Source organism: Megalops cyprinoides, chromosome 7 (genome assembly GCF_013368585.1).
Source record: "Megalops cyprinoides isolate fMegCyp1 chromosome 7, fMegCyp1.pri, whole genome shotgun sequence".
NCBI lineage: Eukaryota > Metazoa > Chordata > Actinopteri > Elopiformes > Megalopidae > Megalops > Megalops cyprinoides.
In genome coordinates, this window is record NC_050589.1 from 27,303,495 (window position 1) to 27,409,938 (window position 106,444).

At 43.6% G+C, this 106,444-nt stretch overlaps 2 protein-coding genes across 9 annotated transcripts; both read left to right on the forward strand.

Annotated features, from left to right (window-relative positions):
* Positions 1 to 30,677: 30,677 nt before the first annotated feature.
* On the forward strand, positions 30,678 to 47,143 carry tulp1a (TUB like protein 1a). Of its 4 annotated transcripts, XM_036532438.1 has the most exons (14): positions 30,678 to 30,770; positions 31,314 to 31,348; positions 31,662 to 31,698; positions 37,612 to 37,738; positions 39,150 to 39,275; positions 40,490 to 40,603; positions 41,024 to 41,164; positions 41,257 to 41,339; positions 41,595 to 41,765; positions 42,584 to 42,696; positions 43,215 to 43,323; positions 43,907 to 44,005; positions 44,962 to 45,133; positions 45,942 to 47,142. In XM_036532438.1, exons 1-14 carry the CDS (start codon positions 30,738 to 30,740, stop codon positions 46,073 to 46,075), a joined length of 1,494 nt encoding a protein of 497 aa, XP_036388331.1. In that variant the 5' UTR covers positions 30,678 to 30,737; the 3' UTR covers positions 46,076 to 47,142. The 4 variants fall into 4 exon arrangements, with proteins under 4 accessions (XP_036388331.1, XP_036388330.1, XP_036388332.1 ...); XM_036532437.1 differs by lacking the exons at positions 30,678 to 30,770; positions 31,314 to 31,348 and having other exon boundaries at positions 31,511 to 31,698; XM_036532439.1 differs by lacking the exons at positions 30,678 to 30,770; positions 31,314 to 31,348; positions 31,662 to 31,698 and adding an exon at positions 32,189 to 32,386 and having other exon boundaries at positions 45,942 to 47,140.
* A 3,200-nt stretch (positions 47,144 to 50,343) lies between these two features.
* Positions 50,344 to 102,302, forward strand: tead3a (TEA domain family member 3 a). 5 transcript variants are annotated; one of them, XM_036532971.1, is made up of 15 exons: positions 50,344 to 50,539; positions 50,859 to 51,020; positions 72,620 to 72,869; positions 90,001 to 90,065; positions 91,818 to 91,880; positions 94,984 to 94,995; positions 97,591 to 97,719; positions 97,861 to 97,904; positions 98,385 to 98,414; positions 99,351 to 99,415; positions 99,716 to 99,852; positions 100,308 to 100,481; positions 101,005 to 101,148; positions 101,586 to 101,738; positions 101,848 to 102,302. In XM_036532971.1, exons 3-15 carry the CDS (start codon positions 72,746 to 72,748, stop codon positions 101,959 to 101,961), a joined length of 1,254 nt encoding a protein of 417 aa, XP_036388864.1. In that variant the 5' UTR covers positions 50,344 to 50,539; positions 50,859 to 51,020; positions 72,620 to 72,745; the 3' UTR covers positions 101,962 to 102,302. The 5 variants fall into 5 exon arrangements, with proteins under 5 accessions (XP_036388864.1, XP_036388863.1, XP_036388865.1 ...); XM_036532970.1 differs by lacking the exon at positions 91,818 to 91,880 and adding an exon at positions 91,607 to 91,669 and having other exon boundaries at positions 101,848 to 102,301; XM_036532972.1 differs by lacking the exon at positions 91,818 to 91,880 and adding an exon at positions 91,607 to 91,669 and having other exon boundaries at positions 72,623 to 72,869; positions 101,848 to 102,301.
* The last annotated feature ends 4,142 nt before the right edge of the window (positions 102,303 to 106,444 follow it).

A 106,444-nucleotide genomic window follows, 5' to 3' on the forward strand; every position in this document is an offset into this window, starting at 1 on the left:
GTTAAAGATAGTCCAATAGCAACAAGGTTGACTTACATTTATCCAATCAACATGAACACAGGGCTGAATCTGACAGGACTACATTTTAGAGAGATCTTGTCTGAGGAAACTTGACCCAGGGAAAGTTTTTGATTTGCTATATTATCATTACATTATTGTCACTTAGCAGATGCTTTCACCCAGGGTGACTTACACAGGTTACAATTTTATCCATTTATGCAGCTAGATATATATTGACACAATTGCGGGTTAAGGACCTTGCCCAAAGGTACATCAGCAGTGTCCCAGCAGGGAATCCAACCAGCAACCTTTCAGTTATAAGCCTTGCACCTTACCACTACACCACACTTAGCTCAATTTGTCATGTGTTTGACATATAAAGCCAAACATTTTCAGATATTGAATGTTCATATAGTTATTTACCTTTAAACCTCAAAATTCACAAGTTCCAATTATGAACTGACAAAGACACAACAATGCAAAATATCATAAACAGGGAAACAATTAGAATCCACTCTCCCACGACTGCTTAAATCTGAGCAATATCATTAAGAAGGACCTTTTATCAGACTTGGATAATGACCTAAAAACAACCACTCTGTTGATTGCTCTAAATAAAATCAATTTGGACTATTGTGTCTGCTTTACTGCCAAATTATATTTTAAAATTTACACTATGAAAATTGTAAATTGTAAAATTACATTACCAGAGAGAGTCATGAATGCATGCATACTTTTATAAATAAACATGTTGGAGCTGCTGTACGTAATAGAGAGCCGACACAGAGCAGGATATTATGAATACTGATAATGGAACTTGTTTGCAGGAGGAGAAAATCCTAAGGCTCTTCCTAACCCTTTCAAACTTCTGTGGGGACAGCACATCATCACACTGCTAGCACCTGGGGTACGTGTTGCTGACACGGCTGTTTCTGTCAGGACCACAGAGTGCGACGGGGTTTACCAGACTAGCAGCCTAAACAACAAGGGAGCATTCTGCCTCCTGAGGCTTGCCTGGGATCGGTGCTTCCAGGTGGGTGGAGAGGGGCCGTCCGGGTTTTGACGGCAAAGTGCCTGGTGCAGCGTCGCCTCTTCGTGTGTGTTATGATATGGTATTACCGCACCTGCTGAAACCACTGTGCAATTCGGAGTGGTACAGGCTATTAAAGCTTTGTGTGATAGACTGACCTGTCCCCAGAGTCGGGCTGCTGCTGTTCTGTATGCACTGTTGGTCTTGTGAATTTATCGCCTGCACCTGTGTACCTTCGCTTTGCTGCGTCACTGTGGGTAAGAGGATCTGCCGGCTGACATAAAGTACATGTAATGCGTATGTGGTTGTGGCATTTTTGCGGCATTTTCAGGGCACGGTCAGCCTCAAGGGTAAGACTCTGTCCTCTGCCCCTGACACATCCTGTCGGCTGTGTTCCCCTCACCCCACACGGCTATTTGTCCCCTGGTCTCTCTTCAGTTCACGTCCCCAAGCTTGCTGTTCGCAGCCCAGACCTATCTGAACTGAAGCCACAGCGTGTGCAATCTCTCAGGTTCCTCTTGCCATTTGCGATGGGTCCGCTGCAAACAAAACCAGCACCGTGCAGGTTGCGGTCGCATTATCTGCAGCGTCTGTCATTCTGTTGCAGCTGTCATGCTGTGCCGCTGGGTGACAAACAGGCTTACACACACACAGCCGCAGCCTGACCTTTCGCCTACATTATTACCCCACTGCACAAATGAGTATAAAGTTCACAGAGAAGGATCAACCTTGCCAATGCATTGAAGCTTCTTTCAGCTCCTTAGTAAGCACAGTAAAGCTACACATTCCTGCGTACCTGCTCTGTTGCTGTTCTGTCCCCTTGTTATGTTTTAGTTCTAAAAATAACCTGTCCACCTTTGAAATTTCGATTTTTTTTCCCTGTTTTGTTTTTTTCAATATTTGAATCATACAGTACAAAAGTAATGACAGCAGCTCCATTCTACTCTTGTCCTGTCCACTTGTGGTATGAGCATCACGTGGCTCTCCATACATTTAAAATATGCCATACACACTAACATTTTCTATATTAGCTGACATTAAAGTTGTTGATTAGCTCACAGGTAGCGTCCACGCAGAATTTTTTTCTGAAGAATATTTTCTCATTTATTTTGTTGCAACTGTTTCAAAGGTCAAACTGCATGGAACTCAGTTCTGGGTGTACTGCATAACAGTCATATTTCCATGTTTACCATCCTGCTTCCCTTTTTTTTTTAGACAACTAACATAGTGTAGTAGGGGCTAGATACTGTAGCTTGTTGAGGTGCCAGAGGTGTTCATTACAAAAAGTAAATAAAATAAAGGAATATAACATTCAGTGTTCAATCATGTGAAAATGTTACAAAAAATGTGGATTTGCCAGAGAGGCAATACTAAACAAAGGATAAAACATTCACAAATCAATGAAATTACACATCAATAATACGCATCAAAATATTATTTTGAGTATGACAGATTTAAGGGATCCAGTATCATATGCATGCATATGTGAGATTGCATATATATTCAGACAGTGCACAGTAGTATGATTTGTTCCAAGGCAAAGACCTCTGTTTGGTGGAAATCTTATACCATTTTCCTGCGGTTACATTATTATTTTTTTTTTTTACTTTATTCACAGCCATACATCAATGTGTACATTGAACACACAATACTTTCCACAATGCAAATGGACTGAAAGGAAAACCTACACAATGGGCAGTGAAATATTAATAATACTTTATTTTCTTTCCAGTCAAAAACATAACCAGGTACACATCATATGTTTTCCGGTGGTCGAAAACATTAATTGGTGTCAAAGGAATCTTTAAGCTGCAGTGCCTGTGTGAAAAGCATCACTTACAATGGTACAGCAAATACCTGCAACTGGTTCCAGAAACATATGATGCCAAATGTCAAAAATCCCCTTTGTGTCCTCTTCACGTGAGAGCTCCATGTAAAAAACCCAGCTTGTTCTGTCATTTCCTGGTTTCTCCATGCACGATGTTAGTGTGCCCCTCGGGGAAGGCAATAGACTGTATAGTTATCACCTGAATAGGGTGCGATCCCACCCACCAAACTATACAACCTACTACCTCACCTCGCAAGGGCACAACCAGACTTGCTTGCAGTATTGGCCAATCCCTGGTCCAGAGGCAAAGGCCAGCCTTCAAGCACAAGACTCTGCCTGTGGGCTCACCTGTCCTAAACTACAAAGCACCTGCCACCCCCCCCCCCCCCCAACCTCAACCCACAATTGCCCACACAAACACACACACACCCAAACACACCAAACAAGAGTGGGTTGATTTCAGGAAACAACCACGTTTCCTGACCTCTCCTGCAGGTTACTTGCTCCTTTTTACTGGCAGATGACATGACTGTTTCCTTAGGAAAGACAGTAGATTGTATAGTTATCTCAGAGGGAGGCCACATACCCAACAACTATTCAATCTACTACCTCAGGCCCAAGAACAGTATCCACAGCTTCAGCACTCTAAACATGGACAGGGAGTCTGAGGAGAGAGAGAGAGGAGGGGTGATGTTAGTGTCCAGCACAGACTTCATGAAGACCTTACAGTGTGCAATGCCTGACATGCAGAATGTTACCTCATGCACAGATGTGCTGGAGCCTGCATAAATGGCCTCTGCAGAATGAGGGTGTTTTCTTAATCAGTCCAAAACAAAGCAGTGGTCTGTTGTGGGCATTTTGGGTTGGAATCTGGCATTTTTTGCCCTTTGATTTCTCAGTAATTTTCCAGAATTCAGTGTAATTCTATATCATTGCAATATAATCAACACTCAAAGAAACTAAGCTGTGCATGGTCATATATAATTGTTGTGAACATACTCATGAATGTGTCATACATTGGCAATACTTTAGATCAAATATGATGATGTCATACATACAGTATCATACAAGTGAAGAGAAAACACATAGGCAGGGAAAATGGAGGAATTTTTCCCATCTTTTCACATAAAGTCACATCCCCTTATCAGCAAGTTTAGCACATCCTTTTGGCATGTTCCCACACTGACCGAATGAGGAATTTGGCAAATTATTTCACAGGGAATTGTCCTGGAGATTGTGATTTTATTTCTCTTTTTCTGTTTGTTCATTGGACGTGGTTCAAAACCAAGACTTAGGGATGAAGGCTGTGAATGCTTAGCGACTGCATTATCCTAGGCAGCTATAGAGCCCTAGAAATGACTCGGTCCCAAAGAGTCGTTTCAGAGCGCCATAGGAGGGGGGGGGGAAGCCCTTGAAAAAAAACATGAACACAGGTGTATCGTCACCACTCAGGCAAGTTGGCAAAGAAACAGCGCAGCTATTTACAGAAGCATAATTTCAAAAAGGCAAATAAACACACACACTCACATACTCACACACACACACACATACAAAAAAAAAAAAAAAAAAAACGTGACACAGCCACCACAGAAAGAGTGCTAATTTGCGAAAGCCCAAAGCGTAACTCACTGGCATCCAGAAGAGCTGGCATGTGATAGAGAAAAGCCGCTCGACTCTCTTTGCCAGGAATTAGAGCCCATTTTTTTGCCAAAAACTGGGCGCATTCCAACCAGACGACCCTGCGGAAGCTTGCTGTTTAACTGGCTGAAGTAAACAGATGAATTTAAACATGGCTCCTCCAGCTGCCTTCCCTAGCCTGCACAAAGCTGCGATTCTGCTACACGAGGAAGAAAAAAAAAAAAAACAAAACAAAACACAAAAAAACAAAATGGCCGCTCAGCAGCCATTTTAGTGTGCTGGGCTCAGCACTTTTAAGCGACAACATCTGCAAAGCATGTCTTTTGGCTTCCCCAGGTTTTTATCTGTGTGGCTAACGTGTGCCGGGTCAAACATAAAACTGAGTTTTTCCTCTCATACAAGAAATAAATATACAGGGAATGCCAGGTAGGATTTCAGGGAGGCTTGAAGTAAAGGGCAAGAATATGAAAAGGCTGTCTACATGTAGCAAGCAAACATCATTTTTTCTATCTGTTTCACATGTACAGCAATCAGCCTTCATTCCCACCTCAATATGCTACCCTTCACTTAAAATATCAGAATATTTCATGCATTTAAACTGTCAAAAGAACAGTCTTTGATAAGATTTGCAGAGACAATATTTACATAAACTTTAAAATTAAAAATGTAACCCTAATGTTGGCTTTAAGACATCCTGATACTCTTCCAAACAATTGCACACAGCATTCCCCCAAAAAAGTTTGTCAATGGACCACAACATCCCGGCCTTGATACAAAGTTGTCAACGTGTAATGGGTGCTGTACAATATGCAGAATTATGAACTAACTAATTAAAATAATAACAATCATCAAAACCAAATAATTCAATCATGCATTTTTCTTAAATCACACAGCAGGTAGGAAGAGTCTTCAATGGCAACACTGCCATTAACAGGGAAGCAACTGTATAAAGTTTGCAAACTATCTTGTGCTTTTGTCAATAACTGTGTTTAACAGCCCCTGCTGAATGGCACATCAAAACTGGTGCCCTTAAAACACAAGTGGTTTTGAGTTTGCATGTTGGCTGTAAACAGTACTTTTCATAGCATCACTGATTAACAAATTCTGCATTAGTCTTATCTTATGTTTCATCCCATGTTGACCAAATTTACCTGCATGTGAAACAGGCTGTTTTTTTTCCCATTCAGCACAGATCTCACTTCTCTTTGTCCCATTGACACCTGTTAAAATTTTAAATCACAATTTCATCACATTAAATCACATTAACCTGATGATTCTTCTCTCAGTAATACCAACATTTGTCTATTCTTTTCTTGCTGCTTGACTCGTCATGACATTAAGGATAGTGCCAATAAAGCTGTGTTGTCCAAACAGCTCAAGGTGAGCATACCAGCTGGACATTACAGAGTGGTGAGTTGGCTGGGTGGGAGTGGCAGTGAGGCCACAACAGGCTCCCATGCCGTCGTGGTGGATGGGTTCCACCAAGGGGGCCTGAGGGTAGCTGCACTGCAGTGGACGCAAAGGATGGGGAGGGTAGGGGTGTGGAGAGGGGGGTCCTGTTTTGCATAAATTAGCATGAGAACTGGAGCCACTGAAAGGCACTGGAGCAATTCATTAACATTCAGAATTCCTTTTTGGCCTAATTAACGCAGACAGTGATTGAAATGTTTTGGCAAGGAATTAGGCTCCGCTAGAGCCGGGCTCTGTTTAGTGGGCCATGAGGAAAAGGCACTGGGACAGGGGGAGGGTGTGGGACTGGGCAAGGGCAGGGGAGAGGGGGGGGAGGGGGTCTGTGGGCTCTTAATTGAGACATTGAATTTATTTGATGGTGAATAGCACCAAAACCACTCTGAGTGGCCACTGTGTGCTGAGAAGATGAGGTGGCAGAGGTGGAAATGGCTGTTACTTTTATTCGAACGGCATGCACACCAAAGGGAGGGAAAGGCTAATCTCAAAGATGACAAATCTTAAAACTGCCAAACAGCGCTACCAAAAATGTTCATTTTTTTAGGCCACTCTTTTTTCCCTGAAACCAACTGTTTTTGGAAGCACTAATGGTTAACCACTTGCGAGATTAATTAAAGTCTGTTTCCATTGGTCTGTTTGCCTCTTAAGTGGACTAATTTAACATTAACAATGTTTTGTCAAGACTCTAATGTACTTTGAGCATAATATTTCCATGATCCCTCTAAAAATATTATTTTTGAAACCAGTAGTAGGCTGCCTGCAGTCATTAATGCTAAACAAATTACACTTTGAACAAATAACATGTACACCCAAATTTGCATTCATTACCACAATTCCGTCCAATTAAAACTACATTTCGCTGTTTTTCAGCGAAATTACCTCGAAATTACCTCAGTACATTATAATAGGCATAGTTAGATTCTCTTTACGTAGAACTGCAGTGGAGAGGCAAACAAAATCTACTATTAACTGGGCTGGTATTACTGGAAGGATATTTATAAGCACGATGGTATTCCATTCGGCAGCTGTTGGGGCACCAGCGCAAGCTGGTGGTGATCTGTTAATGGGACTGAAGTCTCACTAATCCACTCCCTCCTGCCACAACATGGCACAACACAGGTCTGGTCTGAAGCACCCTTTCACAGACTGTACAGTGGCACTCAGTGGCCCATCATAAGGGGAGTCAACTGTGACTGTATCACTCCCTGTGAAATAAAAATATGCTCAGGCAGATGTGACAGCTGGGTAATTTGCAGATTAGGCCGAAGAGCAGACTGCCCCAAAGAGACCCGCCTTACCGCACAGTTTTTATACCACTGTCTGTCTGAAAGCTGACCAGACATCCTCGTCAAAATCACTTCTCAGTCTCAAAGGTGTGGTTTAGCTGTTTTTTTGGAACGTGGATGCTGCCAATCTTGATAATCACACGATCCAATTCCAAAACTGTTGTTGACCTGTAGCTGTATGCTTTGTTACCCTGACAAGGAATGATTCACCATCATGGCAGTATGACGGTACAGTATCAAAAAAAGTAGGATTATCCATTTTTTTCATTAACCCAAATTACATGTACATTTGAAAACATTAAAGAGATGATGTGGTCGTGTCAAAGAACCCAGTTCATGGGTTATCTGAACAGCTAGTAGCAACTCCAGTATGTGACACTGAATTCATCTCTTTATCCAGTATTTGGGTTAAGCACATTTTCCAGTGAAAATGATTTAATTATAATGAAAAAGCATATTCATTGCAGCTGGAAAATGATATACTCTGTTGATTATTGAATGACATACACAAGTTATCAATCAGATATTTCAATATTTGTTACATTAACTGCACCACACAATAACCAGTGAAGTCATGTTACCTGAATTGGAAATATGATATATCCAACATATAGACATATGAGAAACCACTTGAAATTAGAAACAGATTATCAAGAGCTGTATCAAACCAAGTAGCATGTGCTGAAAAATCCAATTCTGCATTTAATTACTTCAAAATAAAAATATGCACGCATTTTGTCAGGCAGAGGAAGGGGCTTAATGCATAGCATGGTAGCATGTGTCTCTACCGCTGCTCTCGCTGCCCTAGCGACAAAACAGGAAATGTTTTTCTGAGCAGATTTCCTCTCCTCTTCTGCTTTGAATGAGATGACCATCCTTAGTTTTCAGCGAGGGCCCTGCGAACCCGAGTGCGCACCTCTAAGTGCCAGGCCCCTTCGAGCTGTGCGGACAGCTGGGGGACAGGGGTGAGGCGAGGTAAGACCCTCCCCATGCTTGCCCGTGACCTTCCTCAATATCCCACACGTGTCCAGATCCCATGACCCCAGACAACCAGGCCGGATGAAACTGGCCACGTCGAATGCTATTCATACAGATTAGAGAGTCCGGGTCTTTAAATTTAAGACAGTAGGGCACAGGAGGAGAGAGCAGGCCAACGAGAATCCAATGGCTAGCACTTCTACGCGTCCTACGGGCAGTTCGTCTGTCCTACCATGAGGACTGATTTTTCAGGGGGTCACCTTCAGATGAACGGATAATAAAAATACCAGAATTGAACATTCTCCTTAAAACAGGGTGGCCTTAACTGGCTAATCTGAGAATGCAGCCCCTGTTGGGGTTTCCGTCAAATCCTGTCTTGTGGGCTCAGGCAGACCAAGCGATGTCATGTTCCAAATTTTACACGGCAAACAATGTGCGCAAATGCTCCTCATGCAGTTTCTAAGAAGGAACAAACACACTCCCGGATGAAAACAGAGACTCCTCAAAAATGTGGTCTCAAAGGGAACGCACAAGATGCAGTCAAGTAAACACATGTCTACAACAGAGAGCGACCCATGCATATTTTAAGACATAAATGCAAGAAAATCAATACTCAAAACACTTGATCATTTCATTTTCTGGTCTCTTGGAGATCAACCCCTGCCACCAAACAGATTAGCCAGGCCCATACTCAGACTAGGTGAGTATATCAGTAAGAAAATGGCTGCCATGTTGAATCCTTAGTATTACACAACCTTCCAACTCTGCCAAGTCAAACCTTTTTCTTAAGAACACAATCAGCATGTTGTCGAAAATTTAAAAAAAAAAAAAGGAAAAAAAAAACACCTCATTTTTTTCGTTACGGAAATTAAGGCGAGAGAAAACAGGCAGCACAGATCTGAAGAACAATAGGCCATCTCTCATTCTGTTCCCTGAAAAGGGACATTACAGACAGCTTTCCTGATCGCCCAATTCAAAAAGTAAATACATGACTCAATTGTCGGAATGCCTAACTGTTCAATCGCCAAATATGAAGCCCTGACAGACAAGCACTCAAAAATAAGCACATCAAAATACCTATTGGTAAGCAGGATTTTGTCCGCGGGAACCGGCTGAACGCTGGGCATAACCACAGCAACTGTGAACGAGGCGACTGGTAGAGATTTGTGTTTTTTTTTCCCTCCTCCCCGAGTCTGGTGCCAAGAAGTGGGCAGTGTCTGTGTGCCAGGCTGAATTTCAATGAACGAAAAGGAGGAGGTGGTGTAAGGGGGGAGTGCGCCGTGTGGTGGGGGGGGGGGGGGGGGGGGGGGCTGTGTTGGCAATGGAAGAGTGAAAGCCTGTAATTTAAAAAAAGGGATTGAAGACAACGTCTTTCGCCTTGCTTAATTTGGGGGTATTCCCTATCGAAGCCTTCCTTGACGCCACAGTAACCCAAAATAAGGCAGAATTCTGGTGCAAACATTGTTTGCCTGGAATTTTAAAAACGGCACGAGCGTCCTTCCAGGGGTGTAATTTATCAGTTGTATCGATGGTTGGCAGCATTCTGCCATTTTTCCCCCTCCTTCTCTTTCCCAAAGGATTGAATTTTTTTTTTTTTTGCTTTTATTTTAAAATGCATTGTGGGGGGAGTTCATCTGAGCCATCCTTTTACCATCTGCGTGGAACCCTGTTTGTTCTGTCAGACATTTGCTCGTCTGCATAATTAACTTGAATTTGTGATTACTGTTTTGTTATTTTTTTAATTGGGGAGGGCTTGAAAGCCTCGTTTCTGATATGGTAATGGTGAAACGGCCACTCATGTCATTTCAAAATCCTGTTTAGTTTTGCAACAATGTTCCAAAGAAGTAAAGGGATCCTCCATTGTTTAAAAGGGTGGCACAAATTTCTTGCTCCAATGCATGACCATTTATGAATGATTTGCAATTTTCTGCATTTTCTTCCAGGTACAGGACCCTTGTTATTCATGCCACACAATGATGACGAACCAATTTTCAACATATATGACATTACACAGAAATATTGTGAAATTAAATGTTTGAAATCTGAAAAAAATAAGGAGGAAACACCTTTTTTTATTGCATGTTATCTCTCCTGTATTTGATATTTATTTCTTAATAGTATTTTTGTGTCACTGGGAATGTAAAACTGGTGATTTTTTACATATATATAACAGACTTTCTGTTGTGATTCTGCCTGATTAGTTTATTCTGCCTCACTGTATCTTATGAACAAAGAAATGTGGAGAAATTGAGAAAAATCACCAGCAGAACACAGATGTGCTGGTGAATTCCAGTATTATCTATGTATTATTATTCTACTGGACATGATAGGCATTCAGACAATGATAGGCATTCAGATTTTTTTTAGATTAATGTATCGTTCCCCCCTTTTTAACTCAGATGAATTATGTGAGCAGTAATTAAAATTTGCGAAGCAGTCCCAAAGCAGCTTACATCCCATCTGGAACATGTCACATGTGCTTCGCAGCGGTCTTGACTTAATGATATTATAGGTTACTGCAGAATGTCTGTCCAAATTTGGCATCTAAAATTTGTGCTAAACAGCAACAAAGTCAAATCCAAAAAAAGCTGCATTACATATTTCAGCAATTGCACTCACAGAACAAATTAAGCCCTCATTTGACATCCTGCTTTGGACCTGCATGGTTTAACCAATGCAGAGAGCTGCTGTAAGGTATTGTATATCACTTTTCAGTCCCGAAACCATCATTTTATAGTTTAGCATAAAAAAATGGTATTTACAGTGTTCACAGATTGGGTACATCAATTTATAAAATTTTGAGGCCATAAGAAAAGTTTATCGTATTTTGAAATAATCAAAACATAATATACTTGAAATAAAATAAACATGCAAAGTGTGCATACTTTTTTCGTATGGATATGTTACTTCAAACTTCACACAAATTATTTCACAAACTGCAGTCTGACTGCATCTGTCCTGGATGAAAATTTCATGCACTGTTACAATAAGCAAAGTTATGTATTACAATAACTAATATCTGTCCAGTTTTCCTTTTTTCATGAGGAATTACACTGAGTTCCCCGCAAACCACAGCATCTATATGGACCTGCACACAAAGCTTTCTCTTCTAACTGCCTAACGCCTGGTTTAGCCCGGTCTACCTTGCTTGCTCGTTCTTGCCAGGCAGTGTCAATCAAGGATTGCGTTCGCAGTCTCCGCAGCTGGTTAATCAAAGTTTCTTCGAAAACCCACCCCAGCCAGTTTTGAGAGTACCGAAGCTGGTTTTGTATTATCCAGATTTTGTTTTTGTTTATTATCCTTGCTCTCTGGAAGATATTGTTTGTACTGTCAGATTCGTGTCATGGGGTGAACTCGAGAACGCCCTGCTTTGCAAAAATAGCACCCCTGAAACAGGAAGCGTGTCTGCCGGTGACCTTGTTTGACTTCAGCCCACGGTCCCCCCAGAGACCGCCGCTCGGCCTGCCTCTTTTGCCACGGCGTCGATGGCATTCACGTCGTTTATGAAGGAATGCAGCAGATCAGAGAATGCAAACATCTTACTGCTGTTTAGCTTTTCTGATATCGCAAAACGCATCCCAGCGTGGGATGTGTTTGTACACAAGACTAATTTCATCAAACAAATACCTCACAGAATAGATATAACTGTGGATGAGAATTCCCTTCCGGCACATTTACGGGAAGTTACTGAAATGAGTGATGGTAGGGAGGGCAGCTTTTTCGAAAAACATTTACAACATTGTTGTTAAGGACTTATTCAGCGTTAGTAGCATGATTGTTAAGGTGCATCTCAAGCAAAGGCAGCACTTTCATATTTAAATCAGGGCAGTAGTTTTAATCTAAATAGTAGCCTTTCTCAGAACCTCCTCCATTGGGTCAGATCTAGCTCTCCCTGCCTCCCTGCCTGTGATCCAGCCTTTAGATGAGGAAAATAAGCACGTAAAATTAAACAATTTTGCTTTGTCCCTGAGGACTGAGAGAGGGTGTCAATTCCTTAGGAATTTCTTTTCATTCGAGCACACAGTGCACTCTCCCAGTCAGGGATCCACAACTTAAAGGAGTAATTAAAGCCATGAGAATGAACTGGATCCTGTTCCCCCCCCAAAAAAAGTAACTTGGCAAGGGAGAGAATGTTCTAGAAACAGCAAGACGCGAGACAACCTTTTCCTCGTTAATTCGGAGTTTGAGGTTTTTTCTAGCAGCAGGCAACTCATCAGGTTATTTTGATGTGTGGAATTTAGAGGAAGTAGGATGTTTTTAATAAGCGCCAGGTCCGAACCGCATATGAATGTAGAATGTAGATGTTTCAGAAATGCATGTCTTTGCAGGTGGAGAAATTCAGCTCTGTTTCGAGACTGGGAGGCTATGCACCGAACAGGAAGGAGGAGTTTTGGTATTGTGGCTTTGCCTCCGTCTGTAGTTTAGTTGTATTAAACAAGCCGTGCACCACATTTTGGTTTTGGCTGATAAACATGAACACCAAAGAGGAGCATTCCCTGAGAGACCCCTCTTGGAAAAAATGTGTTGCCCAGTGACTGTAAATTAATCTCTGCGTATAATTTTTGCACTTTGATTTACTGTTACTAGAACCACAGCGGCAATCAATAAACCCATGGCAGAAAACTATGGAGAAACTCATGTATGGCGAAATTATGTTGGCATCTTTACGAATTAGAAATGACATCATCAGCACATATGAGACGCATTTGACAGAAACCTGTCTAATGCCACTGAGATTATTTGAAAGCCAGCACTGTACCAAAAAATGATTTTACGCCTATAGCTGACAGAAAAAACTCCTGGAGCTTTGCTTTTGGAAAAACTCTCCACTAGAAGGATTTTCACTTTTTTAAAAAAATTATTGTTATTATTTAAAACTATCATTAAACAACAAGAAAACCTGAAGCATACACTGCTATCCTGCACGTGCTCACCTATGTATCACACTTCAATACAAAACCCTGAAAGGCCCAGTTACCACTGCACGCAGCTGTCGTATGTGGACACTGTGAAAAGTGTGCGAGGATGGCTGTACAAGGCTTAAATCCACTGAGAATGCTATGACTGCTGGCTGTTTAAACACTGATGAAAAGAGCAATGCTCCATGCATCTTTAGCTGAGCAGTTGAGCTAGTATATGATTATTGTCATGCATATTTCACTTATAACAAGCATTCAAACATACACATACAATGCATATATATATACACACTATTTTACGTATATATATATATATAAAATAGTGAAAACAACTATGAAACGGTGATGATCAAGGCCAGCTGTTGTTGTGTGAAGACAGTTATCACACAAACTTTATGTGTATATATAGTTATCTCTCACCACCATACATAATTTTACACATTCATTATTAAAGACAACACCTGGCTTTCTATTGCTGCACTATTTTAAATGCCAGTAAAGTAATATTTAAACGTGAGAAGAGGCTCGTTTCCCACACTGATTATTCAAAATTAGCATCCCTCAAAAAAACAAATAATCCCCATTGAAATCATTGTAAATCACAACCATGGGAAAGATGTCAGAAAACTGCACATAGCAATTTCCCCTCCCCAGAGGTTCACTGGTGAATTTGAGATACAAATTAATAAAAATGTGGGCTCATGAGCTGACATAAGCAAAGTCAAAAGGCAAGTGCCATCAGGATGGCATCAGTTCTGATTATTAGTAGCTTTGTGCATAGTCAATGTCTCCAATCTAAAGGTTTGTCCCTAAACAGGCTTTGTGGAGGTTAGTGGTTATGTACAGCCCCTCTACACCTCTGCGGGTGAGAGGGTGAACCAGCTAACAAGAAGGTCAAGGGGTCGTAACACCTGTCCATATGAAAAGATTTTCATGGAGGGAGGTGAGAGAATGTCTGAATGAATAGAGTCATTTTTCACTTATACGCAGCACTAACAAACATGCACAACCAGACAAACACATCACAGTATTCTCTCCGCGTTATTCAATTCAAACAAAAACTTTCTTGATCACACAGGCACTTTCATGTTTACAGAGTGCCAGAAGTTAAAATCAATTTAAAAAGATAATAATAAAACAACAATATCGAGACATGTCCTACTTTAAAAGCACAGTGAGGTAAAGACGGCAGGCCAGTGGAAGAGAAACATAATAAAAGCGGGAAGACTTTGTTCCTGATTGTGACGAAGAGAGAGCAGACAAGGCCTGATTGTCAGAAAGACTGTAAAAGCAGGAAGTGGGGCAAGCTGCTTGAAAAAAAAAGAAGAAAAAATATGAAGCAATAAGATAAGTTCATCTGAGGGGAACAGAGGAGAGAAGGAGCCATTCTCTTTCTCTCACACTGTCTCCCAATCAGCCTCTTGAAACAAACACATACAGTATACACGCGCTGCACACACACTAAAATGTCGGCCGACTGGACTTTAACACACTCCTAACACATAAAATTATTAACCACAGATGGTTACAATTTTTTTTAATAAATGATAATAATAATGAATGTTTACTTCATGGATATTAACTTAGACATTAGGGACACACCCCTAATAACACATAATCAGTTTTAGCATTAGCACATTATTTTAAGCTGTTTTAAAAACATGGTTATTTGAATTGGTGTTTCTAGATTAATTATGAAAAAGTGTGGTAAATAAAATATGAAGTGAAAAGAACTGTTATATGAATGAAATGGAATACTACTGTGATAGACAAATTATGATTCAATGCAAGACATTCTCTGAAATGCGCTTACAAGAACACAAGCATGTGGCATTCGAGCGCCATCTTGTATGCTACATGATTTAAGATCGTTTAAACACGTTGCCGATTTAAAAAATATTTACATTGAAATTATAGTAGTAGACCTCGTTCTATTGAATAGATTTATTAGTTAGTGTTTTATTGTGTTCACTTTCGGTCACATCAGACAGTGAAATGACCAAGCCAAAATCTTCCTTTTTGAAATATTAAGCATTTATTTTTAAGCTTTAAGCTATGGTTGCATTACACGTTTACAATTTACACATCTAAATGATACTATTTGTACGGCGCAGTGCATAAAACCCTATTTAATTGTTGTGCTCTTTCAGTCCTGTCTATATATATTGTTGGTATGCACTTATATCTGCATTGCGTATCTTTGAGGTCTGTTATGCTAATCTTGCCAAACTGAAGAAAACATTTCACTTCCTTATTTGCGTCTCCTCTATTAATGCTTTACAAACAGAAATATGACCTTTTTCATAAGCAAAGGGCTTCTTTCATAACCGAAAATGTATTAAAGGCCAGAAAGAAATCAGTCAAAATGGAGGGAACTGGAGCAGACAAAAAAACGCGCCAAATATTCAGGGGACCAAGCCCTTCCAGTACGTGTATCATGCAACTGTACATTGCTACACCCTTGCTAATAGCTGACCTTCAAAATAAGACAAAAGAAGGACACTAACTGCCATATTCAGCTCACTTTTAACCATCTGCAATCTTATTGTTACATGACTTTTTTATATACACATATATTATTTCCAAGACAAGTTTTAAACAATTCGGTACCTCCGAGTCACAAGTCACCAGTAAGTCCATATTGTCTGATTTCCTTTTTGGGGAGCTTGTATCTGCTCGGTTTCGTGTAAAAACCATATTATTTGCTTATGATTAACAATTGCTGAACTACATACATTCAATATTACCTCTCAGAAATAGCTGTCCCATGCATGGTACAGTGCTAAGCGAGCACCCTCGAAATAGAACTTTAAACGCAATTTTGAAAGAATTTTAAAAGAGGTTTTGTTCGACAGGTCTGCATGCCATCCCTTTTTGTGTTTACTGCAATGTATTGGTGTCTTGAAAACCTCCAGCAGCAAATGCTAAAGACCCTGAACACTTAAGACACATACAGAAGTGCATTTTTAAAACTGCACAAGGTGGATTCGCAGAGACGAAGCAAACTGGTGTTGTTGGAAAGTCAGAAAAAGTTAAACACAGTCAGCTGTGAGTTAACACATGCAAATTTCCCCTCCTTATTACACTGGAAAAATTAGTGCGCTTTTTTTTTAGTATCCTGTTTAGCGGTTGCCGATAAGCCCTCTACAATAGGTGTTTCAACAGAGTATGTACGTGTGCAAACTGAGAGTGAGGATATCACTCTTCTCAGAGCAGATAAATGAAAGTATGAGGTCAAAAAAGTAAGTATGTATTTCAAATCTGGAAGCAAAGAAGCATCTCACCGATGAAGCTCAGCCCTGTGCCAACTTAATCAAAAGGTTTTGCTCCGTTTTTTTTTTTTTGTTTCGTAAAGCATGAGGCCAGGAATTCGAGGCCGAGCCGTGTACGAGGCTGTTTTCCCCGTACCCTCAGAGATTATTATCCGCACAAACCTTCTGAAAGCTGCCCCCCTCCAGAAAGGACCAGACAGAAGCCCAGAACACAAATGTGCTTCTATCCCGCTGTAATCATGGCAGTTGTTGTTTTGCCTCTGAGTTCCAGCACACACACTGAAAACGATCCATTACGTCTGCCTCACTCCCACTGTACTCACCCCCCCCTCTCTGTATATCAATCAAAAAAATTTACCTAACTGATAAAGCGAATAAATCTCACAAATTCTCAGCAAAGGCAGAGTGAGAGGGGGATCGATCGATTGATCGCCGTCCGGCGGCCTCGTTCCTCCCGTCTCCCCCGAAAAGTTTCTCCCTTTCTTTTCTCTCGGACAGAAATGGCGGATTGTGGCGAGGGGGCGAGGCAGACACGTTTGCAGGAGGAAGGTGAGAGGACGGTGGAGAGAAGAGGAACGGAGGGGGGAAAAAGGAGGAGAGCCCCGAGAGCTGGGGTGGGGGGAAGAGAGGACAGAAAAGAGGGAAAGAGAAGGGGGCCGTGATCGGTACGAAAAAGGTGGAAATACCTGGAGCCAGCGCGGGAAAAAGGGGGCGACGCGGAGGGCCCCCTGGCCCATGGCGGAGAGAAGAGGAGAGCGTGCTCGCGTGTGTCCCCCCCGTTAGCCAGTAAGGCGAGAGAGAGAGAGAGAGACGCAGGGGCGCGCTTGCAGCAGATCACACTCCAACAGGGGCTGTGACTCGAGAAGCAGCCAGCTTAGCGGCCTCTGCTTTACCCTGTAAACTGCTTTTTCCTTTCACCCAACCCACTCTGGCATCACTGCCAAGTGGGAGAGAGAGAGAGAGAGAGAGAGAGAGAGGCAGCGAGCGAAAGAGAGAGAGCATGAGACAGCGAGAAGCGGTGAGCTGGCACGGCCGACGCGACTATAAAGCATACGCTACCCTCTCCGCGCCGAGCAGCCCGAGCTCACACGACTGAAGTGACAAGTCACTTCTGCTGCATGTTAATTATTCTCTGGTGGAAGTGTGCGCTACAAGGCAGCCCACAACGTGCCCTGGCACCCCCCCCCTCTTGTCCCTGCGGGGCTCGGCGTAATTTACCACACAGCCAGAAGGTGACAGATCCTCTCAGAAGCACCAAAGTAAACACATCTAAAGCGCACGCTCGCCGAGAGTGTCACTGCGCGGGGAGCGGAGCGGGACAACACACAAAATGCAGGGAAAATAAACAAAAAAAGAGGGTATACTTACATGCTTTCTCGCGCCTTTCGCCAAGGGACACCCCACCACCACCACCAGCCACCCCCCACCCGCCCACCCCCTACCCTTCCCTGATCCCTCCTCCTCTTCCTCCTCCTCCACCCCGGCTTCATTATGGCGAGACAACGCGGGATCAGGGATTTTAGAAGCTTCTTGAAAAAAAAAGAGCCCAAAAAAGAGGAGATAAAGCGCGCTCCCTGAGCGAGCGGCGAGGGCTTTTGTCAGCAGTTGGCATCCGTCCCAGGTGCTACAAGCCTTACTGTTCCCTCCCCCTGTAATCGCCACACACGTCCCTGACCGTTCTACATCCGCCTTTGTTATTGTTTTGATTTGCTGTGTTATGATGATTACGGATGGGGAGCCGCGTGGGGTGGGGTACGGGGTGGTATGGGGGGTGGGGGTACAGTACGATGCACGTTCATGCAGCCTTGCCCGTCCGTGCACCCCGGCTTGCCCCTCTGCTGAACCCTACCCAAAATGGGACAGCGAAAAAGTAAAAAATCGAGTGATTGGACACCCTCCCCTCCCTCACACACCCCCCCAATGCCGAGCACCATCTCACGTGGCCTGTCATGTACTAGTGTAATTCCTCAAGAAAAAAGGAAAACCATCCTCTCTCGTTTCTTCTCTGTGTGTTTTCGCTCCCTCAGCATTGCTCCGGATGTACAAGATGGTGTGTCAACAGTTAAAGGAAAAAAAAAAGAAAAAGCGAAAAAGATGCAACTTCTGGTAACAGCCGCCAACTGGCGAAATCATTCCCGACCGCCGCCGAGGACCCTGAGGTCCCTGGACTCCTTGCCAAGAAAGAGGAAGTGACCAAAATAATCCAGCTTTGCCGTGCTAAACTTCCCCTTTCTCCTGCACCTCGAGCAGAGAGCCGCGTTCTGATGAGACTGGACTTACTCACACACACACACTCACATACACGCGCGCACACACACACGAGCATTACGAATCCTCGTCCCACCAGTTCCTCACAGGCATTGTCCCGGGCAGCACCCCGCGTGACGTCACCCCCCCTTTTGTTATTAATGAATTTATTTCTCTCCCCCGGTTCACTCTCCATCCATCCACCACAGCAAAGCACACAACACACCCTGCCACCACCACCCCCTCAAAAAAAAAACAGCTTCAAAATATCTGAAAAATATTTGAAACAGATACTGAACAGGAAAAAAAAAAGCCAGGAGCCATGGTCTGCCTCGGCGAGGCGCGAACAGTCGAGGCGGAGCGGCGGACAGAAAAACCCGTGAGCTCCCTTTACAAATCTCTCTCTGTGTCTCTTCCTGCTCGCGAGCTGGGGTAGCTTGTAAAAGTTTCAGCTGCAAGAGGCAGGGCCCGGCCTCTTTTGGCAGCGGTTCAAAAGAGCGCTGCCTGTCTGAAAAAGCGAGCGGGGCGTGTTTGAAAGGAGCGCGCTGCACACTCCGCCCCTGTTTGTCCAGGGCACCGCCAGCCTCGCGCCGCCGCACAACTTTTCTGCGGTTCGGAGGGGAATCTAGGTCACGCAGAGTCTGCCGCGCGCGGGGGCCAACAGAGAGCACCTTCTCTCCCCCTTCTCTGAGCCAGGGGGGTTTGTGTGTGGGGGGTGGAGGGGAGGGTGGGGGAAATGTAACCCTTCCTCGCCCCGCCCCGCCTCCTGCCTGCGCCCGTCCTCCATTTCAGCGCGTGCGGTTTGTTTCAGAGTTCATCCGAGGTCTTCTGCGACCTCTCTGTTTGCCTCAGGAATGCGCGCGATAGCCCCTCCACCCTATTGTTTCTCATCTGCGGAGGAGCTGAAGGATCATCGCTGCTGCGGCATGTTGCTTTCCCCCGGTTTTGTTTTTTATTTTTTATTTATTTAGTTTTTTTTTTATCCCTATTGTTTGCTTCTTTGCTCTTTTATTTTTCTTACCAGCACAAGCCTCTCACTGTGACCTCTCTCCACCTGAGTGTCTGTCATCGGCTTGTCAGGCTCAGCGTCGAGTCGGGTCGTGTCTGCGCTTCGCTCTGCCCCGGCAGATTTCAGCCTTTTTCGTTCTTGAATCTGCCCTTGCTTTCTTTGGCTAACCTGTTCAACAGGTGGCTGTGCAAAACACCGGTGTCAAATACGTTGCCTCGTTTTTTTTTGTTTTTTTTTCACTGGGATATAAAAGGGGAATCAACAAGCCTGTTTTTTTTTTACTATTAGATTAGAATGTGTTTACAGCTACGCATTCGTAGAGCAGCATTCACAAAGCGTGGTGGTACTTACGTGGATTTGTGATCTTTGGCATCTCCCACAGGATGATTGCTCGACGTGAGGGGTTCACTCCATTCCCACAGTCTCTGTTTGGTTTGCAGACCCAGAGCTCCATATGGCCACCCTCACAGACCGCCATTGGTCAGAAATACTTTCATTTCTCTATGGTCGGTTTCCACAGGTCTCCGTGTCACAAGATGCTGAAGTGGAGGGGGGGGGGGGCGCTCGCAGCCTAGGAGGAGAGGGTGAGCGGGACATCCCGTAGCTGTCCTGTGGCTGTCCCGCTGTGATCCAAGGCACTGTGTGCTGTGGAGTCCGCGCGCACGGCCAGCAGGTCTTTATTATTCTCTGTCCAAAGCGGCTGACACATTTTGAAATATGAACCTGCTAAGTACCCCAGCGGAAGCGCTGTCAGAGTGCGGCTTACGGTAAGAAGCGGCCCTCTCTTCCCCAACTCATTAAGGCACCCCGCACTCACCATCAGCAGCAGAGCAAAGCTGGTAAACAGCTGCAGCAGCCCACTGCCTACCCACCAGCCCCTTTCCCGGCATGGTGCTGTCCCTCTGTTTTTTTTCTCTCTAAACGACAAGCAGGAGCATGTGGAGTCATCCTCTGATAAGCTAAGCTCATCAGCAGAGCTACCTGCCGCTCCTCAATCTGACTGGCCAGGGCCGTGCGGTCGGCGAGACCCAGCCCGGTGGCCCATTGCACGTGCATTTGCATATCAGACACTCTTATCCCGGCTGCCTTACACAGCCTACATTTACATGTTATCTGTTTACACAGCTGGGTACTCACTGGAGCAATTCAGGTCAAGCACGTTGCTTGAGGTCAGCGGGAGCATTGGCAGTGCCACACCCCAGTTTTAGTCACAGCAAATCAGGTGCGACCGCATGGTCTTCATGTACATACAAGTGCTGTTGTCATTACTGTGATTCACTCACCAGAACATTTTATCCAAATTGGTGTTCATGACAGAGTTCATGGCTGGAGCCAGAAGTAGATATAACAACTCCACCGCTAATATGCACTGTCCACCCCCGGCCCCTGGCCCCTGGCCCTCACACCACTCCACCACTACTCAAACCTAGAGTCAGTGTGGGTCTGGTGTCCATGGTGTGGAGAGCTGAGACATTAAACACACTTCCCATTGCTCCTCCTGTTTCACCAACTCAGAGCAGATTACATTGCTAACATTTTTAGTACACACTAGCTTATGTACTCTAGCTGGATACTTACCAGAACCACATAGGTTTTTAATAATTTTTGTTCAAGAGTGCAATGGCAGCTACCTGGGATTTGAATCTGTGACATTCTGGGCTGCGAGTGCAGTCCCCACACTGCTGCGCAGAGCTGATCCCGCTCAGCAGGGCGCCAGCGATTGATCCACAGACCGTCCCTGGCTGTGACAGGTTACTCATTTCTGTCGCTGTGCCCTCCGGCCCCTCAGTGGGTGGAGGTGTCATGTCAGGACACGGAGCTGAAACCTAGATTTGACTGGAGCCCACCGCGTTTCGCCGGGAGTTGCCCCCCGCGCATGATCTGCAGGGCCTTAACCCCTCGCGCTGTGCTGTGGAAAATATGGGATGGAAAACACAGCCCGCTTTGCATAACCGCACCGCCCGCTCACATGTAAATCACCCCAGGTCCCTTGCCGGTGCACACCGAGGGAAGTAGTGACACAGACCAGGGTGATGATGTGTGCTTTTTCCTTTTTTTTCGCCCTGACAACTTCTAAGCACATTGAAAAAATATTTCTAGGCTACCTTTTTTCCCTGCATAGGGCAGGATATATAACTGAATTATCAGAACTGCTTGGTAATCTCCAAACCGCAAGCTAGCAGGAGCCTGTTCGCTCGTCGGGCCCCCCGGTGCTACCCCATGCTGAACTCTCAGAGTTTTGACAGGTTTTGTCATTAGAGAGCTGCCTTCAGGCTCGCTTTGGTCGATATTTCGCTTCAGGCCCGAGCCAGCCTCTCCAGCTTTGTCTGGGATCCAAGACTGAGGTTACATGTCTCTCTGGCAGAGAAAGGCGCTCAGGGTCGGGGGTAAGACCTTGGGCTGATAACAGCAGCCTGTGACTCCGCGCCTGTCCCAGATTGACTGATAAGCCCTCAGCTGTTGCAGAAGGGAGGGCCTCTTCTGCAGATGCAGGCCTGCCACTTAATGACGGTTAATTGCTTCACAGCCTAATTGCCCGATTGGTCACAACACACAGAGGGAGGGAGGGGAGGGAAAGGGTGGGGTTGGGGAGAAGGGGGGGTGAGTGCGGAGACAGCCGTCCCGTTGTCCACCGTGTGGGTTTGACAGTGCAGGGCGATATCTGCGGCCCTAATCGTTGCCGTGGCGCCAATGTCAGGGGACGCCCGTTCTCCTCCGAGACCCTCCATTAGGCTTGCTGGCTGCAGGGCCTGTTATTGCAGAAAATGTAATTTCAGCCGTAATTACAGCTTATGGAAAAATACCCCTCTGTCTCTCTCCCTCTCTCTCTCTCTCTCTCTCTCTCCAGGCATATCACACTGTTGACTCGAGTCTTGTCTATATCTTTGTTTCTTTCTCTGGCTTACTTTTTATGTTGAGGAACTTGTGGGAGAAAATAAAAAAAAGCCTCAAAACTTTTAAAGCACTTCCTGCCCATGGTTTGGATGGTTGTTTTTTTTAGAGATCCTCTGAGAGCTTCACATGGAAGCCTCCGGGGGCTTAGGAGATAACGGGTCAACATTTAACATGTTCTACCACCGGTCTTCTTGACCATTTGTTCATCGGCAGCACAGTAAGACGATCCTGGAGTTGGGCCCTCGCTGGCAAAACAAATGTGGTGAGGATATCTGCGCTGAGAAATATGATTACTCACCTCAGGAAAAGGCAGCCCGGCTTGATAGTGAATTTCTGCTCCGCAGCTGCGCCTGCATTTGCGTCATGGGTTTGTCACGCATTGCTCTGCTGAGGGAAAACAAGGATGGCTTGTGGGTGGACGGTGACTTAGCTTTTTGACCTTACAGCAGGGCCCCCTATTTTTTCCTGTACATAGAAAGCTTGCTCATGACACTTTCAGTTGGTGAAATGTTGAGATGGGGGCAAAATGTCAAGAGCCCTTTAGAGGAGGATGTGTCAGAGGGACACAACAACTTCTCATCCCGTCCTGTATATGGTCACATGACAGTGTTAAGAACATGCAATGGCCGCTACCTTGATTTTCCAATTTGATATAACTGCGTGATTCCGGAGAACTCAATTTATTCTGTGGATTTTAGGCTAAGACTGCCCCATTCTGCAACCTTAGGACACCTACCTGTCCTGTTCTTCTGGTGCCACTATTCCTGGTCATGTCCCGTATCTGTTTTCTCTCCATGTGGTGGCCTCCAGGATCAGGCTGCGACCACCGCAGACTGAAGACCTAGTTTTTGGATTGCACATTGGCTAATGGTTGTAATATTTAAATCTCACATTTTAGCATTGCAAGGAGTATTAAAGCACAGAAATATACATGACATTAGTTACTTACTACTTGATTATTGTACTTTTTTAGTTTTTACAGTGTACAGCATACCTTCAACAAGAGATTGTCTTCATGAGTTGTTTTTTTATGTATCTATATTATATGTGCTCATGTATCTTGGTTTGTTAGCCGCACTGGAAAAGAGTGTGTGTCAATAAATAAATGGAAATGTAAGAGTATCTTCCTTGACTCCAAGTGGTTTTTGATTCAAATCTCTGCTGTTTTCCACCTGTTGCTTAAATGCACCCATACCTACTGCATTACCTTAAGGACCCTGTGAGGGACCTTGGTCCTCATCGTTGCCTGATCAACAGCATTACACACAGTGTGCGTGGTATGAACCTCTAGGGCAATTATCCACACCCTCGCCATCTGCAAAAAGTCTTCCCTACCTGCTGCATGTTCACACCGGAAAGAAAATGATGTTTTATCAGTCCCCATGAAAGGATTCGGCAATTTCTCTGGAAAGGCTGACAGCGTAAAGTGTCAGTCGGTTCAATGCAACCACGCAACAATAGACCTGTTCTCAATGTCACTGGTTTGACGTTGTTTAAACAGGGCGTGAAGCGGACGTCCGCATGCCTTGGGGTAGCCATGACGTAGTACGCTTGAGGTAACTGACACGCTGAGGGACGTTGACACAGCCGACCTGCGGCCCAGTATCCGGGGCTCTCGGTATGTCCTGCATGGGAAAAACGATTCAGCCTCACTGTAAAAACGCCCCCAGGGCAGGTGTGCCCTGCCTTGGCTCTGGAAGGACACAGCTACCCTGGGTTTTCCAGCTCTCTTTAATGAGTAACAGAGCTGTGAGAGCAGTTTGAAGTGGGTTAATGTTTGGCAGTCATTCGCCGAATGACAAACTCTTCAGGGGAAAGGAGAGGGAAGGGAGAGGGTCGCACGTGACTCGCCTGAATCAGTACTGCTGATGTCAGAAACACACACGCACGCACACACACACACGTACACAAACACACACACATGCTCACACAGACACACCAAAGACACAAATACACACACACACACACACACATGCTCACACACACGTACACACACACGCACCATGTTTAACAATCATATCTGTTAGCCTGAATAACTGCAAGTTAAGCATACCTCATCAAAGTGACGTTTATTGTTCAATAGCCAGGGTGCAATAGAGTATACTATGAGTGCATTTAATTTGTTTGCTGAGCAGTTACCCCTATCCAAGGTTAGTTACAATGTATGTACTATACGTGTGTTAGCTCAATGATGCAGCAGAGTCCTACTCAAGCAATAGAGGCAAAATGCATTTCTTGATGGCATAACACCAGTAAGCTGAAATATGATTGTCAGTCCTCTATCCCTGGGGTTCAGAGCCTTGAGTTCTAACTTCTACTTCCCAAAAGCTTCCCACAGTGCAAATCATGAACTATAAACTGACAGAAAAAAAGAATTTACTCTGTATCTAAAATATAAATCATATTGAATACCTCTCCCTGTCTAACAAAGGATCTGTCTCTTTCTTTTTCTTTTTTGGATTTTCCATTGTAACTTTTGGAATTGGTAGTATTAACTACTGGCAGTGTATTAACCTCCACTGGCCTCACAGAGCACTCCACCCTTTACAAGCTCCCTCACAGTGCAAGCCTCACAAGGAGCTACAGGAAAGCTGGTGCCAGTTGGAGCAGCAGTAAATTTTTCACAGGTGACAACCTAATAAGTTTGCAGGTACCTGCCACTAAGGGATGCCCTGAGAAACTCTGACCCATGTGAGGGCACCATGTCCTAGGCAGATAAAATCAATCATGTCCCACTGTTGTGGACTCACAGGTCATAGTCTGCTTATGATCTCGCCCAGACTTGAAGAAAACTCCTTCAGCAACTGAGCCACTGGGAAGCTCTCTTGCCTTCTGTCAACCAGGAGAAATCCCCATCAGCCATTCCAGTCATGTTTAAGTTTGCTGGTTTAGTTTGTTCCCTCTGTAGTGTCTCCAGTCTTGGAGGTTTCTGATGAATGAAATGTAGTAAGCCACGGCTAAACCCCCTCAATCAACAACGGAACGCAGAGTTTAGAAGTGATCTGTTACTCTTTGCCCCGTGTGGCATGTACACTGAAACCCGCACGGTTCCTGTGTCCACGTTGGTGTGTCACCGCAGTGCGACTCTAAACCGCGCGGTGACAAAGAGGCCGAAAGGCTGACACATCTGTGAGGCAGGCCGGCTTGGAGCGGTGCCAGGACTGTGGTAGAAGAGAGGTGTAAAGGCGGCATGCACAGGGGGGGAGACAGCTTCCATCACACCAGCGCCGTTCTGACTGCCACGTGTGTGTGTTGGGCGGGCGCCGTCGCCAGAGGTCACCCCACACGGACCCTCGGACGTGCGCGGGCACTGGGTCGTTTCCCGTGACAACTCACACCTCTCCATCTGTTGTCCTCAGGGACACCCCCCCCACCCCACCGATCAACAGCAGCGCGACTGTTCCTGTGGTAATTGCGGCCATGCTGGCGGGCGATGAGGTCCTCACAGGTGAAAGGCCACGTGCGGTGGTGCCCTCCACAGCGGTGTTGCTGGGCTTTACGAGCTGCTGCTTTTTAAATGGGAAGACCCGCTCCGTAGGTGCGGTGCACCACAGAGCAACGCCATCGGGGCGTGGTCCTGAGATTCATATTTTCTCCGTTTTGTCTTCATTGTGCGTATTTCCTGCGAAGCCTCCTGTATCTGATTCACCCAGTTTCGCGGGGGCCCAGTGCTCCACGCATCACAATGGATCTGGTTCAGCGTGAATGCTGCAGACACGTAAAGGAGAGAGTCGCTGAAGCAGAGGGGTTTCTAGCTTTCTGGGTCCCATTACTAGGTCATTTCAACAGAAAAGCTACAGACAAAGCATACTGAGCCGTGAGAACGCACGCACAAAGGTGACACTCAGTCCCAGTAGGACAGAATGTTCAGATCGCAAATGTGCTGATGGTATTGGTACACAATTCTTCCATTAACCTTAATACACTTTTGGTCAGTGGAAGCATTAAAATAATAATACAATTATAAAGAGAAATAAACATCACATCTTGTATGGGTTCTACCGCTTTAGAAAAGCTGTAACCAGAGCATTTAATACCCCACGTTGCAATTAGAATTTTTATCAGTACTTTTAAATATTGATAAGGTCAAGGCAAGTATGTTATTGCTGTGATTATTGAGCTATAAAAATTGCCATATAATGTTGTACTGCACAAGCAATGTGAGGTAGCCAATCTGTGTGTGTGTGTTCGCGTGTGAATGTGAGAGCAAGTGTGTATGTGTGTGAGCATGTGTGTGCACAGGTGCCTGTGCGTGTATTTGTTTGTATGTGTTTATAGATGTGTGAGCATGTGTGCGTGTATGTGCATATGTGCATGTGTGGGTCTGTAAGTGAGTGCAAATGTGCATTTATTTGCATGTGCTGAATAATATGCAGTCAGTAGTTCGAGGATCAACCTCCCAATGTTAAAGCGGTACAGTGGAACTGGACACTGTCTCTTTAAGGCCGCCTCGTTCCCCCTCCCCGCGGCGTAGGTTCATTGGCCTTCCTTAGGCCGTCTGCCAAGCGCCATGTCGCCGTCAAGGGTTTCCCGGGATGCCAACAAAGCCATTAGTCTAGACTCCCTGGAACAGTCGCCTGGCCTGGGCTCTCTCAGGGAAAAAGGCCGAGACCGGTTGGCCCGAATCTGCACCGCCGAGCCCTGGCCGGGCCAGCGTCGGGGCGTGGAGGGCCGGGGGGGGGGATTAGAGGGGGTGGGGGGGCTGTGGGAGCGGTTCGTGGGGCAGGGGGGTCTGAAATGCTCCTGCCACTACATTCCTGTCCCGCCTCTCAGCGGGAGCTCTTCCGCTCACAACGCCCCCCCCCCCATACACACACACACACACACACACTCCACACTCTCTATTTATTCATCATATGCTCGTAAAGCAGGAATCCATCGCCCCTAATTGTGCGTGTTTGTGCTCCACAAGTCATGGCTGACAGCCCTGCATTTGCAGTTGGCCAGGGTCACTGCGTTCTGAATGCTCTGATCACTCCGACCGAGGCTTCTGAATATTCAGGGGCTTACTGCACTTTCAGGGGCTGTTTCTGCACTCCTGGATATTTTCAGTTTTTCTCCCTTTGTTGTATGTCCTTGTTCGTGGAGACTTCAGAGGAATTACCTGTCTCGAATGCATTAATAAAGTTTAAAACTGTATGTTTATAATAATAGTAGATTAGCAGTGATTTCATTACATTTCACTACATTTGAAAAGGAAAGCAAAAAGTGTTTTGCTTCAGGATCAAAGTCACTTCTTCCTGCTGGTACTGGTTGCCCAGTGCGGTCAAGATACTTCAATGTCAGCCAAAAGTGTAACCCCTGTTGAAGAGGAAGCAATTTCCTTTTCATTTATCTCATTTACACACCAGCTTTGCCTTTGATGTTTCTGTTTTTCATACTGCAATAACCTTAGAGTACACTGTATGTAGTAAGGGGCAGACTGCAATAACACATGTTGCAGTAGGGCCTCAGATGATGCTATCATAATTCTCATCTGCACTGTGCTATCTGTAGCCAATGTTTACAGCTAATTATGTTACTGTAAACTGTAACATGTCATCCACACCAGGTGAACTAAGGACAAACCCATAGCTGCAGCAAAAGATACTATAGTCTCCTATGAATGAATCACAAGAGTGAGACCCGGCAAAACCCTGCTTGCTGTCTTGTTCTTTTGCTCTTGGGTCTGGACAGTGTTAACACCTGGTAGCAGAAACTACATGTTGGCTGGTAACAGTCGTCAGTAAAACAGCAATTCACTCCTGTCCATAGATAGTTTAAACTTTTTTCAAAGAGGGAGTTCAGCACTTTCTGTTCAGGGAGGAATTAAAGACCACTGTGGTTAATATCAAGTGCTGGAGGTCTGAGGGTGAATACAGATATCAAGACGGTCTGCTATCGACTGACATATTTGTGTTTATACTTCTAACATTACACTGGAGGAAAGACCAAGACCAAACAGATTTGTAAAGGCCGAAACAACAAATTTTAGGCCTTGAACCTGAGACCAACACAAAACCTGATCCTGAAAAGTATTTCCTTTGTTGTTTTTACAGCCTGTGATGGCAAAATGAAGCCTGTCCTTTGTGAACACTCTGGAAAGTAGCTCTTTTAAATTTGAGCCATTGTATTCCCTCTGAGAACTGGGTTATTAACATTAGTTCTCTTAATTCAAACATTAATTCTGGTACTAATGGTCACCCAAAAAATGGGTGATGAGAAAATTAATTATTTTGAGTAATGCTGTATATATTTAATCAAATCTCCACATACCTCCCTGATTTCAGTTCTGTCCTCATCAGCCTTACTTACCTGTTGCTTTGATTTCAGCTTTCAGCATTGATTTCAACTTAATTCACACACGATCCATAGTATCAATGCTTCTGTACACACAAAATACCTCAGCACTGACCCCAATAGCACTTAAAATGTTCCCTTAACCTGTTAATCTTGTCTCAGGGTCATTAGCTATTTGTGTGGACATCATTTCGCTTTGATTTGATGAAACTGAGAATTGTATATTTGTGTCAATTAGGTACTGTGAAAGTAAGTCCTCTCCACAGTTCTGAAGTAAGAGTTTGCTTTTCTCATTCTTACTCCAAGAACACATATTAAGGGGGTTAGAACATATTAACATATTAATATTATCTGTTAATGGCATTGTGAGATAATATTTATTTCAGTTCAGAGGCAGGTCTGTTTGCAATGCACAAGTGTCTCTTACACAATTCTTTTTATTAATTTCAGTGACTGCTGAATTTGTAATGTGTCTGAAACAAAACAAGTGAAGCACAATCAAATTAAATTCAAATTAAGCTAATTTTCATGAACTGGTATGATCCCAGTTTTAATTTCAGATGTGAAATACATAAGGGACTCAAAATAGTTAGGAAATATTTGCATAATATGCACTTTTGCAAACATGAGCGCGAACTCATAAGACCAATCCCTGCTTGAAGCTGAGTTCAGAATACACTCAACGCTCCCTTTGAGTTACCATGCCATTTACTTGGCCCGCCATCTGGTGGTCAATATGAGTTACTGCAGCCTCAAATCAACCACTATATCCACCACAGAATTTCACCTGGTTACAAGAGTTGATTGCTGTGTTTTTTTGGGAAACTTGAGATACATTGGCTTCATATCACAGCACAATCTATGAAGACCACTTTGTATGTTTCAAATTTCGAACTAAGTTTCTTTTAAGATCTAATCATGGTCAGAAGCAATTTGCGTAATGCGATTGCTGAAGGAACAAGAGTAGGGCGATTACACAACAGGTCTTGAATTTGACGAGCTGTGGCAGTAGCACAGCAGTAAGATACAGGAGGCTAGCAGTATCTGTCTGTTTCAGTTTCAGGCAGGGGATTGGCTGTTTCACATCAAGGCGATGGGATAAGCCTATTCCTCAGTCCCCATGCATGGGAAAGAATCCAGACATTCTTTCAACAGTTCAGACTATTACAATAAAAACTTTTTAGATAAGAGCCTGCAGAAAAACATGGAATTTTCATTTATTCGCCTCTTTTATTTTGAGTAGCAAATTTAAGACAGCCTCATGTTGTTATTGAAAAAATTATGTATGTCTCTAGCCTCCAAACTCAATGCTGTGTAACTAGGAAGAAGTAACGTTTGCTTAAATGTGTTAGCCAAAGTAATAAATTGCAATATTATAGGAGGCAATAGTTGCCCTTGTGGTATAAAATGAATGGGGATTATTATCAAGGTAGAAAAACATACAGATGGTCTGAGATATTCCCAGTTTCGACACTTTAATTTGTAATTTCATATGGAGCTCATCAGTGTATCTATTGATTATTCTCCTAAGCCAATCACAGTGGCCTCGCCTGACCTCGTCCATGGCAGTTTGATGGACTAGGAGACCAAAATGGCATGTTGTTCCCAGGCCCCTAGCCCCCTATTTATGACCTAAATCCTGGCCGTAGCCACATTGCCTAGTTTGAATCCTCACAGATGGCCAGTGGAGTTCAAAGTGACGTCAGTCTCGAGGGTCTGTCTGTATCCCCCAGCGGGGAAGCTGGCAGTCTGTGACACCGATGGCAATCCTATTAGGGCCGCTAGTGGGGTCACTTGGTGCAAGCGGCGTGAGAGGGGAGGTGCAACGCACCATTTTTCCAGGAAACAGGACACCATCTTTCTCTCTGCAAGGTGGAGTGACGGAGGAAATGCTGGCGGGGCCCAGGAACCTCAAAGGCAGGGTGGGTGGCGTGTAGAATCAAAGTTCAGCGGAGAATGAGGTCATAGAGGGACAGCATGGATCTGAGATGGATCAGTGTGTTGAGTGGATGCTTTTTATTGCTAAAATGTTCATTTGTATCTGTTGCTTTGATATTTAGTAAATGTGTTAATTTATATATGCCTTTATGAGATGATGCAAAACATTATTTTTACTTAATTGCTAATCCAGATATCTTAATTTGAAAAGAATATGGGATCCCTCTGCAGTCCACTGTTGTGTTTTAAAATGTACATTTTTGGCATGTTGTCACCACGTGGCCTGGTTCATGAGGCTCTCTCTGCATTCTGTTAGATTCTGTCAGTAGGGCATCCATGTGTGGCAGAGAGCTGTAGTTCAAAGTTTGACCAACAGGTGGAAACAACTGAGCTATAAATCACCCTGCACAAGGACACCTGCTAGGAACATACATGATTAGGGAAAAAATGCAGCTAGGCTGCAAAAAAAAAAGGATTTATTTGGCTGTGGTTCAGCGTGTCACAGAATGTCTCCTGTGTCCTTCCAGAAGGAGGCTCTGAAGGAGGCCTGGCCATCAGACAAGTGAGTGTCATAGAACACATGTCCTTCCTGCCCATATGAGCACAGACACCTGGACACCACATGGACACCACATGTTTTATCATAGGAAAAACCTTACATCACTGCTGATTAATAATTGTCATTGCAATTTTTCATATCAAGCTGTGCATTAAAAGATGATGACATATGTTATAACACTAAAGAGAACTAATTACACCTTAGTATTGGTTCAGTATTGTTTCACCTTTATGACACAGGTTGGCAGTCTCCGCAGAGACGCATTGAGATTGGGCAGAAATGAAAACAGCATTCATTTCCCTTATTCATTTTTCAGCCTTCAAGGAGATGACTCCACTCCAGGGAAGACTAAGGTAAGAGATTTTCCTTAAAGACGCTTTTGATTTCCCAAAGTGCTCATCACATCACCATTTTTCATTTGCATCCGTAACCTGGTGACCAGTGTTGCCAGGCAACCAATGAATGGTGAATCACTTTTAAGATGTAGTTTGCATGAGGTGTGGAGGTGAGTTGGTGATGTAATTTGCTAATTGTTTCTATGAGAGTAGGTGGGTCACTTGGGTCGTGTGAGTTTGAGTGTGTGTGTGCGTGTGTGTGTGTGTGTGTGTGTGTGTGTGAGTCACCTGGTATGAAGCTATCAGCCTTTCACAGTGGATGTCTGTTCCACATGGATGTCCGGTGATGGCCTGTGGCCTCTTGGCATCACGCCAGGCTTTTGCAACGGTCATTACTGTCACTGACGCCAGCTCCCTCACGAGGGGGGAGACCGCAAATGGTACAGCCCTCCAAAGCCCAAACCCTCCCCCCACATCTTGGTTTCTTCCACTGATGTGTATCCCCCAAGCAGATGGATCCGCAGAAAATCCTATTATCAACGTCTGCTGATGGGGACTCAGTGACTACAGATCAGAGCACTCCCTGTGCACCCCAGTTTGAGTTCCCTTTTTTTAACTGGAGGATTTTATTCATCACCGCTCGGATCAACAGAACTGATCTTTCCAATAAGCAGATTTGATATATCTGACCATGTCTACAGATAAGGTAATATTGTCGGGTGGGTATATATGGTGGTTTAACCTGATGATGTAATCTTGTTTTGGAGGCGGCCTCAGTATTAATGCTTTCCTTCAGAAATGCAAGTAGGCATGGCAGGATGTGCAATGCTTGATCAGAAGTTTGTCTGCAGATGCTATCGCTGTTTTGAGTTTTCATGGCACATGTTGTGATGTGTTTTGTATGTTTGTCTTGCGTATATGAGACAGCTAAGAACTGGCTTTGAGTTTGAGTTACACAAGAGAAATTTTGGGGATCTGTTGGCCAGTGAATCATCTAACCAATGACATGAGTTTAATACAGATTTTCCATGTCCTCACAATGTTTCTCTAAAAATTGGGTTGTCCTTCCTTGCCTTACCTCATAATATATATGTTTATGATTCAAAATTGAAAATTATTTTTAATTTCATTTTAAAATGTCAATAGGCATCTGTCTAAAAATGAACCTAGACCATACCAAACACAGATTGTAAGATGGAAATGCTTGGAATTTTCAACAAAGTACCTTCTTCTTTGATAAAAGAGTCATTTTATCATAGAAGCACCCCTGGTGCATTTTAAAGTGGGAGAACCCTATTTGCTAGCTAATTAAAAACACTGTGTCAATGGAGGCCTTGTTTCTTATTTAGTATTAAGTGCCTAAGGTTAATGTAAGATCTTGGGCTTCATCACACAGTGATGTAATCAGACACAGTCTGTCAATTTCACAGGAAGCTGGACAAATGCCTAAGAATGCCTTGAACATAGAATCACAGAGATCACTCTAAAGGTAGAATTTTTCATTACATGTTATATAGTATGCTGTTGGCTGTTGGCTTTGTACATGGTATGAAAACCATGACTGTGCCAATAAAGCACATACACATAATGATACTTCATTACATTACATTATTATCATATAGCAGACACTCTTATCCAGAGTGACTTACATCAGTTACATTTTACAATGTTATCCATTTACACAGTTGGATATATCTACTGAGGCAATTAGGGGTTAAGTACCTTGCCAGAGGGTACAGCAGCAGTGCCCTGCTCCTACCACTACACTACACTGCCACCCCTAACCACTATGCTAGACGGCCAGCCACACTTTTAGTTGTCTGGTTAATATATGACTCTTGTCTTTGCCAGCCTTTTCTAATCAGTTCTGCTGTTGTTTTTGACTGAGCATACCTTGTGACTACAAATGCAAAAATATCCCTCTCATGCAAGGCATCATGGGAATGGCTTTCACCCTGTTCGGGTGTGATAGCTTATTACATCGCGTCTGACAACTTCGGTTTTCCCCTCTGTTTGGTTAATGTGGACATTATTCTTTCCATAAAGAAGGCCTACCACAGGAGAAGGTGTATGATTAAATTCTGCTCTGGTTTATGGTCATCATGATTTACTGTAAACATTAAAGTTTGCATTTAATATCAATGTTATAGACACAAACACACTGCAGTTAGATTGAACATGCCCTTAGTCATTACATTAACATTGCATAGCAGTCATACTTATCTAGAGCTTCCAGCAGTGCACCACTAGGGAATTGAACCACTCCTATTCCTTACCACTGTGTCACATTCTATCAAATTTCCATCACTATGAATCGCACACTAACTGCCCCTCTGTGGCCAGCATCTCTTTAGGATGAAGGTATAAATGGAAACAAGATTGTCTGTAATGGGATTACAGGCTCCCACAAACAGCTAGAGGATCACAGCAGGCCGTGTGGATGCTTCCCGCTTTCACAGACTCTCCTCGAATGCTCTATCATTTTATCTGAGTATGCGTCAGACTTCTAACAGAAGTGAGTGGAAATTGATCTGTGACCCCATGTCACAAATGAAGGGTTTTCATCTCCTGCAGCACAGATAAATTCAGGTTTAACATTAATGTTGCTGCTTCATTTTTCGTAATGCAGTATCACATATCCCCAGTTCAAGGCAATGACATACACATGTATTCACCGAATAGAGAGTACACTAGTGGACACAGCACTGCTTCATCGGCAGTGATCCTGTGTAAAGGTTTGCGAAATATTGAGAAATGGTTACAATAGTGATGTATTTTATGACAATTCACAGAAAACCTAAAAAGGGAACAGACAGTTCGGACTGGATTGGACTCTGACACTGATAGCAGCTGAAGTATATGTGGTTTCTGAAGAGTTTCCGGGGACTGGGTTAATCTCCTTTGGCATCAGAAAGAGGGCTTGGATTTCATTTACAGGCTCTTTCCGTGGTGCTGTGAGGACAAATAACTATGGCACACTCAAAAATTCAGAACCTTATGCAACCCTGCAAAATCAAATCATAATGCACCAAACAAAATGTATGTTTTAATCAAGTGACCTATTGACATATATTATTATTTTAGTAAATACAGTGCTCCTTGTTTTTTTTTTTTTAATTTTTGGGTCACACAAATACTTGCTAATTTAATGAAGCATTTGCTCTGGTGAAGTTGATATTCAAATCATGTTGGTTAGTTAGATGATGTTTTTTCTTTTATCAGCTAGAGAACTCATTTTAGCAGGCGAGCTTCAAAGAGAGGTAGGAAGTTTTGCGTTAATGTAGACAGACACAAAATTTACTTGCTCATCACTGATTTAGAATTAATTGGGGATACAGCCCTATAACCAGATATAGGATTTTCATGGGTTCACTTTTGCAAAAACTGGGTGAGTTGAAAAATAAGTATTGCTATATGTCAAATGGTAGCAATGAACTTGAATGATGTGTTTTAGATATTTATATCAAACAATGTTTGCAGACCTCAAGAACCACTTGTGCAGGCCAAGGCTGCCACAGTAAGGACACCACTGGAATTACTGAACACTCAATGCTTCAAGCATTGGTCCCAGAGGAGCGGCTGCCCCTGAGCTGCTCCTAACATGCATTACTGAATGACATTTACTGATATATCTGAGAGAATACTGCTCAAAATATTCAATTTAAAAATTCCAGTTATCCCTTTAACTGAGGTGTTTGTGATGGTAAAGAAAACACAAACAGTTCCTTAAATCCACTTATTAAATCTTGATACATGTTCAGCAGTTACTTTTCTCAATTGAAAGTAGGCAAAATCCATGCCTCTTGAAAGTGCATATGTATTTCTGTATTCTTATGAAAAATACTCACAAGAAGGTGACATTATTTTACTCAAGAATGGTTGAATTATGATTATTACCTCCTCAATAAAACTGGTGTAGGCTCTTGGTGCACTGGCCTGTCTTCACAAATGCCATAAAAAACATCTTCATTGTGTTATAAATGTGAAATAAAGATGTAAACTTTTGTTACTGTGGATATACAGGCATTCCTCTGATGCTTTAAAGTTCCTCATTTGTAGATACAAAATTATTTCACAGAATCATTCAAAATGTCAACAGTGTTGAACAGTGGCTTGGCATGAATAGTAGGGTGTTCAGAAAAAAACAGGCCTGTTCATCAGGCCCTGCTATAACAGATGGCCCTTTAAATTCGACTGGCCCCACCAAGAATTTCAACCCATGACTGACTAGGATTCTTTGTGCCAGTTTGGCCATTCCAGTATGCCAGCTGCCACCCCCAATTTTAAGGAGCTCTCCCACCAGATCCACCCTCATTGTAATACAGCAATTGTCCTTTGGTGAAAGGACCATTGTCTCCAGAACACAGGGAAAGACTTGATAGCGTGTTCAGTGCCTGGGAAATGCTGAAACAGTTGAGGAATGACCATTGGTGGAGATGATGGAGCAGGACTCTTGAGGCCAAGCCACACTGTATGGTGACAGATTACATATCGCCTGCTCTACACCTGGCCTTTGGTTTAACATTACTGCAGACAATGTGGAATGGTGGCTGTGATGTCTTATGGGATAAAATTTGAGGTTCTGTCAATGGAAACCAATCACTCAAGGCATGTGTGAGTCATATGTAATTCAATTTAAAAAAAAACAACTTCATAGTTACTTGACCTTACAAATTCACATAGAGACCATTGTTTGTTTATAGTTTATTCATAGTATCATCCATTTATACAGCTGGTCATATTACTGGAGCAATGTGAGTGAATTACCATTCAGAAAAAGCAACAGCAGTGTCCCATTTGGGAGTCAAACCTGCAACCATCAAGAAGATTGTGGTAGATTAAACATACACAATACACTAAACACAGGTCCATTAAAGGTCCCTTGGCAGCTTCTGGAAAGAATAGGTGGGTTCCTGGTGTCGGGGTGGGGGTGTGTGGAGTCAATATTATTAATTTGTGTATATCAGTCTGGCCACTTAAATCATCCCATTCCAACTGGCTGAACAGAAGCCCTGCCTCATATTTTGTGTAGTAGGTGTTTATGATTCAAAATAACAGTATTTCATTGCCCGAGTTGGTGATACACATTTGTGGTGAGCTATGTCCTCACAGTAAAGTAGTTTAGAGATCCTGAAAAGGCCCAAAACAAACTTTAATTTTTTTTTCCTTTTTGTGTAAATTTGCAAATTCGAGGAAAATGATGCCAATGTAAACATCATTCCTAATATTCAAATGATCAGAGATTCAAATTACATATATTTGACTAGGCAGTTATTGTTATTATGAACCCTTGCCTATACCGATGTCTTGCAAAAACTATTTCATAGTTTTGATTCATTCATTGATTGGTGCTTTATCACTAATATGGAATGCACTTATGATTTCAACCTGCTTTTTGTTTTTTTTTGTTTTTTCCCTTGCTATTCCCCATTGACTGTTAAATGGTAAGTCACTGAAACGATGCTTACCCTACAGTATATTTGAACTGCATTTAAGAACGTGTGGGCTGAGTTAATCATGTACAAATTTAGCCATGTAGCCTGTCCTTTCAAGTGGAAATTTATGATGTCACTGGGGCAAGATGGAGTCTAATCAGTACTCTTTCATTCCTGAATTGGGACATTTCTTATAGTTGAAACTGTCTCACCTCACATAACCTTTTGCAACAATGCTGCTGGCCTTTCCTTTCCTAGCTATACATAATCAAAAATAGGGAAATATCAAATTAGGTTGCAGATATTTGGTTTTTTTTAAATCTGCAAAAAAGATGCAAAATACACAATCCATCACAATTCAATTTTTTTTTTTCATTTTAATTAGTCTTTAATGAGTTTCTTAACATTTTTATTAGTGAGTATATTTTCTTATCACACATGTGCAGACAGTAGTGCTGAATTCTGTTTCTGTGATTTTCGAAGGTGCACCTCATAGAAGCCCAAAAAGAAGAAGCAAGACTCTGTCCTGTCCCAGACCAATGGCGCAGAGGCCAAGCCAAAGAAAACCAAGAGCAAGAAGAGTGAAGTCCTCTCAGAAGAGGATGAGAGCACACCATCTCGAAGTGAGGGTCACACTCTGATCCCAGACCTTGGGAACTTCACTCTCTACTTCTGAAATTTAATACTTTGTTAAACAAGGTCCTCACTGCCTAACCTCAACAACACTCACATGTTTGAGGCCTCTGTTAACCAGCGTTAGTTCAGCCCCTGTTCATTTTTTCTGCAATGCACTTTGGATTAAATAGGCAGTTATGCTTTTTTTATTTCGTAAACACAACATATTTCTTTCCCATAAATTGTAATAACTGTGAAACCGATCCGATGTTGTGAAAGAAATGTGAAATGATTCTGAATGACTGAGTTCCTGTGGGGACAATACAACACAGAAAAAACACTTAATGGGTCCCTTCATGTGATATGTCCTAGCCCAAAGTCATTTATGATCTTTTTTTGTTTTATTTTTGTTCATTGTTCATTGTAGCATGGTAACTTGGCGCTTGATAAGCGATTAGCTTTGCAGCAGATAAGTGGTTCTTCTATTGTTAGGCCAGCTTGATTGCATTAGTTGGTTGAATGCATAATGGACTTACCCTTTTGTGGCTATTCTTGATGGCAGTGGAGATTCATGAAATGTCATTGAAAATAACCTGTGCGCAGATCTTGCCGATTGATTGATAAATTGCGCAGGGCATTGCCAGCGCCTTTTCGGTCGCTAATCAGAATTGTTCCCTTTTCCTTTTTTCATCCAAAAAAAGATGCAAAGAAAGTGAAGAAAAAGAAAACAGAAAAAGAGCCCTTAGAGAAAGAGACAAAGAAGAAGACAAAAAGTGCTCCAAAAAAGAAGAAAAGTAAGGGTTTTCTGTAGCGTGGAATCTCAGACATGGAATTTAATGGGTTTAGTGTGGCTCGTTACATACACAGAGTGAAATCTAGTAGATAAGTCTGTGTTTACACCAGGGCTACTCACCACTCGTGCTGGCAGGCAGTAGTCCCTATTGGCTTTTATTCCAGATTTAACAAATCTTGTTCTTTATTGCTCTAGTTTATCCATAATGCCTAACTTCAATGAGTTGGAGTGACTATATCAGATCTGGAAAATGAATTACAGAATTTTTGAGGCATTTAGCTTCCCTCCATAGTTCTGACAGTTTTAGTGGTTTAAAGAGAGCTTGTACATATGTTGATTTGTGTCCCTCCAGAGCTAGAATTGAGATGCCCTTGGTGTACAAGACATAAGTGTTAGAGTAGTTTGAATTTGTCTCATTCACTGAATGAGCCACATACAGTAATAACTGTAGAGAGCTTGTGTCAGGATTTCTTTGGTAAAAATGGCAACTGACAATGGATCTCAACCATTTCAGCCAGGTTTGCTGTGCTGTCCCACCCCAGAATCCCAAGTAAAATCCCAAAACTTTCCAAACCTCTCAGACAAGCCAGGGAAGTTGCCTGAGCATTTCTGCCATTTTGTCTCAGGTCCAGCCTCAGATGATGAAGATGATGATGAAGACGAGGAAGAGGATGAAGCCCCTCAGAAAAAGACCAAGAAGAAAGCCACCAAAGAGAGCACCCCGACAAAAGACAAGAAATCAAAGGCCAAAGGTATGTTTTGCATCCTTACCACAAAGCATGTAGCAAATCTCTAAGGAAAACTAACTGTCATTCCTCTACAAATCCATCCAAAGGCTTTTGGTTATGATCTGTGGTTTGGGCCCTATTGCGGAAAGGATGTTCTTAAACGTTCCCACAACTAATATGCCCTTTTATTACATTCTTAAAGCAAGCCTTACATCCCATCCTAACTGCTATAGCCTGCTGTTACTGAATCACTGTGTTCAGATTGCTTTGAAGGTAATCTAACACACATAATGAACACACAGATGATAATAACAGATATGGTAATGCAGGTGTTCCCACCATCTTAAGTTAGCAAATGTTTCAACAGAACAGGTGGGATCAGACCTTCTTTCTGCGCAAGACTGGAGTATGTGTAAAGAAGGCACTGACAACCTCCAAGGACCCACTCCTTCATATGTTGTTGTTACACATATATGCGTATGTCTCCACACACATACACATATATATGTGCTTTAAAAACAGGGAGACCATTTAAGTTAGGCCTTCACTGTTTTTGCTGAAGATTACAGCAGGAGCCAGACATGGTCTCCATGTAGTAAGAGGATTAGGCAAAGATTCACAGAGTAATGTTTGGAAAGTGAGTCTCAATTAAGCACCAGACCAATGGAAGTTACAATGTGGCAGCTTGTGGAAACATAAGATTACTTCCTCAGATGTTCAGGCACAGGGAGTTATTACAAGTCATTACATCATATAGAAATTAGCTTTAAGATTCCAAATCAGATTATATAAACAGCTCAGTCCTTACTGTGGATTAGCTAATCTTCATGGCACATAAAACCCAATTCAGACTGCACACCTGAACATATTGAATACATTTATCCTGTAGGAACAGTATTTTACTTAATTTACTTGTGATCTTCCATGCTGGTGAGAGAATTAAGTTAAGATTTAAGTTCTTTCTTTGACTGGCTGGAATGTGTTAAATTCAAAATATGTATGGATCATTTTAAAAAAGGTATGTGACAATATTTTAACAAACATATAGGCAAAGTCTTTGATTCTGTTCACATGGCCAAAGTAAACTTTGGGTATAGTTTACATTAAAGAAATGTACCCAGAACTCACAAATTTGAGAGCTCCTCTGGTTTCTAAAATCCACCATGTCCCTGAAGCCCAGGTCTAAATCAGTTCCCAAAGATCCTTCATCTCTGTCCTGTTTTTTTCCCTCCAACCAGAAGACAAAAATGAATCTGATGCTAAAGGAAAATCAGCAAAGTCCAAAAAGAACGAACCAGCCTCCATGTTCATGATCAGTGGAGACAAGTCAGATTTCAACAGCAACAAGAAAGGTGAGTTTGGCTTCTTCTGGAACGTTCCAGATTCATATCACACCAATCATGCATGTACTCCTTGGGTGATATTCCATAGACCTTGATTAGCCCTAACCAGGGATTAATTATTTATTTAGCCAATTTGGTTCTCCAAGTGTGTATTAATTCTATGTATCTGATATTAAAGGTTGGCAAAATACCTTTCTGAGAATAGTGGTTAAATTTTCCACATTTGTCAGGTCCCTAAGCATGTTTATATATGTGATTGATTTTTTTTTTTTTTTTCTGAGAACAATATAAACATGCTTTTGCCTAAATTGAAATGTAGCACTAGCTGGGTGGTATCACATATGCTTATGTTGGGGTGAGGAAAATTAAAATGAATCTTAATACACTCGAGTTTAACGGGGACCTGGGGTTCCACGTTCAATCCACCAGTGGCCAAATCTGACAGCGACGACAGTGAACCTGAGAGCAAATCCAGCAAGAGCAAGAAGAAATCCACAGCCAGTGCCGACGCAGCCTCCATGTTCCAGACAGGGAAAGACAAGGACAAGGACAAGAAGGGGACAAAGAAAGGTGAGAGTGGGACAGTACCGCAACTTCCACCTTTTGGGTCAATTGACGAATGTTTCCCACCCTCCTACCGTCTCTCTCTGTCTTTCTCCCAGGAGCTGCCAAGGCTGAGGACAATGAAGAGGAGAACAAGGACACACAGAAGAAGAAGAAGGGAAAAGGAAAAAAGGGGAAAAAAGTAGGCCCAGCAGCATGGCTGTGTGTCAATCTGCCAGGATCTAAGAGTCCCAGGCCACCAGTTTCAGAACAGTAACTCTGTGCTTCAGCTTGCATCATGCTGTTTCAAATGTTACGGTAGATCAAGCTGAGTTTGATTTGTGTAGAAAGCCCTTATATTCACAGGGTTGCTTTGACTGGGAATTTCTTGGAAAGTCACAGGTGGGTCTGTAAGGATCTTTTATGGCACTTACCTTGATCTGTGTGATGTGTCAAGGAGGAGGAGAGAGCCCCCTCGCCTGTCATCGAGTTTGACAACCTGGAGGAGTTTGTGCTTCAGCCGGCGCCCCAAGGCATCACCATCAAGTGCAAAGTGACGCGGGACAAGAGGGGCATGGATCGCGGCTTCTACCCCACCTATTACCTTCACCTGGACAACGAGAAGAAGGTGAGACAAGCATTGCACAACAGCCAGGGTTAATTAACCATCTAAACAGAATGCTTAACAGATAAATTAACTGATTAATTCATTTATTGACTTTTTTGAACCAAAACACTGTACCCTCAGAAAGCATTCGGGTTTACTTCAAATCTGAAAGCAGATTACATCATTGCATTATGGTTACATCTCTTTCAATAGTGCCATCCCACTCTCTGCTGATGAGACTTCATAGCGTTTGAAAATTGATTAAATATCTACTTAATCTATATGGAACGTGCTTCATCATTCATGTGACACATTTAAATGAGTGTGGCTTGTTTTCAACAAAAACAGTCACGTTACAAATCAGTCCAACACTTTATTCATTAAGTTAAGGATGAAGGCCTTGACAATTAGTCTGTTTAACTGATGTTCCTGGTGGTTTCAGAATGTTATCAAAAGCACAGAAACTGTTGGAAACGAGTCACCGAACATGAAAGGTAATGGAGAAGGTGCTTGGTGCTTGTGAATAACAGCAGGAAGACCCAGTTTCCAATATGAATGACTAGAACGGTCGTCATGCATGGAATAACTGCAACAGCCAATCATCCGGGTTGCCAGCTCTCACACATTCACAATGCTTTAGCGAGACCTGTTCTCACAGTCTGAAGGCGTGAGTGTCATGCTTGAGTAGAGATTATAACCATCCAATGACTCAGCTCATGACTGAGTATCTCTACATTCATTGTGATTCTGTGATCTCCTTGGACTGTTTGCAGAAGAACAGAGGCTCGCTAGTGAGTTCTCAACATTACAAGTCTTTACCAGCCTTTTTTTTCTCTCAGGTGTTTCTATTGGCTGGGCGAAAGCGCAAGAAGAGCACAACTTCCAACTACCTGATCTCCATAGACGCCACAGATTTGTCACGGGGTGGAGAAAATTACGTTGGGAAGCTGAGGTAAAACAAGGATTTCGGGTTTTGTAAATCTCAGTAGTTCAATGTCTCCGACCAGGACAAAGACCCAGATAAGGAATATGGAATCTGTGAATATGTTCAGGCTTTTGTAAGCAAGACAATCTTAATTTTAAATGATGTTATTAATAAATTTCAAAACTTCATGTCTTATGTGATAATTACATTTCGTATGTACTAATTTACATTGTCAATATTGGTAGTTGGTCAGCTTTTGTTTACTCTTTCAAACCAAAAATGTCACCATGTGCTTTTCCCCCAGAGAAGAAAACAATCATATGGATTAATATGGATTCAATAAATTTGAAACATTTGTGTCAAATATGATAATTACATCTTGTATGTAATAATTAAGACTTTAAACATTGTTAGTTGCTCAGCTTTGTCATATTTAGGATGTTCTCTTGCTGAGAAATGTTTTCAGCACAAGAATCATTAGAATAATATACAACTGCATTTTAGATATATCAATGCACTGGATCGAATCTGTTTTGTTCTTCCAGGTCCAATCTAATGGGGACCAAGTTCACGGTGTTTGATAACGGGCTGAACCCTGACCGTGCACTCCGTGACCTGTCCAACGCTAGGCAGGAGCTTGCAGCCATCATCTATGTGAGTGACCATCGGCTGCCAGTGGCTGTGATATTTGTGTGCGCAGCTTCAGTCCTCAGGGGTCTGCAGTGGTTTGTTTCCACCAGGTACTAAAGGACTTAATTCCACTAACCGTTTTCACGATTGGGCCAACAGAGCCGTCCTCCCCAGCTCTGGGAGTTTTATTGGTTCTGAGAGAACGGGGGAGCTCTCTGATTTGCTGCCCTCTAGGACTGGAGCTGCACAGCCTTCTTGTAATGTTTCCACAATGTTGAGCCTACAAACAAGAACTAATTAGGACAAAAGGGGAGACACTCTGGTTAGAGGTTAGAGGGTCTTAAAATTAAATATAAACATTTTTAATGGTAACTTTTTTAATGTTGCTTTTGGATGACATGTTCTTTTTTGTTTACTCTTTTTTGTGCTAATTTGATTTTGTTTGCTCTCGTTTGTCTTTATTATATCTTAATTTTACCGTGTTTTGTTTTTACAAAAGCTTCTTCTTCTTCTTCTTCTCCTGTTAATATTATTATCAAACACTTTAGCCAAAGAGCAGAAAAATACCCTGAAAACTGTTTCTTTTTTTTTCTCTTTGGCCTGCCAGGAGACCAACGTCCTCGGGTTCAAAGGTCCGAGAAAGATGACTGTGGTCATCCCAGGGATGGATGAGAACAACGAGCGAGTTCCGATCAGAGCCCGCAATGTAAGCAAAGGCACATCCTCCATTGTTGGAACGTTGTTTTGTGAGGTGCTGCCCCCTGCTGACTAAATGAGATCATAGCAAGGAGACGCTATCATTGCTCCAGTAGCCTTACAGCCATTTAATTAAGACAGACTGATTAATCTGGAGTTAAAATGGTCAGGGATGTACTACGAGCCAAAGTGAAGGGCATTATTTATAGACTCAGCAGATGCTTCTGTCTAATGCACTTCTTCATCAGTAAAAGTCACAGACTGTCCTACCTTGGCCATGAGGCCCAGGGCTTTCACCACAAATATACATCTCTCTTATTACATTTTAACCCTGTCTCCACCTGTCCTTTCCCTGCGGTTGAACTGCAGCAACATAATGCATATGTACTTCCCCAAACAGTCAGCATTCTACCCATTAAACCTTAAACCAGCTAAGCAGAAAATGCCTTCCTCTTCATTGGTAATAATACTTCGCGATGTGAAAAATGAAACCATGATGCTTGCTCATGATGGGAATATGTGATATGAATTATTTGAGAAATTATTTGAGATACTATGAAATGATCATCTACCAGTAAATACTGATTAGGATTAATTAGTGCATCCATGTATATATTCACACATTAGGTCCCTGTATGAGTGCCTGTGCCTGTGTGAGTGTTACTCCACACAGTATTAGAGTATTATTGTCATTTAGCAGACACTTTATCCAGAGTGACTTACATACGTTACAACTTCACGTTACCCATTTATACAGCCGGATATTTACTGAGGCAATTCTGGGTTATGTCCCTTGGCCAAGGGTAGAGCAGTAGTACCTGGGGGGGGACCCGCGAACCCGCAACCTTTTGGTTACGAGCCCTTCCCCTTACCACTACACCACACTGCCGCCACCCCTGTGCTTTGTAACCGGCCTGTTAATGAGCGAAACGTTGGTGACAAAGTGTCTCTGTTTCCCCCGGGCAGGACAACGACGGGCTGCTCATGCGCTTCCAGAACAGGCAGATGGACAACCTGATCGAGCTGCACAACAAGACGCCGGTGTGGAACGACGACACGGCGTCCTACGTGCTCAACTTCTCCGGCCGCGTCACACAGGCCTCTGTCAAGAACTTCCAGATCGTCCACAGCAAAGACAGTGAGCAGCGCGACGCCTACCGTTCTCGCGATGTTCCTGCCACATTACAACAATGTTATGCCTTCACCAATTGTCCAGAATGTTTTATCCGTGTGTGTTCATACTCTCTATTTGCTGCATATTAGCTACAATTTCCACAGTATTTGGATACTGTTAAAACATTGCTATAATGTTTGGGCAGCACTGGGAGGAAGTGAATCCTTCATTTGGATGTCTGTACAATTCTACCCCACTTCTATTCTGTTGTTACGTTTATAGACTGGAATGATATGCCTCATACTGTATATTCCCATATGGAAGTGAAATATATATTGCGACATATTGAGAAATATATTGTTCAGACAAAGAAGATAATGCAAATATTGCAATTTTTCTTTAAAAAAAGCACTCTACACTAGTTTAGTCAGTATCTTACTGACCTCCTGTAATACTTCTCGATAACTACTCTTGGCATGGTGATGCACTTATTTGGAAGTCGCTCTGGGTAAGAGCATCTGCTAAATGGTGTAATGTAATGTAATGTAAAATACAATTAAAATATATTTATGCAAAACAGAAATACTTTGCAGTATGCTGAGAAATATGTTGTTCAGCCAAATAATACATTGTAAATACAATTAAAATATGTGAATGCAAATCAGAAATATATTACAACATACCAAAATGACAGTAATTCACATAGTATAAATATATTGATGGAGCTAAAAAATATATTCCCTAAAATATATTCTCAGTATATTATTTTTTGTGTGGGTTGAGCCCTGTGTACTGTCAGTAACAGATGTCTTCTCGCGTTTCCTGTTTCCAGACAGCTACATTGTCATGCAGTTCGGGCGTGTGGCGGACGATGCCTTCACGTTGGACTATAAGTACCCCATGTGTGCAGTGCAAGCCTTCGCCCTCGCCCTGTCCAGCTTTGACGGTAAACTGGCTTGTGAATGACCAGGGCTGGACAAGTCGGGGAATCTTTCCAGGAAGTCTTTCCAGTGCTGCTGTTGGGTGCCGCCATTACACCAACAGCCACGTGTAAACTAAGAGCTTTTGACATCTTGCCGTGAAGCATTGTGGGTCATGGCTCTTAACATTGCATAAAGGGGTAAACTGCTGTCATCTGTGACCATGTTGTCCAGATTTATTCTGAGCAGTGCAGGTGTAGTTTATTAACCACTGTCTTTATTATGATGTTTTAAATGTCAAATAGTTTTTCTGAAGCTGGCCATAGTGGTGTGTCATGGTCCCTGCAAAGTTTGAAAGAGGACAGCTCGGTCTTCTGATGGGTTCTGGGATCTCAGAACCCATCGGCAATGTTTACAGGTTTTACATTGAGGTAAATGCTGGATTCATCTAAGATGTTCGGGCTGTGTATGCTATTAAAAGAGCACCCCCTGCTGTTGGTGTGTTAAAGCAGCACCCTCTTCTGTGTACCTGCAGAGCCAAAAAATGTCACTTGACTAGTGGTTTGAATGCTCATGAATTTCGCGTTTGTTCAGACATCACCATTTTGCAATATTCAGTCTGTCTGCTAAATCTGAAACTTATCTTAACAATCATTGGGCGAAACTCGCCAGTTCATGCATCTAACACGAATGCCACCTCCTAAAGGTATTTCTTTAAGCCACTGCAGTGCTACTGTGGAACTGGAGTTCATTACCAATGTCAAATTCTGCTCAAAATTTTCTCAGACAGTACCTTCAAGAATGATCATAATTTGTTTGGTAATCCTCGTCATTTATTTTATTTTGATGTATACTTTTATTTGACCTGTCTATGATCATATACGCAGTTTTGTAATGTTCACATGTGTGACTGTCCATGTTGTGTATATGTTTGTGATGCTCTTCACATATTCTGGTTTCTCAGTTCTGTATGTATGGAGGAAAATGTATGAATTTATAGCACCAGCTTAGTAAACAATTATAGTAAAATCAAAATAATAATACATGCATAGTCATAGCAATATAGCCATTGAGCTGATGTTTCTATCTATATTTTGTTGCTTTATCCTGGTACATCATGCCTTTTTCCATGTTTTGTTGTAGCCTTCTGTTGACTGTGATTGTCTCATTAAGTAAATGGTTGTGTAAATGGTGGTGTAATTACTCAAACTCTCTTCAGAGCCATTTTTCCTCTCAGTCCCTTAGAAGTAGGTTTCTTCCCGTGGCTTAGATGCACTGTAACCCCAAAGTGACACACCTTGGTGACCACACACTGTACATGCTAGGATCATTCATCTGAGGAATCCATGAGCCACTTTTTAATGGTTTCAAAGGGAAGCCTCCACATATAGCATGTTAACTATGCAGCATACATGAGCATACATGGTCCTTATAGATTTTACAAAACCACCAGCTGAAAAACAAACACCCAAGAGGAATACCTAAAGCATGCCAGAAAATGTGACGAAGTGACCAATCAGAGAGCTTTTAGGCTCAATCCAAGGTGGTACTTATTGTACTGCAGCACAAGGAAAAGAGTCCCAGGACAACCGAAACCATCAAAACTCTTTGGCTGTTGTTTTTCACTTCTGCTGGCATGCACAATGAAAGGAGGAGATTCGGGCCAGAAAAACCGGTTCCGTTCTCTCAGCTGGAAGATGATGGCTGGGTGTGTAGCCAGCCGCTGCTAATCACCGCTGGCTGAACCTGCTCTGCACTCTCTGATGAACAGCTCTCTCTATGAGCGGCCATGTTGGGTTGCAGTCAAACAGGCGCTCCATACAGACGAGGCCTGTTTCACAAGGTCGACATGGGAAACACTGCGTGGGCTGGGTGCACTGCATCTGGTGGGCGTTTTGAATGCATAACTCGCATGTTGACTGTTCTTGTAAAGTTAATGTTGACGCAGAGATGCATGATACTAGTGCACCTGCTTGGTTTGGAGCTGTGAGGTGTGCCACAACGGAAGAAAATGCTCAATAAAAAAAAAAATCTCAATGAAGATATCTCAGTCTCAGGAAAGACATACAGACACAAAATTTGGAATGTATAAACAAGTGCTGTATGCGGTGGCCTTTGGATGAAATTACACTTCAATTTCATCAAAAATTTATGGGCATGGCAGGATTGCATATTTCAGGTTTGATTAAAATGAACTGAACGTGATGAAATACTGCAATATGACTAATGCCTTAACATCTTTTCACCTTTGGACAAGACTTTCATGTGAAATGAAATGTGTAACCATGACTACTAAAGAGATTCAGTTCTCTAGAAGGGAGAAAGACAGCTGAATTCATATATCAAACTTGTCCATGAGCACAATTTGTTGTATGCAACTCTACAGGCGAGAAGGCTGTCCAGCAGATGGCACTGTTGGTGGAGCAGAAGGTGGTCTCAAGGAAATCAAGGGACACTAGCGGCTTTCCAGAATGGTCGTTTGCTCATTTGGGCCGACCTCCAAAAAACTTACATCACTGACTTTGACTATTGGGCATTGAAGGAATCAGGAAGGAGGGGAATTGTATTAACTGTTTGCACATCACTGCGGAATGCATCCAAGTTCCTACAGAATTCCTGGAGAATGTTGTCCTGCTGTACAACGCGGGAAGAAGCACTCATATTGGATTGAATGTCACTGTATGTGTTCGTATGGCAGCCGCAGTAGTACATACTTTACTAAAATAAAACACTTGGATGTGACAGCACAAGATGTTGAAAGAAAAGCATGCAAAGCATATTTGGCAGTACACCACACGTGTCTGATAGCAGATCTGTGATGTCAATGATATTTGTCACTTTGGACCATTTACAAGGACAACTCCAAGGATCAAACTAAGGTAGTCTAGTTCTGTTCAATATGTACAAGCCCTGGTGATAAAAATATTTTTCAGTTCAAAAAACTGCTTATTTGATTTGACATCATATTCAGGTTAAGTGCTAATGGTAGTATGTATTATAGTAAATGATCTTGTTTACAGCTTCAAGAACGAGCATTGTAACACTGAGCTTAAGTGGCCAGACAAAGTATGAGTAGAAACAAAAGAATGATTACTGCTCATATGCAAGATTATGATGTGGCCAATTATGAAAACAGTTTGTAGTTATCTACATATCCTCTGGATTTTGAACAATATTAAATCCAAACCAAAATCAAAACAAGACTCAAATCCAAAATCTAATGAAGGTTCAAAGACAATGTGTACTACACATATCAGTCTGAGGCACATGGTTGCAGTGTGAATCAGGAAGCTACCAAAAAGTTAGTCATTGCTTGGTGTCTCAGGCTTTTGAATTCTGAGCCATAATGAAAGTACTGTACACTCATTTTCATGGATGCTGCCCCCTTGCTGGAAAGTGGCATGGATATATGCAGCCACAGTAAGTGGTTTTGACAACAACGTTTGGGAAAAAGGAAAAGAACGGTGCCGTTTCAACGATAGTTTGATACTATGATGAAACAAAGGAAATAAATAATGCAGAGTTCATATTTTAGAGGTGTATGTGAATGTCCTAAGACCCACACGACTGTTAATTTTAAATGTCATAGATGTTTTCTTTTTTTTTTTTTTTTTTTTGTAAAAGATGTTTTCCTGCACAGACTATTACTTAAAATGACGTCATCCGTTCACGCTTTCTTTAATGCTCTGGGAGAGCGCTATTAGATGTCGCAAGTAATAAAACGCAGCACTTTAGCCACTATAAAGAAGCGTTTTAATGTCGAAATAAACCATTGGTGCATGTACAATTGCAAATTCCCATAATTAAAAGTGTTCCCGTGGCTTTCATCTAATATGTAACCTAATGTGTTTTTCCTATTACTGATTATCAGACATTTTACCTCAGTCCTATCCAGCCATATAATAATTGAGAAATAATTAATAGTTGTAATAATAATAATGCTGCCCTAGTGTTATTTCTGTTGTTGTTGTTGTTATAAACCTATACGATGCATTTACTCACAAAAAAGTATGTATATTTCTGAAGGTTATAACAATACCCAATATTTGGAATCGAACCTGCAGCGATCTGGTCAGATACCTATTTCCTACAACGTTTGTAGTTCTTGTTAGTTGAATATTAATACACAAATTAGTTTCATGTGAACTATTTTGTGTCGTGGACTTAACACACAAAGGAGAATAGTTCGGCTATTCTTAAATGTATCTATCGGGTATGTGACTAATGTTCAGCACTGTATTTTCGTGGGGGTGGAGATTTCAGCATAGCGTCTGCCCCCAACTTTGTTGATTGACGCTAGAGCATGGCTCCTCCTTGAAAGTTTTTTTTTCTTCGTTTTTCAGTGTCGTGCGTTGATTTCATACCAAAGTCATACTTTACATTCCACCTTTACTGTCAAACCCGGAGAAATATTTATTGAAAACAAAAAAGGCGCCTGAAAAATAAACCGTTTAAATGAGTTAACTTTTAACTTGTGCTTGAAAAGGCAGGAGAGGAAACCAACCAAAAGGTGAGTGTTTATAGCTAAATACGCTTTCTTTGTCTGAGTGGGTTTGTGAAGTTTCATGCAGTTGCTGCTCGCTTGAAGTTTTCAGATCTTTGTCATTTTTTGCATTTTTCCGTGGAACTCCCAGAGTTGGGGAGGGAAGAAAACTAATATGATTGATTTTTTTTTGTCCGTCTTTCTCTCCCTGTATGTAGGGACTCCTTGCTATGTAATACACTCTTTAAATTTCAGATTGGAGTGCATTCCTTGATTTATTTGCATTTTCTGCCTCTGTCGATACTAGACCCAATTTGAACATGATGTTTCTCTCTATTGCACGCAGCCTCTTGGAGCTCCGCTTCCAACTTCCCAAAACTTTTTTCGGGGAGAGCAGATCCTTATTTTTACCCGGGGATCAATCGAAGGCGAAAACGAAAATAAGAAAACAATCCAGCTGGAGGACTGAAGTAAACGCGATTTTTAAAGAACCGTCTCAATTTTATAGGTAAGCGCACCCAGTGTATGTCGATAGAGACAATCTGATTAATGACATGATATTTCAACGTTTGCATTAGAGCAATTGTGTACCTGTGTTTCGGGGACAGATTTTAGCCGAAATCTTCAAGTGGTCACTCACGTGTGATTTTATTTTTATCTAATTTGTTGCTTACAAAATACGAGAAGAAAATGTTGGCCTCAAAACGAGTTCGCTCCTTTTGTTCTACCGGCCTTGTGCTAATACATTGTTGAAATCACTGCATTTTGGTTTTCGTTCTTTTTTTGCAAGAAAACTCTGTGACCGGCTCTTTTAGCAGTTTAAGTTAGTGGTTAGGATTCCTTCCGCAGTCATTATGGAAACTAACCACTTAAAGGGAAATGCTGATGGAAAATTTTATTCTTTTTTTGATATTTGTGAACGGCCACGGGTGAATTCAGATCCTATTTAGAAAGATGTGTTTGGGATATTTGGATACATCATATTATTTGCTCATACTTTTTATATCAGTTTACTGCGTATAATTTTGATGGAGCAAAAACTGTTCAATTATGCAAACAGTACACTTGAAATTGTATTTATTATAGTTCTGGACACAAAAAGTTGACATACGTATTGTTAACTTGCAAACGTTATTTTCCTCAACAAATGTTCCCTTTCATTGGTCTGATAACAAAGACAAGATTTGTGCGAGTGATCGAGTAGGTGAAAGCACTCGAACGAAAGTAGTCGTAGGAGACCAGATGAAGAATGGAGAAACGTCGGAGCGACCCGGTTAAGGGGCAGTGTGGGAGAGAACTGAGCGCATGCAGTGATCTTAGCATGCTGCGGCACAAATAGCCAAGATATAATTATCCCAGATGATTTGGTAATGTTGACAGAGCAGGGGATCCGTTTCCATGCCATGTGGAAGTGGCTGGTTCTGATTTCCTAAGCATACTGAAGACGTGTAAAGGGAGGGAAATGGGCTTTTAGGAACAAAAGGCAGCGACTTCCTCTGCGGCTCCGTTTATCATTGCCCCCCCCCCCCCCCCCCCCCCCAACCCCACAACTTAGCCTTTTCTTCTTGCTTAATCGTATCTACTTGAACGTGCAGTCCTCTTAATAAACCACCGTATTGTACCGAATGAATTGGAATCAGTATTCCCACCTACTTATGCATTGGTACATTTTGACTTTAAAACAACCTAAAAAGTCCTCAAACTTGGAAACTCGTTTCTCAGGTTCATGTGGTTATCTGTTGGGTTTATGTACAGTACCTCTGCATTTACTTTTTACTTAAAGTACTTTTACCTGTTTTATTTGAAACTTTGTATTTAGACAAAAAAGCCAGCCTTTAAGTTTAGATTTTCAGGGTTTTATTTGTTTTCAGATACTGTATTGTGCCCCCCAGACTTCTGGCTGTGATTTTTTTTTCCATCTTGGTTGTACATTCAGTTTCGTGAGATTGTTGCACGTCTTGACTTTCCCTGGCATCTCCTCCGTTATCGGTGTCAGGCTGAGTTGTCTAAGCAGTGTCGGTTCCCTCCAAACCCCAGCACTCCAGTGCGACAGGTTTACAATGTGGTCAGCCAGGATACTGTCCCTTCAGCCAACTAATGCCAGGTGCCCGAGTCGTGTTTGGGTAATCAGGCTCAGCTTGTGTCCTGAGCGATAAAAAGCAAGTGCCGTAAGGGGAACAAACAAATGCTTTTGAACATATGCCTAAACGTCCCTTAATGTCCCCAGTTACCCTGTAAGTGTAGGTCAGAATGACAAAAAAAGATTAAATTCAGTTTCCTACAGAAGTTATTTTGTATGTATTTTTTTTTTTTTTACTTTTTCTATTCTGAAAATTGCCATAAAAGTACACTGGTGTTGAAGAAACACCCAAATTAGGAAGCAGACAAGAGAAAATGAATTAAAGAAGAGGTTGTTTGAGAAGGCCGTTTTTCCTCCCTAGTGCTAAACAACCTGAAAGAAGATGTGCATATCAGTTCTGACGTAGGTAAGACATACGTGTGAACCTACAGAGGATTGCTGTATTTCCATATCTGCACCACATTTAATATTTGGCCTCTGTTTGAGAGCCTCTGGCTCCAGAACACTTAAGTGATCGGAGTCTTGGTTTTCATGAATTTGGAAAATGTTGGAATGTGCTGTCCTTTTGAGGGAAATCTTGTGGCGCGTATTGAATCCTATGCCTCCACTGTAAAAATTGTAATATCAACATTGTAAGTTTCATCCAAAACAGAAATAAAAAAGCAATTCTAAAAAAAAAATTACAATTGGCACAAGGCAATCATGTCTTGTACCAACTTGGGCTATCGCCATTGTCAGGTTATATTCAGATGCAAAAAGGGGTGAAATGTTTCCCAAAGGTAACCAGCGAAAAGTCTAACTCATTATTGTAATTCATCAATTGGTTAACGTCACTTTCTTGAAATGTCACCTTTGTACCTAACTCTCCTCCTGGTTTGACTCGACAGACAGGAGTAGTCAGGCTTTTCCAGTTCTGAATAGTTCAGATGAGCAATGAAAAGAAAATGTTTGTCACCTGAAAAAATTGTGCTACAGTCGCAAGTCAACAACAGTGCTAAGGCAGTCTCCAAACTCATGACTCTTTTAGAATTCCAGCTTTTCACAATGTGAGCTGGTCTGAAAAAATATATTACTGTTAGTGCTTTTTTAGAAGAGCCCCAATACATTACATTTGAACAGTAGTTGTATTAATTCACCTGTATTTAAAATTTGTAAAAATGTTCTGTAGATGAAGCTATTATATTTACATTGCATTGCCTAGTATTGTTTGAATAAAAATCAGAATAGAAATTATGCATCATAAAAGACAAATGTGCCACTTAGCAGCCACTTATGGGTCTTCTAAAAAAAAAAAAAAAAGCTGTTTGGCTGGAAACACCAGCCGTTTTGTACGTGTGTGTACGTGTGTGTGTGTGTGTGGTTTTTTTAAGTCCACCCAAACACTTGTCCTTGATATCAAATTATATTCTTTTTTATCTATCCAGGAAAAATAAAAAAATAATAATTTAAAACTCCTACTACTTGTAAATACATATAAATGTAAAATGATATAAATACCAGTTTTGATAGAGCATAAAATCAAGCATTTAACTAATAAACATGGATTCATATATATTGTTGTTATAATCATTCTAGAAAAGATTATTTTATTCGTAATGTTTGTGTGAATAAATGTAGGCTCAGATAAATGCTCACTTGCAAGGGGTGCTTGAACGTGTTATGGGCTATATATCTCTGATCCGGGTAGTGTCAGATGGAGGGAAGGGGTTCAGCAGGTGAGCGGCTCTGGTGTCCAGGACTGGGTGCAATCTCTTAGGGCGATTCCATTTCCTCTGTGGAGACGGGATGGGGGAGGCCCACTCTGGAGTGCATCTGTTCTCGTCCGTTGGTTCTGACATCTCCACGGGAACCGTGGATTATGTGGGATTTATTGGGAGGCGGGGGTGGGGCGGGGGGGGTCAGAGCCAACCTGACTGATCTCTTCCTCACCCTTTGACCCCCACCCCCTCCTACGGGTTCCCTTCTCTATCATTCTGCCTCCCGGGGTGTGGCTGCACTCTGGCCAGTGAGCTGAACATCCCGGTATCTGGAGGAGGCCAGGTTTCTGCTCGTTACTGTGCAAACGAGGCGATTAACGACTTAAAATGATCACAAAGCATAGTTTTCACTGAGGCCATCCAGCCCACAGCTGTCTGGGTTTGGGTAAAAAGGTTTAGTGTGGTGTGGCTGCAGAGTGCTTTCTTTATTCATTTTAAATACTGGACACGTTTAGGATGGATTGCCACCATCAGTGTCCACACAAATGAAGGAAACGTGTCTGAACAGTGCCTGCGTTGGGCAGTTGTTAAAATGACATGAAACTATAATAGAATATTGTCCACTGGGGAGTACAGGCTATGATTTCCTTGTGCCGTGAAAAGCAATTATGCGTCAAGTTTCCGTGCCGCCATCAGAATCAACTTTATATGAGCAGACATGATTGGGCAATACTTGATTATCTGATTGTTTTATTTATTAATCCCAAAACTAGAACCTTCTCAGCACACCCATGTGCAGTCTCACTGCGAAAGATTTCCCACCCTCTGCTGTGTTGCCTTTGTCACAGAGTAGTAGTGTAGACTACTTTTCAAATTACTGGAGAATTTTTTTTTTTACTTGTGGCTACTAACAAAGTGTGAAAAAGAACATTATAAATATACACATGAATCAACAGGTCCCAGGTCTCCATAAGTTGCATGCATGTATGAAGCCGTTCCCCAAATGCAGCGTTGGTTTGATTTTGTCACTGTTTTTGCATTTGATTTCTGCTGTATATTTAGTAGTGCGGCCTCGTTTGCTTCCCTGTACCCTTTATCGTCTGGCCGTGCTGTAAGGAAAACAAATGATGCCGAGATGGAGCTGTTTTTGTAAGGGCTGGCTGTGAAGTTTCAAACCGGACTGCAAGCATGACCGGTGTGCACTCTCTGACATCATATCTTTATATAGATCTGGAGTTATTTCGGCTGTGTTTGTTCCTACAGGCGAGACGACCTTTGACAAATTGTGCTCCTAATTAAAACCAAGTGTATGTGACAAAATCCAGCGCTTCTTTCACCGCTGTAATTTACATTGTCACTTACAGCGATCTGAAAGTTTCTGGCCCTTGGTGATTACGGCTTCTTGTTTTGTGAAGGCCAATGTAACATTTTCAGTGTGGAATGGTCTCACTTGTGCTTATCCCTTGTCAGTCTGTCTTTGTTCCTATGCGAAGGGGTGTTGTCAGGATTTGAAAAAGAAATGCACCATCAAATGCATTATCAGATCATATCTTTAATTTGAGGATATCCTTAATATCTTACTCTGTGTCATCTTGTACGTGAGGAGTAAAGTCTAATCGGCAGCTATATGTAGACTTGAAAGATGACCCATTCTCACACATCTTGTTAAGCTGGTTGCTTGTCTCCTTGGCCTGGCACCGGCCTGCTGCAATATGTCTCTGTCTCATTTCCTCTCAGAAATGGAGACTGATACGTGTGACTGATTCCAGCAGCATGCTGGGTAGACGGACCATGTTTATTTTACCACAGGGAAGACTTTGTGTTTCTGCATGGGCCTCATCCCGGGGGCCCTCCACCCCCAAAACCAGCAACCAGCCGGTGATAGAAGAGAGATTTAAGTGCATCCTGACCTTTTCTTCAGGGGTTTGAGGAAGCTTCCGGGTAACTTCTGCACAGAACTGTGTTGAGGAGTCTTACTTACATAAACAGCAGTAGATGTGCCTGCGAGTTCACGTTTATGCAGAGATTGAAGGGTCGTGGAGAACGTGACAATTCAGAGTTGTAGCTACTGTCTGGAGATTGATGACCATTTCTGTATCGTTTTTAATGCACCCTGCGAAGTCTGTAAAGTACCAGAGTTAAGGAAGAGAGACAGACTGGGACACTGAGTCCTTGTTGGACAATCTCCTGTCAGGGTGTGTAAGGTTATGCTTATGTCGGTTTATGCTAAAATGCTCAGTTGTTACTTGTGTTTTATTTAATGAATACTAAATTTATTTTTAAAATATTGATCTTTGTAAGATTTTCTGTGTAACTTTGGTTTGATATGTCTGTCAGTACTTCTGTATAGCATGGAAAAACAAACTGAAATCATGAAAAAAACAGAATCATGATAAAGACAAAGGTAAGGGTAGGGACATACAGAAGACTAATACTCCTGTGTTGGTGGTGTGCTGGGACATACCTAAGCAAATTCACCATGAGAGGGTAGCGGGAAAAGCCTCTGTGTTTAATGTTATACCACATCTCCATTGTAGGATCTAGGATTGGAGGTCTGGGGGGAGATGTAGGAGGAGTCCATGCTTAAGGAAGTTATGTCATAGAAACGCCTGCCTACCATTGGACACTGCTACCACTCACTGAGATGATGGATGTAGCTACGATTATTCTGCAAAAGAGCGAACGGGGGAGGTTGCTTTCTTTAGTTTAGTTTTTTTTATATTAGCGGCTGTTACATTACGACTACCACCAGCATTCATCGGGTTATTGTGTGTGATGTCATCATTATGTGCTTCCTGCCCTTCACTGACTCTGCCCTCAAGGGTAGCAATGAAAAGGTACCAGATGAGTTATGGGGCCAGAAATTTCTTAGTTGGTTCCTGCTCAGCAGGGACATCCAATAGTAGAAGTGGTATGGCATGCCAGTGGGAAAGGGGCATAAGATTCTGTCGCCGTATTTGTTTACTGTTTTTCACCATGGTGTGAGTAAAAGACGCTCATTTTAATCCACAGTTTTGTAGCCTGCCACGTATCGGGATGTTCCCTTTATCTCTGTCAGAGCTGTGACCATTCCTGGAAGAAAACAGTGCATCCTTGGCTAATTCTAAAGGTCTCAGGGATTCTAATATTAGATTTTGATGGTGAGGGCAAATCTGGAAGGAATTAGCTTTCTGCTCTACAGAGAGAGATTCACTTTGGTATACACCAGAGAAATTTAAGAGGCTTGTTGAAACCAGTGTGCTTTCCTGTAGAGGTAAATCAACAAATTGGCTCATATTTGCTGGCTGTATAAGAATTTGTACATTTTATCCATAAAACATAAACATTAGCACACATGGCCATTATGATGACTTACTGGGCCAGAACATTTTTAGGCTTTTGATTACAGAGCAATCCATACGTGGACGCTAGGTTGATACTTTTGGAGCAAAACAAACAAACAGAAAAATTGAAGGTGTATTATTTCTCACATTATCGGATTCTGAGTTTAAGACCCAAATGTTGAAATGCATTGTGCCTTGCATGTGAAGTGCTAGCTAGGATATCTGCTAAAATGCACTAGTTATAATGTGATCAACCAGAGCCAGATTTTATTGACAGATTATGAATTATGATGATAATATCATTTATATTTCTGCCTTACTTCTGGTCTGTGATCAGTTGTTTAGATATGATCATTAGCCTGCATATTTAAGTTGTTGCATCAATTATGTACCATAATTTTAACAGAAAATGATCCTACCAGTGACTAGTGTGTAATAATTAAAGATGAAAGTGCTGATTATAACATCATCTGCGTATTATCACTTGAAACGTTAGCCACAGAGGCTTTTCTTGCTCCCATTACGGGCAGGGTGTATAGAACAAATTTACATTGCTTGTAACTAGAGCAATGAATTCCTGATCCCAAGGGCTGTGAAATTCAAAGCAATGAAACTAGCCATCTGTTGTTGATTTGGTCAATGCACTGGCATTTTTGGTTAACCAAACACAGTCATGAAAATAACAAAATACACTGTTCTGATTTATTGTTTTTGCTCACAGGGAGACAATATCATTGCCTTTGGTTGAAGGGTTTGTTACAGCCTTAAAGGTGAAAAATGACAGCATTTATGTGCACTTATGTATAAATAGATTATATTTACTGACGCTCCAACACAGTAAAACCTTTTTTGTGTCTTCAGTTATTCACAATCCAGATGGTTTCTGATAACCAGAAAAAATAAATTGGATCATTTGGCTCCAGCATTAGGATTTGTGAAAACTGCTTGACATGGGCTACCGAGAGAGAGAAGTACTTTCATTTTGAGTCTTTGGTGCCTTCAGTATCTTGATGGAGAGTTAATCTGGCTTCCATTTGTGTCAGTTTGTAGTATCTCAACACTGCTACAACAAATGTTGGTCCAAATGGTGCTGACCTCTCCCTCTGTCAAAAGCTTTGAGCAAACAACACCACTGTCAGTGCCTGGCCTGCAATAACATGGAGCAAACCTTAGAACTGTGAGCCCACTGAAGGTCACATCAGCAAAGTCTGAGGTCTTATGTTTCTCTGAGCGACACTGGGCAAAGACCTCCTCTTAAAAAGCTGTTGCATGACCTCAAGTCCCTGTCAGTCACCTGCTTTGTGTGCTGTGCCAAAATTGCTGTTCCATGCAGGCAGTCTAAACCTGTGCTGAGACAGAGGCTGGAATGTGTATGAATGTATATTTTCATCAACTGCTCTATGTAGACAATGGTAAATATTGGGCATGCTTTGAAGTAGACGTTTGGGCAGGGAGCTTCTGGTAGAATGCCATGTACATATGTGCTTCCTGTGCATGTCTCTCCAGCAGGTGCTCATAAAGTTCAGTTTTTCACTGTAAATAGACTGTAGATTCGCGCAGGAAAACCTGAAGTTCTCTGCAACTGGGATTTTTTTTTTTTCTGTTTCATCCCCACACTCAAATCTACAGTCTCGGTTTAGATTCATTCCCACTGAAACCCTCTGAAAAAAAATACCACTTAAGAGAAACAAAACAAAATTAAAGCTTATTTATATATATATTTGGCTTCTGATACACAGAGCTTTCTGCAAAGCATAGTGGTGGCTGGATCTTTTCAAGATAATTGGAGGGATCATTGTCATAATCAAATCCATATTTCATACATGATTTTATTTCCAAGAAATATTTCAAGTACACACAATACAATTATAGGAAACCAAGCAGTGACGTTTGTAGCATGTTTTGTATGCCGTTTATTCAGGTCGTATACATGCATATCACGCCAGCCTGTGCTTTATTGAACTGGATCTTTTACTTGGTTTTTCCTTCTGCAACCCTTGCAAAAAAATGGAATGGAGGAGTGGGAGTCGTGCGAGCTTTGTCACTGATATGTCTGTTTTTCCAACATAATCCTTTGCTTTCATTATCAAGATGGAAACTACTGCGGTCAACAGAATTGGACATGATTATGTGGCACCATAAGGAATAGGATTATAATCTGCTGTTAGTTCACATCATAAAACTTTGAGTGTGACCCTTTGTGTCGGCGTTTTGTGGTTTTGTACGCAGATCTGTTCCTGCACTGCATGTTTGTACTCAGTTTCCGTGAATAAACCTCTTATTTATACCGTTGATGTTGATCAGTAGAAGCGAGCCAGTTGCTCTTTGTTTCTGTGACACGTGGATTGACTCTCTCGGCAGTCATTAATGGTGATTCCGAACTGACCACAAAGTTAAAATGAAGCGGCTGAAATGATGCTGCAGGGTAGTTGTCCCACAGAAGGGGACACTTGTGTGCCCTCCACCCACAACTGGATGGGCAGCTTTTTGATGCGCACTACCCAAGGCAGACTGATGAAATCCAGTCGAACTGCACGCACACATGCATACACCCATATACATACACATGCACACACACACACACGTGATCACACATGTGTAAACACACATGCACACAAACACATATGGGCACCTGTGCACAGACATGCTCTCTCACTCACACACACACACACGCACACACACACACGCACACGCACGCACACAGAATGAGCCCTGAGATAAGCACAAAGACTCCAGACCCCATTCAACAAAGGCCCCTGGCCGTCTGACTGCCAGAAAAAGCTTTCAGTAGGTGTATCAGCTTTCGCCCCCTCCATGCACGGCGCAAGCCTGTGAAGGACAGCCCAGAAACGTCTCCGTGACAACCTGGCGACCCACGTGCAGGGGTCAAGCGATTGGCTGGACACTCTCAGCTTGCTCTGCACCTTCTTTCAGGCCCTAATGAACGCTCCGGGGGGTAACAGGACACCCTGGTGATGGATGGGCCAGTAGGGGCATGTGAGGGTTTTGACACGGCCTAGCATTGCGTGGGACACGCTGCAACGTGCTTGGCCTGGATGTGGAAGGACACAGGCAGGGAAGGCACTGGGCTGTAAAGAAGGTGCTGGATCTGAGGTCTGTGTATGAAGAGAGAGTAGATGGAGTTATAATGCAGGAGGCCCTTGCCGTTCACAGAGTTGTGAGGCCTAGTTTAAAATGTCTGCCTCAAATGGCACTCAAATGCTCCTGCTTCACTCTATCACTGTCTCTTCTGTTTATCCATTTTTATATACAGCACCAGTCAAAAGTTTTCTTCGTAGTATTCTTTGTTTTTACTATTTTCCAGTTAACAATAATAGTAAAGATGGCAAAACTATGAAATATGAATTATGCAGTGACCAAAAAAGTGTTAAACAAATTGTATATATTTTAGATTTTAAAGATAAAATATTTTTTCTAAATGAATTTCATACATAGGCATCAACTTCACTATTTATATTTGTCTAAGAAACAAATTTCAAGCGTTTAAGCATACAAGACCAAAATGTCTTTGAATCCATCTTTTCTATCTTAATCAGGTGTGTCCAAGTTTTTTGACTGATACTGTAGACAAACTGAAGTTTATTGTATTGCGTTATTTGTTTTGCATCTGGGAAAAGATATGCGCAATGGCACAGCATAGTGTTGATAAAATGTCCCCATCCTCGTGGGTAAAATGATGTAGTGGCACCTCTACCTCCACCTGCCTGCCTTTTCAGTGGAAAAGATTTATCAGAAATTGTTCACCAGTCCTTAAAGAAGAACTGACTCTGTCCGTTTAGGAGACAACCGCTTTGAAACCTCGCCTGGAAACTGTTAGGGAGAGAAAAATCTGCTGAATCAGGCTGTAAAATAAGCATTATGGCATATGCTTTGATTTTTTCCCCCTGTGGTCTTTCCCCTGTCAGCTGGATTGTGGTTTAACCGTATAAATCCGTTATATCAAGGTGCTTGCGATAAATTTAACTGGTAAGCACTGCAGGGTGAGAAAATTGATACACTGTTCTGATCAATTGGAGCTGTCACTGTAACTAAATACTAAGTGCCCATGATGAGGAGTTGTGACTTCTGATAATACCCTAATGCGTGCACCTTCTTAAAACAGAACCTTACCTCACACTTTAATAGATGAGATCTAGTAAGCAGCCACAGCTTTGTATTCCAGTGCATTATGATGAAAATTTTGGGTGTCAGTTCAGGATCGTAGCATGAATTCAGTTCAGTATTAGCCAGTTGTTACTTTGTGCCTTTTCATTGGAAGTGTGTTTGTTTGTGGGAGCATGCAGGTTGAAGTGCAGTGTTTCTGTTGGAATCAGTGCAGGGCTGCTTCTTTGCAGTTCTTACCATATGTTGATGAGTGCTCGCCATTCTCTTTCTTTTATGTCTATCTTTCCCATTTTCTCTCTGTTTCTCTTTCTCTCTATTTCTCTCTCTTTCTCTTTCTCTCTCTTTCTATCTGTCTCTCTCTCTGTTTCTCTCTCTCTCTGTTTCTCTTTCTCTCCCCCCCCCCTCTCTCTCTCCCTCTCTCTCTCTCCCCCTCCCCCCCATGCAGCTGTCTGGGCCCTCCCCTCTCTCCCAGCTTTGATTGTTTCCTGAGTGCCGTGCCAGAACGGAAGTAGGAGGAAGTTATTGGAAGAACTGGAGAGAATTTATTAGAGCCAAATGCAGACCGAGGAGGAGAGGGTGGGGTGTGGTGTGTGTGTGGGGGGGGGGGGGGGGGGGGGGGGGGGGCGCGTTGGTAGGGGGGCAGCACTCGGAGACTGACGCAGGCAGACTGAAGTAATCCTGCGACTCCTCTACCCCGGAGAGGGATTTGGGTCACTCACCCCGCTTCCAACAGCTCTCCTCAGCACTTCACACACCGCTCTGAACAAATGGCTGCCCGGCCCTCTCTTTGTGCACCTCGAGTGGGAGGGAGAGGGAGCCTGGAGTGGGTTCCCCTGTCGTTGGGGAAAGGCATGAAACAAGGGGGCGGCTGCCACTGATAAGGAGCCAATCTCACTGGCTTCGGGAGGGATGGTCCTGAGGTGTGTCTGATCCAGGTCCTTCAGTTTGGAGAGTGGTTCTGCCAGTCTTTGTGTGTGTGTGTGTGTGTGTGTGTGTGTCTGTGTGTGTGTGTGTCTGCTGCAAACACACATGGGGATGATGTTCTTTCATTAGTTTCCCCTTTCCTTTAGTCCCAGCCTTGTCAGTGGGCGTTTTCTTGTGACACAGTTTGCAGTGTTTGAAAGCCATACACATGAAGCTAGTCTGTTAATCTGCTCATTGCAATCTTGTGTCATACCCAGTATTTTACAGTATCGTCCAAATAAATGCAGCTCTCATTAATGAAAGTGTTAGAAGTCCCGCCATTTCATCAAAGTGAATGGCTTGTGTTTGTCTACCTGTGCACACTGTATATATGATTCCGGTTCCTCCACACAACCTCCACAGACAGTGCATGGCAACAGGCTGCTGTGGATTTCAGGCCTAGATAGGAGGGGTTCTGCAAATCCAGTTCTGTCAGTCAGGCTCCTGGAAACTCCCTTTCTTGTGGTGCTGTCACGGCAACCCAATCCTCTGGCCTGGACCTAGAATGTCTTCCTTATCTGTAATCTGATCTGAGCGAGCAGCTGCATCTCCAGTCTGGGTCCTGTTGTTCTTCTTTGTCAGAGAGGGTGTGTGTGTGTGTGTGTGTGTGTGTGTGTGTGTGTGTGTGTGTGTGTGTGTGTGTGTGTGTGAGAGAGAGAGATAGGGTCCATTGGCTGGAGGGGGCAGGGTGGACTAACCCCAGGGATTGGCCGCAGGAAACCCTCTGCCAGCAAGTGATCCAGCTGCACCAACAGTCCTCAAGAGCTGTCTGTGCTCCATAGTAATGAGAAGAAAGCGTGTCTAACTCTGTCTCAATCTGTAGTAACAGCAATCTCTACAAGCTCCTACTTCTCCCTGCCTATCTATCACAGTAATAATATCTTATTTGAAGGAAGGGGTGAGGTCTGCAGTCTCTGCACGTCCTTGAATCTCAGTTCACACTTTTGACCGCCCTACAATTTGATTCATGCCTGCTGACACTGTATCGTGTTGATAGCAAATATGAGTGTTTTCATAGTATGAGTATTTCCTAGGAGCCTAGAGTCCTTTCATTTTGGGTGAAATAATAGCCATTTGTTGCAGAGACAGTATGTGAACGTACCTGGTGTGTGTCTCTGAAGCGGCTGGCATGGTTTATTGGTGCTCACAGCTCAACAAGTGACGTGGGCATCCTCAGCCTTTGTAGCCAGTAAAAAGGAGCCAGCGACAAGCAGCTAAGATTGTGTGGAGACCGAGGAGCACCACTTCACAGATGCACAGCGATTGTCATGTGAACGGGACTGTATCCCAGTTTCACGGAAAGTGTGTCACCGAAAGTGAAAACATAGCTGGACAGCTAGTAATGGCCGAAGCTGCCAAAAGCAGTCCAACTAAGGAAATTTCTGAACTCAGAATGAGTGGGTCATTCCCACCGTTCCCATTTCCAGGTATCTTTATCTTTCTGTTGTAATTTTAAGAGCGCATGGGTGAGCACTATGTCTTTTCATTGTAATGAAAATTTTGATATGGCATGTTCCAAGCTGGGCGACTTTGTGCAGCACGTAAATGTGTGGAATTTATTTTAAAATGTGGATTTTGATGCCTGTTTTTAGTGGTAGAAGTTGTTTTTCTTTATCCTGAATTTATAGTTGCTCCAAGTGAGAGTTCGTCACGAGTCATGATTGGTGTGTATGGTGTTACGTGAAGGGAGATGACTTCCTGCATTATTTGGATTATTGAAAAGTGAGGGACTTGTTTACATTATGTTCAGTGTCATTACAGGAACATTACATTGTGAGAGATGAGCATGCAAGTTATGTAAGCCAAAATTATTAATAAACAGGAACTTGCATCAGAACTAGATAGTTTTACTTACTGAATTGCTGCCAAACCAAATAATTTTACATGTTAAATTCTATTTTCTACTTTGAAATATTGTCATTTAAGAGTTTTTAAGGTCATAGGAGACCGTGGCTAGAATATTGACCCTTGTTCACCAGGGGCACCAGGAAACTCTTGGTGCACGTCGTCTCATCCACCCGGTTGGTGAGCTTGTGTCCAGTGATGGTGCCCTGGGTTCAAACTCTCGGTCGAGGTCAGTTTGTCTTCACCTCCCGTTGGGACTCCACAGTGTGTGGTCGTGTCCTGGTTACAGCGTGCAGCTGGATGCAAATTCTGTATGCGTTTGGCCGGGGCCGTTTCTGTGATCACATGAGCTGGGTCTCGGGGGGGGGGGGAGATTGAGGCGAGCCATGTTTTCCTACGGATCGATACAGCACCTCACTCAGCTATATTCAGCACCATCTGAGCATTGTGTTTAGCTGGCAGTTAACCGCTATATTGACCCAGAGTAAATATTAACCAGGCAGCCGGAGGGATGGGTCGAACAAGGCCGGATCTGGGGCCTGCGCGAAGAGGGACAGCGCTCTCCCTAACCCTCCCAGCGCTCGCCCACCCCCCGAAGACGACACCCCTCTCAGACCTTGGCCAATGGTGGCCATCCACCTGATCTGCTCGGCTGAGTTTTTTTTTCCTCCTCCTTTTCTAAAGGTGAAAAGCAGAGGATCTGTGGTGCAGACGTGTGAAGAATTCCCGCTCTTCCAAGGCTTTACAGGGATCCGCAAAGAGACTCGCCCCTCCTCGCTTACTGCTCGCCCCAGTCATAAAACAAGATGATTTACTGCATTTGCAAAAAAAAGAAAAGCACTTTTCCATTTTGAAAGTGGTTAGGCCTTTGAGATGGAAATACGGAATACCGTAATTCATCCAATTTCGTGAAGATTTACTGCCTTCCCGTCTGACTCCCTGGTACAGAATGGCGCATATGCATCTCTGGCCACATTCTAGTAAGCTAATATTTAAACAAGTCTGGAGTTGGCCGCGCGCTGTAGTTAATGGGCGTTTTGCAAAAATTTGCATTGATTTTTCTAAGGGGGAAATTTCTGAGAAGTAATTCAAGATCTCTTCAAGGACATTCGGGGTCAGAAATAAAGTGAAAACAGTTGCTTGTGCAGAATCAAACTTGGGCTTTTGGTTGGCGTCGCAGAAAGCATAACATGCAGCTTCACTCTTTGTCCGTTTCGGACATTGCCTTTTATGCTGGAGTGGAATAGCACTTTTCTGCTATGTTGGTCTTGTGACCCAGGCAAAGTCATTGTGTGTGTTGGGTTCTGTGTACCAATGGAAAAATACTAATGCGGTGTGTGTCACAAAGTTCACAGCTTTGGTCAGCAGGCCTCTCAGAGCTTTGTTCGGGGATTGTTATAATAAATCTGTGAATTGTGCTAGAGACAGTGTGAAGGATTGTTCTCCTCCCAAGTTTAATGTATGCTGGCTGACCACCTGCGGTTAAGTTAATTAGGTGTGCAAACATCTCTACTTGCAAGTTCTTTCTATTTGCTAATAGGTCCTTCTGAGCAAGTGGATTACCCATGGGACTCTGGGCACACATCCTTTAAGCCCATGTCTTTTCTTTGGCAGCACCTCTGTCCGCCACTGGGTCTTTAGTGTCTGCTGGCCCATTTGTTTCTGAAACTTATCCTCATTGTCACTGAATACATGTGACTGCAGTGTCGTACATTCCCAGTGTTAGAGTGCCTGTATAGGTGATGTCACTTGTGTGTACGTTTTTTCCTTGTGCAGAAAGGTCTCAGCCTCGCTGACTTAAAAATGCTTTTGTGAAGGGGTCATATAGCGTTGAAACATCCTTAGCCAAATCCCTAACCAAACAATGTAAGGTGAGCTTACCGGTGCTTACCTCTCTTCCTCGTACTGTGTGTTTGTGGTAGTGAAATTGGCAATGAAGATGCCAATGGCAATCCTGTACAGTGTCCCTGTGTACTGAAAGGATGTATGACATAACTGGGCTCCATACATTCCACACAGGTCTGTAGGTATCCCTGGGAAAAATTAAGTGTAAGCACTGGGCTGGTGTGGAGGTGGGGGTAGAGGACAGGAAGGAGGCAGCGTGGTGTAAATAGACACTCAGACTGCCAGCTCCAGTGCTGTTTGGCCCCAACCACCATCCTCAATATCAGACACTTTTCCTCTTGGCTTTGTTTGGGTTCCTTGCCGGTGTTTGGTAAACACACACACACACAGACACACACACACACACACACACACACACACACACACACACACACACTCCATCGCCAACACAAGAGCCTGTCGCGGGTTTAGATCCAAAGTTTCCCAGAGAAAATGTGACTGGAGGGAGGACAGAGTGGAATTTGTAGGAACTGGACTCTCTTATGTGATCAGCTGGATGTGCTGATGATAGCAGATTGTGGAAGTACGTTATAGAGGCCTTCACTAATTCTACTGTTGTCATTTATAAAGGAGTCAATTGCTTTTAATGTTCAAAGAATCAGGAACAAACTCGTACAGAAGGTTCTGTTTGTAAGTCCTTAAAAATACTTAAAAATAACACTCAGAAAATTTTTTGGTTTAGAATGAATTGATACAAACATAAACCACTTGCCAGTGAAGAATTGTCTGTATTAACAAAAAGTTAAGTATGGGAAACATGACATAACTCTCCATAGCTATCGTCTTGTTGAGGGTTTAGAAGAACTTGTAATTGATGTTGTATTACAACAGTGGTGTTTTTGGAAGGTCGTAGGGTCTGCTGGTATTGGTTATGCTTCTTCACTAGAGTTAAAGCATGAACTGAGGACAGCCATCGCACCTGCTGCTCCGGGTGTATCACAGCTGAATTTACATCCAGTTAGTGGTTTAAGTTCATCCATTAAGGGCTGAAGCATAGTGAAAGCCAGCAGTCCCAGAGACCCACAAGAAACCTGCTATCCTGTGAAATAAACTCGGTTCCAAGGTGAAATTTCACCGCAGTGTGTTGATGGAAATCATTTTAATCATACTGTTAAAGATTTGAGTTAATCTGTCACTGTAAGGCCTTCTGCTGTTACAAAGCAGCACATGGCATGCTGGGGTCCTCGTTTTGCTTGTCTTACAATAGCGAGGAAGGGCATCATCACATTTGTGGGTCTTCTCTTAAATAGGAGTTTGCCCAGTTAGCCCTTTCGATATTCTCCGGTGTGCCTCTTGTGAAACCTGCTGGCCTGCTGCTGTGTGTCACACCCATGTCCCAATCCCAGAGCATCACCAGCAGCACCCCAAAGCGTCACTGCAGCCGCGATTCAAAGACTCTTTCAACCTGCAGAGCACAGATAATTTAATCTCATCCTCTGATTAAATGTTCCTTTAATGCCCAGGTAGTGTCAGGATCCCTAAATATAGTGTGTCTGGACTTCCACATATAAAGACTTTTTATGTGCTCGCTTTTTGGCTCACTCTTCTTCTTTTTTTTTTTTAACTTGTTATGATATGTAAGCTGAATGGCTTTTAACACCAATCTGCCTCGCGGTGCAAGTGCTTATTGAGTACAGGGCGTGCACCATCCACTTAGTGTTGAAATCAGTTTCTGTCTTAGAAATCCAGCGAAACTCGCAATAAAAAGGAGCAGCGTTTTTATTTTGACCAAACTTTTGTATACTTTACAGAAGCTGGCAGTCTGGACTTCGGACTACATGCAGCTGTTTTAATGGTTCAGTTGCGAGATTCTTTTAAATGTGAATATATTGGACAGTGAAGGAGATGTGGTAACCATGCTTCAGAATGCGAGGCTCCTAGCAGGCTTCAGATAAGCCCAGCTCAGGCTGTGGGCTCTACCCCGCATGCGAACAGGCACTGGCAGGACCCGGGCCGGGTCTGCACTCCTCTGAGAGTGGACCTCTTCATGTGTTCCACCGGGAGCAATCCTGGTTTTCTGGTGGTGAGGTGGACGCCTTAATTGGTCAAGCAACCCCCCCTACCACCACCACCCTGACCAACTTTCTAAACTCCCTACCCAGCCCCCACCCCTTCTTCCATATGACTCCCCTGGTCTCCTGTCCTTATTTGGGCAGAGACGTTCTGAAGCACGGGCAGGGAGGGGGGGGGGGGGAGGGGAGGGATCGCGAGTGACACCAGGGAGCTCCCAGAGGCCAGAGGAGAAACGGCGCGAGCTCGCCTAGCCTGCTTAATAAGGGCATGTCTGGAATTTCAGCCCTGCTCTCTCCCTCTCTCCCTCTCTCTCTCTCTCTCTCTCTCTCTTGCTCGCTCGCTAGCTCTCCCTCTGTGATGCTGCTGATTCACTGCGAGGCCGCTGCCAGACAGGCCCTCTGCTTATTTGTCTTCATTAAGGCCTCACTGACACCTTCCCCACAGCCGCAGTGAAAAGTCTTTACGTTCCACGTGCCCACCTTTCGTTAGGTTCTTTAGGGAGCCTCGTGGTCCCTCAGAATGCTGCTTTTTGTATTGTTTTTGGGGTGTCCTGTTACTTTTCTGCCCGCACCGTCCTCTGTACAGGTTGTAAATGACCCTGCTGAGGTACGAGATGTGGTCTTGCATGGGCTTCATGTGTGGGGCCAAAGGGAAGCTCTGCGCTAGGGACGGTATGTGAAGCCAGAGTGTCTGAAGAATATCAGGGCACCGGATGCTCCATGTTACATCAGATGGGCCAAAGTACACGGGAGAGTGGACATGTCTGAGTGAGAGTGTGGAACAGGTTTTTTTTCCCTCCATGTGACTGAAACATAACTAGTTTATTGCCACTGTGGGGGAACAGGCCTGATAAGTGCCCTTGCAACACGCACAGAGACATTCTGCTCATTCTGCATTAGGAGGACATGTCCTGCCTGACATCAGGGGCACCCGGTTTTGGTCGTAAGAAATTAACACACCGGTTGCACTTTGAGAAAGCGAAGGGTCGTTTTAACAACCCAAAGTCGTGTACCCTATTCAAGCCCTCTGTGTCATAATTAAACAATGTCAATGTCTGATTGGACAAGATTGGCACTGTTCTGTGGGTCATTTTTCACATTAACACTGTTGGAAAAATCTAGGGTTAGGGTTACTATCATTGGTGACTGATACCACCTTCACAACACTGTTTAACCATATTTCTCTTTTTCACCCTTCCACAAACACAAGGCAAACAGTGTGAGATTGCTGTAAGCTGTAAGCTTATAAAAAATTATTACAGTAGTGACCTGTGTTTCTTTTGCACATTTTAACCTTTTGCTTCAGTTAAGTCTTTAGTGTATAAAAAGGTCCCTACCAGTATCTTAAATAAAACAACTTACAACCAATGGCCTTCATACAAGACCTTGTACATAATACATTACACATCATACTAATAATAATATCAATAACATTTACATTTATTCATTTGGCAGATGCTTTTATCCAAAGCGACTTACATAGGTTACAGTTCTTTACATTGTTATCCATTTATACAGCTGGATATTTGCTGAGGCAACTGTGGGTTAAGTACCTTGCCCAAGGGTACAGCAGCAGTGTCCCAGCGGGGATTGAACCGATAACCTTTCGGTTACGAGTCCTGCTCCTTAACCACTATGCTACACTGCCGTCCATAACAGTGTTAATAACAATGTTAGTCTTTTTCAGTTCAAGATCTATTTCGTTTGTGTTGTTTTTTGGACTGTAGCAGTTATGTGATGCCTGACGTTACACCAGTCGCAGATATGGGTTCACTGTTACGACCTGATGGATTGAATTGCAATGAACAAAATGAATGATTTCATTTTATGTATTAAGCTCCATATCACTATTATTATGAAGGTGTCTGCAGATAATCTACTGATATTTGATGTTGCCTCTCCATGCATCTTTTCATTTGTGGAAGCATTTTGTTGAGAATTTTTTGGGGGGATAAAATAAGAATGTGAAAGTAACATTGTGAATAAGGTGTTTTTATTTAAATGTTTTAACTCCAGCTCTCAGATTCTGAGGAGGAGGGCAAATTGGGATACATTACCCACTGCCGGCGCTTGCAGTCTCAATATTTCTTTAATGCCATAATATTTAACTGTTCCAGCACATTGCACATCGCTTGTCTTGTGTAAATATTTCTTCAATGCAAGACAAATTGTGGTCTTTCAGTTAAATTCATTGTGGCGTCTTGAATAGGCTACTTAAAAGAGAATTGCCTTTATAGGAGCTAATTCACTGACACAGATTAATTCATAATTGTTGCATCCATTGATAAATCTGTATTTTTTAAGTCCCTTTTCTGGCCTTATTTTTTCATGTGAATGAGCGTGTACTTGGTTGGATTTTACAGTGTAAATTATTATTGGGATTATTGTCCGATACCAGTCGTCTTCCACACACTCCAGTCTTTACTCATTTTCACTCATTTTTTTAGATGAAGATTGCTGGGAGAAATATGCTTCCAAATTGCAGTGGCCAGCTATAAGACCCTGTTCACACAGAGGGAATAATGCTGTGATAATTCTGAAAGTTTAGCAAGCATCTAACCCATCCTGCTGTTTCTTAACCTTGCCCTTCCGAGATGTCCTGACCGGTCAGCCCCTGGCCTGTGTTGGCTTGGCCCTTTGAATCAGTGCATTCCATCGTAATAACTCCTAATATGAAGTTATAAAGAAAAATCAAACTGGAAACATTTACAGAGGCCGAGCAACTCTGGAAAACTGCTTTAGCTAAACTAAAATGAGATCGGACTCCTGTGAAAAGGTTATATTTGTTTAGCCTTGCGCTGTTTTCCACTGGTGTAAAGTCTGCAGAAGAAGACTGAATCTTAAATCTTAGACTTTTACAACTCTACCATAACTGGCAGGGAGTGGAAATTCAGCCTGCCAGCTTGGTCCCTCTTCCTGATTAACCAGATGCCCGGAGTTGACTAATTGTGGTTTATTTTAGCCTCCAATTAAATGTTTGCTCAAACGACGACAAATGCTTTTGTTGGAAAGCCTCGGAATGCCGGAGCAGCCGACATAACGGAGTCTCTGCTGAGAAAAGTTCGCTTCGTCTCACGGCACATTCCCAGCTAGTGTCCCTTTTTCAGAATCAGCAGAATGTGTACAACAAAACCTTTTAATAAGCGCCCCGAAAACAATGAATTTGGGCTCTTGTTTTGCAAACAATGCCGTGCCCACGGCTAGGGCGCTTTTGAAAAACACTTAAGATCCTTAACTCGTCCCAGCAGCGAACACCACAGCAGGACCAAGCTCAACAACCGCAAGAATGTTCTGTGGCTCGGGCCTATTAGCAGGCTCTTTTAAAAACTCGGTTTTATGATATTTCAGAATCGTTTGACATACGGCAGTGCAGAGCCTTCGACGCTGAGGAAATTATAACAGCAATTGGGGAATGTGTTGTTTCCTCAAACTGGGATCCCATTGAATAAAGTTGGTTTTTAGGATAACTAAGAACAGAAAATTCTCAAAACCGCAGAATTTACATTTATCCTAAATATCTGTCCCTTGGAAGCAGAAGCTGTGGAGTTGTGTTGATTAATCTGTTTTGTAAATTTATTTATTATCTACCTGAGGCAACACCAGGGCAAATCCTTAAGTATGCAGGCCCTCTCAGTGTACGCGGTTTGCATGGTGTGAGCTGTTACAAGCGTTGGTGGTCTTCCTGAGAATCTGTGTTTAATTTATGAGCACCTTATGGTGGATGCATATGGCTGCGATTTATACCAAGCATAAGTGCTATTTATATTGAGTCATCCAGGGAAGCAGTAGACTGGTTTATGCCCTCGGTGTTAATCACCTAGATCTCTGTGCACAATGCTAAGCGACCTGTAATGCTAAGCCTCTTGTAAATGTCTCTTATGTTCTCAGCTGCACAACTGAGTGAATGACAAGGTGTAGTTGGGTGATTGAAGGTAGGATTGTGGTTGGAGAGTCCATCTCTTGAGGGGAAAAGATGGTTGTAATGATAGACTCTGTGTCCTTACATCCAAAAAGCTATTGGCCAGTTGATTTTGGAGTTTGAGGGAAAGGCACTGGCCTAAGCAACAGTCAGGGAACGGGTTTGTCAAAGTGAAAGAATCTCCCATGATGGCACGTTTCTCGACTTGCATATTTATTTATTCATCCGTTTTTCCCAGCAGTCCTCAGTCTGGGGCTCGCCGCCGGGCCCAGGGGGAGCCGCCATCATTGCGTCCAACGAGTGGAGCGCGAACGGAAGCCCGGAGGAGGGGCGGGACGATGGGGCGGACGGGCTGGACAAGACCATGGACGGGGACGCCGAGGGGGTGTGGAGCCCGGACATCGAGCAGAGCTTCCAGGAAGCGCTGGCCATATACCCGCCCTGTGGCCGGAGGAAGATCATCCTCTCTGACGAGGGAAAGATGTACGGTGAGTGTCCCTGTGCCCTGCACCTCCGCTCTCGCCCTGGGAACCAGCGGCGACATCTGCAGTCCCGAGGCATTTAGAGATGGTTTCTCCTCATTAGCTGACAGGAAGGTGGATCACTATATCATTAAATGTATCATCTATACAACGGGCTCCAGTTACTAAATAAGTGAGCTGAATGTGAGTAACGGCCAGGTGCCCACCAATATGAAATTTAATTACTTAACGGGTAATTGTAATAATATAAATGTTAACAAATTTTAGTTTTATTGTACAGCATGAAGCTGGTCCCGTTGTAAAATGCATTGTTTCCTATGGGTTTTCCATCTGGATTTAGTTAAATGCATAACTTTTAAACGCGCCGCACCTTGTGGTCCTGGCTATCCCAGCTGAGTTCACTGGCAGAGTTTCCTTGATGAATGTCGTCTCTGCGTGAAAATAGGGTATTCTGTTGTTCTTGGTTCATAGGTACAGGCCCTGGCACCGCGTTCAGCTCTGGTGAAAGGTGATGAGTGCGCTTACGCCTTCAGAACAGTTAGGTGACGATGGGAAAATGGGAGTGGCAGGCAAAGAATAGTAGTCTCTTTAGTAGCGTCTGTAGTAGTAGGTTACTGAAATGATTGGACCTCTCCTTTGGTTATGACACGAGGTGCTTTGACAGAGCGATCAGAGGTGCCAGAGCAGTGCAGCAATACATAAACTGGACAAGGATGCTGTTGAGCTGAGCCTTGAGGCTGGCCTGAAACCCCACTCACCTGTGGCATTATTAAATTATTGGCATTTAGCAGACACTCTTATCCAGAGCGACTTACAATGTTATCCATTTATACAGCTGGATATTTTACTGGGGCAATTCAGGGTTAGGTACCTTGCCCAAGGGTACAGCAGCAGTGCCCCAGTGGGGAATTGAACCAGCAACTGTTCGGTCACAAGTCCTGCTCCTTAATCGCTATGCTACACTGCCGCCCATGTTGTTGCACTTCTGTTGTCCGTAGAATCAAAAACAGCAGCTTGCTCGATTAAGTTCATTTTTCTCTCTGCAAATCTGGCAGCATGCTTGCCATTAATGTTTTACATTTCCTGGCTGGGCACCATAATGCTGTAATAATATTTCAGCCCTTTCCTTTATTTTCCACTACATTTAGTTAATCTAAGTATCTGTTGAACAATTAATTCATATATCTGTTTGTATGTGGCTGCACTAAATTACAAAACCTGTAATCAAATTTAATAAGAAAAATAAATGTAGAAATTAAAGAAATAGAAGAGAGTGAAAACAGTATTATTTCAGTTGTTTCATGGAAAGGAAAGAAAGGTTATATATCCAGAAATACTGTCAGTACTTTTAACCTTACCATTATTATTTAATGAACATGTCTATTAGCTTTGTGTGGAAAACAATACTAAGTATTGGAATTAAACCAAGAAAAGTTAAATGAAGAAAATGATCTTTAGGAGAGACTTGATAAAATGCTTACTAAATCCAACCAAACTCTTACGTAGTTTTTTTAAAAGCAGTTCTTGGAGCCCTTTGGTCATAAAACCGTTGAAGCTGCTTTGTAAGGGATTTAACATTGTCTCCACTAGATATCTAACCCAGCGGTTTGTGCAATCTGAAGTGCATGTGTCTCCGCTGCCTGACAGATTCTCCGAATCCTCCCAAAATAAACACTTGCAGGACCTGGGAGAGGAGTCGCAAGCCTGGTTTTCATTAATCCAGGCCAACGCTTCTGAAGTTTAGTGGGTGAACTTCTCCAGAATGGCCTGATTTTGTACACAGCTTACAATCCCCCCCCCCCCCCCCCGGCTCCCCCACCCCCGTTGTCCGCATCTGGGCCAGCTGTTGTGAGTCGGGTCTGATTCACCAGTGTAGACGTTCTGTGTGACGAGGTTTCCCACAATGCCCATGCCGGGACGTTAACCCCTCTCTGCTGGTCAGTGATCGCCGCGTAAACTTTGAGTCATCACTTCCCATCACTGGCCACCTCTTCCCTGGCCCCGTCTCGAAGATGGAGACACGGGGCCAATCCTCTTTGGAGCTTGCCTTCTCTCAAAAAAAGCAACCCGGTGAAATCTGCTTCCTTTTTTGTCATTTGTCCCGCTTGCCAAGCCAGTCTGAAACATTCCCAGAACGTTCCGTAATGTTGCGGCGGCCGTGCTGCAATGTTGTGGTGATGTTAGCACGCAGCTGCAGCGTCGTAGGGCTGTTATGTGTTAGCGGAGTAGGCCTGAAGCCTTGCTCTAATAAATAAATAAATAAATAAATTGCAGACACGGGGCATAAAACGCATGTAGCCCAGATGGCCAAATCGTGCTTTTCTCATCGCCTGTTAGGTTTCCTCTCGAATCTTAAATGCTGTACTTAAGTGAAGCATTCATGTCAGACACGTTTTATGGTAAGAGAACATACGTGTAGCTGTATACGCGTAGCATACGTGAGCATATGTGTAGCTGGTTGGCTGGCACGGTTAAAAGACAGGTGGGTGGATTTGTGATACGGGCTCACTTTTTAAAACGTGTTAGTGGAATAGCAGTCAACAAAATCTGTGACAGTGGACATGAGTAGTAAAACATTTGTTTTTTTTGTTCACATTCACTGAACATAGTTCAAACCACCAGACTGAGCCTTTGATTGCTAAAGCTGTTGACTGTTGCACCTGGAGTTCTTACTCTTGGGCAAATGCTGACCCGGGGAGCTGGCTTTATTTGTGTGCCAGTGACAGCGCCATTGTTGTTCTCCTGGCCTTAGCTGCGGCTCCTTCTTTGTGTGTGTGAGGACACTAGACTGCTACATTGCAACCTCTGTGTCATGGTGGTGATAGTGGTGGTAAGGGTGTGTGCTTGTGTGTGTGTGTGCGTGTGTTTGTGTGTGTGTATTTTGACCCTTGTCTCCTCATGTAGAATAGGCTTTGGAGAGAGGCCCACATTCCTAGCATTTTTCCCCGGTCTGCGAGGGACAGGCATTCCTCAGCGGCTGAAGCCCAGGCCGGGCCTGCCGGCGGCCCTGTGACAGGAAATATAATCCTGATGCGACAGAAAGGGAAGGTTTGTTTCAACGGCCAGGCATTTTCTCCTTTTGTGGAAGTGCCGACTGGCGAGAACGCCCTCCGCTCGCCTCCCCTAGCGGCTATCCCCTTTCACCACGCCCCCCTTCCCCCCCACCCACCCCCCCAAAAAAAAAACACACACAGCCTCTCCCTCTCTCTCTCTCTCTCTCTCTCTCTCTCTTTCTCTCTCTCTCTCTCTCTCTCTCTCAGTGCGCTGTCACTGTGCTCTCAGGGCACCATGCAACTGAGTCACCATGATGTAAGGGCTAAAGACATGACACGGGTGAGACATTATTACAGTGGAACTGCTTAGTAGACACTCTGATGCGGGGAAACTTCCACTGTGTAGAATTTCACAAGATCCCATTTATTGGCCCTCAGCTGGAGCAGGGTATGGAACATGCCATGCTCCAGGGTACGGCGGCAGCATTCGAACCCATGACCCCGTGGAGCTCTTTCCATTACTTCATGTCCCAAACCGTGTCCTCATGTGCATTTTGTTTGTTTGTTTTGCGCAAATGCGACTCTCAGACCTTTATTTTAATTTGTGTATGAAGCTTGGCTAAGTTCAACAGCCATTCGGGTGAAGGCCCCTTTTCTCAAGGTCACCGTGACCTTCACGCTTTCCCAGATCGTGGAATCCTGCCACCCTGTGTCACCCTGAGGGTGTTAGGAATGGGGTTTTCTTGTCTTGGGCAACCTGCGTCCACCTGGCGTTCGGTGCTGGCAGCGTCCAGGCGTGACCTCCGCTCACGTCCGAAAAGGTCTGTGGGGGCGGGCGTCGTGCGGGTGAAGCCTCTTCCTCGGGGGGAGCGTCTGCCCTCCGGCCGAGATTCTTGGCTCCCCCATCAAGGTGGAGCAATGAAAATTCTTGGCCGCTCGCAACGACCTCTTCGTTAATGGCAAAAACACATTGCGCGGCATCGCGAGGGCCCAAAACACGTGTAATTAATGCGAACACGTGCTGGGGGTGTAATGAAGAACAGGGGTGCAGTAAAATCACCCCGAAAAAAAGGCGGCTTGATGGTACTCTCTTCAGGTCACGTCCAAGAACCCGCTGCGTTAAAGACCTCTAATCCTCATGTGTGATGCACCGCCAGGCGGTGTTCATCAAAATGCCCTGACCTGCAGCTATTCTGCTTTAACGACAAATATTTAAACCATTGAGGAAAAAATGCTGTTAAGAGCATTCATAAACTGGAGTTTATTCATACTATACCTTGAAGTAACGAGTAATGTTAATGGCAGTCTGAGGACGTTTGTTTCTCAGATACCCCTGTAGCTGACTCCTCAATTTAGGAAGGCTTTGATTTCCCCCATGGAGTGAATTTTGTTTAAAAAGGAAAAACAGGACGGTGAGAAAAATGCTAAAACACACGTATGAGCTCACTCTCCCCTCTCAGCTGCACTGCCTTCCCACAGGTTTTTCAGAAGTAGACGTGTGTGTGTGTGTGTGTGTCTGAAAGAAAGGGAGAGAGAGTAAGTGAGTACAGGACAGAGTAGCACATTAGTGAGTGCTCAGACGGCAGAGTGTAGGAGTGCAGGGAGGTCAGGCTGTGCTCTTTGCTGGGAGAGGTCAGGGAGAAGCCCACACACTCCCCAGCGTGGACCCACGTATTTATCTTACCTCGCCGCGGGAGGGAGGGGGTCCGCTGGGGGCGGCAGGGGAACATCAGTTAGCACGAAATGTCCTGCGCACTGACAGAAAGGCACATCTGCTCCAAGGGTAGAGAACAGATATGGAGGGGGGCGGCGTTTGCCCCCGGCCTCAGGAGCCTGCCCCCGCTTCAGAAACCAGCCCCACAATTCCAGACGTGCACTGTCTCACTTTAAATCACTCCCTCACTTTGCTTTGTCTCAGCTTGGAAAGTAAAGTTTCAGTGAACTGGTTTTTAATGTCTTAAAAACCTGTGATAACCTCAGAGAAACCATGTAAGATCTAGCTGTAGCTGCCCCACAGGGCTTTCTGGTGCAGAGGAAAGTGACTTATCTTATTATATTCAAGAAGGTGTTCATCAATATGCTTATCATGACATCACGTTCAGTGAGTCACTGACATCTGTGTGGCTGCTCTGGCCAGTCATCAGCCTTCGTATTGACAGACCGCACCCTTATTGAATGGTCTGAGGTTCTGTCCGATGCAACAGGGCAGTGGCAGTTCAAAGCGTGATCACACCCAGGCTTTGAATTTCACAAAGCCTTAAACATTCCATGCTTTTAAAGATGGTCTGTTTTTCTGGGAATTCTATGAAATCGTCTCGGTGGAAACGGAGTGGTTCACAGAGAGTTAATTTGAATGTTGTGAGGCTGGGGGGCCAGTGTCTCTACATGCCCCCACACGCGGTGCTCGGTTAAATTCAAGTTAAGTTGAGAGGGTGGACTCGCTTGTATTGGAGAGGCAAATTTATTTTCTGGGGTGGAAAATATTTGTGAAGATTTCCCTAAACACAAGATTGTTAATCACGAAATGACAGTGTGGAGAAAAAAAATGACATGTTTTATGTCATTTTTTTTCTCATGCCACTCCCACTTCCAGTTTGTCTTTTATTACAAGCAGTTTTTCTTCATTATGAAGAAACATTTCTCACACAAAGAAAACCCATTTTAATTGTTATAGTGGCAAACTGTAACAATGCGATGTTATGATGCACTGTATTCTTTATGGCTCCCAGTGGGAGCAGTGTGGAATTTTAATAGCTATGAATATTTGAGTGAGTGGGAATGAAACTGTACTTTATAATCCATTATCAGTAATATCTGTAAGACATAGTCCATAAGGTTTCTTTTCCCTAAGCTCTTTGTATTTGCGAATGTTTGTAAGTTGTAATAAGCGGCTATGAATGTTTATTAATGCCAGTGTGAAGTGTTATTTACTTTCCAAAGTGCTTCACAGTTAAATACAAAGATAATGCTCTAGTGATATCAAGCATGTTCACTTTAGGTGTGTTGAAAAGAACACGGTTTATGCAGTGTGTCACATTGTTCTCTGTAGCTCTTTCCCTCACGCCCTGTGTTAAAAGCCCCTGTTATTAATAAGAAGTGTATAAAATAACTCCTAAGGCAAGGTTTGACCCCTTGTATAGCATTATGGGGACTGCACATTTACTCAGTTGCATTTAATCACTGCCTGTCTGTGGCGCTTGTTGCGCAGACCTGCTGTTCATAGCAGGGACAGATTGATTGTTCTTCTGCTGTAGTGGCAGCTGGGTAGCTGCACAGTGTGAAAAAAAGTCCCTTGTTTCTCTGAGTTGACTGTGGGTGTTTTTCTCGATAAGTCCCAGAACAAGTTCCTGCCTGTTGGGGAGATTACTGGTTTGTGCCTGACCCAGAGCGAGAGACAGGATCTTCCAGAATCGCACATATACACATGCGCGTGCGCGCAGCATGCACACACGCGCACACAAACACACAAATACTTACATTAATGCAACATACACAGACTCATACACAAGCATATAGATACACACACACACATACCTATACTTGCACTCATGAAACATATACAGACTCACACACATGCAAGTGCACGCGCGCACACACACACACACACACACACACATACACACACACAAACTTGCAGCATGCACAGAAAACAAACAAACAAACAAAACACACACACACACACACATGTTGAAGACGGCCTCTGGATGTGCTCTCTCTCTTTCTCAGCTCCAAGCATTCTCTGGTTTGGGTCAGTGGCAAGGATTAGCATTTCTACCCTTACATGGTCCTCTTAGTTTGAGGGAAAAAAAAACAGAGCTATGTGGTGGTGGTGAATTGCAGAAAACTTTCACGCAAAAAATCCCCCATAACTTCATCTGCTGCATGACTGAAACCCAGAAGGCAAATTTTTTTTCATACTCGGTGACACCCACGGGAAACGACAGAGATGTGCCTCAGATCCACACTTACAGTTTTTATCACTGTACATTCGCCACAACCGCCCCAAAAATACCATCCACCCACCCACCCCCCCCTCCAGCTCGAAACCCCCTGACTTTGCAGCCAGTTGTGACTCTTTGAAAGGGACCTTGGAAAGATTTATCTTCCACTCTTCGGCGTGTATGTTCAGTGTAGCGGTGAAGAAACAGGTGTGAATGTATCAAAGCAGTAAGAGTGTTATGAATGTGGCCTGCTTTGAGATCAATATGCAAACTGTAGTACTCGCACACCTGGAGTATTCCCCTCCATCACATACCCACTGATTATTTGTTGAAATAAGAAAAAAAATACAAGTCTGGAATAGGCTTATGAATGACTGACTTCATTTCAAACCTCCCTTTCAATCATTTCATTCAGGAAATGAATCTTACACATTTTTGGGAAAAAGGAAGGTTGTCACGAGTCTTGAGAAACTAAAAAGCTGAAACATTCTCTGAAATGTAAGACTAATGTAAGAATTGCTAATGTCAGAATTTGAAATCTACCGAATCTCAACTAAAAATCTGCAACGTGGAAGTTGTATTCTTACCTGTTGTTTGAGGATGAATAATTTTGAACTGATCTTTAATGTGGGCTTTACTCTAGAGGAATCCTCTAGTGTTGGACTTACCAGCAAGCTCTGCCACTTTTGGGAAGAACTGGTTTTGGTCTCTCCTTATCTGTGATCTGTGAGCCTCTGGCCTCTAGCCCTTTGCTGCACTGAGCTTTAATCGTTATCATCTTCTCTGAGTTGATTACCTTTCCTCAGAATGAGGGACGTTGTGCAACACCTTCTGTTTGTGGTCCTAAATCAATATGTTTCTTTTTTTCTGCCTCCTTCCACCACACGTAGAGGACAGTTTGTTTTTACTTGTCTTGAGCCGCGTTCACAGCTGAGGAAAGGTGTGGACTCGGGGGGTCAAACGTTCATCGGCGTTTCTGGTCCAACGGACACGTGCTTGTTGTTATTCCTGTCTCTGAAGCTTAGACCACTGCTAGCTTCTGGGGGGAATGCAAACGAGCAGGCTTTGATTTTTGGAGAAAGTTGAGCCTGAAAAGGATTTGAAGACCTCTGCAGAAGGTCACCTCAGGTCTCTGAATGTGAAAGATTGCATCAGGAATTCTCGATAGCGTATCAAACTTCCTGGTGCTTGATTGGTACATTCCCTCAGCGTCTTAAACACTTTTGCCCTGTGGTTGTGTTTAACACAGGCGATCCTTCTTAACAGTCAAATTTAATAGCCAGGGTTTAACATGATGTTTTTAAAAATGCTTCCTTGGTTCTGGCTTTCATTGTTACATGAGCCCAGTTAATATAGCGCTCGTCCTTGTTTGGGACGGCACTCAGGGTTCTGAGCTCTGAGCCCAAGGAGCATGTGTTTCGGTTTACCTGATCATTACACAGCTGTGGCTGGGCTCATCTACTTATTTTCCCTTTAAGAGGCTCGGGCACCAGGTGGACGATTTGGGAGGTTGGTGGTTGCTTGGAGATGGTGCAGGTGTCACGATCGGCCAGCAGATATCTCAGCGGCCCATCCCGCTACATCCCACCCCCCCATCTGGTGAGAACCCCGAAATGGCCCCGCTGCTGGATAGAATTAGGCTGGCCTGCCTCAAGTGAATCTATATCAGATGGGCCTGCTTACAGGCTGCGGGCAGGAAGCACTCACAGCCATGTCCTGAAAGGGGGTTCCTCTTGGGCTGTGAAGCGCAATGACCTTGCGTGACCTTCCATTCTGTCTTCACTCCTGTAAGTTAGGGTTACTTTTCGCTGCTACCAGCTTGCTACTTTGCAGGGTTTCCTCCTCCTTGGAACAGTCCCTCATGCCATTTCTTCTGAGAGTCGGTCTCCCTGAAAAATTTCTCACAGTTCCATATTCTTTTGTATGCTGAGATCAAGTTGAAAAATTCATTCTCTCTCAGCATAGAAGTGTTTGGTATTGAGCTGGTGCACTTATACAGCACAAATAGACTGTTTACAACTGGATGCTGTCCACATTCTGTGGTCTCTGTTATACACCTCAGTGTGATACAGAAACTAAGTATTTTTCTTGGGTTTCTCACAGCAGTGTACCCATCAAGGATTCAAACCTGCAACCCTGTTTTTAAGGCCAGCCCTAACCACTGCTCCATGGGGTCATTTGCCTTTCTGATGCGCCGTGAAGGTTTTTTATCCAGTGAGACCCCAGTAAGTGTTGGATCAGGTAGTGCCGATATGCGAACTGAAGGTATCTCAGACTCAGACATGCCTGTTTAGTGTAAGCATGGCAGACGCAGACGTCCCTACAGACTGTGGGCATCGCAGACATCCCTGCAGACTGTGGGCATGGCAGGCGCCGACGTCCCTGCAGACTGTGGGCATGGCAGGCGCACACGTCCCCGCAGACTGTGGGCACCGCAGACATCCCTGCAGACTGTGGGCATGGCAGGCGCAGACGTCCCCGCAGACTGTGGGCAGCGCAGACATCCCTGCAGACTGTGGGCACCGCAGACATCCCTGCAGACTGTGGGCATGGCAGGCGCAGACATCCCCGCAGACTGTGGGCAGCGCAGACATCCCTGCAGACTGTGGGCATGGCAGGCGCAGACATCCCCGCAGACTGTGGGCATCGTAGATGCAGACGTCCCTGCAGACTGTGGGCATCGCAGACATCCCTGCAGACTGTGGGCATGGCAGGCGCACACGTCCCCGCAGACTGTGGGCATCGTAGATGCAGACATCCCTGCAGACTGTGGGCATCGCAGACATCCCTGCAGACTGTGGGCATGGCAGGCGCACACGTCCCCGCAGACTGTGGGCATGGCAGGCGCACACGTCCCCGCAGACTGTGGGCATCGTAGGCGCAGGCGTCCCCGCAGACTGTGGGCATGGCAGGCGCACACGTCCCCGCAGACTGTGGGCATGGCAGACGCAGACGTCCCTGCAGATTGTGGGGCATCGCAGACACAGACGTCCCCGCAGACTGTGGGCATCGTAGGCGCAGGCGTCCCCGCAGACTGTGGGCATCGTAGGCGCAGGCGTCCCCGCAGACTGTGGGCATCGTAGGCGCAGGCGTCCCCGCAGACTGTGGGGCATCGCAGACGCAGACGTCCTCGCAGACTGTGGGCGTGGCAGGCGCAGACGTCCTCGCAGACTGTGGGCATCGTAGACGCAGACGTCCCCGCAGACTGTTTGAATTGGAGGGATTCTGAAATGAGCACTGATGCCGTCTTTCCACTCAGCCCCCTTAAGTGCAGAAAGTCGATGAGTCGTTTCCTCTGGAGGGAAAAGGAACTGTGCCGCGGTGCAGACCGTCGAGGAAACATTTTTTGGTTGGATGCGCTGCAAAGTAAATGGAACCCAGCGCTCTGGCGGAGGCCCTTTTTTTTCTCCTCCATCTTGGCTCTGGAATAAAAAGACGTGGAAACGAGTCAGCTTTTTCTGCTGGAATGGCTTGTTTTTCCTACCGTTCATGAAAACTTTGATGTGAATAGGAAGGTTGGTCTCGAGTTCACATGCAGCGCGGTACCAGTGTGTTATATAGGCATTTAGACCACTAGTATTTCCTGAAGGCAGGCATTGGAAGTTCACTGCAGTAGAGGTTTAGTACTGTTTGTATTATACTGCTGCAGTTCAGATATGAAGCTGGTTTAATGCCTGATTTGTGTCCCTTTATATTGTCCTTGTGTGCCCAATCTTTGTAGTAGATGGTGATGTAATTTTTGTAGTTAAACCTTTTGAGAAAGTCTCACTATTGTCGCATAGTATATGCAGCCATTAAGACTTACTATACTAGGCTTAATTGGAGAGCTAGAGCTTCATTTCAGGAATTTTCCACAAAGAAGCAGTACATTACATTACATTACATTGTTGGCATTTAGCAGACACTCTTATCCAGAGCGACTAACATTGGTTACAGTTATTTTTTTTTTAAACACTGTCCATTTATACAGTTGAATATTTACTAAGACAATTATGGTTTCCCAAGGGTACAGCAGCAGTGCCCCAGCGGGGAATTGAACTGGCAACCTTTTGGTTATGAGTCCTGCTCCTAAAGCATAAAGTTGTCTCTTACAGTTGCTGTGTGTGTGCCTGTACATGTGTGTCTGAATAGGAGTGTGTGTGTGTGTGTGTGTGTGTGTGTGTGTGTGTGTGTGTGTGTGTGTGTGTGTGTGTGTGTGTGTGTGTGTGTGTGTGTGTGGTTTGCTAAGCCAGCATGTGCTGGGTGTCTTTTCTCTGTAGAGCTTTGCTCTGAGGCAGGGAGTCTCTCATGGAACACCAGCTGCGCCTCAGCTGTCTGCTCCAATTGGCCTGCCTGCCCGGGCCCACATTGGCCCCCTCCTGCAGAGGGAGAGCGGGAAAGAGTGACGGGAGGGGGGGGCCTGCTTCTGTCCCCCGGGGGGCCCGTACAAACAGTGACCTGTGGATTCTCGTGAAAGGGGTTTCGCTTAAGCGTGAGGCAATTCGACAGTCTGCACCTTAGGGCCTCATTTCTGTGTGCAAAAATGACACCGTTTGCATGTCTCTTTGCCTCACATTTCTGCCTTTTCCCTCAGTTTCGTCAGGCCTGGATCTGTTCTGGATCCCCCTGCGCTGGTTTCCTTGCTGGGGCTCAGAGCTTCCTGTCACTCACCCTTTGTGAGCCATGGAGGGCCTGTGCTCTGGTCTGTGAGCCATGGAGCGCCCTGTGCTCTGGTCTGAAACGGATATCACTCTGAACGTCAGAAGCAAACGTGTTAAATCCAGCGATGGCGGCTTTACCAGCAGCCCCGGGCAGCCCGCCCCTCTTTTTGAAGCCCTGTGTACCGTCAGTGGGGGAAAATGTCAACAGCATGGTGGGGCTGCGTGTCTGCGAGCTGCCAAGACACCCCCCCCCCCCCCCCCCCCCCTTCCCCACACACACACACACACACACACACACTTTGAGGCGGGTCACGCTGTGCGGCCGTAAACACCCTATCCATTTGCACGGAGACATCCGAGGCCCTCCTGGCACAGCCCGGAGACCCCTCCTCAGGAGCGGGAGCGATGACCTCAGAGCGCTCCATCTGGCCGTGACGCGACACCGGGGGCATTTTAACGACGGCGGGCCAGCGCGAGGGCCGTCAGCTGTGTCTGAGACAGACGGGGGGCTTCAAAGAGGCCGGCCCCCGTCTCGTTTCCCGGAGTTTCGGCGGAAGGCCCTGGCCGACTCCAAATTTTCCCCCGAGAAACGTGAAGCAGTCGGAAAGAGAAGGGGAGACTGTCGGGACATGCGTTTAATCAAAGGCATTCGTGACATAAAGGGATTCAGTCCTGTCTTCCTCCTTTTTTCCCCACAGTCCTCTTTGGCATTGGCCTGAAGATTATATTTCAGAAAAAGGGACACAGTTCTCTCCAGTGAAGTGGATCTTTGAGTATTTATTCACAATGGTTCAGATGAGGAAAACCTCTGAGGAAGTTTTTCTGACTAAATTCTGAAGAAGGAAAACTAGCACCGTCACTGTGACAGAGATACAGACACACACTCACCATGCAGGCCCACACGCACTTACATATACTTACACAAAGGGGGGCTTTTTTGGTTCTCATCTCGGCCTGGTCCTATCCCACATTGCCTCCTTTTCCTCCTGTTGCCATTCAGACCATGGAAAATTTCACCAGTCGGTGCTGGGGAGAGGAGGCAGCTGGTCAGGAAGGGGTTAAACGTAGCTGGATCAGTGACTTGGCCTGCGGGCTCCCGGAAATTACCCTGAGTGGGAGTTGAGCAATCTGTGAAGCTGCTTTTTCAGAGCCGGCACAGAGCTGGGGGAGTGGGTGTGTCCCATGTGCTAATCTCCTCACGACACTGCACCTGTCCAGCACTGGTGTGTGCTTGTGTGCGTGTGTATGTGTGTGTGTACATATATGTACATATGTCTCTCTGCACACATGTGCGTGTGCTGGTATATTTGTGGTTAGGGGCGTTGGAGGTACTGTCACCTCCAATCTACATGAATTCTCTTCTGCTCAATTATTCACTTGTGTTGAGGTTCCACTCAAAAGCACTGATCCTGGATCAGACTTTGGAGGCAGAAAGCCCCCCGGCAGAGCCTCTGCTGTAATGATGTTTCCTGTTTGCTGAATGCCTCACATTGATTATTCACTGAGAAATCCTTCTGGTACTGCAGAAAAATCTGCACCGTGAACGTGAACATTATTTTGCGTCCATCTCCGTTATTGCTAAACCTCATCTTTTGCATTGAACATCATCACGTGGCGCTAACTCCATTTCTTTCTTCACCTGGCTCTGCACCAGTTCACCTTTTGCAGTGATTGCTCTGGTGCATTCCTTTGTCATTTTAAAGTCATTTTGAATCACAGAAGGACATTTATAAACGGGGCGTTTTGCTCCAGTGACATTGCCATTTATGCCCTCTTTAGGTTTCCTGTTTTTTTTTTTTTTTTAGAGAGGTGTCTTTCCTTGATGCGTGGATTTCATAAGAAACCCAGTGAGGTGTCTAATCTGTAGTAAACAGCTATTTTGGTATTGAAATTGTGTGTCCTACTTAGCTGAAGTTGCTATTGTCTGAAGGACTTGAATCTCGCTGAGCTGCACGTCAGGGCCTGCAGAGAGAGCTGTCACCCAGGGACTCAACTGTAGGGCTATTGTTGGACCTGCATATATAATGGACCATGGACACTTGTGCTGGTAAATGGGGTCACTTTAATACAGTAATGCTGGCCTCTGTAGCCATACAGCAAGGCTTTCATGACCTTGTTCAGTCATTCTGACTGCCAGATAGAACCCCTCCCCTGCTGTGGATTCAGTGCTCCACATTAGCTGTACTTTCTCAAAACGAAGGACTGCAACCTTACAGCATTTTCGGTAATATGTTCCCTATTTTATGTGCATGCAGTTTTTCTGGATTACTGTTTTCCTTTAAAGTAGCGTTCTCCTTCGTTTCAGAGTTTGCTTTACTTCAGTAGCATGCAGGTTTTTGCAGTAGGTTCAATATTACATTGACATATGTCATTTAGCAGATGCTCTTATCCAGAGAGACTGAAAAAAGGTTAGTTACATGCTGTCCATTTATACAGCTGGATATTTAAACTGAGGCAATTCTGGGATTGAATAGGAGTACCTTGCCCAAGAGTACAGCGGCAGGGCCCAAGCGGGCAATTGAACTGGCAACCTTTCAGTTCCTTATTACTGTGCTACACTGCCGCCCAGTGCTATGCTACAACATTTAAGGGCTCACGCTCGATGCAATCTGCTCGTTCCCGCCTCAGATGTTGTCATTGATGATGGGCGTGGCTCTATCTCAGGCATAAAGTGCACCTGCCTTCACATGATGGGTGCGCCGCTCTCCTAGGGGGAACAGCCCCGCCCCCTTCGCACACACGTTAATGACAGCTCTGTTTTCGGTTACCCTGGTAAAACAGTGCAGGTCCTGGCTTGGTGTTCAGAGAGAGTTGGGATAAAGTCACGAGCAGTAGAGGCGGTAACTGTGGCACACACTAACCTGCTCCCTACTCTGCTGAGGAGAGTCATGGCTGGATGGAGCCAAGGAGGGGGTTAAGGGGAATTACTGTTCCCCCCCCCACCCCACCCCGAAACATCACAACAGGTGCCCCCCATCTGTGGGTAGCGCATGTAAGGAGGAGCTGGAGAATAAAGGCACTGGAGGTCGTGATCATGGTTGTCGGCGGGGACACGCGAGCGCTTCGTGTCTGCAGGGTTGCTCCTCCAGCTTCCACAAGAGCTCCGCAAAGGTGCTCGCAAGTGTGCGCGTGCCCGTGCAAGCGCGTGCCCCTGTGAGCGTGCAGCAGGCAGCCGCGGCAGCCCTCTCGACCAATCGGACTGGTTCGCACAGACGTGAGGGGCTGCGTGGAATTCCAGGAATGTGGAGCACAGAAGCAGGCGTGGCCATGCCGAGAGCTGGAGGGGAGGGGAGGGAGGGGGGGGGGGGGGGGGGGCGGGTGCTGCCAGTGCCAGTGCCAGAAGTGAGAGGAGGCCTGATTGCGGGCCGCTGGAGGGGGTCTGCTGTACTTGTATGGTCATTGTGCTGGGCACAGCTGAAAGCAGGCCGGGGGCCATAGAGCTGCCTGGGGAGAAAGGAAAGGCCGAGTGCTTTCAGTCCGACTCGGCTCGGCTTCCCTCCTTCTGTGGTGCGTTTTTTCCTCTCCTCTCTTCAGTACAGCGGCCGCAGAATCAATGAGTCAAAGTCATTGCATTGTTCTACGCCGTTCATAAAAACGGCAGCCCGGCGCCAGCAGGGAAATCCAGATTACAGAGGGACGTATATGAAATTGTGCGGTCTCATGCGTGGTGGGGACGTGGTGGGCCGTTCACAGGTTCGGCTCTGCGGTTTCCCTCTCACAGACTCGCGATTGTCATTGCGCTGTGTGTCCAGCCTGGAGGGTGAGGTTTTTTGGGGGGGGGGGATGTGTTGTCAGATGAGTGGACAGCCAGGCCAGCACAGCCAGTCCTCAGCACTGTCACAGTGTGGAGGTGTCAGAGAGATTCATGACTGCAGCTCCACACAGCTGCTCTCAAGGTCGAGGTACACACAACACGCTCCTCTCTTTATCACGCATGCACGCACACACACACACACATACACACACACACACACACCCTCACGCACAATCTTTTTCCTTTCTCACTTTCTCAAGCACAGGTACATACACGTACAGCTCATAACACACACACACACACAAGTAGACACCCTTGCACTCTTTTCTCTCGCACACTCACACATGCACGCACACACACACACACACACACACTTACAATACACTCTCTCTCATACACACACAAACACATACACACACACTCACACACATACACAAGCCCTTGCAACATGCACACATTCTCACAAACACACACACATACACACACCCTTGCAACATGCACTCTCTCTCTCACACACACACGCACATGCATGCACACACATCCAAAAACATCGTGTCTTAAGCCTCATCATTCACTGCCGCTGGCCTCTCTCTCTGTAACTAGTTGTGACATTATCGTCTACGGCGCAATATTGATTAGTCATGCCCAGATTAATTTGAAAGCAGAATTAAATCCAAGTGCGTCCCAACAAAGATAGTGTTATGTGTTGACAAGCACTTGGGCCGACAAACAGCCTGAGGTACATTAGCCTGTTTTGCAATCTGAACTCCTCAGTTGATCAATACAGTGGGCCAAATCCTTCCTCATCCTGCCTGTTTCTCATGCATACGATCACAGCCAAAGCAGATCAATATGTTTTCAGCTGCTCGCGCAGTGACTGGATGTCAGATGTTTGCTTATGGTCTTGCGAGCGCATTCCAATGAGTTATATCTTCGTTTACTTGCGATGGCCAGTTTCAGTGGAGCCGTTTCTCTGAAAGCCGTAAAACATGTCCATGTCTGAGAGGTGAATCTAGAGATAGCCGCTCCTTGGTGGTCCTGCCATGTTTGGAACCTGTTGTTTTAATAGAAGAACTATGAAGCTCTTCTCGTTCATTCTAAATATGGCTGTTTGCTTTTCTGACAGATCAATTGTGTAAAGATTCGACTTGTAAAACACGCTGGGTAGCTGTCACATGTCATAACAGGTCAGTTCTTTCTAGACAGGAGCCTGGGGATGAAACGTCACCAAAAATGTCTGAAAAAGTGAAGTAACAAAATAAAATATTGAAAAGAAAAATTCAATTTGGTTCTAAAATTCAATTTGAAAAATGGTTTCTCTTACCTCTTTTGCAGTGTTTAATACATTTTTTTATTCATGGTTTTCACAGCTGCTTTCTGTGTAGCTGTACTGAGGGCTATATGTAATTTCTGCAATCTTAAGTGTATCTTAAGCGTATTATATAATTTTCTTTTATTAAAACAGTTGACTCATTCCTGTCTCTGCACTTGCGGGAGTTTACAGAGCAGCTGAGCTCAGAGCACACTAGTATTCTGTTATCGCCATCTGCTGGCCATTTCACAGAACAGCATTCAGCTCCTGAACGTCAAAGGTTTTAGTGCTGGAAATGGGTGGTTTCAAAACAAATAAAAACAGCTGTAACTGGAGACCAAGCTGACTGGTTTGTGTAGATTGATGTCACCTGCCACTGACCATTCATATGCAAAGGCAGTATTAATCCTCTCAAAATTTCCTATGCCAAGCTACAATCACCAGGCCTTTGTGTCATTTCAGTGTCTAAATTGTGTGCAACCCTGTTTGTTTTACAGGTCGCAATGAGCTGATAGCAAGATATATCAAGTTACGAACAGGAAAGACCCGCACAAGAAAACAGGTAACCAAGGCGATATTATCCTATTGCTCTTATCTGTGTCAGCACATGTTACCAAAAAGAGTGCCTGCAGACCAGCACCTGAGCACAGTGCCCTCGTCTCCAGTACGCCAGCTGTGAGATTAGCTAGGAGGGGTACCTACACCTATTTCATGGTGTTCGCCAACAAGAAATGAGTATCTAATGGCAGAGAACCAGAGATCAGCATTCAACAAACACTATAAAGATGAGTTTAAGTGAGTTCTTTTTCAGTACATGCGTTACTTGAGCAGTAGGTGGTGGTACTCTGTGGGAATTTTTATGTGCTTTCAGGTAGTGTGATGAATCAGCTGAGATGTTCTCTCTCAGTTCTTTTCTACTCCAGAGTACACTGCATGTATTTAAATGAGTGAATGTCAATACCAGCCTCGTTTAAGCTTGCCTGAAGAGCTTGCCTTTCTAGAACTCATCAGCTGTGACCGACTGGTAAACAATTGAACAACAAAACAACAAAATAACGACACAGGAAGGAGGACTGATCAAGTGATGGGTCAGGCCTCAGCTCAGTGGAATCTCTGATGTTACTGTACACGATCAAAAGTGTACATTTATATAGCAGGGCCAAGTGTATATAAACCGTGTTGGCTGAAAGGGACCGGGCAGGGCGGCAGTGCCCTCTGTACATAGTCAGCGTGCCTCTCTGGGTAGGACAGTGTGACACATGTCAAACAGAAGGCCGCAGCCAATCTGGTAATTCTATCTGCGCCTCATCACATTTCTCAAAGTCCTCTTGCGTCACCCCCGGTGCGATGGTAGTATTTTTGGATGCCGTCTGCAGGAGAAATAGGCTCCCCTTTTATCTAGACAGACACTTTTAACAAAGCATACAGTCTGTCCCAGGATAGAGGGTCATTTTTTGCTCTTGCTGACGTGAAGCGGAATTGAATTTGTTGAAATGTTTTTTGATGTATTTTAAGATGCACAGCTGAAATGTCTGGCCCATTTCCATCCTTGCTGGCTTCTGTCCCTAGTAATCTTCAGTCTCTCCTTACATTGGCATCTCACAAATAGTCCTGTGTGCATTTTGTAATCTGGAGAGAAACTCTGTGGCACGGATTCAGTGTAACTGCAATGTGCTCTGTCGTTAACATCCAATTATTTCTTATTTGTTTAATGAGTTTCTTGCAGAACCCCTAGTGTTATGTGAGAAATGAGAGTAAACCACTTTTATTCAGGTAGAATTCAGCTCTCATATTTAAGGACAAAAATATGATGATGTTAAATTGAATGTGGTATCTGACACATATAAATCAAATCTAATAGCCCCACAAAAATAAAATTCTGAAAGGCATTTGCTCTAACATTTGTAGCTCTTTGTTTATGAAGGTCTCCTTGCAGAGTTAGAGAATTACAAAAGACGTGCACAAACCTGGCCCTTTAACTTTAGACAACAAGCACACTGTTACTCTGTGGGTCCAGTTCAGTATAAAGATGGATGAGGCTGGCATGTGTACTGCTGTATGTTGTGGCGTTTTGTGTGTTTAAAACTGTTTCACGCCCTCCAGGTGTCTAGTCACATACAGGTGTTAGCACGGAAGAAAGTTCGGGAGTACCAAGCAGGCATCAAGGTAGGTGCCGCCCGCTGGGCGTGCCTAGGGTGTGGCGGGGCGTCTCTTTCCTCCTTGGTTACGGCTTCTCTTCTCTCCTCTTTCTTTCTTCCTTTTTTTGTCTTCCCCCTCCTCTTTTTTCCCCCCTCTTGGCTCTTTTTTTCTGCAGGTTTCTAGCCATTTGCAGGTTCTTGCCCGGAGAAAGTCTCGCGAGATACAGTCAAAGCTGAAGGTATGCGCTTTTTTGCGGGCTGGGCGGGGCTTGTAGAGGCTTGGCTTTGAGCTAACCCATCCAGGCTGCAGCAGATTAACTCGCCACGGGGGGTGCTATGGGGAAGTAGCAGGTTACGATCTTAGCGCTCTGACAGGGCAAACTTGCTGTGGACAGTGATATACGCATCATTAACCTGAATATAATATGCAGTCCAGTTACCCTGAAATGCTCTCCTCCATTTCAGTGATGTTTTAACATTAATAGGGAATTAATGGTAGTTTAACCCTAAAAGCTCAATCAGTAAACAATCTCACCACCAATTTAAAAAATAACACCTGCCCAGTGTTATTGGACTCTGACAGCTGGTTGATCTTTGCATTTATTTGGATGTGAGTTATTTCTTTCGCCAAAGTGCTTGGTTTGACAGTTTAGCATTTTTTTAGCATTTTTCTTTGATGAAAGTTATTACAAGGGGAATACATTTTATGGGCAGGTTGAAAGAACCCACATGTAGTTGTAGGGAAAAGCCTGAAAGTGATGGAAGGTGCTACATATAAAGATTAGCCCAAGTTCTTTGAGCAGGGCAGTGGTGTAGTTTAGCATTTGAGGAGCAGGGCCAAAAGTTCAGCTCAGTTCTTAGGTGCACCACTGCAGTCTTACTGTTAGGTAAGGTACACATGGCCTCAGTAAATATCCAGCTGATATAAATTGATAACATGTAAGATAATGTAAGAACTGTAAACTATGTAAGTTGGTCTGAGTAAGATTGTCTGCTTATGAAAAAAAAAAGTTAAAATGTAAACATAAATGTTTGTTGACAAGTGTAGGTGAGGCCGGCATGAAGATGTGTGTTCAGTTCACAATCTGACCAGAAGAGGGTAGTACGGCAGATTTTGAGGCATCTCTACTCATAAAGGGGGTTTTAAGGGGATTTTGTCTGAATTCTGAGTCAAAGAAGGAAATAAGATTATATCTGAAAGTAATTACACTGTGCTCCACCGGGAGGTGTCCTCAAATGGCATAGCTCAGAAGTGCTCAGTTGTACAGTGTGAGCTCCATTCAGCAAAGAGAGAGAAAGAATACTCATTCCAAGGTAGCTGAGTAGAAAGAGAAAACAAGTGTGACACTAGAGCCAGAGAATACCAGCACTGTGTGTGGAGATATTACCAATGAGCGAGAGTGTGACTGTGTGTGTGTGTGTGTGTGTGTGTGTGTGTGTGTGCGTGTGTGCGTGTGTGCGTGTGTGCGTGTGTGCGTGTGTGTGTGTGCGTGTGTGCACGCATGCGTGCGTGTGTGTACAAAAATCAGGCTTGATAGTAAGAGCAAGGTTGATAAGACAAAGTAGGTGATATTCATGACCACTCTTTGAGCAGACTGCTTTGTGATACATGCCTGCAGTGTAGTAGGTAGTGCTTGGGTGATCTGGACTGCAGTGTGCTCGAGTGCACAGTGTCTCACCTATCAGTGATGAGTAACGGTTGCTAACCCTCTGCTGCTAGTGCTACTGCCAGCTAGCTTTCCTGTGCTCTGCACTAACCCATGCCTTTCCTCCTTTCTCTGCCCCTGCTCTCCCCCTGAAACCTGTATGTGTGGGTCTCTTACTGTCCTGAGAAACTGGAGACTGAATCCCTGCTCACAGCCCCTTGACCAGGGGCTGGAGCCCACATACTCAAGCAGGAGTGCATCTGTGTCATCGATCTGCTGGTCTAGGATATACCTCAAACTGAGACCTGCAGTTTGAGCAGGCATTTCATAACCCATATTCTTACTCAGTTTGTGGGAGTTAGTTCAAGTGGGTGAGAGCCTGTTTAAAACACTGATCACTCAATGTTGTTAAGACTGTTATGGTCTTTTGAAGCTTTTTCATGAGTTAATTAGTTGTGGAGAGAGAAGATTTTGGGCATGCTGAAATTATGCATGTTAACCCTCAATGTGCGGGCATAATAAAATTACCATAACATCTAGAGTATAAATTCCGCATTTGAACTAGCTTCCTCCCATAAGCCAAAAAAACATAGATGCACACAAATGCACATAGATCCTATTTCAGTAACCTCATTTTTTGCTCATCATGCCCCCAGCTTTTTGGTACTTGATTAACTGTAGATGGATTGTAAGTCAAAGACTGTATAGCTCTTTACTGCTAACATGCACTCAGGTGTACAAGTTCAGTGACTTGCTGAAACAGGAAGGCACTTCATATTTGTTCTGCTCCTGAAAGACCTTTTTAGGCAGTCCATGTGGCCAGTCCAAGTACATTTGACAATCATATGCAGCGTGTTCAGTCACCAGTGATTCCCCTTTATCGGGCCCTCAGAAACAATGTTGTGAATCTTCTGTCGTGAAATTATTATTTTTTCCCCCTCATTACTGTCCTGTCTCTGTTTGTTCCCTGTCATATGATCTGAGTCAGGCCTTTTTGTGATGTTTGGAATGGTTTACGATCATGTGGTTCACTTTTGTTAGGCTTAGGGAAGGCAGCACTTCCCCATTCGTCGTTATAACCAGTCTTTACACTTGCGTTTAATCTGGACGTTTTCTCCCTGGCCAGAAAATAGGTTTTGGGCAAAACAGTCCTAAGAACCACAAGATTGCAAACATCACAAAACGGTAAGGTTATCAATGAGGACAAACTCAACTGTAGCAGTGGAACATACAACACACTAACTTGTGCGTAACCTGGAAGGTTACTGTTTATTTGCGAGGTGATTTCTGGATAGTACCAGGGGTTCAGAACTGATTGAAGACATTCTGCAATAGTTAAACAACAGTAGTTTGATTTGTTTTATTGAATGAGAGTAATTGAAAGTATTGCTGCCTTTCCGTGATATGTAATTATGAAATATGCTGAACACCCTGTTGGAGGTGCTGAAAGTAAAGGTCTGTTTTGTAGCCTGTATTTATATCAATTCCTGTACTCGGCTAAAAGTAGACCGAAAAGGCTGTGGCTATTTTTACTGGCGGATTCACAGTGAATCTTGAAGCAATTGCTGCCAGTTTCGGTTCTCAACAGATAGAAACAAAGCTCAACAGATGTAAACAAATACCCATACTACTTTTTCCATGCAATTTTATACATTTCTACAAAGTACACTAATGGATTCTCTTTCCTTTAATTCAGGCCATGAACCTGGTAAGTGTTGATTTTTTTTTGATTTTGGCAATCTGCTTCACCTGCTTGGCTGTGCCAATCAAACGCTACTGCTCTCCCGCACAGTGAACTGCCAGCGTGAGCATGGTCCAGTCACCTTCTGCCTTCAGTCAATTGCTCTAAGACCCCTGTCGCTCCTCGTGTTCATTCGTCCAGGAAGGCTATTGGGGATGTGCCCTTTTCTAATTATTAACCAGACAAAGATCCACTCAGCAGCACCGTCCAGTGTCCGTCTCCTGGGTCAGTTGTCGTTCATGTAGCTGGTGGATTTTTGGAGAAACTGTAGACATCACTGAAATGCACTTCCTTAACAGGACAAACTAATTCTATAGCATTGTGCTAAAGCTCACTGCTAATTTTGACATTTTCGAATAAAAACGTGTTGAAGTGCTTTCTGCTATGTATATTATTGTGGGTGCTGTATATTTCCCCTGGCGTTAGCCTAGACTGTCCCACTTAAAAAAAGGTTTATCAGAATGAATATAGCAGCAGTATACCTGTAAATACATTTTTTAAGTTGCAATTGAGTTTTGAATTTCATTCCTGCAAACAGAAGAATAAACGTGAAGTGTAAATTTATGAGATTGTTGAAGGTGAAGTGAAAGTCCAGCTACCACCAGCTCACTGGGCTATGGTGAGGACCCTTCAACAATAAGGCCCCCTGACCCTTTACTGAGTAGTTACTCTGACAAATTTGAGGGTTTTAGCACGTGGGCCCATACACCATCTTTGGGACTTCTACTTCATATAATATCAGGACATAATTACATGTCTATTTCTTTAACTCTTTCAGTTAGTACTTTCACATTAGAAATGTGAACGTTGAGGGGTGCTCAGAGAATGCTTTTCTCCTTTTTCTTCCTTCTGTTTGACACAATATGCCAGTGAGGGCTAGCTTCATGTGGACAGAATAACATGTCATATCCTTTTCAGCATGGCAGTATAGTTTTTGCTGAATCTTTAATTGCTGGTGAGACATTAGTGTCAGTTCATGCTGAATGAGTCAGACCTTCTTTTAGCTCTAGCCTACTGTTGCTTGGAGACATTCTTTCAAAACTGCACTCCTCACATTTGGCCTCATGCTTCTGTTCGATTTGCAGCACTTTGTGTGTGCATGCTGTTTAGCTGATGTGTCTTTTCACACAGACGTGGTGTTGTGGTTTGATGGGGACTGCATTTCGTACTAATGTGCTGAGTCAGAGCATGTGGTAGATGTGTTTGTAAAATCACTTTGGGCATAACATGAAGCGTTAGATGTTACCTTTAAGCTTCAAAGCTGCTCACATGTGGGAAGTTATTCTCTGTAATAAGGCCTACCTTTGGGTCCTGGAATTTACAATTCTGTACACTGCACTGAAAACCTATGACAGATTGTTTAAACTATAGTAGACAATGGTTTGTAAGTATTTCATAGGGATGAAAATCACAGGCCTTTTTCAAGACAAGAAGTTTTTGAAAGCACCATTGTTTACTCTGTTGTTTTAGGACATTGGAAAAAAAAAAAAAAAAAAAAAACTTGGAGTACTTTTTTGCCCCTGTGTTTTTTGATAGTAGTTGACACTTCAGCTCTGGGAACCACTGGTGGGGCCATTTTTGTGTGACAGTTTACAGTTCAATCACTGCCTCTGGATGGGGTTCTCTAAAAAGCTAAGGGCACACTTGAATCCGAGAATAACCGTGAACCTGAGCCCTGTGTTTTAAACACCTTTGACTTTGTGAAATCTTATGGTGACCTTTGCCGATCCCCATTTTAGATCTAAAAGTCAGTTTAGATCTATAAATAAAAGAAAGTACCTGCTCCTTTTATTCTTTGCCTGTTTCATGGCTATCATTGTACTCTCTGAGTACTTGCTGCATCCTTATGTGTGTGTTCTGTCCCCCTGTCATTGTCTCTTTCCCTGGTTTGGTATTATGCCTCTCTGTCGTCCTCGCTTTCCTATTTGCTCCCCAATTCGAAGACCATTTCAAGCAATCTAATCACATGCCTGTCTAGGTTACAACTTACTTAAAATAATTTATACTGTATTTTAACATGAAAGCCGGGTGGCCTCTTGGAGCCATCCCCTTGGTATTTTTTTGAGTTTTAGATTACTTGATTGCCAATTGTTAAGAAACAATGAATGAAATAGTATCCTCACTAAGCTCAGAGAATTTGACATGGAAGATATATCTGTGTCCACAACTAACCAGTGAGACTGATCTAACATCTGGGATGTTCTTTTTTATGAAGCTTTTACATTCTTTGAGCGATGTTGCCTGATCCAGTGCCAAAGAATTAAAGCATGCCAGAAATGTATCTGTAACTTGTTTCCCACTGAATAAATATCATACATCCAATGTAACCATACATCGTAATGTATTGCCAATTGGTTCAGCACACATAGTTGAGTTCCATATTTCATCTGTAAATATGGGCATTCAGATCAGTAACATTAAAGCTGTTGTGAATAGCTGACTGTGGCACAGTGTGGGGGGGTGTCCCCTTAGTCCCATCCCCTTCAGGGTTGCCAGAGCCTGTTCAGGGCAGTGGTTGAATCTGCATGTGGAGTCCCTTTTTCTTCTTGCCTCCTTCCACAGGATCAGGCCTCCAAAGACAAGGCCCTTCAGAACATGGCGGCTCTGTCCTCGGCGCAGATTGTGTCCGCCGGTGTGATGAAGAGTCAGCTTCCCCCCCTGCCCCAGCCCCCCTATCCACCGCCAGCCAGGGTGAGTGGCAGTAGCATTGGAGCTGTTACGTTGTGGTTACACATCATTATAAAGCCTGTAGACTGTAGCCCAAATGGCTCTGTGATTATTATCCATGTCCCTTGCTGCTGGTGACTCCTGTTCTTGTATTTTCTTCCCCAGTTTTGGCCGGGCCCTATCCCAGGACAGCCTGGACCCTCTCAGGAGTGAGTATCTGTTTCCATTTGGCTGCATCACATCAGGTGGAGCTTGTTTGGGATGAATGTTTGCAACAGCTGAAGAGGGAATGTGGGTGAAGGAATGGATTGGCCTGGAACTTTCAATGGATCACACAATTTACACAACAACCTGGGAAGAACTCCTGGGCTTGGCAGCATTGTAGGCATGCAAGTTCACTTACTCAAGGTGTAGCTCAAAGCCTTTGTTTCTGCTGCTTGGGTGCTGATAATGAATAAAATGTAAAATAAAAAACAAACAAAAAAAGCACATAAGGGAACGTTATGAACATAAACAAAAGTTCCATAATTTTTTTTCCATCAAACCTTTGTAATTTAGCCTCCTGGGTTTTGCTGCTGGAGGAATTTTCTGGTATGTCCAGTGTTGTGTAGGTTACAGATTGATCATAATGATTCAATGTAAGTTTTAAAAAATGTATGTACATTGACTAAAAAACCCTTTTCCACTAGTGCGCTGTGGGGTACCCAGGTGATTCCAAGGTGAGCAGGAACCTCAAAAAGCCTCCCTGTTTAGCACTACATATACTGACACTATAACCTAGGAAATGGGAGGAGTTATTCCTCACAGAAATGAAGGTGCATATGTTATGAATCCCCAGAAAGCCAGCAGTGTATTATGGAGAGTGGCATAAACATGGAGGTTTTTGGAAGTGTTTCCCTGCATTTTCAATTTTGTGAAAATTGCTAAAACTTCATGCCAATACAAGCATTGCCACAGAGTTGCACAAGGAACTGGGGAAAAAATTCCACTAGTGAAGAAACACACAAAAAAAAAGACCTGAATTTCACAAAACGGCATGCTAGTGGAAAGGGGTATAATTTACCACATTGCCTCTGAAATTTGATATATCATCTCAGCCAATGCTCTTTAGGAAAGTGTAGCACAGCCCAGGCTTACTGACAGCCTGATAGCGAAGCAGAGTTTAACAAAAGCCTAGCTGCTGCAGCTATCACAGCCTGATACCCTCAAAGTAAGTGATTCTGTAGATAAATGTAAATGTATCACACATGGCTGTGGTTACAGTTAGAAGCTTCACACTATGCTTGTGTGAATTCATTTGTCGTACTTGACAGGGTGTATTTGCACAAATACATTTTAACCGGTCAAGTGATGCTGTGGAGGGACTGCACATCTCAGCAGACCCTACAGATTTTAGGAACATCCAGAGACTGGCCACACCTTTAACAAGACTTGCAAAGCAGCCCTCAGGATAAGCACATGTTGGCATTTCGGAGTGTAATGCTATTTTTTTTTTGATTGGCCTTGTCAGCAAATGTGCAGTTTGGTTTTGCACAAACTGGCTAACAATTATTTTACACTATCCTAAAGTGTATGATTAGCTAGTTCTTTACAGTGAATCAAAGATCAGGAATGATTGCTGTGGGATAATCTTAGCAATGTCTTCTCTCTTTCAGCATCAAACCATTTGCACAGACACCGTATACCAACTTACCAGGCCCAGTTCCCACCCCAATATCAAGTGAGTACTATGTAAGGCTGTTTAGAGCAGAAGAAGTGTGTAAGCTAAGGACCCCATATCACTGTGTTTGGATATATTGCTAAAGAAGAGTAACATGGTCCTATGCAATGCTTGTTAAGGGAACTTAACTTACCAGTCCTGCACCAGGGGCCTGCAAGGTTGATTCCTGACTGTAACACAGCTATTGAACAAGATTGAAGACCTACATTGCTTAAACAAGGATTTGACATTTACATGAGTATGTCCTCCAGGTAGTTAAATGTGGCATAGTTTGAGTGTGCCCTCCTCCTCCCTCCCCAGCCTATGAGCCACTGCCCACCCCGCTTCCCCCGGCCGCCACGGCGGTGCCCGTGTGGCAGGACCGGACGATCGCCTCCTCCAAGCTGCGCATGCTAGAGTACTCGGCCTTCATGGAGGTGCAGAGGGATCAGGACACGGTGAGCCCCCACTTCTTAGAGCACAGGGCGCTCATTTAGTGCGCCTGTACAATTCATACTGCGGCAGGCCGCTTCCATGTGTGGCTCTCTGGAACTCTCCAGAACTTTCCAGAACACAGCTTAATATGTTGCTGAACTGATTGTACAAGAACATGGTCCATACCCTTGACCAGAGTAGTGTGGCATGGTTCCTAAGATAGTATTTCCTTTGTCTGCACTGTACTACCTACAGACTGGAATCGTCACAAACATAATCTTTAAAAAACTTGTTTACCCATGGTAAAGAAGCTCTAAATGAGTCTTTTTGAAGTCCCAGGCTTTTCAGGAAAGGATTTTCCATGAATATATTATTTCTTGAGCAGTATTTAAATGCAGGCACTGAAACACATCAGTAATTCAATAAACCTAACTACTGGTGCCTCTAACCCTCCTACCCTGGCTCTCCCCCACTACAGTATAGCAAGCACCTGTTTGTCCACATCGGACAGACCAACCCCTCGTACAGCGACCCGCTCCTGGAGGCTGTGGACATCCGGCAGATCTATGACAAGTTCCCAGAGAAGAAGGGCGGCCTGAAGGAGCTCTATGAGAAAGGCCCTCAGAACGCCTTCTTCCTGGTCAAATTCTGGGTGAGTAGTTTACACCAGGGGCCTGGTGGGTAACAGTGACGGAAAAGGTTAGGGTCTACTTCAGTACTTGTTCAACACAAAGGCCTTTTCAAAGAGTTATTAGGGAGTCATCTTTGTTTCATGCAGAATGAAATTAAATGAATGATTGTCTTGTCTTGTTCTTAGTGATTAGTTATTTTACAATAACGTAAGATTTTATCCTCTGTCATTGGCAAATTACATTTCTTAACTTTATAGTAGTATAGCAGCATCCTAGAAATACTGGCAAATTGTGTTTGAGCCTGTCTAAGCAGTGTCTGTCAGGCAGTAAGCTGTGGGGTATGTGTCAGAGAGAGAGCTGTGGGGTTTGTGTGTGAGTGTGTGTTGGGGAGAGAGCTGTGGGGTGTGTGGAAGGGTGCGTGTCAGAGAAAGCTGTGGAGTTTGTGTGTGAGTGTGTGTTGGGGAGTGAGGTATGGGGTTTGTGTGTGAGTGTGTGTCAGGCTGTGAAACTGTGTGTGTTGACGGTGCTCTCCATCCCGTGCAGGCGGACTTGAACAGCAGCGGCATGCAAGATGGGCCTGGCTCCTTCTATGGGGTGAGCAGCCAGTATAGCAGCGCTGAGAACATGACCATCACCGTCTCCACCAAGGTCTGCTCCTTTGGCAAGCAGGTGGTTGAGAAGGTTGAGGTGAGGGCACGTCTTGTCTCCTTCTCCTTGTCTACTCATACTCTGGATGAGTAACGATTCCTCTGCAGTGAATGCCTGATGTTAACGTTAGGACTGGATTTGCTGATTCTAGGTCAGTGCTAGGGGGAAACTCCTGGAAGCAGTGTAGCATAGTGGTTAAGGAGCAGGGCTGCTGGTTTGATTCCCCACTGGGGCACAGCTGTGGTACCCTTGTGGTACCCTTGTGGGAGGTACTTAACCCAAAAATTGCCTCAGTAAATATCCAGCTGTATGTAAAAATTGTAACCTTTGTAAGTTCCTCTGGATAAGAGCGTCTGCTAAATGCTAAAAATGCAATAAGCTGTGAATGAGTAAGATTGTTTTTGTATAGCATTAAGACAGCTTCCCTTTAATGACTGAATGGCAGAGCTGACTTTGTCGCATGTGTCCCTCTCCAGACGGAATATGCCCGCATGGAGGGAGGCAGGTGTGTGTACCGGATCCACCGCTCCCCCATGTGCGAGTACATGATCAACTTCATCCACAAGCTGAAGCACCTGCCCGAGAAGTACATGATGAACAGTGTGCTGGAGAACTTCACCATCCTGCAGGTAGCGTGACCTCGCCAGCCAGCCTGGAGCTGCATGTCTGACTTCATGGATCATTCGATGTCTGTTGCACCTCATTAATCATTATCCTCACCTCTGTTTCCCCCCTCAGGTTGTGACAAATAGGGACACCCAGGAGACCTTGCTGTGCATAGCGTTTGTTTTTGAGGTGTCAACAAGTGAACACGGGGCACAGTACCACGTCTACCGGCTCGTCAAGGACTAGGGGTCTTTACAGGGGGACCTGAGAGTGGGCCAGGTGGCTGGAAACCAGCTGTCCAAAGACTGCCCAAAAAATGATAATTAAAAAAAAACTGTAAAACCAAAAAAAAAATAAACACACACACACATACACATACATAGGCAACTGCTAAACAAACAGACAAAATATGTATATTTTATAGCACAGTGGGTATTTTCTACTATCATTACTAATTTTGTAAAATAGGAAATGTATGAAGATTAAACAAACAAAAAAAGAAACAAAAACTAAAAACTATGCACTACTTTGTGTAAGGGCAATTTTTTATATATATATTTAAATGTTTAAAAACAAAGCAGGTTGCATCAGTCATGTTCCTTAAAAAATATGTTTTCAGGGATGATGCTAATCTTTTTTTTTTTTTCTTCTGTATTGTGGGAATGAGGAAGTTTTATATAGTGTGCTGGCGTTTCCAAGGACTTCCTGTAGGAGGTCTGTCTTTGGGCCTCGTCACATGGAAAAGTTGTTGGATGAGAAGGTACGATGGTGGTGGCAGTGAGTGAAGAAACAGAACAGAACAAAGCGTATGGATACATTGTTAGTATTCAGCCCAAGTGCAAGGAGGACAGAGAGCCTAACCAAGCAAGCAAGTGGTATTGATAAGTTCGACATCATGCTAAGTACACTTTTCTAAAGAGAAGTTACAATGGAGATCACTGTAGAGTGCCTTTTTTAAAGATGATCACTACCTCTTGTCTTGGATAAAGAGAAAGAAAACTGAGAAGAGCAACCATGCATGGAAACCAGAAGACTTTGTCATTTTGCGTTCTGGAGTCCAGAAGCACACCTTTTTTGGCACATGTTGTTGAGACAAAAGAAACAACGGATGAAAGGACTTGTGAGAAACTTTGGAGTTTTGGGTACGCATCGTGTTTTGGTCTGACGCGAAATTGTTATTCTGCCTTTTATTTCTTTACCATGGTAGTTGGTTATGTGACTACCGAAATTGAGTTTGAATTTGTTTGCTTGTTTTTTTCTTAACTAATTCAAGGCAAATACAAGTCGGGGCTGAGAATTTCTACCTCCTGGTGCTTTGTGATTATTATCATTTTTTTATTATTGTTATTCAAGCCTTAAAAGAAGAGCTGTTTGGAAAGCCAGGACCGGTTACCAGGCCCAGCCTAGTCCAGAACACATAGACTCCCAGCACTTACCGGATCTATTACACCTGTGACACACAATTGCTTTGCATAGACACTGTCGTTTGCCAGTCTTGATGAGGGAAGCTTTGGTTTTAAGAGAAAGTACTGTGAAGTTGAATACCAGGGTAAAGAAGAAATGTATTTTTTTGTAAGCTGCCTTTACACAAAAGCAACAGTAGCTTAACAGTCTGGCAGTTTTGTTAGAGGATCTGTTGCAGCAGAGAATCCCTGTTTTCTGTGAAACTCTCCAAATCGATTCAGACAGCACAGACACAACCGCATTTACTTTTTGACATTACGACTAAATAAAGGTAATTCGGTACACCTTGAACAAGACTGAGAGGTTGTCAGACAGCAGGATGCAGAATATTTTACACTGCAGAAATTTTAACAAGAGCAGTGCGCATCACAAATTCTAGTCAGCAGCCCTTGTCTTGCGCCTGATGTCCTTTGCCTAACCTTGACAGGATTACTCTGTAGTGTCTGTGGGCTTATATCACAGACAGCAGATGGACTTCCACATTACCTCCCTGTGATGGGGAGCAAGATGACAAAAATGGAATCGCAAAAAAAAAGATTTTCATCAATGATTGGCGAGCTTAACAAAAATGGGCAGAAATCTGGGGTTCATTCAAGGCCGAGTGTCTGAGACAGGCTTTTTGCCATGCAGCTAAGAGGATGAAAAAATAAAATGAATGGATAATACACTATTTTTAGGTCTGTTCAGTGACGGATTCAACAGCAAAGGATTTCCTACCTCCCCTTCATTTGCAGCCTCTGTTGTCACCATGTAGCAACAGGAAACGGCGACCGGTCGCTGCCTGTGACCCCTGAAAGACACAAGCTGTTGTCTGAATGCTGTGCTGCCACTGTAGACTCTTTTTTTGAAATGGTGTCTCTGTTGGGGAATGTGACGGTGGCACCGCTCAGAGCAGCCTGTTCAGGTGGAGGAAAATGACTCTTAGCCCAGTGTTTGTGTGCTGTTGAATGGATGCGCGAGACTTTGATGCTGGTAAGACTACGTCACAGTCACTCACAGGGGCCGGGAGTACACCACAAAGTGCCTGAATGGTGGTTTGGCGGACTCTGAACAACGCTCACGGCCCACTAAAACAGTGCCTTTCTCTGGTATCTCTTGTGCAAAACACTCTTCTTTTTTTTTGTTTGACTTTCAATAGGAGCGAAAGCATCCATTGAATATTGTGTGTGTGTTGATATGTTGAGTAATTAGGTATGTGTAATGTATTTTAAGCTGAAAGGTGTGGGGCGGAAGGGGGCGAGTTGCTTTTTTTTTTGGTTTCCTTTTTTCTGTTTTTTTTGGTGGTACATTCTGGCCTTGGTTCCCAATTGTGCATTGAATTCTTGTATATTCTGTTCTCTACAATGTGAGGGGTTGTATCATATAATCAGTGTATCATGTATAATCTACCAATAAAGAACGCATGGTGCCCCAGGAGCCGTTTTCTTCTGAAAAACTTACCCTATGTGTCTGGTTGGCGTCTTCATTTCACTCCAGTTTCAACGCTTGTGAAGGCATCTCACACATGGCTTTGTTGCTTTTCCCACACTGAGATACTGACGAACTGATGACCCAACTCTTTGCCATTACTCATAGTGTAACTGAGTGAATTAAAGCATCCTCCTCCACATTATTATTGGTGGTTTTCCTCCTTCACCACTCACATATATTTTTATTGGTGGTTTTAAATATTCTCGCTAGGCTGTTCTGTTCCCAGTTTCACTCTTGGTTTACAGACCGCAGTGCACCCAGCTAACCCTCACTCTTACATTTATTACACGCGTTTAAGACTAATAAAAAATATACACAATCATTGCTTAAATGTGTTGTTTGTTGTTGTTTTTTTTTTTTACTATCAATATTTAATCCTGGTAAATTATATGCTTATATTCAAAAGAATATTTAGCAGTACTCAGAGTGTCCATAAGATTGCCCATAATGTGGAAATCACAATATTTTATTAGAACAAGCATTCTTAATTTGGTATAGGGTACAGGTGAATATGCTTACCTGGCCACTGTGTCTGGTGAGGATGGGTTCAGAAATAAATCTTGTAATGACCCACCACCAAATTGATAAGGTGTTTTTGGAGTAACACTTAAATTGTCTTAAATTGCCTATTACAAGGTAACCACATGCAGTGTGGCCTTATGAATTCTCAAAAGATACTCTTCTTTCATATGCAGGGTGCCAGACAGTTTAATTTAATTCACCACACTTGATCAAACAGTAAATTATCCCATTGCCTTTCATTTCCTCATTCAGTTATACGATACGATACGATATACAATTAGAAGTTAGTCTGCATGGTTGTTCAATCAGCTCCTTATAATGAGCCTCTAAACATGTATTGCATCATTTTTTTCCTAGAAATTAAGATCATAATCTCAAAACAAGGATGCAGTTATAATTTTTCTTTGGATTATTTTCCCCTTTGAAGACAAATACACCAGTATGTAATATATAATCACTGGATTTATTGTCATTACATTTGCGACAGCTGGTACTTTTTATTACATTTTAGCATGGATACACGTCTCCTCCTTAGTGAAAAATCTCTTACTGAAAGCTGCTTTCCTCCCAGCAGCTACCCAGTTAGTGACAACAGGTACTGTAAATATGTTTTTTGTTTATTTTTTTGAAAAAGATTCTACCCCAAACACTTGTCACCCTTTTCTTTTCTGGGGGAAAAGGTGTCTTCCAAAGTTTGAAATTTTGCATTGATAACCTTTGTAAATGGAATATTTCTGCTGGAAAATCTGACATAAATATAAATCGGTTATAAAAGCTCATCCTATGTATAAAAGCTGTTCCTCTTTCAGATTTGTAGTTTACAATATGTATTCCTTGTGGCTTCCACCACATATCTGTTATATACAATAATTTACACACATATTCTTATACACATAAGAGTCTATCAGCTATAATGATACCAGCAAAGTTTACGTCGGGGGTGTCTAACTCTTGGAGGGCGCATGCAAATCTTTGCTCCAGATATTTTTTCTGGATTGCCAGACTGTATATTTTTATCGTATTTCTTAAAAATCATTGATTTAGACTCGAGCATAAAATTCGAGTTTAAAATGCAAGTACAGTTAGCTATATTTTAGCATTTACCAAACTGATTAGATCTACCATCTAAAGGTAAAACCAGCAAAAACGTCCTTCTATTAACTGGCCAAGACACTGCATGTAACATTGCTTGACTTGTTCCTTAATGCACTTTGTGTTTGAATCCATGGATTTTCTTTATCTCAAATGGAATTTAAACCACTGTCACCTGGGT

What these genes read in the sequence shown, in the direction of transcription:
- tulp1a (XM_036532437.1), top strand. Translation starts at nt 31,576, where the DNA reads ATGACACAGGTTGGCAGTCTCCGCAGAGACGCATTGAGATTGGGCAGA. An exon ending in AAGGAAAAAAGGGGAAAAAA is followed by an intron (nt 41,340 to 41,594) that starts GTAGGCCCAGCA and finishes TGATGTGTCAAG; the next exon opens with GAGGAGGAGAGAGCCCCCTC. An exon ending in TTCCGATCAGAGCCCGCAAT is followed by an intron (nt 44,006 to 44,961) that starts GTAAGCAAAGGC and finishes TCCCCCGGGCAG; the next exon opens with GACAACGACGGGCTGCTCAT.
- tead3a (XM_036532971.1), top strand. Translation starts at nt 72,746, where the DNA reads ATGGACGGGGACGCCGAGGGGGTGTGGAGCCCGGACATCGAGCAGAGC. An exon ending in GGTACCCAGGTGATTCCAAG is followed by an intron (nt 98,415 to 99,350) that starts GTGAGCAGGAAC and finishes TCTCTCTTTCAG; the next exon opens with CATCAAACCATTTGCACAGA. An exon ending in AGGTGGTTGAGAAGGTTGAG is followed by an intron (nt 101,149 to 101,585) that starts GTGAGGGCACGT and finishes GTCCCTCTCCAG; the next exon opens with ACGGAATATGCCCGCATGGA.